This window comes from Hordeum vulgare, chromosome 1H (genome assembly GCF_904849725.1).
Source record: "Hordeum vulgare subsp. vulgare chromosome 1H, MorexV3_pseudomolecules_assembly, whole genome shotgun sequence".
NCBI classification, from domain to species: Eukaryota; Viridiplantae; Streptophyta; class Magnoliopsida; order Poales; family Poaceae; genus Hordeum; species Hordeum vulgare.
The window spans coordinates 514,661,959-514,806,137 of record NC_058518.1 but is presented as its reverse complement, the minus strand read 5'-3'; the positions used below and the strand labels follow the sequence as shown (position 1 = coordinate 514,806,137).

Genomic DNA, 144,179 nt, shown 5'->3' with positions numbered 1-144,179 from the left:
TGGCGGTGGTGGTGGGGTTGAGGAGGACTGGCGCTGCTGCTGCTGCTGCTGCTGCCGGGTAGTCATGGATGGATGAAGGTGGAGAGGGAGATGGCGATGGCGATGGAGGCAAGGGGGAGAAGGGGGAGTGAGTGGTTGGTGGTGGGTGGGCGGGAGCACAGCACGGGAGCTGCCCTGGGGACGAAGCAAGCCGATGCCGATGGACGGCCGGCCGGCTCGCGTGGTCGCATCTCGGCCGCCCACCGCCCACCGCCCGCCGGCACCGTCTGCTCGGTTTTTTTCTCTGTGCATTTGTTCTAGACTAGAAAATGGTTGTTCGCATAACCCCTAAACTTTTTTTTGTCCACTTATAACCATCTAATCTATCCAATACTGTTTAGAAATAGGTTTGCTCGGTGGTTTGATGACATGGAGATGGTCAAAATGGTTTGTTCACCATTGTTACGTGGATGTTGTCTTCGTCGTTACGAGGTTTCACGTCAGTGACGGACGACCGCAGGCGTCTGAAGCCTATAGAGGGGGTGGAGAGCTCATGAGGAGGTTCAAAGAGAATCGCCTTCTCAAGTTAATCATGATATGACGCTCAGGGAGGCTGTATGATGTATGGGTTGTCAAATTCAACGACAACAGCGAACGCCGGAGCATGGCCATGTAGAGAGAGGTCCTCGGGACGCACGACTACAAATGGACTAGCCCGTCAACTTTAGGGGGGCACCAAGCTGCCTGGGTACCAGAAGAGGAGAATTAGGGGTCGCTAGAGGATGAGATCAAGGTGACGACGGTTGATGTCGGGGGGATGGAGAAGAAGACATGGGCAACGGCGACCCATGCAAATTGCTTTGGCAGGAATGGGTAGTGGGGCAAGGTAAAGCGTTCGTACAAGGTTTCATAGTGAGGAGAAGCTCACTGGTTGTGCGAGCGAAGAACTACATCGGGCAACTGAGCTTGGTCATGAGGGAAGAGGTCATGAGAGACACGTTGCTCTACATGGATGGGATGATTAGCTTCAGGGGAGCATGATGATGCTCGTGGAGAAGAAGAGGATAGTCGGGGGTCGTCGAAGGAAGAGATTGAGGTGGTAGGGGTCGATGCTTGAGACATGGAAGAATATATGGGCGATGGTGATTTTCTCCGACCAACACAAATTAATTTTGCAGGAATTTATAGGTAGGCCAAATGAAACTCTTGCACAAGGTTTCAACGTGAGCACAAGAAGCTAGCCATGCGGACGAAGAATGATAGCATCATCGATGTGAACTGAGCGCCGGTTGCGTTCTTCACCTGACCACATGGCCATGTTCGTTAACAACCCGCTTTGACAACGTCCACATCAGCAAACCATCTGGGAAAATCCGTCCAAGTCTATTTCTGAGCGGTATTGGATAGATTAGGGGGTGAAGTGAACCAAAAAAATTCAGGGAGTTATGCGAACAATCCATTTTCTTCAGGGGATAAAATGAGCTTTTTTCTAGTTTCTACTTTTTTACTAGTACCATATAAAGCAAGCTGGGCTAAAAAAAAATCTCTTTTGTAATTTTTGTGCCACATCTGGACCGTTTCACTGGACGGGGCCGCCCCCAAGTTTCTTTTTTTTTTCCTGTGGTTACTTTCCAGATTTTTAAATCATTTTTCTGTGAATTAATTGATGCGGCCTCTTCTAAGAACCAATTGATGGGGCCTCTATATAACATCTATACAATGTTGATCCGATAGGAGGGATTACAATTTTACTTTTACATTTCTTCATATCAATAAATAAAATTAACTTGTATAAACTTCGTGAACATGTTAAAGTTTTGTAAAAAATGATGAACATTTTTTCAATTCAAAAGTTAAAGAAAATTAATGAAAAAGGAACTTTATTCACATTTTTGAAATTCATGATTTTTTTCAAAAATTTTAACTTTTAAAAATCCATGAACATTTTCCAAATCCACAAAACAATAAATTCATGGGATTTTTCGAAATTCATTATTATTTTAAAAACATTTATATGATTTTTGAGTTCACATACATTTTTATATTCATCAAATATTAATCAATTAGTGGAAATTTACAAAAAATAATATGATTGTTGCTTTTCATTTTCTAGTCATTAAGAAACTTAGTAATTTTTTAACATGAGCGAGTGAGCGAGCGAGCGCTAGTACATGGAGGGAAGCGGGGGGCCTTCTTTGGCGGGTACCTATGTCTCATTTGTTTTTCTGTTCTCTTCTGCATATATTTTCGTTTAGAATTTTTCTTTTATTTTTTATTTTATTTAAAATTCGAAATATTATAAAAAACATTGTACATATGCATTTCAAAAATATGTTAACCAATCGAATGAAAAAATTTAATGTGTATAAAGAAAATGTTTCTCATGCATACATGTATACAAAAAATAAACAATGTGTATGAAAAAGGTTGATCATGTATTAAAATATGTTAATGAAGCAACTGGATAAAAATTAATCAAGTATTTTAGGAATGTTAATCAAGCATTTTAAAATTGTAGAATGTGCGTAGAAAAAATATCTTATGTGAAAAATATATACAAAAATACAATGTGTATAATAAAATATTAATTATGTATTGAAAAGTTTTACCTCCTGTAAAAAATATTACCTAATGTAAAATTTGTTCCTGGTGTATACAAAAAATGTAAAACATGCAATAAATGGTGTGAACATAAAACATAAAAGTTAACAACCTTGGTAATTCTGTGAACATACTACATTTATATTGATTCATTACGTTAAATTTCATGTAAAAAATAAAAAAGAGGTCACAAGACTAGAAAAATCGCATTTCATGTATATTTTAACTATGTACTTATATATAATATGTAAAGGAAAAAATGTACATTGTGTGTGAAAATATGCCTATTGTAATTAAAGTATGCCAACTGTGTATTGAAAAATGTGAAGATGTACTAAAAAAGGTTACAATAGTATTTGACAAATGTTTTGTGTATAAAATATATATTATGTGTACACAGCTGTTTTACAATATGTATAGAAAAAGCAGACATAAAAATTATATGTTTTCAAAAATGTTAATCCTGTGTTCCAAACTGTTAAGCATGATTATAAAAAATATTGAATGTGTATGATAAAAGTTGACACATGTTGAAAAAAGAAGAAACTGATGAATTCGAAAATTAAAATAAAACAATTAAGAAGCCCAATCAAAACACACAAAAAATAAAGGAAGAAAATAATAACCGAATAGAACCAATAGACAAAGTTGGAAGTAATGAAAACAGAGAAAAAATAATGAAAATCAACCCAGATCTAAAAGTGTTTATCTTAGAATTCAAACCAGATTTTTATCTAAAGTAGTGAAATATTTCTGAAAACATAAAAGCTATCAAAATTTTGAACTATTAATAAAAACTTTAACATTTTCTGAAGCGGTGAACATGGAAATCTTGAAAATTTAAAAATCTATAAACAATTTACAAGAAAGTAGATTTTTTTGAACTTTTATCATATGAAAAGATGGACCATTTTTTAAAAGCTTGAACAAAATTTGAAAATGAACAAAATTTTGGGTCTATGAACCATTTTTAAAATGATTTTTGTTTAAACTCTGAATAAAATAAGAAAACACAAAAAATATTTCAAACTTGAAGCATTTTCGAAAAATATGAGTTTTTTTTGAAGCTGTGAACATTTTTTTTTTGCAATCAAGAAATTTACCCGAATTTTTGTAAAATAAAAGAACTAAAGGAAAAAAAAAGGAGAAAACGAAATTGGAAAAGGAAAAAAGCAAACAACCTTGGTAATTCTGAACACCTTTTGTAATTGTGAACAATATTTGATAAACACAATCAATTTCTTATAACATTAACGGTTATCGAAACTTGTGTCCTTTTTAATAAAAGTTAAATTTTTTGATATTCCAAACAATATTTTAATATACATTAATCATTTTGAAAGGTATGGCTCTTGTTCTTACGGATGAAAAGAGATGGATCTTTATGGTCGTGTTTGCTTATCTTCCCAGTGCAGCCTCGCTCAAAGGAGTTTGTTTGAGTGTATACGGCAAAGTACTAACATATGCACATTGTTTGGACGCCCGCATCTAGGCCTTTTGTGTTAGGGGAGAAATGTTGGCATAACATTTGGTATCCCGCATTGGCTCGGATCATGCAGCTACACGTTGTTTGGTCATATACACGGGATATGATTAAGAGCTAACACTTAAACTTGACATACATAGTTATATTGTGCCTCGCGACTGCGATGGACGGTGACGTGGCGCCACGTAGGACACGACGAGTACAGAGTGTCGGGAGGACATTCCTGCCAGCGCCGCAGCGAACTAGTTGCTAGCGTCGTCCCAGCAGAGAAAGTATGTGCCGACACGCGGCCTGCAATAGAGGACGGGGTAGGAGAAATGTTGTGTGTGTCAGATCATGGCAACTCCGGTGGACGGTGGCCGTGGCGTGCGTCCGATTTGCGAGCACAGAGTCGTGGCTAAGCGACCCCATTGGTGGCGCGGCGAACTGGTTGCTAGCGTAGTCACCACGGAGAAAGTCTGCACGGAGAGATAGGTAAGAGGAGGAGAAATGCAGTGCATGCATGACAGGGTGAGTGTAGTAGGACGAGAGAGAGGAGGCCAACATGAATGACGCCGAAAATGACTCCAATGATGTAGGACGCGGGATGAATAGGAGGGTTGTGAGCCAGATGGTAGAGGAAAAGAAGTACAACGTACTCACCATGATGACGTCACTACAGTAGGATCCAGGAGAGAAGGCCGAGATGAACAACAACGACAATGACACCAAATGAACAACAACAAAAATGACGCGAGTGCAACAAGATCCGAGAGAGGAGATCGAGAGGAACAACACTTATCTAGAGGAACGATTAAGCATACTGTGCATATGCATATGTACAATCACGAGGAAGATGTAAATCTTCGCGTTTACGACCGTTGATATAAAAAAATTGCAACACGAATGTCGTGTGGAACTGCGAGATGAAGTTACTTCTCAAAGGAAATTTCAAACGGTAGACCATGCGCGGCAAATTTGATAAAATTCATCCAAAATAGCTCCAAACATGAACACAAAATTAAGCATTTACGGTCATTAAAACTACGAACCGATCGCAAAAAATAAAACCATAACATTGATATGCATCTTTTTTATGTAGAGATTATCTCAAATTGAAGCACCATTATGTAGATCAGAAGGGACAATGACGAAAATAGATTTGGAGGAGCTTACTGGAGGTAGAAAAAAAATATCATGTGATGTATTTTCTATTTTACATACACCATGAGGAGTTGATGAACTAGAAAAGAAAAGACCCATATAAGTAAGCATGCAACCAAGTCAGTGGTATTTTGATTTCATCTTACATATTTTATTATGTTAGTTTTGTTACATGTTATTTTGTTATTATTTATATATATTTGACATATCAACGTACTGCTGTTTTTAAAATTGTTGTATCTGTTATGGCCCGTGCCCATATCTTCATAGGTAAATTGTACGACGAGCTAATACTCTCGGCGCCACCCCACCTATCGCTACCAACACCTATCCATCTAGACTGTAGAAGATGCAGGCCCGTTTGGATGTTGCCACACTATCTTACCACACAGCCTTACTTGAGATGCTCAAGTAGTAAGCCACACTTTGATTTGTCTTAGGAAATCTTGTGACATTTTTTAAATTTATGACATGTGAGACTTAGTCTAATAAGAATTATTTTTGTCTTAGTTGTTTGTCTTGTGACAAGAATCCTACATCGGTTGGCCTCGACATCAACATTTGGCCTACCGTCGCCCTCTTCTTCCTCTTAAAGTTATGGGACTTCATGAACACTCAGGTTTTCCGTAACGAAACCCACTCCCCAATACACACTATCCGAAATATTATCTTAGATTTTACACTTTAGACCTTCAGATTTAAAGACCACGTTAATAGGGAGGTTGTCGTGTCTTGACGCCTTTACCTATCCTCTCGCTGTAATCTACTCTATCCGTTCGAAAATACTTGTCGTAGGAATGGATGTATCTAGATCTATTTTAGTTATAGATACATCCACATTTATTCATTTTTGCGACAAGTAATTCCGGACAGAGGGAGTATAATGTAACTTGCAACTTACCCTAGGACGTCTTTAATGTAATATATTCAGGTGGGGATCCTCTCCCCAGGTGATTTGTTTTAAAAAGAAAATACACCCAATTTGTTGAAACTTGCCTAAATGGTGGGTTAAAACCAAACACCAGCACTGTCGGCCATGCATGCATGCATGCCACAGCTCGGACCGGATGCATGCATGCTGCATGGATTTCGTACGTACTGGTTCTTGTACTGGCAATGGCCGGACGGCCGACAACCCCGTGTGTTATTACTGCTCTGGACGAGCTCCATCTGTGAGCATGGACGTCGTCGTCTAAAATCTAAACTAGAGCGTCCTACTGTTCATATCCTCCTGCCGCGGATCGCTCAGTCGAAAACGAGATTACTGCCAACATTGGATTGAGATCGGATGTCCGCTAGGAACAAATCATGTCTCCTGAATAAAATTGCAAATGGAACTTGCTCATCATCTATGTACCTGTCGTCTGGTTTTTATTTCTTCTCTCTAACATCTTCCTCCTCTGAACGCGTAACGCGACCGCGGCTATTGTTGGTTTGATCTGACGACGAGTGTATATATTTTGGCTATCGGTTGCACCATTGGGATTAGTCACGTGAGTTCACACTCAACATGAACCGGTTAAATCCAACACAAGCCATAGTACTGAAAATAGAAGATACAAAAGGAGAATGGCGTTTTGGCTCCCGGGAGCCATGGAGGTCTTTATTTAAAAAAAAATCAAATTCAAATTTTTATGGTTTAAAAAATTCTGAAAAAAATATGCATGTATGTAAGGATGTAACCGACATGTGTGTAAAATTTCAGGTCAAAATACTTTAAAACGTGATCTGTACAAAAAAGATAAATTCATGGTCTGAAATGATGAATAGTAACATGTGTTAAACAACCTTAAATTTGTCTTTTTTGCACAGCCCTCATTTGAACGTATTTTGTTCTGAAAATTTACACACTTGTGTATTATACCTTCATTTATCTATGTATTTTTTTTCAGATTTTTTTGAAACATTAAAATACAAATTTTTACTGAATTTGAAGTTTGAATTTAAAGGCCCTCCAGTGAGCTCGGGAGCCAAAAGCAATATTCGATATAAAAGGAAGTATTTCTGTCGGGAAGAAAATAATACCCCCTCCATCTCAAAAGATAAGACATTTAGTGTGAGAAAACGTTTTATATTTTAAGACAGATGGAGTAACGACTTATATGTAATGTAGAAATGTAAAGTCGCACATTGCCCTATGTGTGTACATTTCCAGCCAAAAAGCGCAAGGCTTACTATGGTATAGCCAGAGACATCTTTTTATTTGGTCTACCAAATCCACATACACGTGGATGGATAAAGTAAAGCTAACACAAAGAATGAAACCAAACGAGTAAATTACCAAAAACTATCACATTTGGCGCAACCGTGTTCAGTAGCTACCACAATACGATTTTGTGCGGAAAACTACCAAAATCTTCCTAATCTGTGGTAAAAAAACTACCAAACTTTTTAATTGTCTGATTTAGCTCTTTTAACCGTTTTTCTGGCAATGCTGGCCCACATGTCACGTGCCAGCCTGGCCACCTTTGACGCCCCCGAGCTAACGGCCGTTAACGGCGCCCGCTCGCCGTCTCCGTCGAAGTTGGCGGTCAAATTGGTCAGCTCTGCTCGCTCACTCACTCACCGTCTCCCTCCTCGCTCATTTATCCTCTCCCTCTCCCTCTTCCTCGTGCTCTCACCCTATCACCGTCGCCGCCAGCACCATTATTGCCGCTTGAAGTTGAGGATGGTGTCATGGAAAGACGAGGAGAGCTCAGACGAGGACATCTGCATGGTTTCCATGGATCAACAGCTCTTTGTAAGTACATCACGGTGGAACAGAGTTAGGTTTAGGGTTCACTAGTAGAAAAAGGGCCTTTTGTCTCGGTTCGTAAGGGCCTTCTGTCCCGGTTTTCGAACCGGGACTAAAAGTACGTTACTAATGCCCTCGGCCTTTAGCCCCGGTTCTTACACCAACCGGGACAGATGGGCCTCCACGTGGCCGCTGCGGCCAGGCCAGGCAGGGGGGCCTTTAGTCCCGGTTGGCGACACCAACCGGGACCAAAAGGCATCCACGCGTCAGCACCTGGCTGAAGCTGAGTTTTTTTGAAAGGGGCTGGTTTAGGGGTTAATTTAGGTTGTTACATACACCAACCAAGGAGCATCCATGAGCAAGCATAAAAATAAATTTTTTATCTTTCATCAATGAGCATCGAAGAGCATGCACAAAATTTCATCAGGCACACCATCATCATACTTAAAAGTGCAGTAGCAGTTCAACACTATCGTCCTTAAAAGGTTTACACTATAAAGATTAAAGCTCCATCAGGTTCTTAAGATCTTCACTCCTGCTTCTTCACCTTCTCCTTCATCATCCTGATGCGCTTAGAGCGGCGAAGCCCCATGCCAGGCTGTGGGATGTACTCCTCTACCAGAATTGGCATGGCCCTGTCGCCCAGCTATGGGATCACCATCGCAAGGCCATCGTCGCTGCTACTTTTGCTGTAGCCAGAGTCGCTACTACTTTTGCTATGGCCAGAGTCGCTGTTGCCATAGACATAGCACCTGTCGCAGTACTCGTTGCTCCTGCTCCCATTGCCTTGCCAAATGCAAAAAAGTTTTTTTAAAAATGGGTGTGAGACATAGCCTAATGGATAGGAAGAAGAGACAGAGCGTACTAGCATCGTCGTCGTCCTGGTAGCGCCTCCGACACATAGTCGTGTCGAACACCTTCACGGCGAACGTGGCGTTGTCGTCGTACCTGAAGACAAGGAAGTACCTGTTGGGGAACGTCGCATGGGAAACAAAAAATTTCCTACGCGCACGAAGACCTATCATGGTGATGTCCATCTACGAGAGGGGATGAGTGATCTACGTACCCTTGTAGACCGTACAACAGAAGCATTAGTGAACGCGGTTGATGTAGTGGAACGTCCTCACGTCCCTCGATCCGCCCCGCGAACAATCCCGTGATCAGTCCCACGATCTAGTACCGAACGGACGGCACCTCCGCGTTCAGCACACGTACAGCTCGACGATGATCTCGGCCTTCTTGATCCAGCAAGAGAGACGGAGAGGTAGAAGAGTTCTCCGGCAGCGTGACGGCGCTCCGGAGGTTGGTGATGACCTTGTCTCAGCAGGGCTCCGCCCGAGCTCCGCAGAAACGCGATCTAGAGGAAAAACCATGGAGGTATGTGGTCGGGCTGCCGTGGAAAAGTCGTCTCAAATCAGCCCTAAAACCTCCGTATATATAGGTGGGAGAGAGGGGACCTTGCCTTGGGGCTCAAGGAGCCCCAAGGGGGTCGGCCGAGCCAAAGGGGGGAAGGACTCCCCCCCAAACCGAGTCCTACTTGGTTTGGTGGGTGGAGTCCTTCTCTCCTTTCCCACCTCCGCTTTTTCTTTTCTTTTCTCTTTGATTTTTTCTTCCAATGTGCATAGGGCCCTTTTGGGCTGTCCCACCAGCCCACTAAGGGCTGGTGCGCCACCCTCAAGGCCTATGGGCTTCCCCGGGGTGGGTTGCCCCCCCCCCCCCCCCGGTGAACTCCCAGAACCCATTCGTCATTCCCGGTACATTCCCGGTAACTCCGAAAACCTTCCTGTAATCAAATGAGGTCATCCTATATATCAAACTTCGTTTCCGGACCATTCCGGAAACCCTCGTGACGTCCGTGATCTCATCCGGGACTCCGAACAACATTCGGTAACCAACCATATAACTCAAATACGCATAAAACAACGTCGAACCTTAAGTGTGCAGACCATGCGGGTTCGAGAACTATGTAGACATGACCCGAGAGACTCCTCGGTCAATATCCAATAGCGGGACCTGTATGCCCATATTGGATCCTACATATTCTACGAAGATCTTATCGTTTGAACCTCAGTTCCAAGGATTCATATAATCCCGATGTCATTCCCTTTGTCCTTCGGTATGTTACTTGCCCGAGATTCGATCGTCAGTATCCGCATACCTATTTCAATCTCGTTTACCGGCAAGTCTCTTTACTCGTTCCTTAATACAAGATCCCGCAACTTACACTAAGTCACATTGCTTGCAAGGCTTATGTGTGATGTTGTATTACCGAGTGGGTCCGTAGATACCTCTCCGTCACACAGAGTGACAAATCACAGTCTTGATCCATACTAACTCAACGAACACCTTCGGAGATACCTGTAGAGCATCTTTATAGTCACCCAGTTATGTTGCGACGTTTGATACACACAAAGTATTCCTCCGGTGTTAGTGAGTTATATGATCTCATGGTCATAGGAACAAATAGTTGACACGCAGAAAACAGTAGCAACAAAATGACACGATCAACATGTTACGTCTATTAGTTTGGGTCTAGTCCATCATGTGATTCTCCTAATGACGTGATCCAGTTATCAAGCAACAACACCTTGTTCATAATCAGAAGACACTGACTATCTTTGATCAACTGGCTAGCCAACTAGAGGCTTGCTAGGGACAATGTTTTGTCTATGTATCCACACATGTAAATGAGTCTTCATTCAATACAATTATAACATGGATAATAAACGATTATCTTGATACAGGAATTATAATAATAACTATATTTATTATTGCCTCTAGGTCATAATTCCAACAGTCTCCCACTTGCAGTAGAGTCAATAATCTATCCCTCACATCATCATGCGAATTACATTGTAATAAATCTAACACCCATACAGTTCTGGTGTTGATCATGCTTTGGCCATGGAAGATGTTTAGTCAGCGGGTCTGCTACATTCAGATCCGTGTGCACTTTGCATATATTTACGTCCTCTCCTTCGACGTAGTCGCGGATGAGGTTGAAGCGTCGTTTGATGTGTCTGGACTTCTTGTGAAACCGTGGTTCCTTTGCTAAGGCAATGGCACCCGTGTTGTCACAGAACAAGGTTATTGGATGCAGTGCGCTTGGCACCACTCCAAGATCCGTCATGAACTGGTTCATCCAGACACCCTCCTTAGCCGCCTCCGAGGCAGCCATGTACTCCGCTTCACATGTAGAATCTGCTACGACGCTTTGCTTGGAACTGCACCAGCTTACCGCACCCCCATTAAGAATAAATACGTATCCGGTTTGCGACTTAGAGTCGTCCGGATATGTGTCAAAGCTTGCATCGACGTAACCTTTTACGGCGAGCTCTTCGTCACCTTCATACACGAGAAACATCTCCTTAGTCCTTTTCAGGTACTTCAGGATATTCTTGACCGCCGTCCAGTGATCCACTCCTGGATTACTCTGGAACCTACCTGCCATACTTATGGCCAGGCTAACGTCCGGTCTAGTGCACAACATTGCATACATGATAGAACCTATGGCTGAAGCATAGGGGACGGAGCGCATATGCTCTCTATCCTCATCAGTTGCTGGGCACTGAGTCTTACTCAATCTCGTACCTTGTAAAACTGGCAAGAACCCCTTCTTGGACTGTTCCATTTTGAACCTCTTCAAAACTTTATCAAGGTATGTGCTTTGTGAAAGTCCTATCACGCGTTTTGATCTATCCCTATAGATCTTAATGCCTAGAATGTAAGCAGCTTCTCCTAGGTCCTTCATAGAGAAACTTTTATTCAAGTAATCCTTTATGCTCTCCAAAAACTCTACGTTGTTTCCAATCAGCAATATGTCATCCACATATAATATTAGAAACGCCACAGAGATCCCACTCACTTTCTTGTAAATACAAGATTCTCCAACCACTTGTATAAACCCAAATGCTTTGATCACCTCATCAAAGCGTTTGTTCCAACTCCGAGATGCTTGCACTTTATGGACTGCTGGAGCTTGCACACCTTGTCAGCATTCTTAGGATCGACAAAACCTTCGGGTTGCATCATGTACAATTCTTCCTTAAGGAAACCGTTAAGGAACGCCGTTTTGACATCCATCTGCCAAATTTCATAATCAAAAAATGCAGCTATTGCTAACATGATTCTGACGGACTTAAGCATCGCTACGGGTGAGAATGTCTCATCGTAGTCAACTCCTTGAACTTGTGAAAAACCCTTTGCCACAAGTCGAGCTTTATAAATGGTCACATTGCCGTCAGCGTCCGTCTTCCTCTTAAAGATCCATTTGTTCTGAATAGCCTTGCGGCCCTCAGGCAGTTCTTCCAAAGTCCACACTTTGTTCTCATACATGGATCCTATCTCGGACTTCATGGCTTCTAGCCATTTGTTGGAATCTGGGCCCACCATTGCTTCTTCATAATTTGCAGGTTCATTGTTGTCCAACAACATGATTGATAAGACGGGATTACCGTACCACTCTGGAGCAGCACGTGGTCTCGTCGACCTGCGTGGTTCGACAGAAACTTGAACCGGAGTTTCATGATCATCATCATTAACTTCCTCCTCAACCGGCGTCGCAACGACAGAGGTTTCCCCTTGCCCTGCGCCACCATCCAGAGGGATGAGAGTTTCGACAACCTCGTCAAGTTCTATCTTCCTCCCACTCAATTCTCTCGAGAGAAACTCCTTCTCGAGAAAAGCTCAGTTTTTAGCAACAAACACTTTGCCCTCGGATTTGAGATAGAAGGTGTACCCAACTGTCTCTTTTGGGTAACCTATGAAGATGCACTTTTCCGCTTTGGGTTCCAGCTTTTCAGGCTGAAGCTTTTTGACATAAGCATCACATCCCCAAACTTTAAGAAACGACAACTTTGGCCTTTTGCCATACCACAGTTCGTATGGTGTCGTCTCAACGGATTTTAATGATGCCCTATTTAAAGTGAATGCAGCTGTTTCTAATGCATAACCCCAAAACGATAACGACAAATCGGTAAGAGACATCATAGATCGCACCATCTCTAATAAAGTACGATTACGACGTTCGGACACACCATTACGTTGTGGTGTTCCAGGCGGTGTCAACTGTGAAACAATTCCACATTGTCTTAAGTGAGCACCATACTCGAAACTCAGATATTCACCCCCACGATCAGACCGTAGGAACTTGATCTTCTTGTTACGATGATTTTCCACTTCACTCTGAAATTGCTTGAACTTTTCAAATGTTTCAGACTTGTGCTTCATCAAGTAGACATAACCATATCTACTCAAATCGTCAGTGAAGGTGAGAAAATAACGATATCCGCCGCATGCCTCTACGCTCATCGGACCACACACATCGGTATGTATGATTTCCAACAAGTCACTTGCACACTCCATTGTTTCGGAGAACGGAGTTTTAGTCATCTTGCCCATGAGGCATGGTTCGCACGTGTCAAGTGAATCAAAGTCAAGTGACTCCAAAAGTCCATCGGCATGGAGTTTCTTCATGCGCTTTACACCAATATGACCTAAGCGGCAGTGCCACAAAAATATGGCGCTATCATTGTTAACTCTAACTCTTTTGTTCTCAATGTTATGTATGTGTGTATCGCTATCAAGATTCAATTTGAACAATCCTCTCACATTGGGTGCATGACCATAAAAGATGTTACTCATAGAAATAGAACAACCATTATTCTCTGACTTAAAAGAGTAACCGTCTCGCAATAAACAAGATCCAGATATAATGTTCATGCTCAACGCAGGCACTAAATAACAATTATTCAAGTTCATAACTAATCCTGATGGTAACTGAAGTGAAACTGTGCCGACGGCGATTGCATCAACCTTGGAACCATTTCCTACGCGCATCGTCACTTCATCTTTCGCGAGCCTTCGTTTATTCCGCAGTTCCTGTTTCGAGTTGCAAATATGAGCAACAGAACCGGTATCGAATACCCAGGCACTACTACGAGAGCCGGTTAAGTACACATCAATAACATGTATATCAAATATACCTGATTTTTCTTTGGCCGCCTTCTTATCAGCCAGATACTTGGGGCAATTGCGCTTCTAGTGACCCATACCCTTGCAATAGTAACACTCTGTTTCAGGCCTAGGTCCAGCTTTGGGTTTCTTCGTCGGATTGGCAACAGGCTTGCCGCTCTTCTTTGATTTACCCTTCTTGCCTTTGCCGTTTCTCTTGAAACTAGTGGTCTTATTCACCATCAACACTTGATGTTCTTTACGGAGTTCAGACTCTGCGACTTTCAGCATCGCAAACAACTCGCCGGGTGACTTGTTCATCCCTTGCATGTTGTAGTTCAACACAAAGCCTTTATAGCTTGGCGGCAGTGATTGAAGGATTCTGTCAGTGATAGCCTCTTGCGGGAGTTCAATCCCCAGCTCAGCTAGACGGTTTGAGTACCCAGACATTTTGAGCACATGTTCACTGACAGATGAGTTCTCCTCCATCTTGCAAGCATAGAATTTATCGGAGGTCTCATACCTCTCGATCCGGGCGTTCTTCTGAAAGATAAACTTCAACTCCTGGAACATCTCAAATGCTCCATGACGCTCAAAGCGACGTTGAAGTCCCGGTTCTAAGCCATACAAGACTGCACATTGAACTACTGAGTAGTCCTCCTTACGTGCTAACCAAGCGTTCTTAACATCCTGATCAACCGTACCGGGTGGTTCATCTCCTAGCGCAGCATTAAGGACATAATCCTTCTTCCCAGCTTGTAAGATTAGCTTAAGATAACGAGCCCAATCTACAAAGTTTCTTCCATCATCTTTCAACTTAGCTTTCTCTAGGAACGTATTAAAATTCAAGGTGACTGTCGCGTGAGCCATGATCTACAACACAAATATATGCAAAGTGGACTTAGACTATGTTCAAGATAATTAGAGTTTAACTTAATCAAATTATTCGCTAAACTCCCACTCAAAAAGTACATCTCTCTAGTCATTTGAGTGGTTCATGATCCACTTACACTAGCTCAAGTCCGATCATCACGTGAGTTGAGTATAGTTTCAGTGGTAAGCATCCCTATGCTAATCATATCACCTATATGATTCATGATCGACCTTTCGGTCTCATGTGTTCCGAGGCCATGTCTGCACATGCTAGGCTCGTCAAGCTTAACCCGAGTGTTCCGCGTGCGCAACTGTTTTGCACCCGTTGTATGTGAACGTTGAGTCTATCACACCCGATCATCACATGGTGTCTCCAAACGACGAACTGTAGCAATGGTGCACAGTCGGGGAGAACACAATTTCGTCTTGAAATTTTAGTGAGAGATCACCTCATAATGCTACCGTCGTTCTAAGCAAAATAAGGTGCATAAAATGATTAACATCACATGCAATTCATAAGTGACATGATATGGCCATCATCACGTGCTCCTTGATCTCCATCACCAAAGCACCGGTACGATCTTCTTGTCACCGGCGCCACACCATGATCTCCATCAACGTGTCGCCATCGGGGTTGTTGTGCTACTCATGCTATTACTACTAAAGCTACATCCTAGCAAAATAGTAAACGTATCTGCAAGCACAAACATTAGTATAAAGATAACCCTATGGCTCCTGCCGGTTGCCGTACCATCGACGTGCAAGTCGATATTATCTATTACAACATGATCATCCCATACATCCAATATATCACATCACATCGTTGGCCATATCACATCACAAGCATACCCTGCAAAAACAAGTTAGACGTCCTCTAATTTTGTTGTTGCATGTTTTACGTGGTGACCTTGGGTATCTAGTAGGATCGCATCTTACTTACGCAAACACCACAACGGAGATATATAGTTGCTATTTAACCTCATCCAAGGACCTCCTCGGTCAAATCCGATTCAACTAAAGTTGGAGAAACCGACACTTGCCAGTCATCTTTGAGCAACGGGGTTACTCATAGCGATGAAACCAGTCTCTCGTAAGCGTACGAGTAATGTCGGTCCAAGCCGCTTCAATCCAACAATACTGCGGAATCAAGAAAAGACTAAGGAGGGCAGCAAAACGCACATCACCGCCCACAAAAAACTTTTGTGTTCTACTCGAGAAGACATCTACGCATGAACCTAGCTCATGATGCCAGTGTTGGGGAACATCGCATGGGAAACAAAAAATTTCGTACGCGCACGAAAACCTATCATGGTGATGTCCATCTACGAGAGGGGATGAGTGATCTACGTACCCTTGTAGACCGTACAGCAGAAGCGTTAGTGAACGCGGTTGATGTAGTGGAACGTCTTCACGTCCCTCGATCCGCCCCGCGAACAATCTCGCGATCAGTCCCACGATCTAGTACCGAACGGACGGCACCTCCGCGTTCAGCACACGTACAGCTCGACGATGATCTCGGCCTTCTTGATCCAGCAAGAGAGACGGAGAGGTAGAAGAGTTCTCCGGCAGCGTGACGACGCTTCGGAGGTTGGTGATGACCTTGTCTCAGCAGGGCTCCGCCCGAGCTCCGCAGAAACGCGATCTAGAGGAAAAACCGTGGAGGTATGTGGTCGGGCTGCCGTGGAAAAGTCGTCTCAAATCAGCCCTAAAACCTTCGTATATATAGGTGGGAGAGAGGGGACCTTGCCTTGGGGCTCAAGGAGCCCCAAGGGGGTCGGCCGAGCCAAAGGGGGGAAGGACTCCCCCCCAAACCGAGTCCTACTTGGTTTGGTGGGTGGAGTCCTTCTCTCCTTTCCCACCTCCTCTTTTTTTCTCTTTGATTTTTTCTTCCAATGCGCATAGGGCCCTTTTGGGCTGTCCCACCAGCCCACTAAGGGCTGGTGCGCCACCCTCAAGGCCTATGGGCTTCCCCGGGGTGGGTTCCCCCCCGGTGAACTCCCGGAACCCATTCGTCATTCCCGGTACATTCCCGGTAACTCTGAAAACCTTCCGGTAATCAAATGAGGTCATCCTATATATCAATCTTCATTTCCGGACCATTCCGGAAACCCTCGTGACGTCAGTGATCTCATCCGGGAATCCGACCAACATTCGGTAACCAACCATATAACTCAAATACGCATAAAACAACGTCGAACCTTAAGTGTGCAGACCCTGCGGGTTCGAGAACTATGTAGACATGACCCGAGAGACTCCTCGGTCAATATCCAATAGCGGGACCTGGATGCCCATATTGGATCCCACATATTCTACGAAGATCTTATCGTTTGAACCTCAGTGCCAAGGATTCATATAATCCCGTATGTCATTCCCTTTGTCCTTCGGTATGTTACTTGCCCGAGATTCGATCGTCAGTATCCGCATACCTATTTCAATCTCGTTTACCGGCAAGTCTCTTTACTCGTTCCGTAATACAAGATCCCGCAACTTACACTAAGTCACATTGCTTGCAAGGCTTATGTGTGATGTTGTATTACTGAGTGGGCCCGGAGATACCTCTCCGTCACACGGAGTGACAAATCACAGTCTTGATCCATACTAACTCAACGAACACCTTCAGAGATACCTGTAGAGCATCTTTATAGTCACCCAGTTACGTTGCGACGTTTGATACACACAAAGTATTCCTCCGGTGTTAGTGAGTTATATGATCTCATGGTCATAGGAACAAATACTTGACACGCAGAAAACAGTAGCAACAAAATGACACGATCAACATGCTACGTCTATTAGTTTGGGTCTAGTCCATCACGTGATTCTCCTAATGACGTGATCCAGTTATCAAGCAACAACACCTTGTTCATAATCAGAAGACACTGACTATCTTTGATCAACTGGCTAGCCAACTAGAGGCTTGCTAGGGAGAGTGTTTTGTCTATGTATCCACACATGTAAATGAGTCTTCATTCAATACAATTATAGCATGGATAATACACGATTATCTTGATACAGGAATTATAATAATAACTATATTTATTATTGCCTCTAGGGCATAATTCCAACAGTACCCGTGTCGCAAGTCGTAGGCACGGACGAACTGCTTCCAGCCACGATCTAGGTACATGCTTCCATCGATGTTGAACGCCACCTCCACGTCCCATAGCTTGCGGAGCCCGCTGCCGGCTGCCTCAGCTTCATGTTCTGTGGCCGATGACCGTCCAACACCTTCACAAAATTGTCCGGCAGCACCTACCTGCTGGAGGATTTCTCAAGTATAATCGTGAAGAACTCCATCTCTGAAAAGCAGCAGAAGAGACCAATTACTACCCTTTACAACATTGTCAGTACTCGCTGCTCCTGCTCCCATTGCCTTGCCAAATGCAAAAAAGTTTTTTAAAAATGGGTGTGAGACATAGCCTAATGGAGAGGAAGAAGAGACAGAGCATACTGGCATCGTCATCGTCCTGGTAGCGCCTCCGACACATAGTCATGTCGAACACCTTCACGGCGAACGTGGCGTTGTCGTCGTACCTGAAGACAAGGAAGTACCCGTGCCGCAGGTCGTAGACACGGACGAACTGTTTCCAGCCACGATCTAGGTACATGCTTCCATCGGTGTCGAACACCACCTCCACGTCCCACAGCTTGCGAAGCCCGTTGCCGGCCTGCCTCAGCTTCATGTTCTGTGGCCGATGGCCGTCCAGCATCTTCACAAAATTGTCTGGCAGCACCTGCCTACTGGAGGATTTCTCAAGTATAATCGTGAAGAACTCCATCTCTGAAAAGCAGCTGAAGAGACCAATTACTATCCTTTACAACATTGCCATACAACATTTACAGCAACATGATCATCAGTATTAGGTAGGACCTAATTAAATACCCTCTTTAAGGTAAAATTGCATAAAACAATATATACCCTGACTCGAGGTCGGAGGGGGGTCGGTGACTGGGACGACGACGTGGATGATGGAGGGGGCTCCTAGATTTTTGCATAGTGCTCTCCAATTTTAGCATTCAAAGTAGGAGTACTTTTCCAATTTGAGCATTCAATAAGCAAAACCAAATCGTAAAATAAAGTAGTATTGAAATTAGCATGCATTCAATTATAAGCAAAACTACATCATCTCTTGTCATACATATAGCATCACTAATACAGCTAGAACCGTAGCGCCCGACGGGTATCGTCACGGGCGGTGGACACCCAAAGAGAAGGAACCATCATAGGATCATAGCTCCAGTGAGATCCCTGAAGAACCTGCCAGGTATTGTCAAACCTGCCCTCCAATGCAACCATGTAGCGACGGACGTGCTCGTCCTCCTCGCTGACACGGTGACGTACCACCTCCGCGGTGTCCGGAAGCCTCGGCACCATCACTGGCCCACGCGACCGCCACCAAACAAGGATCGGGTCAACAACGGGTTGCCTCCTCACCAACCTACGCTCCCCGGAAGGTATCACCTCCCAATACCAGCCGGGCGGAGCCCAGTCCCGGACATGGCCCCTCTGATCAAGCAGGTGTCCTCCGCTGAGTCAACGACGAGGATGCGGGATAGGCATCGTAAAATGAACTAAAAATAAACTAGTTTTATTGATTTTCTTGCTAAAAATAAACTACTTCTATATATAGTAAAATAAAGTAGTTTTATTAAATCAACTAGTTCAACTACTAAGCACTTACTATAAATAAATAAAACCAAAGCTATATTCACTATGGTGGTAATACTAGTTGTTATATTCTAAAAGGATAAAGAAATAAGTTCACATGCACATGACTAAATAAAGAAAATAAAACACAAGTTCGTGCTAACCAGATGTTAACTTATAAGACAAGTTCATGCTAACCAGATGGTAACTTATTGGCTATTCCTTTTTATTTTTGATTAAATTGATGATCAAATCAAATGGACATGCCTTATAAATCAAAAATTATATCGTATTGTTGTAATCACTTAAATAGTCGGCTGCTAGCACAGATAATTAATTAAATATTGTAGTCAGGTTCATTTTTTACTTTTGTATGGTCAAAAATATTGTTGTTCAGCTTCCTTAATTGGTCATCCCCTTTAATTTCACAGAAAAACACGTTGCCATACTGTCCACAAAATTTAATTATATGTCTCATATTGCACTACAACTAACAATCTAATGAACAAGAATTAATATATGTCATCTTTTGGTTGGTAACAACATTAGATTAATTCAACTACCATAAGTTTTGCCAAAGTGACAGAAATGTTTATTCGAGTGAGCAAAAATTGCATATCTAATCCCATTGCTCATGCAGGACAACATAGGATAAGCATATCAAAGGAAATGATGTTCCTAGAGTATCTGAAATGCACAAGTATCCGATATGCAGGACTACCAAAATAGGTCAAGATGCACAAGTATCAGATTCGTAGGACTACCAAAATAATGCTATATGTTTCTTCTACGTTCGTGCCTACAATAATTATTTTTATCCTATAATTGTCACTTCTTTTTCAACAGTAGACATTATTCCATGGAATTTCTAACATAAGTACTTGTACCTGTTATGGAAAAATGTCAATATCTCCTTCCTTGATCTTAATCAACTAATACGCAAATTTATTTTCTTTAGTTATTACCAGATGCATACTATCTAGATAACATCTTGCAAACTAGAACACAAACATATGGTACAAGAAATTAAAAACATTGTTAGTTTAATTTTAAAAAAAGAAAGGTTTCGAACAAAGATCTGGATGACTACAAATTTAGAAATTACAAGATATTGTTGTTGTGTATTAGTTATGAATAAAAATCCGAGCTCGTCTGTTCTAATCCTAACCAACAGAATAAATCTGAGTGAAAAAGAGATATGTAGGACCGGCCCTGCCGGTGAGGGGAGAGGATGGGGGTGCTGAGCGCGGCGTGAGGAGAGGAGGGGCGCCTGCCAACGGGAGGAGGCCGGAGCTAGAGGAGGAGAGGGAGGAGTGGCGGCGGATCTCACTGTGGGAAGCAGAGGAGGGTCGGTCTGCTCGTCGGCGGGCAGATGGAGGAGGCGCAGGCGGCCGGCGTAGGTGGCGGCGACGACGAGGACGGCTTCGCGGGCGGCAGCGTTTCCGGCAGCCTGGCAGCGTCGGCGTCGGCGTCAACGGGGGGCAGGGGCGGCGTCGGCGTCAGGATCGAATGGAGAGGGGGGGAGAGATCAAAATTTTTAAACTGCCGCTTATATAGCCCCACCTATAGTCCCGGTTGGTGGCACCAACCGGGACCAAAGGTCTCTTTTCAGCAGCCCGACGGGCGGGAAGGGGGGGCATTGGTACCGGTTGGTGTCACCAACCGGGACCAAAGGTCTCTTTTCAGCAGCCCAACGGGCGGGAAGCAGAGGCATTGGTACCGGTTAGTGGCACAAACCGGGACTAAAGGTCTCTTTTCAGCAGCCCGAAGGGTGGGAAGCAGAGGCCTTTGGTCCCAGTTGGTTGCACCAACCGGTACCAATGCCTCCCTTTAGTCCTGGTTGGTGCCACCAACCGGGACCAAAGGCCTTGCGCGGTGCGGTGCTATGTTTAGTCCCACCTCGCTAGCCGAGAGGGGCTCGGAGTGGTCCATAAGCCGTGCCGAACCAACCACTTCGAGCTCCTCTCTACTGCAGGCTTACGGGCCTAAAATCACTCTCTATGCTTGTGGGCCTATTGGGCCTACTACGGGCCTGCATCCTGGCCCTAGTAAGGGTTTCTAGTCGTATGCAGGCCGTGGTGGCCCTCTAGGTGGCACTTTTTTTTAAAAAAATCCTGTTTTTTTGCTTTATTTTTTGTTTCTAATTACTTATTTATTTTCTTTTACGATAATTCTTTTTGCTATTAAAGTTTGTAACAAAATTCTAATTACTTATTTATTTTCTTTTATGATAATTCTTTTTGCTTTTAATGTTTTGAACAAAATTCTAATTACTTATTTATTTTCTTTTATGATAATTCTTTTTGCTATTAAAGTTTGTAACAAAATTCTATATAATTTTAGTTTCAATAATACTAGAGGTTTATAAAAGCTTTTTAGTTGATTCCTTATTACCAGTTCTAAGGCTGTTACAAAGGCATTTTATTTGGTACAGGTTATAAGGCTGGGGCCCCACGAGCACCTTTTAGTACGGGTTCGTGGCATGAACCGGCAAAAGAGTTTTTTAGTTGATTCTTTCTGCAGCTGTTTTTTAGTCCCACCTCGCCAAGCGAGAGGCACTCGCAGCGGTTTATAAGCCATGAGTGTAGAGACGATGAAGGGAGAAGCGCAGTGCTCACCTGCACGTTGGCCTGAAGCTAAGCAACGTGCAGGTGAGCATTGCGCCTCTCTTTTATTTTGGCATGGTATCATCATTTCATCCACATAACATATGCAAGAAAGTTGAGAGGGTTACGGCAAAAACGGGATGCACTTCGTGTGCAAAACGGACAATCACTTTCGAAGTATCAGGATTTCATACGGAAACTTGTCTGTTACAACATGCATTTCAAATGAACTACAAAAAGGTTGAAAGTTGGCATGGTATCATCATAATAGTTGTGGAGAAAGTCTTCACTTTTTCTTCGCTTGTGTCCTTTCCTTATTGCGCCGTAACCATGGATAATCTTCATCATTTATCAGGATGCTTGGGTCAGCCTTGACTTTGAAGGGAGGAATTTCATGAAACTTTTCACAATCTTCGGACATGTCTGTCTTGCCCTCCACTCCCACGATGTCCCTTTTTCCTGAAAGAACTATGTGGCGCTTTGGCTCATCGTATGATATATTCACTTCCTTATTTCTTTATTTTTCTCGGTTTGGTAGACATGTCCTTCACATAGATAACCCATGCCACATCATTGGCTAGGACGAACGGCTCGTCAGTGTACCCAAGATTGTTCAGATCCACTGTTGTCATTCCGTACCGTGGATCTACCTGTACCCCGCCTCCTCACAGATTGACCCATTTGCACTTAAACAAAGGGACCTTAAAATCTACTCCGTAGTCAAGTTCCCATATGTCCACTATGTAACCATAATATGTGTCCTTTCCCCTCTCGGTGGCTGCATCAAAGCGGACACCGCTGTTTTGGTTGGTGCTCTTTTGATCTTGGGCGATCGTGTAAAATGTATTCCCATTTATCTCATATCCTTTCCAAATCGTAACAGTCGAAGATGGTCCCCTGGACAACGAGTACAGCTCATCACAAATAGTGTTTTCATCTCTGAGACGTGTTTCCAACCAACTGCTGAAAGTCCTGATGTGTTCACATGTAATCCAGTCGTCGCACTGCTCCGGGTGTTTGGAGCGCAGACTGTTCTTGTGTTCATCGACATAAGGGGTCACCAAGGTAGAGTTCTGTAGAACTGTGCAGTGTGCTTGAGACCAAGAATATCCGTCCCTGCATATTATTGTCTCCCCTCCAAGCGTGCCTTTTCCAGTCAGTCTCCCCTCATACCACGATTTAGGGAGACCTGTCTTCTTAAGGTCAGGAATGAAGTCAACACAAAACCCAATGACATCCTCTGTTTGATGGCCCATGGAGATGCTTCCTTCTGGCCTAGCGCGGTTACGGACATATTTCTTTAGGACTTCCATGAACCTCTCAAAGGGGTACATATTGTGTAGAAATACGGGGCCCAGAACGACAATCTCGTCAACTAGATGAACTAGGACGTGCGTCATGATATTGAAGAAGGATGGTGGGAACACCAACTCGAAACTGACAAGACATTGCACCAGATCACTCCTTAGCCTTGGTATGATTTCTGGATCGATCACCTTCTGAGAGATTGCATTGAGGAATGCACATAGCTTCACAATGGCTAATCAGACGTTTTCCGGTAGAAGCCCCCTCAATGCAACCGAAAGCAGTTGCGTCATAATCACATGGCAGTCATGAGACTTTAGGTTCTGAAACTTTTTCTCTGCCATATTTATTATTCCCGTTATATTCGACGAGAAGCCAGTCGGGACCTTCATACTAAGCAGGCATTCAAAGAAGATTTCCTTCTCTTCTTTGGTAAGAGCGTAGCTGGCAGGACCTTCATACTGCTTTGGAGGCATGCCGTCTTTTTCGTGCAAACGTTGCAGGTCCTCCCGTGCCTCAGCTGTATCTTTTGTCTTCCCATACACGCTCAAGAAGCCTAGCAGGTTGACGCAAAGGTTCTTCGTCACGTGCATCACGTCTATCGAAGAGCGGACCTCTAGGTCTTTCCAGTAGGGTAGGTCCCAAAATATAGATTTCTTCTTCCACATGGGTGCGTGTCCCCCAGCGTCACTCGGAACAGCTAGTCCGTCGGGACCCTTTCCAAGTACGTGATCACCGGTACGCATGGCGGGCTTCTTTCGGTGATCTGCCTCGCCTTTGAAATGCTTGCCTTTCTTTCGACATTGATGGTTGGTAGGAAGAAATCGACGATGGCCTAGGTACACATTCTTCCTGCAGCTTCCCAGGTATATACTTTCGGTGTCAGCTAAACAGTGCGTGCATGCGTGGTATCCCTTGTTTGTCTGTCCTGAAAGGTTACTGAGAGCGGGTCAATCGTTGATGGTTACAAACAGCAACGCGTGCAGGTTAAATTCCTCCTATTTGTGCTCATCCCACACACGTACACCGTTTCCATTCCACAGCTGTAAAAGTTCTTCAACTAATGGCCTTAGGTACACATCAATGTCGTTGCCGGGTTGCTTAGGGCCTTGGATGAGAACTGACATCATAATGAACTTCCGCTTCATGCACATCCAAGGAGGAAGGTTATACATACATAGAGTCACGGGCCAGGTACTGTGATTGCTGCTGTGCTCCCCGAAAGGATTAATGCCATCCGCGCTTAAACCAAACAATACGTTCCTTGGGTCACGTGCAAACTCAGCCCAGTACTCTCTCTCGATTTTTCTCCACTGCGACCCGTCAGCGGGTGCTCTCAACTTCCCGTCTTTCTTACGGTCCTCACTGTGCCATCACATCAACTTGGCATGCTCTTTGTTTCTGAACAGTCGTTTCAACCGTGGTATTATAGGAGCATACCACATCACCTTCGCAGGAACTCTCTTCCTGTGGGGCTCGCCGTCAACATCACCAGGGTCATCTCGTCTGATGTTATACCGCAATGCACCACATACCGGGCATGCGTTCAAATCCTCGTACGCACCGCGGTAGAGGATGCAGTCATTAGGGCATGCATGTATCTTATGCACCTCCAATCCTAGAGGGCATACGACCTTCTTTGCTGCGTACGTACTGTCGGGCAATTCATTATCCTTTGGAAGCTTCTTCTTCAATATTTTCAGTAGCTTCTCAAATCCTTTGTGAGGCACAGCATTCTCTGCCTTCCACTGTAGCAATTCCAGTACGGTACCCAGCTTTGTGTTGCCATCTTCACAATTGGGGTACAACTTTTTTTTGTGATCCTCTAACATGCGATCGAACTTCAGCTTCTCCTTTTGACTTTCGCATTGCGTCCTTGCATCGACAATGACCCGGCGGAGATCATCATCGGGGACATCGTCTGGTTTCTCTTGATCTTCAACAGCTTCCCCCGTTGCAGCATCATCGGGCACATCGTCTGGTTCCTCTTGATCTTCAGCAGCTCCCCCCGTTAAAGCATCACCGTATTCAGGGGGCACATAGTTGTCATCGTCCTCTTCTTCTTCGTCGTCTTCCATCATAACCCCTATTTCTCCGTGCCTCGTCCAAACATGATAGTGTGGCATGAAACCCTTGTAAAGCAGGTGGGTGTGATGGATTTTCCGGTCAGAGTAAGACTTCGTATTCCCACATTTACTGCATGGACAACACATAAAACCATTCTGCTTGTTTGCCTCAGCCACTTCGAGAAAAATATGCACGCCCTTAATGTACTCGGAGGTGTGTCTTTCACCATACATCCATTGTCGGTTCATCTGCGTGCATTGCATATAATTATGTGTGTCAAAATTAAGAAAATCAGACAAATATCTATCTAAAGTAATAAAATCAGACAAGTATCATAAAGAAGATAAGAACAAGAGGCTCACCACGGTGGTGCCGGAGACGAGATCGGCGCGGGCGATCAACGACGACGAAAACGGGGACGGGGCGTGACAGACCCCTAAATCTAGACAAATCTCGAAAAAAGGAGCTCCTAGGTCGAGCTTCGAGAGGAGAAACCTTAACTAGTGTGGCTCGGGCATTTCATCGAACACCTCATGTGCATAGGAGGTGAACACCTCATGTGCATAGGAGGTGAACTAGAAATCTCGCCGGATTGAAAAAACAGAGCACTGTGGAGTGCTCTGCCGCGGCGGTGGGTACATATAGGCAAGTTATTTGTCCCGGTTCGTGGCATGAACCGGGACTAAAGCCACCCCTTCTGTCCCGGTTCATGTCACGAACTGGGACAAATGGTTGTGGGCCAGCAGCGAGGATCATTGGTCCCGGTTCGTGGCTCGAACCGGGACCAATGCCCACGAGGCCCCGGCCGGCCCCCTGGGCTCACGAACCGGGTCTAATACCCCCCATTGGTCCCGGTTCTTGAAGAACCGGGACTAATGGGCTGGCCAGGGCCGAACGATACCCTATTTTCTACTAGTGGTTAGGTTAGGGTTAGGTCATCCAAAATGTGGATTCGAAGTTTATTTTGGTTTGATTCCAAGCTTCATTTGCAGGAAACCCCCGACACTGTGGTGGATCCATCTTTCTGTGGTTCTTTTCCTGAATCTGATCCTACATGCATGATGCATCATCAGAGGCCGAATAAGATGGTAGCTTTCGAAGTTTCTTTGACTGGGAGGCGCTTCCTGGGTTGTCCTGTGCAGCAGGTATTACATCTTGCTGGTGGATTAGTGAACTACTAAATAAGGTGTTGTATGTAGAGTTTTCACACAGAATAAGGTGTTAACTAAATTTAGCTGTTAACTGAATTTATTAGCTTGGTAGTAAGGTGCATACCATTAATATTTTTGTTCTGTTCTGTAGGATGAAGGTGTCAACTGTGGGGTGGTGGAGTGGGTGGATGCTCCTTGGCCAGATATTTTACAAAGGTGCCTAGGAAGGCTTTGGGACATGTACCAGGAGCAGAACTTTGGTAGGGTGAAGGATCAACAAGCTCATGACAAAGAGGCGGTGAAGCTAAAGAAGGAAATTGACTTCCTGTCAAACAGCTACAACCAGTTGATGGAAGATGTATCCAAACTTTTTGACTATCAAGATGGCAAGATGTCCCATGACATGGACTATACCAGTCAGGCAATAAATAAAAAGAAGAAAGAACTTGAGGATCAGGCAAGGATTGAGATAAGTATGGAAAAGCTGAAGCTTGCCAAGGAGCAGAGGTGCATTCTTCAAAGCCAAGCAGATATCATTCAGAACATGAGGAAGGTCATGCAGGAAGTGCAGGTGGACAGGGACTTACTTAAGGAAGAGAAGAGGAAGCTGGAGTATCTCATTGCTGATCTGCTCAAGGCTGGGCATGGCAGCAAAGATAAGCTGGAGAGGATCAAGGCAATATTGGATGAGTGAAGTGGTTGTTATGTGTGTTAAGTATTAGGCCTATATATATAGCTGGCCTTGAAATGTCCTGCATGGTAGGTGTATATTTTGGGGAAGTGTCATGTGGTTTCAGAACCTGAATCAAGATGGTATGAGGTACCTACTGTTATGGTTTTATCTATGATGTAATGACTTTTATGTTAAGACATACTATGCTAAGTTAAGTAAGTAAGAATGTTTTATCTATGATGAGGTTGTTTTACTTTAGAAGTGTATAATGAATTTTCCTGCATTTTTTGACAGTTTACCTAAAATTCAGTAACTTAACTGAATTTTGGACAGTTTATCTAAAATTCAGTAAGTTAACTGAATATTGGACAGTTTACCTAAAATTCAGTAAGTTAACTGAATTTTGGACAATTTACCTAAAATTCACTAACTTAACTGAATTTTTACCTAAAACACACAACAACTAAAACATAATACCATCATACAACATGCACACTGCAACAGAGAGAAATATAGCAACATAATATTCAGTTACCATCAGTTACCAGTACTTCTAACATAATAGAGTACTTCCCATCCAGTTCACATGAGTTCATACCAAAAGTAAAATTACTTCTAACTTATATGCTAGGTTTGATGTTGATCCTCTTGGAGCAGATGGTGAATCTGTTGATGCTGATCCTCTTGGAGAAGATGGTGAAACTGTTGATGCTGGTGCCCTTGGAGCTGCTATTGAAACTGTTGATGCTGATGCTCTTGGAGCTGCTGTTTTTTTCTTTCTCATTGTGTTAGGACCAAGTGGTGGAGCAGATGAGGCTGGGATGTGTGAACTTTGGTCTTTATGTGCTCTTTCTGGAGGTACTTGTGTAGCACTAGAGGAACCATTGAAAATTTCTCTATTCTCCTACATGGCAAAATAAAAACAGTTATTTATTAGACCGCACCTAAATTAAGGAAACATATAATGCAAAATGTTAAATGACCTGCTGTAGGTTCTTTCTCATCTGCAGACTTGGTTTCAGAGCTTTCCCACAGTTTGTAAATCTATGGCCTTGTAGACCACAATTGTTGCATGTAATTGTTCCCATCCTACTTGTGTCCTTTGGTGCAGGCACCTCAAACTGTCCCTTCCTCCTAGTTGTCTGTTTCCTGCCTTTTTTTTGAACACTCGGGGCTCAATATCCTTGGTTTGGGTGTCAGGCCAGAATTCAGGACCAGGGACAGGGTGCACAATGTCTTTGTATGCTTCAATATAAAGTGATTTTTTGAAAAATTCATGCACAAAGTCCTCTGGGTGCATATGAACCTTGCTCATTGCTGCTATTGCATGACTGCATGTCACACCTGTCATGTCCCACCTCCTGCAATCACATGATTTAGTAGCAAGGTTCACACAATACTGTTTCTCACCACTAGACACTTGCCAAATGTCAGGACCAGCCCTATGTGCCTCACAATATTTGGCATACTTCTTATTCTCCTCCAGTTTCTCTGAATAGTTGGGTGTGATCATCCACCTGCTGTACTCTATCTTTTCCCTAGTCTTTTGCCTTTTGATCATCTGCTTAGTCCTAATTCCTTCAAACATTGTCCTAATTGGTTTGGCCCTAACATCAAGGATCATTTTGTTGAAAATCTCACTAAGTTTGTTCACAAGAAGATCAGTTTTGCAATTATAATCCATTGCAAACCTACACCAAGTCTCCTTTGGAATTTTCTCAAGCCACTTCCAAGCACCCTCACACTCTGCTTTCAGCAATGTCATTCCTAATTCAGGGCCATGTTTGGTGAATGAGTAGCTAGCCTAATCTACTAGCTTCTTTAGTTCTGCTGCTCTGAAGCCAGCAGACTGAAAATTTGCATATATGTGCCTAAGGCAGCATCTGTGAGGGGAATCAGGGAACACTTCATTTATAGCCTTAAGAAGACCCTATTTATAAATTAGTAAGTATCAGAATCTTCCTTGTCAACCACTACTAGCAATATTTCTGAACTACTACAAGAGATAGTTGCATACCTTTTGCCTGTCAGAAATAATGGTGTAGGTTCCAAATTTGCTTCCACTTCCAATGCAACATCTTAGCTGGGTTAGGAACCATGTCCAACTATCACCATCTTCCTTGTCAACAACACCAAAGGCTATGGGGTAGATGTTGTTGTTGCCATCTCTTCCTGTGGATGCAAGAATTTGATGTCCAGTGGTTAGCTTGATGAAGCAACCATCAAGCCCTGCATCCATAACCAAATTAGATACCATAATTTTTCTCTAAGAAGATATTTTCAAGAAAATGCAGTTGTAAATATACCTATAAAGGGCCTGCATCCATTAAGAAATCCTTGCTTTGATGCAAGCAAGCAGTAGAACATGTACTTAAATCTAGGAGTTGGTGCAGGGTTTTCTGGGTCCTCAAATGTTGTAACTATACACCTGCTACCAGGGTTTGTACCAATAACTGCTTGTAGGTAGTCCCTCAGTCTATAATATTGCCCCTTCTGGTCACCTTGCACAACCTTAATAGCCTTCCTCCTTGCCCTATATGCCACACTCCTTGATACACCAACTGAAAAATTGACTTTGCTGTTTTTAATAAGTGCATCCACAGGTGCTCTTGGATCTGCTCTAAGAGAAGGCTCAATTGCTTTGGCAAGCCACTTAGTAGTAACCTTTGTGTTCTGTGCTCATGATGGACAAGTGTGCTCCATGTTACACTTCTTAATGCAAAAAAAGTTCTTTCATGAGCTATCCTGGAGGCACACATGTAAAATTCACACCCATGCTCTCTCTGTGAGCACCAAACAATAATTCTTGTTGGGGAGTTCCTGTGGTAGTGAAAAGACCTCAAAGTCCTTATATGAAAATCCCTTAATGCTTCTCTGAACTGGTAAACACTCTCAAAACACAAGCTCTTGCACAAGTAAATGTGAATTGGGAATTGAGGGGTCAAACCATACCCTATCCTTCATCTTTTTCTTATTACTCTTTGGCTTCTTCAGGAGGTATGGTAGGTCAACTTCATCTTCTTCTTCCTCATCACTTATGCCTAAATCACCAGCAAAACAAAACTCATCTGGTTTAGGAAACCAATCTGGTTTTTCTTTATGCTCTACATCATTGTGACATCTGCTAGTTGGACCAGGATTCTTCACATATTTCACTAAGCAGTTAATTCCAATGGTCTATCCTCTTCAGAGGCAGAATCTATTTCCATTTGAACAGCTTCATCAGCACTCCCATTTGAATGAACTGAATTATCAGAACAGAATTCAGACACTTCAATGTCTCCTTCAAAGTGGTTCAAATATGCCTCTCTTTGAATCCTGCTCCTCTCAAGCTGAGCCTTTCTATCATTTATCTTTTTCTGAACCTCAGAATCCTTCACAATGCAGCTCTCTTGAGTGTTCATGTAATTCTCATTAGCCTGTGTACTAGCATGTTCAACATTTCTCACAACCCTTATGTTCACAGACTTCACATGATGATAAACCTCCAACATTTCATGAACACTGTCTTCATTACCTAAATACTTTACTCTTCCAGATCCAATATTCTCCTCATTCACATAGTACATGTAATCACTCTCCCTACCCCCTTCACTAGCAATGAGTGATTGTAGGGTAAGAAAAGTAATATCTGCCTCATATATACACCTTGTCACAGGTTTTCTTCCATTGAAATGAAAAATTATGTACCACTTCTTGCCAGCCAAACTGCATAAATAAGATGAAATACCTAAGAGAGGTGGAACTCTAATAGCTGAACTACAACTACAACTACACATTTAAGATTGCAGAAAAAAAAGCTCCTACCAACACATCTTACTAATTTGCCATACCTGCAACCCATAGAGCATCCAGGCGCCGGCGATGACTTGACTAGCGGTGCCCCCGGCTGCTGCCAGCCTTCCTGCATCGCGTAGCTGCTGCTCCCCAACCAGTTATCCACTTCATGGAAAGACCCTACACCGTCGCTGCCGCCGTCGCCGCCAACAATGTCGCCGCCGCCCACATCCGGAATCACCGACGCCATGGCGGCCACCACCTAGGTCAGAGACAGGGAGAGGAGGGAGAGAGTGAAGCGAGAGGGTACTGGATCGGATCTGGAGGGAGAGAGTGAAGGGAGAGGACGGAGACGGCGAGCGGGCGCCGTTAACGACCGTCTGCGTGGGGACGGCAAAGGTGGCCAGCCTGGCACCTGACATGTGGGCCAGCATTGCCAGAAAAACAGTTAAAAGAGCTAAATCAGGCAGTTAAAACTTTTGATAGTTTTTTGCCACAGATTAGGAAGATTTTGGTAGTTTTCCGCACAAAATCGTATTATGGTAGCTACTCGACACGGTTGCGCGAAATGTGGTAGTTTTTGGCAATTTACTCGAAACCAAACAATAAGGGAGTTTTGTTTCTTCTATTTTCCTTTGCACGTCTTTGATCTTCGTCATTGCATTTCTTCATGAGGAGCTCGGTTAACCAGCATGTGATTCAAAACCCACCTCTCCCGTTATCTTTTCGTATGTTATGTTTTGTGATAAATTTTTGATAAAAGATATGTGATATAAGCGCAAAGAGTATATACTCAGTTTCTCCATATCAAGATGCACACATCGTATAAAGTGAACATCAAAAGTATCCAACACCACATAGATTTACAAGCAAAAGAATATAACCTAAGGCAGCAAGGCCGATCCAAAGATTGCACCTCCTTGCTTGTCTGCTCTACTTGGGTACATGCCACCATGAAAAAGTACCATGTATTTTCAACCATTGTAGTATGAACCATGTACCAAGCCAATGTGTAGACGTATAAATATGATTTTCAAATGAGAAGTGTCAGTTCATTACTTTGGCAATAGTCTTGGTGGGGTGTCTCACGTAGCAGGATGCAAAGAAGGGACTCCCACAAGGCAATCTACCTAGGTTACGACCCTCGTGATGGGGTAATACCCTACTCCTTCTCGGATTGTATATTGATGATGATTAGCTTCATATGATAAATGGTATATGGTACACAATGGAGAGATCTCTAGGATCCCATAAGTATGAGATTAGTTGTCTACAAATAAGCCCTAGCCTTGCCCTATGTAGGGGGATAAGGTGTGGGTTTACACGAATCCTGGGTCGGTTATGGCGAGGCAAGATCTTTCTAGATCCCCGGGTAGGCTTCCTTATCTGCTAATTGGCAGATGATGTTCTCTCGTGAAGCCATTGGCCGAGTTGTGGCCTTGGACTACCCATTGGCCTGATGGGACGGCTCTTATCATGCTAGTAAACCCACGATGCATGTCACGTCAAGAAGATATATTTTTCTTGTCAAAACCACACTATTTCTACCTAAACATAACCATGTCATGCACATCATGATATGATATCTAAGCTTTGAGCCTATACACTACAGCCAGTTACCAATCATGTTTGTCGTTCTTCGAGACATATAATTTAAAGCAACATGAATATTAAATCATAACAAGTGAGAAATTTGCATTATAATAAGATACGTTGGATTGTTTCATCATGAGCACGGAAGCAACAATGCTAACTCAAGACCTCTTGGCTCGGATACCATACTGAATTCATGTTCCAGCCAACTCATTCAAAAGTCCAAAGTGATGGAGGGAGGCGGACGGGCAATATATTTCAACAACACTTTGTAAGGTTGTCCATCTTTAACATCACTCCTTTGCGGAGATACCATATGAATGTCTTAGCTTCTAGTGGCACATTTAATTTTAGACATTAATTTGTGCACCATTGTGAGCTAGGAGTTTGTACATGTAGCTGATCGAGAATATCCACTTCTTGTGCAAATTTTATCAGAATAAATCTGGCTCATGTGATGATTGGCTAGACTCTATACTTTCCAACAAAACATTAAACATATATATCTGGCATCTAGTAAGTGATGTCTAAAATATACATTAGGTGAGGAATCACTTAGAATTTACGGTTGTGTCATGTAATAACATGGAAAAGCCCCATGTACTAAGCCCTCGAGGGGGGGGGGGGTTACCAAACGTCTGAGCTAAGTGTTTCCCCAAACCTAACATGTGGATGTGAGCTACCTTTAATATTTAATCCCAAACAAGAAGGATAAAGATGATTCATCTTCATTAAACCCCACCCACACATGCGATTCCTGGGTTTTCGATGAACCTAGGATATGACCTTAAATTCCACGGAGGTCATGCCACACACCCTCCTCGTAAAGAAGCTTGAAAAATCATTTACTTAAGAGCATAGAGTTTTTTGGCATATGGGTCCACAAGCCACATTTGATCCTTTGGGCGTCATAACACACTCCACATCGCTAGCCGATTTATTTTTTGACCTCACACTGCCAAAAAAATTGTACCACAATTGATTTATCCTTTTCTACACCCCTTTTGGCACTTGGAAGAAATACATCATGTACAAAACTATGTTGCTAAGCACAAAATTGATTAGGAGGAGCCTCCAACTAGAGGATGCTTCCCTTTCCAACTGATGAGATCATTTTTCTATTGTTTCTTCAAAATTGCTTCTAATACACGTTATGTAGCTTCTCGCAATAGACCAGAGTCCCAAGGTAGGGAATAAGAAATTATCCCTGCTTCCATGCAAAAAGTCAGTGTACTAAGGTTCAACTCCCTGGGTATCACCAAAGCAGAGGATAACTCACTCCCATCAAATGTAGAAGTCCGAAGCACAAGACACCAATTTTAGGTTGTTTACTTTTCACACTCCAAGGATCATAAAAAGACTAGTGTCCTCGACATATTGTAGAATGGACAAACCATCATTAAATAGATGTGGTACCCCCCTTGATTTGACCATCTGCTTTTGCATGCTCGATGAGTGCCGCAAGTATATTAGCCATAGGGTTAAATAAGATGGGGGCATCGAAACCCCTTGGCGAAGATCTTTTTTGTCTGAAAGTTATCGTCAACATCTTCATTGAGTTTCATAACGACAATGCCCATATGATAAAAAGCAATCAATCACGTCAAGCCATGTTGAAGAAAAATCCTTCATTCAGTGGTTCTACGAGAGAACATGTCATTTTACTTTGTAATAGGCCATTTCAAAATAAAATTTTGAGGATAACAATGCTCAACTATTTCTCTGTGCATTTCATGAACGGTCTCGTGCAAGACGACCACCCAATCCAGGATGTTCCCGTCTTGCATCAAAGCCCTCTTAGTGGGTCCAACCACGTGGTCTGTGACCCCATTTGTTATAACACTTGCCACCCTTGTGAAGATCTTGTAGTTAGCATTAAGAAAACATATGGGTCCATATTGTTGGATTTGAAAAGCCTCCTTAGTTTTTGGTAACAAAATTATTTCAGCAATATTTTATCTAAAGAGATCAAGGTTACCAATCGTGGATGTTGTCAAATAACTCCATCCAGTCGCCTTTAATAATGTTCCAAAAATATATAGAGCTAAAAAGCCATCTGATCAGGATGCTTTGTTGTGTTCCATTTAGAACAATGTGTCCCTCACTTCTTTGGTTCATCAAAACCCAAACAACATCATTTGTTCAGAATTCATCAAAGGAGAAATGACTCTCATATGGTGAGCAGAAAAGAACTTCACCAAATTTGGTGATATACATTTTAAGAGCCCCCCCCCCCCCCTCCCCCAAAACCAAATTTGCGATCGGATCTAGTTGAAACTAACCAAAATGAACTAAATATCTGTGAGTAGATTATTTTCACATTGCGCTAAAAAATAAACCGAAAATATCTTGTATGGTGTAAATCCTTTTTTCTTGGGTTTGTTCATTTCCTGGGATCTAAGTTAACAACCTCCAAAACTTCTATAACAACGAGCAAGTAAAATATGAAGAAAATGGATCCTGATTTTTTTATAGAGCACACATGCTAGCTTGCCCTTTCTTGCACTGCCAGTATTCCTCGGACAAGTTCTGAACCCAGTCCTGAACCTAGTCCTGAACCTGAACCTGCTAAATCCGAATCAGCCAAGTTATTGGACTGACCAAACCATGCCACATTCACACACAACACTCTAAACAAAGCCACAGACAAACAAGACTTGTTAGCTGTGCCTTTCATTGGAGCCAACAAGAAAGCAAAAAATTCAGGTCAAACAAGAGCAATCAAAGATTGCATAGCAAAGCAGAGACATTTGCTTCATTGTTTGCCCAACCAAGTCCAAAAATGTACTAGTAGTATATACATACAAATATAGTAGAGTAGATGAACTGAAGAATGGCACCAAACAATTGTTTCTTTGACATGGTGTGAAAATTCCTTTCTTTCTTTCTTTCCTGGGATGTTTGTTAACTAGGACCCTCCTATTGAGCAACTGAAAATTTGATTCTTTGACAGAGTCTGGATCATCGTGGACGTTTGACAGAGTCCGATGGATTTGAAAAGCCTCCTTAGTTTTTGGTAGCAGAATTATTTCAGCAATGTATTCAATCTAAAGAGCTCAAGGTTACCAATCATGGACGTTGTCAAACAACTCCATCCAGTCGCCTTTAATAATCTTCCAAAATACAGATAGTATTCAGCTAGAAAGCCATCTGATCAGGGTGCTTTGTTATGTTCCAATAGAACAATGTGTCCCTCACCTCTTTGGTTCATCAAAACCCAAACAACATAGTCCGTTCAGAATTCATCAAAGGAGAAATGACTCTCATATGGTGGCCGGGAAAGAACTTCACCAAATTTGGAACTAACCAAAATAAACTAAATATCTGTGAGTGGATTATTTCTGTGTTGCCCTCAAGAAATAAACCCAAAATTTGGAAGGGTTTTTTTTTCTTTCAAAAAACCTCTAACGACCGACTGACATAATAAGGGATTATTTCATCTAACACAAATATTGAAACCAAAACATAAGTACCTTTTGTTCCTTGTATGGTTTAAATCCTTTTTCTTTGGTTTCTTCATTTGCTGGGATCTAAGTTAACAACCTTCCAAAACTCAGACCTCACTCTCTCTCTCTCTGTTCCTTCTATAACAATGAGCAAGTAAAATAAGAAGAAAAATGGATCCTAATTTTTTTATAGAGCACAGATGCTTGCTCTTTCTTGCACTGCCAGTATTCCTCGGACGAGTTCACACCCAGTCCTGAACCTGAACCTGAACCTGCTAAATCCAAATCAGCCAAGTTATTTGACTGACCAAACCATGCCACATTCACACACAACACTCTAAACAAAAGCCATAGACAAACAAGACTTGTTAGCTGTGCCTTTCATTGGAGCCAACAAGAAAGCAAAAAATTCAGGTCAAACAAGAGCATCCAAAGATTGCATAGCAAAGCAGAGACATTTGCTTCATTGTTTGCCCAACCAAGTCCAAAAATGTACTCCTAGTAGTATATACAATCAAATATAGTAGTAGAGTAGATGAACTGAAGAATGAAACCAAACAATTGTTTCTTTGACATGGTGTGAAAAAATCTTTCTTTCTTTCTTTCTTACTTTCCTGGGATACTTGTTAACTACGGCCCTCCTATTGAGCAACTGAAAATTTGATTCTTTGACAGAGTCTGGATCATGGAATGGAATGGAATGGTAGAAGGAAGGATCGGCAAACTAGAAGAAGGCGGTGCCGGCGAGGCCACGGTGGAGGAGGTTGTGCGCCATCTTGTCCCTGGCCTTGGCGGCGTCGGCGGAGCGCACGGGGTTGTCCAGCACGGGCAGGTCGTCCTGGACCTCCACCCGGAGCTCCGGCGTCATGGCCTCCCCTCTGGCCTCGCAGATGTTGTGCAGCACGCAGCAGGCGCCGAGCACCACCGGCAGGTCCTGGAGCTTCACCTCCGTGCGCTTCTGCAGGCACGCCCACCGGCTCTTGAGCCGGGAGAAGGCGTCCACGGCCACCTGCCGGAGCTCGCCCACCTTCTCGTTGAAGGCGTGCTGCGTCCAGGTGAGGTTCTGGTGGGTGTAGGGCACGAGGCACCAGCCGGTGAGCGGGTAGCTTGCGCCGCCGACGACCCAGGAGCCGTCCATCATCCCGGCGGCGGCGCGCTGCTGCAGCGCCGACTTGTCGAGCACCTGGTCGTCGGACAGCGAGCCCGGCCAGCCGATGCAGACGTCGGTGAAGGCGCCGTCGGGGCCGACCACCCCCTGCAGCGTGATGGAGTAGGACGTCTTCTGGTTGCGCTCCGTGTGCCGGCGGTTGAAGTAGGAGGCGACGTGCACCTTGGGCGCGATGATGGGGATGTGGGTGGTGTACATGGCGCCCACCACGTCGGGCACGCCCGACCTGGCCTCGAAGCTGGCCTTGACGGCGGCGGCGGCGGCGGAGCCGCGGTCCGGCCAGCGGAGGAAGCGCGGCATGAGGATGGAGCGGATGGCGGCGCAGACCTCGAGGACGAGCTTGTGGCAGGTGGAGATGCCGATGCCGAAGCGCTTGGAGACGAGCCGGAGCGGCTCCCCCGTGGCGAGGCGCCAGACGCAGACGGCCACGCGCTGGCGGACGGGGATGGCGGCGCGGAGCGCCGTGTCCTCCTTGGCGACGGCGGCGCCGAGCGCGTCGCAGACCATGCCGAACGTGGCGCGGCCCATCCGGAACTCCCGCAAGAACTCCGCCTCCGGGTACCCCGGGCTGCTCCGCAGCTCCCACCACTCGCTGGAACGGTCCTTGACCCATAGCCGGCGCTGGTACGGCGAGGCCTCGTCGCCTCCTCCTCCTCCGCCGGCGACGACCCGGCGCTTAGAGGGCCGGCCGTCGAGCACCACCACAGGCAGGGCCGGGGCCGGGGCCGTGAGCGGGGAGACCACCTCAGCCTCCCCATCCTCCTCGTCCTCCTCCTCCCGGGCAGGGACCCGGGCGTTGAGCTCGAGGAGGGGGAGCGGGCGGCGGCCGGGGCGCGGCGCGTGGTACTCCGCAAGGATGTTTGTGATGCGCAAATCCAAATCCCTCTTGCTCTCGTCCTCGCCGTCGTCGGCGCCGCGCTTCCGGCGGCGATTGGGCATCGGGGGAGAGGGGAAGAAGGTGGGTGGAGGTGGAGGTGGGGGAAGAAGAGAAGGAGAGGTCGTGGTCGTCGCCTCTCTCGGGTCTTTGTAGGAGAAGAGCAAAGCAGGGAGCTTTGTCTCTCTTGGTTCTGGTTCTGGTTCTGGTTCTGGTTGGGGTTGGGTAGGTAGGTGTGAGCGCATCAGACAGCAGCAGCACGTTTCTTTCTAGTGTGAAATGAAAGGCCAGGCATGTCAAGGTGTGGTCAGCTTGTTCCCCCCCAAAAAAATATGTTATTCTTTTTTATATGAATTATTATATATGTATGTGTTTCGAAAAAATGTGTTTTTTTAGATTCTCAAAAAAAAAAGTTGTGTTTTTGAGCGGGTGACACGACGAACGAGGCAATAGATTTTGATGAGCTGATAGGAGGAAATATGGAGGCATGAAGAATGTGGTGCGGGGCAGGGAATAGATGGTGAGGATTGATGGCGGATTTTAACTCGCGTGTTGTGCTTGGATCTGGTTGCCTTCTCATTTCCAAAGGAATGAAATGATGAACGAGGTAATATATTGATGTCGGTGTAAACACCGGTCAAATTGCCGGGGGAAATATATATGTCACGTATTGATAGCGGAATTAAGATATGTACAGTTTTGATGAGTTGTTGGATAACCGGTTGTCACGCGTTTGCTTCCGATTTCCGTGGGAATGGTATGATGGACAATGAAATGTACCTACTGTATCGGTGTAAACACTAGTGTCGTCCGATCGGGAGGAAGAGGTATTGAGACAGGCAGAACGACGCGCCGACGTAGATACAAGGAAATGTATATCAAATATTGATGACCACATTAACTTATGAGTAGCTGTTCTTGGCAAATAAGTCTAGCTGCGGTGGGTTTTTCCATCTGATTTTAAAGGGAAGGACATGATAAACAGGTTAATGTCCAGGTATATCACTTGTGTCCTGTGCACGGGAGGGAGGAAATGCCGAGGAGAGGAGCATATGGATGTCATTTACTTGTGATTAGTTGTCGATGGCAAATGTTGTGTGGAGAGGAAATATCAACACAAATGGAATTAGCCTAGTAAGTAGTACTGTAAATGACAAGTATTGATGGTTGTATTAAATTACGCCTTGCAACCGGGGAGTTGTTATTGCCAAATGAGTCTAATTCCAATCAGTTTCCTTCTAATTTGTGAGGGATAAAACAAAACAACGTGGCGGTGTAAACACTTTTGTAATGTGATAAGCAGACAATATTAAGATGATGAGTTATTATTGTCACGTCTTATGATGAGTTATTATTGCCAGACGAGTCTTATTGTGACAGCCAATTTCCTTCTGAATTCAGAAAAAGGGCATAATAAGCAAGCCAGCGTCTTGTGAATCATACGGAGTATATGTGATCCAGGAAAAATGCCATGCCCATATGAATAGAACCAACCGTACCGTTTGCCACATATATGATGACATTAACCATGCCCATACACACACGCACACACACCTTGGTCTACTTCGGAGTACGAGCACCAACTAGTTCCATACACGTTTCTCTTACACCCTTTGTTCCTAAACATAAGACCTTCTAGAGAGTTTACTATAAACTACATACGAAAGATGTAGATTTATTTATTTTGCTTTATATGTAGTTTATAATGAAATGTCTAAAAGGTCTTATATTTATAAACGGAGGGAGTACATGTGTTCGCTATTTCTTGTGTTTTCCATTTTCAGTTTTTATTTTTATTTTTATTTTCCTTTTGGTTTTTCTTGTTCTTTTTATACATGAATATTTTGGAAAATTCCTTAATATTTCCTAAATATTCATGGACATATTCTCAATTTTTTGTAAACATTTTTAAAATTCATTGAATATTTAAAACAATCATGAACACTTTTCAAATCTATGTACATTTTTCTTAAATTCCTTTAATATTTTTGAAAATTTGCCGACATTTTCAAAAGTAAGAACATTTTAATAATATATTTTAAATATGTCAAAAATTCGGTAAATATATTTTATTTTCTGTAGTAGGAGCTCTAATTTGTTTCATCCAGTTTTTCTTAGGAGCGAACTGGTGCGTGTCTATATACCACATGATGCAAGCTCCCGCTCGTATGTGCCGATCCATAAAATTCCGCTCATGTCGGACATAGTCGCTCAACTTCAAAAAAGAGCTGAACTATGATAGTAGTTGTGTACAAAAAAAGTAGGTTCAGCATTGGTAATTACCAAATACTCCCTCACTTTTAAAATACATTGACGAAACATTAACTTGCGCACATTTTTTTATGAGTATGGTTGTGGGCGTTTTCTTTTGATTTCGGAGGGAATGACATGACGAGTGAGGGGATCTACCAGTCTTGGTGTCGGTGTAAACATCTACACTGACATAAGCAAAATGTTGTGTTGGCGCAACGAGAAGGAAATGGATGTCAAATATGAATGGCCGCATTAAGATATATGCATTTTGATGAGTTGTTGGTAAACGGGTGTGGTTGTCGTGTGATTCCTTGTGATTTCAGAGGGAGGGATATGATGGGCGAGGTAATGTACTGATGCTGTGTAAACACTCATGTGGTCTGAATTGGGAGGAAGTGTTGACTTGGGCAAAATGAGATGCCAACATAGATAGAAGGGAATGGATGTAAAATAGTTTTAGTTGCCAACAACCTGTTTCCTCCTGATTTAAGAGGGAATGACATGATGAACGAGCTGATGTACGAGAGTAAATATTAGTGTCGTGTGATCAGGAGGAATAATCGAGCAGGCAAAATGTATTGTCAACACAGAGGAGCATGTGGATGTCAAGTATTGATGACTACATTATTGGCAAACGAGTCTAGTTGTCATCGGTTTCCTTCTGATTTAAGAGGGAATGGCATGATGGACAACATAATGTGACGGTGTAAACACTTTTGTTTTTTGGTTGAGAGGAAACATTAAGGCATACATAATGTGGTTCCAGGGCAGATGGAAGGGAATGAATATCCGGTACTGATGATCGTATTAACTTACATCGTGTGCGATAGTCGTTACTATAAAACGAGTCTCGTTTCAGCCTGTTTCCTTCTAGATCCGAAGGGAAGGACACGATGAACAAGTTGACGTACATGCTAAATATTAGTACCGTGATCCAAAGAAATTGTTGACACGTGCATTTTTTCTGTGGTAACACGGATAGGAGAAATTGGATGTCTACTATTGATGACTACATTAGTGTATGCCCCGATGCAACAACTTTCCACCAGCAAATGTGTGTGGTTGTAGCCAAATCAATAGGAGTTGAGACAGATGATGTGGTTTTGAAGGAAAAAACAAATGAAAAAAAATTAGTGATGAAGAAAATAAATAAATCAAAATAGGACGAGAGATGCAAAAAAAAAAGGAGAAAACAAATCCAAATGAAAAGTGCAAGAGGGGAATCTACAATAAACGCACAAAATTATTTATTTCATTTATTATTTTTTATTATTACTATTTAATTTTACACAATAAACGCTTATAAACTCAAAATATTTGAAAATGCACCAAATTATTTGAAATTTAAAAATTACGCATAATTTTTCAAAAAACTGTGCAATTTTTTTTTAAAATCACACATTAGAAAAAATAGAAATCTAAATATATTAATAAATTCGGAAAATATTCCTAACTAATAATAATTTTTCATGATTTCAAAAAATTTAGCAAATTTTACAAAGGTTTCGAAAATCAGAAAATACTGGGGATTTTAATAAATGTTCATTTTGTTTCAAATGTTCACATTTCATAAACAATGATGAATTTAAAAACATTATTAGTATATCAATATATGTTCCAAAAAATGTAACTATTTAAAAATGTTCATAAATTTAGAAGGAAAAAATTAAATGAATTCTAAAAATGTTCATCATACTTGAGAAAACAATCATGATCTTGAGAGCATATAATGAGTTCCCAAAATAAATAAATGAAAATATATAATGTTCTGGACTTCGGGATGGATGGGGAGAGGGTGAGGACCGATTCTGTTTCTCTTACATCTATCATGCACTACTAGGGAAAATCCTAGCAGTAGCTCGGGTTTTCCCCATAGTAGTAGCGTGGGTGCCTGCGTTACTGCTACGACGCTACACCTAACTTTTATAACCCGCGCTACTAATAACGTGCAATAGCAGTAGCAAGCTTTTAGAACCTGCGCTACTACTATTAGTTTCAAAACCTCCAAATAAATCTTGATCCCGTGTGTGCTAACGATTTTTCAAAAACATGACCATTTTTCAAATTCCAAAACAAAATTTGGAAACACGAGCAACTTTTGCATGGGAACATTTTTGAAACTCAAGAACAAAATTTGAAAACACAGTCATTTTTTGAATTTGCAAACAATTTTTGAAACGAAACATTTTTTCAAAACTCCCGAACGAAACATGAAAATATGAACTTTTTGAAAATTTGTGAACAAATTTTGAAAACGGGAATATTTTTGAAACTACCCAAAAAACTAAACAGGAACAATATTTCAAAAACAGGAACATTTTTCAAATTCGAAAACAAAATTTGGAAACATGAACAACTTTTGCATGCGAACAGTTTTTAAACTCAAGAACAGAATTTGAAAACACACACATTTTTTTGAATTTGCAAACAATTGTTGAAACGAAATAGTTTTTCAAAACTCCCAAACGAAAAATGAAACTATGCATTTTTTTTGAAAATTTGTGAACAAATATTAAAAAGGGGAATATTTTTTAAACTACCCAAAAAACTGAACAGGAACAATGTTTAAAAAATAGGAACACTTTTCAAATTCCAAAACAATATATCAAAACACGAACAACTTTTTTAATGTGCAAACAATTTGTGAAACGTAACATTTTTTCAAAACTTCCAAACAAAATATGAACTTTGAAAAAAATTGCGAACAAACTTTGAAACGGTTAAACTACCCTAAAAAGTGAACATGAACCATTTTTCGAAAACATGATCATTTTTCAAATTCCAAAAGAAAATTTGGAAACACGTGCGAACATTTTTGAAACTCCAAAACAAAATTTGAAACCACGAACATTTTTTCATGTTTGCAACCAATTTTTGAAACCTAATATTTTTTGAAAACTCCCAAACAAAATATTTTCTAAAATCGAGAACATTTTTTCTAAAATCGAAAACATTCTTCGTATTTAAAGAACAATTTTCGAAAATCCTGAATATTTTTTCTGAAAGTACAGAATATTTTGTGAAAATCCAGAACTTTTTTAGAAAAAGTTTGGAGAATTCCAAACATTTTTTTGAAAATATAGAAGATTTTTGAAAAGCCAATTTTTTTTTTCTAAAACAGAAACAGAAATAGAAAAGAAAAAAAATAAACAGTAAAAAATAACTTGGTCTCCAACAAATATTATCATTTATTTTTCCCTTATAGCATTGACATGTGGATCTCACCCAGGCTTTTCCGCGTAATTAAAAATATTCAGGGTGTTATTTGAAAAACATTTAATCCAAGCCACTTCCATGTGACTACTGTCATGGTAGTATGCCAGCACGTCAGGTGTACACCTGCATATTGTAGAATGCACCATATTTGCATGAAAGATAACCACAAATTTGTATTTTACAAGTTTTAGCATCAAACTAAACATGTAGCGCAAGTTGTACGACCATAAGTGATATTACCTCTTTTTTTAAAAGGTTTATTAAGATTTATTTTTCCAGGGACTTTTAGGTTTTGTAAGAGAGAGAGAAGGAATTGGACCGATGATGGTGGCAGGCGGTGGGTGAGTTGATCTCATTCTCATAGATGGGCTAGGCCACCTAGCCGAGAAACTATATAGTATAAGTATATACTCTTTGCGCGGCCCCTTTCACCTGACCAAACAGGCCGTGCTAGTCGGGCCGGCCTGACAACCCGCAGGCACGACTTAAATGTGCCGTGCCAGGCATGCGACACGCATCGGGCCGTGCCTGGGCCTGGAGGCTGGGCACGCGGGCCAGCACGACACGGTTCGTTTAACGTTTTTATTTTTTGTTTTTATTATATGTATATATAAGATAAAAATAAAGCCCAATAGGTTAATATTAACACAAAAAACAGCCCAAAATGTGAAAATCGGTCCAAATAATAGCCGAATAGGCCGAAATCGGTCCAAATAACGGCCTAAAATATTAAAATCCTAGCAGGCGAGCGGTCATGGCGTGCCGACGGGCCGGCCCGTATAGCCCCCGTGTCGTGCTTGGGCCTGGACCCCAGACACGCGGGCCGACACGTCGCGACCCGTTTACTAATCGGGCCCCGGCGTGCCGTGTCGTGCCTATACCTGGCCAAACTGGGCCGTGCTAGTCGGGTCGGCCCGACAACCCGCAGGCCAGGCGCGACACGGAGGCTATACGGGCCGGCCCGTTTGGCTAGGTATACATAATATATATACATAATATATGACCCAATAGGCCTAAAAGTAAGCCTAAGACCGGCCCATTTAGTAATCGGGTCGTCTGTCGGCCTGGAGGCGCAGCCCACGAGCTCGCACGACACGATCCGATTACTAAACGTGCCTAGGCGGGGCGTGCCAAGCCAGGCACGTTTAGCACGGGCCGGGCTAAACAGGCCAGCCCGCCAAGACAGCACGACACGGGTCCGGCCCGACACGATTTAAACGGGCCGTGCCTGGGCACGCGGGGCGGCACGACACGACCCGTTTTATTTTTTATATATTTATAAATATTTTTGATATATATATATGCATAATATATGGCCCAATAGGCCTAAAAACAAGCTCATAAGACTGAAATTGTGCAGCCCAGCGTGCTAATCGGGCCAACAGGCCGGCCCGTTTAGCAATCGGGTCGTGCCTGGGCCTGGAGGCGCAGCCCACGGGCTGGCACGACACGACCTGATTACTAAACGTGCCTCGACGAGCCGTGCCGGGCGAGACACGTTTAGCACGGATCGTGCCGTGCCTTGCGGGCCCGGCCTGTTTGGCAGGTATGGTCGTGCCAGGCACGATTCTGGCGGGCCGGGCCATGCCGTGCCGGGCCGTCCTGTTTGGCTAGGTATGCACGTCATACCTGGCCAAACGGGTCGTGCCTGACGGGCCGACACGATTGCCCGTAGGCCAGGCACTAGACGGGCCCGGCCCGACACGGCCTAGTCGTGCCCGGGCCAGGCACGAGCACGCCATGGGCCGTGCCTGGGCCGCCACCCAGCCCGGCACGGCACGATTAGGAGGGCATGAGCGAGCGACCACCGACACCGAGGCACGAGAGTGAGCGACCACCGAATTCAAAGACCAGCGATAGGCGGGGCGGGCGGGAGACACGGGACCGCAAGAGGGGCGCGCGGGAGATTTGCCGTTTGCGAGAAATTCGGGCGGGATGGGGGGACGCGGGGAGATGCGGGCGGGATGGGGCCGACGCGGGGCTCAAGGGAGCGGGGCCGCGGGCAGCTGGCGAGGCGCTCGAGGTTTTTTTCCGTGACGGGAGTTAGCGTGCCGCGGGCCGGCCCGAGTAGGCAACGCGCTGTGCTTGGGCCTGGACCCGGGCACGCGGCCGGGCCGTGCCGGGCCGGCCCGTTTGGCCAGGTATGAATTGCACGTGATAGACAGAGAGGATCCCCTTCTTCTCCTCCTCTGCGGCGGAAGGCGAACAGCCAGGAACCCTAACCCTAACCGCGCTCCGATCCGCAAGGTAGGCTCTCGATTCCTCGAACCCAGCCCGATTTCTCGAGCCTAAGGCGTTGACTGTTTCGTTCCAACATTCTGTTCCTTGCAGGCGCTGCGACCATGGCGGCTTCCCTCCGCACGGCGGCGACGAGGATGCTCCGTCCGGCGGTGCATCCAGGGGAGGGGCTTCGCCGAATCTTCCGCACCCAGCACCAGCAGGTATCTTCTTCGTCCCATCTCCGCTTGCTGCTCAGATTCGTGGAGCAGCAGGGTCCTCCCATCTTCTTTCCATACTACATCACGACTAGCTGCAGCCTTATACTACTTTGGTACAAATCAACATCATTTGGTCTCCAACTAGTTTTACACTTTGATGTGCCATTGGTACATGATGTACTGCCTAGCATGGATGTGCTGAAATTTTGGTGCAAATCAGCCAACGAGCTTTACAGTTTTTATGTGCCATTGGTAGATGATGTACTGCCTAGCATGGATTTGCTGAAATTTTGGTTTGGTCAACGATTCTTTACATTTTTTCTGTGCCATTGGTACGTAGATGATGGACTGCCTAGCATGGATGTGCTGAAATTTTGGTTTGGTCAACGATTTTTACATTTTTTTGCTGTGCCTTTGGTAGATGATGGACTGCCTAGCAGATTTTGGTACAAATCAACATCGTTTGGTCTCCAGTTAGTTTTACACTTTTTGCTGTGCCATTAGTAGATGATCACTCACTAGCATGAATGTGGTGATATTTTGTTAAAAAATGACATCCTTTGGTCTCCAATTTGTTTTGTAATTTGCTGACCCATTATGAATGCCCTTGATATTTCGATTAAAACGACATAACTTGGTCTCCAACAAAATGCCCTTTATATTTTTGGTAAAATGGACATGATTTGGTCTCCAACCAGTTTTTCATTCTGCCGTGCCATTGGTATATGATCGACTGCTTAGCATGAGTGCCATTTATATTTCGGTAAAATGGACATGTTTTGGTCTCCAACGAGTTTTACATTCTGCCGTGCCATTGGTATATGATTGACTGCTTAGCATGAATGCCATTTGTATTTCGGTAAAATGGACATGATTTGGTCTCCAACGAGTTTTACATTCTGCCATGCCATTGGTATATGATTGACTGCCTAGCATGAATACCCTCCATATTTCGGTAAAATTGACATGATTTGGTCTCCAACGACTTTTACATTCTGTCGTGCCATTGGTAGACGACCGACTGCCTGGCATGAATGCCCTCCATATTTCGGTAAAATATAAATGATTTGGTCTCCAACGACTTTTACATTCTGTCGTGCCATTGGTAGACGACCGACTGCATGGCATGAATGCCCTTCATATTTCGGTAAAATATATGATTTGGTCTTGAAAGAGTTTTTATATTCTGTCGTGCCATTGGTAGACGACCGACTGCCTGGCATGAATGCCCTTCATATTTCGGCAAAACATAAATGATTTGGTCTTGAAAGAGTTTTTGTATTCTGCCGTGCCATTGGTATATGATCGACTGCCTGGCATGAATGCCCTTCATATTTCGGTAAAATATAAATGATTTGGTCTTGAAAGAGTTCTTATATTCTGCCGTGCCATTGATATATATATAATCGACTGCCTGGCATGAATGCCCTTCATATTTCAGTAAAATATACATGATTTGGTCTTGAAAGAGTTCTTAACTTCTTATATTCTGCGTGCCATTGATATATGATCGACTGCCTGGCATGAACGCCCTTCATATTTCGGTAAAATATACGGAGTACATGATTTGGTCTTGAGAGAGTTTTATATTTTGTCGTGCCACTGGTAGATGATCAACTGCTTAGCATAATGTTTGATATTTTGGTACTCCCTCCGTCTCAGTTTACAAGTCGGCACATGTACCTAGGTTGTCAATTTGACCAACTTAATGAGAGGCATATATAACAAAAAATATATCATTAGAAACTTTAGATGTCCTATTTTCTAATGATATAATTTTTATGTTAAACAATATATATTTTATATAAGTCAAATTGATGATCTAGGTACACGTGCATGCCTTCTAAACTGCGACGGAGGGAGTAAAATTGACATGATTTGGTCTGCAACGAGTTTTACATTCTGTTGTGCCATTGATATATGATCGACTGTCCTGGCATGAATGCCCTTGATATTTTGGTAAAATCGACGTCCTTTTGTCTCCCAGCTAATTTAATATTTTTGCTGTACCATTGGTGGATAATCAACTGCCTAGCGCGAATGTGTTGATATGTCGGTAATATCGACATCTTTTTGTCTTCCAACTAGTTTTATGTTCTCCCAACATGTTTGTCAAGATTATTTCTTAGTTAACGATTCTCAATGCTGATTCTGTGTTTCCACTTTTCCAAATCAACCCTTGCCTTGGAGGAGGAACACCGTCCGCCTCTAATCCAGCAGAAGGACCAGCTGTATCTCGAGCTTTCGAAATCCACCATTCCCTTGAAGGAGAAACACCGTGCAGAGCTAGTTGAGCAGAAGAAGGAGGAGCTGTATGAACTCATTGCCAACGCCCACGCCGATTCCATGGCCTCCTCGCTGGACAAGAGTCTGCTCAAGGATCTCTCTACACAAGTCAAGCCTCGACTAGAGGACCCTCAGTGGTGCAGTATCAACTATAATGCAGACATAGATGCTTGTTCTATATTTCATCTGATACAGGAGTTAATATATACTATATAATAATTCTTACCATCTCATTCCACCTACCTGTAGGTGCAAGATAACTAGAACCAAGAAGGTGACTGATTTTGCTTCGTCGGTGGCTATTCTTGCTACTTCTGCTCTCACTTATTGTGCCTTGACTGCTGGTCCTGAAATAGTAAAGTATGATGGACATCTAGTTACTGTTGATAGTCTGCCCATTCTACAAGGACATGGGCCTGCTGCTACTTGTAAGGGAGTGCACAAGCAAGATGTGGAGAAGTGAAGGGGTTGAAGAAGAGATGTCAGTTCTTTTCCAGCACCATGTTATGTATGTCTCTTGAAATGCCTGTCTATTGTCTGGCACCTATATATGCCTGTCTATGATCTGGCACCTATATATGTCTGTCTATGATATCCACCTTGATCTGCCACCTATATATGTGATATGACTTGAGTAGTGTTACTAGATGATGATCTGTGATGGCAATGCAAGATATCTGTGGTGTTGATGGCATGGTATGTTGTCCTTACACTGTAGAACTTGAGTAGTAGTATTACTGGAGATTTGTGAAGAACTTTAGTAGTAGTATTACAGTGAAGGCGACATGGTGTGTTTATCCTTTGAAAATAAGTCTTGTTCATGAGTGCGGCGATTCGGTGCCTACGCTCATCTGCACCCGTTTAATAAAAAATAATCAAAACAAATACTAAAAAAAATCTAATTTTTTGGGGGTGATAGATAATTTGGTGTGTGAGGTCCGTTCCAATTTTTGTATCATTTGAACATCTAAGCAGTTTACCAAAAAAGACAAATCAGATAAAAATGGTGCGTGTACAGTAAATTATTTTAGAGACCCTGTTTTTTTGTCGAGAGCTGCTCAGATATTTAAAGTGTACAAAATTTAGAGCGAACCTCATGCATCAAATTATCTATCAATTTTCTTTTGATTCTTTTTGATGTTTCTTTTGTTTTTTTTACTCAGCAGAGGTGTATATGAGCCTGGGCTCAGAAATGGATTTTCGCTTATTCATTCCTGCTGTTGCTTAAGGATGTCAGCTATACTTGCATCTTTCACTGTACAAGACTACTACCTCAGACCAAACATTCCTGATGTTGCTTAAGCACATTTATTTATCTTAAATGATAAGTGTCACACGTGTCTTCAGCCTTGATGTTTTTTATAATTAAAGTTGTTTTCTGAAAAGAAAAAACAAATCTAAAGAAAACTCAAACTTGCCACAAGTTGTCAACTAAATCTTTTATCCTCGTGTCACTAAACTTGTCTTAAAAAACGTTCGGAATTGTCATGTGTGTGTCACACGTATAACATTTGTCAGGGTTCCTATTTTTTGGCGAGTAGCATGTTTCTTTTTCCACTCTTAGCTTTTGAAAATTATCATAATTGCCATTCTGTGGCAAAACCAAAATAATTTTATTTTACTTTTGCCACTCTTAACTTTGGCAACATATCACAATTGCCACTCTAATTTTTTTGTTTATGCCACAAAATGGCAATTGTGATAACTGTCAAAAGCTAAGAGTGGCAAAAGTGAAATGTTAAAATCTAGAGTGCCATAAGAAAAAATGGCAAAAGCTAGAGTGGCAAAAATAAAAATTTCCCATGAAAAAGACATAGTCAAAGGATTCTATAATCACGATATCTTGCATTGTGCGAGGGCGTGAATAGAATACGGTGGCCCTAGTGGCATTTTGATGAGTATTGTGCCGCCACACCACTTTAATGGAGATTAACATTCGCAAGGGTGTGAACTTCGGGATATAATCATCGTCTCGGCGTGTCTCAGTTATCTTCTATCTGAGACATTTACTTATGCACTTTACTTTGTGATAACCTTCGTGCTTGATGTTATATATCTTTCTATCACATAGTTGTTTATCTTTCTTAGCATAAGTTGTTCTTGCACATAATTGAACCTAGTATATTTAGGTTTTGTGTTTGAAAAAATAAATGCTAGTTTATTCTGCCTTCGTTCAAGCCTAAACTGCAATTATTTTTAAAGCGCCTATTCACCCCCTCCTCCTCCAGGCGACGTCCATGTTCTTTCAAAGGTTATCATTTGTATGATAAAAAAGCTTGACACCAAGAGAAGAAGTGGACAAGAAACTGAATGTGTTTGCTTTGTTCATTCTTCAAGAGTCCTTACCTGCCGAAGAGATCCCACACTTTTGCGTCCCTTCACTCAAGCCAAAGATGCATGTGATCATGTCAACTCCTTGTACAAGAGGACTCGGGCATTCAACGCTCCAACTTTGATGTCATTCTTGATGAGGCCGATGAGTTTGTCATGATTGAAGATGAATTGCCTCATGATCTTGTTGGAAATATGCCCTAGAGGCAATAATAAAATGGTTATTATCATATTTTCTTGTTCATGATAATCGTCTATTGTTCATGCTATAATTGTATTAACAGGAAACAGTAATACATGTGTGAATGAATAGATCACAATGTGTCCCTAGCAAGCCTCTAGTTGGCTAGCTCGTTAGTCAATAGATGATCATGGTTTCCTGATCATGGACATTGGATGTCATTGATAACGGGATCACATCATTGGGAGAATGATGTGGTGGACAAGACCCAATCCTAAGCGTAGCACTAGATCGTATTGTTCGTATGCTAATGCTTTTCTAATGTCAAGTATCTTTTCCTTCGACCGTGAGATTGTGCAACTCCCGGATACCGTAGGAGTGCTTTGGGTGTATCAAACGTCACAACGTAACTGGGTGACTATAAAGGTGCACTACGGGTACCTCCGAAAGTGTCTGTTGGGTTGGCACGAATCGAAATCGGGATTTGTCACTCCGTGTGACGGAGAGGTATCTCTGGGCCCACTCGGTAGAACATCATCATGAGCTCAATGTGACTAAGGAGTTAGTCACACGATGACGTGCTACGGAACGAGTAAAGAGACTTACCGGTAACGAGATTGAATAAGGTATAGGTATACCGACGATCGAATCTCGGGCAAGTTCTATACCGACATACAAAGGGAATCGTATACGGGATTGATTGAATCCTTGACATCGTGGTTCATACGATGAGATCATCGTGGAGCTAGTGGGAGCCACCATGGGTATCCAGACCCCGCTGATGGTTATTGGCCAGAGAGGTGTCTCGGTCATGTCTGCCTGTCTCCCGAACCCGTAGGGTCTACACTCTTAAGGTTCGATGACGCTAGGGTTATAGGGAATTGTTATACGAGATTATCGAAAGTTGTTCGAAGTCCCGGGTGAGATCCTGGACGTCACGAGGAGCTCCGGAATGGTCCGGAGGTAAAGATTGATATATAGGACGGATGGTTTCGGACACCGGAAGTGTTTCGGGCATCACCGGTAACGTACCGGGAACATCGGGACCACCGGAGGTGGTCCCGGGGGACCACCGAAGGGGGGCAACGACCCCGGGAGGCTAGATGGGCTAAGTGGGGAAGGGAACCAGCCCCTAAGTGGGCTGGTGCGCCCCCCACCCAGCCCATGTGCACCGGAAAAAAGGAGAAGGGGGGAACCCTAACTTAGGTGGGCCTTAGGCCCACCAGAGGGGTGCGCCACCCCTCCTCCTTGCCCTGGCCGCCACACCCCCCATCTGGGAGGGCTGCCGCACCCCCTAGGGTGGGAACCCTAGGGGTGGCACCCCCTCTCCCCTTCCCCTATATATAGTGGGCACTTTTGGCCTTTGGAGGACACAGTTTTCCCTCTCCCTCGGCGCAGCCCTGCACTTCTTCCTCCTCCTCTCTGCCGGCGCTTGGCGAAGCCCTGCCGGGAGACCTCGTCTCTCCACCAACACCACGCCGTCGTGTTGCTGGTCTTCTTCCCCAACCTCTCCCTCCTCCTTGCTGGATCAAGGTGCGGGAGACGTCACCGGGCTGCACGTGTGTTGAACGCGGAGGTGCCGTTGTTCGGCACTAGATCGGAATCGCTGCGAGTACGACTCCATCAACCGCGTTCTAGCAACGCTTCCGCTTAGCGATCTTCAAAGGTATGAAGATGCTCTTACCCCTCTCTCGTTGCTGGTCTCTCCATAGGAAGATCTGAACATGCGTAGGAAAAATTTTGAATTTAGCTACGTCACCCAACAGATCTTACCAAAGATTAACGACTCTTGCGGTTTCACTCCGAGATCATGGGATCACAAGTTTCTTAAGGCCATCATGCCTTTCAACAAGAGCGTGTATTCCTTGATCCGTCAAAGAACGGATTTTCACACCTTGTCATCCAATGATGTGTTAGATGAGTTTGCTGTATTGAATATTTTGAACAAGATGTTGGAGAACGTTGCATGGAAAACAGAAAATTTCTTACGCACGCTAAAGATCTATCTATGGAGATGTATAGCTACGAGAGGGGGAGTGCATCCACATACCCTTGTAGATCGCTAAGCGGAAGCGTTAAGAACGCGGTTGATGTAGTCGAACATCTTTGCGATCCAATCACGACCCATCCCGATCTAGCACCGAACGGGCGGCACCTCCGCGTTTAGCATGTATAGCTCGATGACGTCTCCGCGTCATCGATCTAGCAAGCGAGGGTGGAGTAGTAGATGAGTTCTACGGAAGCACGACAACATGGTGACGGCGGTGGTGGTGCAATCTTAGCAGGGCTTCGCCAAGCGTTGTTGCAGACGCGACGGGAGAAGAAAATGAACTAGAGAGAGAGAGGGAGGGCGCCGCCAAGGCTTGGTGTGTTGGCTGCCTCCCTCTCCCCTCATATATATAGGAGAAGGGGTGAAGGACGGTCGACCTAGGGTTTCCCCTAGGTGGGGCGGTGGCTAAGGGTGCTTGCTTTGCCACCCAAGGAAAGGGGTGGCACCCACCCTTGGGCTTGCCCTAACCCTTTTGCCGCATGGGCCTTTGGTTAGGTGGAGCGCCCCGCCCACCAGGGGCTGGTGCGCCTCTCTCTGAGACCATGGGGCCCTCCGGGCAGGTCGACCCTCCCGGTGAACCCCGGGAACACTTTCGGCATCTCCGCCACAAAACCAATAAGTCTCGAAACTTTTTTGGAACCCAAATACCAACTTCCTATGAATCTTAACCAACGGACCATTCTGAAGCTCCTCGTCATGCCTGAGATCTCATCCGGGACTCCAAACAACCTTCGGTCACCAACATACATAACTAAACAATACTATTCCACCATCAAACGTTAAGCGTGCGGACCCTGCCGGTTCGAGAACTATGCAGACATGACCGAGACACCTCTACGATGAATAACCAATAGTGGTACCTAGATGCCCATATTGGTTCTCACATATTCCACGAAGATCTTTACCGGTCGAACCACGCTGCCAAGGATTCAATCAATCTCGTATGTAGTTTCCTTTGTCTAGCGGTATGTTATTGCCCGAGATTGGATCGTCGGTATCTCCATACCGAGTTCAATCTCGTTACCAGTTGATACGTCGCCAACATATATAATTTTTTATTGTTTCATGCTAATATATTATCATTCTAGAATACTTTTTGGGTATTTATTTACCGATTTGTATTATTTTTTATCACTAACCTATTGACCCAATGCCGAGTGCCAATTGTTGTTTTCTGCATGTTTTTCACTTTTCAGGTTTTCCATACCAAACGAAGTCCAATTGATCTTGAACTTTTTGGTTATTTTTTTGGACCAAAAGAATGGAACATGCATTAAAAGAAGGCTAGGGCCACACGAGGGCCTCACAAGCCAACCCAGCGCGGCCTGGGGGCACCCTGTTGGCTTGTGGGCCCCTTGAGGCCCTCCTGACTCCGTTCTCTCGGTTATAAATTCCCATATGCCCTAGAAACAACAGGAGGAGACTTGAAACAATTTTTATGTCGTCGCAAGTCTCTGTTCTGACGGGAGGTCACCTGGAGCTCTATTTTGGCACCCTAACGGAAGGGGGTCCATCACGGAGGGCCTCATCATCAACATTGCTGCCCTCACGATGATGTGTGAGTAGTTCACCACAGACCTATGTGTCCATGTAACATATTGAGCTTGCGTTGGTTATTCCTTGAAGAGGAAAGGGTGATGCAGCAAAGTAGATAAGTATTTCCCTCAGTTTGTTGAGAACCAAGGTATCAATCCAGTAGGAGGAACAAGCAAGGCCCCAATAGTTGTACCTACACAAATAATCAAACACTTGCACCCAACGCTATAAAGGTGTTGTCAATCCCTTCAGAGTTATTTGCAAGGATGAGATCAAATAGAGATAGATATAAAACATTGCGGAAATTTTTTTAAATAAATTGCAACAAAGTATTTTTGGTACTTTTGGTTTATAGATTTGGAAATATAATATGGAAAATTGACCCGGGGCCATAGGTTTCACTAGAGGCTTCTCTCATAAAGGAAAATAATACGGTGGGTGAACAAATTACTATCGAGCAATTGATAGAAAAGCGAATAATTATGAAGATATCTAAGGCAATGATTATGCATATAGGCATCACGTCCATATCAAATAGACCGAAACGATTCTGCATCTACTACTATTACTCCACACATCGACCGACTCCTGCCTCCATCTAGAGTATTAAGTTCATGAAGAGCAGAGTAACCCATTAAGTAAGATGACATGATGTAGAGGGATAAACTCAAGCAATTGTTGGAAATATGCCCTAGAGGCAATAATAAATTGGTTATTATTATATTTCCTTGTTCATGATAATTTTCTATTGTTCATGCTATAATTGTATTAACCGGAAACCGTAATACATGTGTGAATACATAGACCACAACATGTCCCTAGTGAGGCTGTAGTTGGCTAGCTCGTTGATCAATATATGGTCATGGTTTCCTGATCATGGACATTGGATGTCATTGATAACGAAATCACATCATTACGAGAATGATGTGATGGAGAAGACCCAATCCTAAGAATAACACAAGATCGTGTAGTTCGTGTGCTAGAGCTTTTATAATGTCAAGAATCATTTCCTTAGACCATGAGATTGTGCAATTCCCGGATACCGTAGGAGTGCTTTGGGTGTATCAGATATCACAACGTAACTGAGTGATTATAAAGGTGCACTACAGGTATCTCTGAAAGTGTCTGTTGGGTTGGTACAAATCGAGACTGGGATTTGTCGCTCCGTGTAACGGAGAGGTATCTCTGGGCCCACTCGGTAATGCATCATCATAATGAGCTCAATGTGACCAAGGAGTTAGCCACGGGATAATGTGTTACAGAACGAGTAAAGTAACTTGCCGGTAACGAGGTTGAACAAGGTATTGGGATACCGACGATCGAATCTCGGGCAAGTATCATACCGGTAGACAAATGGAATTGCATACGGGATTGAGTGAATCCTCGACATCGTGGTTCATCTGATGAGATCATCGTGGAACATGTGGGAGCCAACATGGGTATCCAGATCCCGATGTTGGTTATTGGCCGGAGAGATGTCTCGGTCATGTTTGCATGGTTCCCGAACCCGTAGCGTCTACACACTTAAGGTTCGGTGACGCTAGAGTTGTTATGGGAATTGTATATGTGGTTACCGAAGGTTGTTCGGACTGGATGATATCTCGGACGTCACGAGGAGTTTCGGAATAGTCCGTAGGTGAAGATTTATATATGGGAAGTCCGTTTTCGGCCACGGGAAAGGTTTCGGGGTTTATCGGTATTGTACCGAGACCACCGAAAGGATACCGGGGGTCCACCTGTCCCGGAGGGCTACATGGGATGAAAGGGGAAGGGAACCAGCCCCAGGTGGGCTGGTGCGAGCCAAGGGGAGGAGGCCCAAGGTGCAAATGGGCCAAACCCTAGGGCGCGGGAGCTGCCTTGGGTGGCAAGTCACCCACTAGGGCGCCGCCGCCTCCTCCTCCTAGGGCTGCCACACCACCTAGGGTTTCCCTAGGGGTGGACGTACCCCCTCTCCCTTCCTCCTATAAATAGTGGAGGTATTGGGAGGGTTGCACACACACGTCTCTCTCTCAGCGCAACCCTACCTCTCCACCTCTCCTCCTCCACGGTGCTTGGCGAAGCCCTGCCGGAGAGCGACAAACTCCATTGCCACCACGCCGTCGTGCTGCCGGAGTTCTCCCTCAACTTCTCCTCCCTCCTTGCTGGATCAAGAAGGAGGAGACGTCCCCGGGTTGTAGGTGTGTTGAACGCGGAGACACCGAACGTTCGGTGTTTGGATCGGATCGCCGCAAGTACGACTCCATCAACCGCGTTCATAGTAACGCTTCCGCTTTGCGATCTTCAACGGTATGAATATGCTCTTCCTCTCTCGTTGCTGGTTTCTCCTAGTTTGATCTTGGTATGACGTAGATTTTTTTTTAATTATTACTACTATCCCCAACAGTGGCATCCGAGCTAGGTCTATGTGTAGATTCTATGCACGAGTAGAACACAAGTTAGTTGTGGGTGATGATTTGATCAATATGCTTAACGTTACTAGTCTTATCTTGATTCGATGGCATCGTGTGATGAAGCGGCCCGGACCGACTTTACATGTACTCTTACGTGAGACTGGTTCCACTGCCCGACATGCACTTGTTGCATAAAATGGCTAGCGGGTGTCTGTCTCTCCCACTTTACTCGGATCGGATTCGATGAAGAGGGTCCTTATGAAGGATAAATAGCAATTGGCATATCACCGTTGTGGATGTCACGTAGGTAAGAAACGTTCTTGTGAGAAACCCATAGCAGCCACGTAAAACTTGCAACAACAATTACAGGACGTCTAACTTATTTTTGCAGGGTATGCAAAGTGATATGATATGGCCAAAAGGATGTGATGATATATATGTGATGTATGAGATTGATCATGTTCTTGTAATAGGATTCACGACTTGCATGTCAGTGAGTACGACAACCGGTAGGAGTCATAGGAGTTGTCTTAATTTATTGTATGAGATGCGACGCCATGTGATTACTTTACTTTATTGCCAACCTTTAGCCATAGTAGTAGAAGTAATAGTTGGCGAGACGACTTCACAAAGACATAATGATGGAGATCATGGTGTCATGCCGGTGACTATGATGATCATGCCGCGCCCGAAAGATGGAGATCAAAGGCGCAAAATGATATTGGACATATCATGTCACTCTACTTTTCCAAACAGTTTTGCTCTAGTTTTAGACTCTAATTTGCATGATTTGAATGAAACTAACCCGGACTAACGCTGTTTTCAGCAGAACAACCTTGATGTTATTTTTGTGCAAAAAAAAGTTTCCGAAATTGGACGAAATTTTTTGTGAATTATTTTTGAAAATAGTTAATTACGGAGTGAAGATCGGAAGGAGCTAGATCGTGTAGTTAGATTACAACCCTAATATTGATCTATGTAATTAGAGGAATTTAACTATATTACGGCGCGTTGCTCATATGCCTGTGCTTCAGGAACACACAAATATGATCGTGGTTGATAATTTGATCTGGACTCTATCCCGGAAACTAGTGGAAAATACTAGGAATCTATATCTGTATAAAAGGTGGACACTTTGAAAAGACGGTATAAGAAGGCCCCTATCCCCTAGCCTGAGATAAGTGAATTGTGAGCGACACCACAGATAAGGGCGGAAGAATAGGAGTAGACCATAAACCCTAAATATCCAACAATTACTCCAATGGATGTGTTCAGTTTTGCAAGGCAACACTGACGTCCGTTGCATAATGGAAAGAAAAGGAGTCCTACTATGATGCAAAGACTAAGACGAGATCAGATTGGTCTGGTAAAAAAAAATAGCTTCGCAAAAAAAAAAGATAAAAAATAGAGAGCTATTCATTTTTCTACATGCAAAGAGAAGACACGTAAAAATGCAAGGAGAAGTCCCAACGTACGTGAATATCTTTTGTTGGAGAAAGATGTAACAACACCCGCGTGACTAGACACCCTCTATAAACAGTGAAATTAAAAAAATAAAAGTTTAAAAAAATCTAAAACTTGATAACATATAAGATGGTCAAACTTTATAGGTTCTTACAAATTTTAATGTCAAAATATCATGTAGACGAAGGTGTACAAACAAGGTTCAGATTTAGTGCTAAAAGTGTTCAAAATTTAAACTATGAAAATGTTTTTCCTGTATAGAGCTCCTCAAATGTTTATTTGGCATGAAAACTTGCAAGCACCTAATTTTTATTATCATCTTTGATCTTGCAAAGTTTCAGATTTTTTCGAATGTTTTTCTATTTGTTTCGGTGTTACCGTTCATAGAGGGTGCCTAGGCACCCGGGTGCTGAAAATTCACTCTCCTTTCATTGTGTTCTGTTGGTTGGGACCCACCTCGAAGAGATTGGGAGGATATTGTGTCGTCAGGTTTAAATTTCTATTTAGGAAAAATATTGAGTCGGTTCCTATATTTAGCTGTGTCCGTTTGGAAGTTACAAATAGAGAGGAAAGCTTGCGTGCGTTTTGTCATGGTTACCGCATCTACATCCGGACGTCTCAAATATAGCCGAAACTTGTCCATGCGTTCTCAAATATGGTTACCTCTCATACGTTCGCGAACGTATTCAGTTAGTGACCGAACAGAAGAGAGAAGGAAAAAAGTTATCCAACCGGAACCCTCATATCATCCCTGTATGTTTGGGTTGTCCGTGAACCCTCATATCCATCTCAAATATAGGGAGAATATGAGGGCTCGCGGACATGCCGTGCCGCGTCTGGTCACTCCGTCACATAGGACGCGGCCCCATCCTGAACTTTTTTTTTCTTCATTCATTCTTTTTTTTCTCTCTCTCTTTCTCTCCATCAATCACGTGCAAGTGATCGGATATATAAGAAAGAAAATAAGGAATGTGGCTACGCGGACGGATAAATAGGGGGTGCGTCCGACCAATGGCGTTTAGGAGGTCATATTTGTAATATACGAGTGTAGATGCTCTTAGATAGATGGGTCGGCTATATACTCAATATAAATAGCCATAGTACGGTCAGTGTAAAAGGAAGGCTATATTTTATGAATAGACATGATGTGTTTTTCAGGGTAGACACCCGTATAAAGTTTTGGAGCGCTATTTAGAAAATCTGTGTGTCGCGATTTCTTTGTAGAAAATGTTTTACGCGTGAGTACCTTCGTTGTGATTGGTTTTCTTGTTCTGGGCCGTAAAGTTGAAGCCTTCTACTTTGCCGCTGAGCCCGCCAATTTGTCGCTGAAGCCGAGTGGTGAGCCCCTGGCAGAGGATCTTCACGTCATTGTTCTGGAGTCAAACGGGACGGAAATCCCTCGAGGCCGGCACCCCCTCCGTCTTAATCCCGATGAGACACGCCGCCCCTGGTGGACCTCGTCGAAGAAGTGTTGAAGATCGCAGCGACTGCCGGCCAGCCGGCTTGATGAAAGGCGGGGTCGATCCCATCTGGGTCGTGAACACTGGTCCGATCGCGGTCAAAGACCGCCACGCGGACCTCGTCTCACGTGAACGGCGCAACCGCCATCGACGGTGGGCGCGCCGGCTTAGAGAGACACTAGGGTGTGTTTGGTTTGAGGACTAAAAGTCATGGAATGTCATGGTTCCATTCCAAAGTCATGGGTTGGTTCCATCCTTGTGTTCAGTTGATGATAAAAAATGTCATGGGTTGGTTTCGTCCCGGTGTTTAGTTGGAGAGATGAAATGAGAAAAATCTATAAATGATGAGATTACATCTGTGAACAAATAGAGTTCTTTGCATTTGATAAGCCTATAATTTAAATTTTCACCAACATTTTCATTCTATTTTCAACACATGTAAATAAAAATATATGATCACATACCAAATATTTATGAAAAATAATCACGAAAATGAAAAAATAATCACGAAAATGAAAAAAATAACCACCAAAAAATAACCACCAAAAAATAACCACAAAAACAATAACCACGAAAACTTTTGTTCGGGTGCGGGGGTGAGTGCGGTGCGAATTGCTTGGTTATTTCTTTTTTTCCTTGCTTTCATGGACGAATAACGAGTTGGTTCCTCCAAATCGGCGGAATCACTTGGTGAAGCATCTGGAGGGAATATTCCCTGCATGCGGATGACCCAATTTCGATTCCTAACCCGACTAAACACAAAAATGGCTGCTAGGGATGGAACCAACCCGTCCGATTCCACCTCATCCTGAAACCAAACACACCCTAGGTCGAACCCCCACGTTACGAGGGGGGCCGACCCAGCAGGTCGGAGTAGTACCGCCGCAGCGCTTCCTCCTGAGCTCCACGCCTCCGACGACGAGAACCGGATGATGCTAAGAAGCGCGGGCGTGGAAGTAGCCGGTATTCTCGTCGCCCTCCATCACGGTGCGACACTTCCCCCGCTGTCATCTGTAGACAGCCTGACGCACAACAGACGGAGCGAGCGCCTGCCAAGCGTCGTGCCGCAGGTCGTCCTCGGCCGGGGAAAGCCCCCGATGCTCCTCTAAAAAATCTACCAGATCAATAAGAAATTTACAATCGTTATCAAAAATGGAAATGAATTTGTGTTGTCGTTTTCAAACCTTGGCAACAAACCCGTTGCCCTTTTTCTGACAATAATGCTAGACCTACAAAGACTTACAAAAGTGTACTTAACCTTTCAAACTAATTATTTTCTCCCCTTGATTTTCAGTGGAGGTGGTGCCCCTCATCCCCCAATTACCAATCACAATCCTACACATCAGTTTATACGTAATAAAATATTTAAGTAAGCCTTTGTAGGTGTAGCATTACTCCTTTTTCTGATGGGCAAGGCGGGACGCAGCGCAGCGGGAGGTGGGGGTATCGGTCCAGGACGACAAAATAGAAGGGAGGTGTCGTCTGAAGGCCTGATGACTGGTCAACGTCTTCCGCTTCATCAGAACGCCGTGAAATGGTACAGAGGAAGGGGAAGCGTGGGATGGATGATGGATGGCTCGTGTTGCTTCGCGCCCAAACCAAATGTTTCAAACTTAACTGAATTAGAGCTTATTAGGTGTCCAAATCTTGAGAGGCAGGCTGGGTCATGACTCATGAGTCTCATCACACCACGGCGTTAGCGCACGGCCATCTCATTCCAACAACACCAGCTCCTCCTCCCCCTTCCGCTGGGATGGACCAATGACTCCACCTAACATGCATGCTTCACTCGTCGAGGCCAAAGTCTCGCCTTCATTCTTTTGGCCCTTTTTTTCTATTATTTTCGAGGATTCAGAATAGCATCTGAATTTGTCTTCTGAACCATCTCCCGTGCTCGAACAAACTGCCGTGCTGATTCAAGTAGCTCTGATTGCAACATATATATGAATGTTTACGTAACTCATCCACAAACTTATTTGCTCGGCTTGAAACATGAACCCCGGTTAATAGCTAGGACGAGTGACGCACTGACAGCCACAGCTGCAGCTGATTGGGCCAACTTAGTGTGCGTGCGTGTGTGTGTGTGTCACCCATCCAAAGTTGTGGTAGCCCGTATCCCCTACAAGACACGGCACCCGGCCAATTTTTTCTACTTTGATTTGACTCTTCATCCCGTGGAAACCCTACCATGAGTCCACGACCACACCATGCTCTAACTGATTGGCGCAACTAGCGAATCACCCAACTAGAAGTTGTGGCAGATTTCTTCTTGTGCACACACTTGCCATGCCCATGACCACCATGCCTCCGTTCCGGGTCGAAATGGCTGCAGCAAGCTTCCTTTTGCTAACCATCATCCTAGCCAGCACCACCAGCGCCACCTCCTCCTCCGTCGCCATCAAGGCGAGCCGAACATCCAACGGGGGCTGCATCCCGGCCGAGAGGGCCGCGCTGCTCTCCTTCAAGGCCGGCATCACAGGCGACCCGGACAATCGTCTCGCTTCATGGCAGCAGGGTGCGCATGACTGCTGCCGGTGGAGTGGCGTCACCTGCAGCCATCGGACAGGCCACGTCGTCAAGCTCGACCTCCACCAAGATATTCCAATGGTGTATTACTTATCTGATGATGACCCTGAGAACCACTCACTGCGTGGTCAGTTATCTCCTTCTTTGCTTGCTCTCACACGCCTCAAATATCTCGACCTTAGCCAGAACTATCTCCTCGGAGATGCAAAGGCTATGCCGGGGTTCTTGGGCTCTATCAAGAGTTTGACTTATCTCAACCTCTCCAATACGGATTTTCATGGTCTAGTGCCTCCTCAGTTAGGCAACCTCTCCAACCTAGTACAGCTTGACATACAAGGTAATATTTTTGGCGGTTATCAATACTCAAAGGATATATCTTGGTTAACGCGTCTTCGCTCGCTAGAGCATCTTAACATGGGCTCCGTCGGCCTCCCTGAAGTCGTCGACTGGGTCCATATGGTCGGCGCACTTCCTAATTTGGTTGTACTGATTCTGTTTCAATGTGGACTTACTAATAGTAATGTTCCATCCTCGTTTGTACACCACAACCTTACACTTCTTGAAGTGATTGACCTCACTGGTAACCAATTCAGCAGTCCAGATACACCCAACTGGTTATGGAATGTAACTAGCCTCAGGAGCCTGCGGTTAGTGGAATGTGGATTATCAGGCACGTTTGCTAACAAGCTCGGAAACTTGACCTTGTTAGAGAATTTTGCCTTTGGATTCAACAACGTTGATGGAATGATACCACGAGCACTGCAAAATATGTGTCATCTAAGGTCTCTAGATCTCAGCTTCAATAACATCAGCATGGACATAAAAGAGGTGATAGACTCGATACCCAAGTGCTCCTGGAAGAATTTGCAACAGTTGATTCTGGAGAGTGCCAACATCATTGGCACAACATTACAATTTGTGTCAAACCTAACCAGCTTAAACATGCTTGAAGTCAGTCACAACCAATTGAGCGGTTCAGTGCCTGTGGAGATTGTGCGCTTGCAAATTTAACTTACTTAGACCTTCAACAAAACAACTTGAGAAGTTCAGTGCCCGTGGAAATTGGTACACTTACAAAATTGGCTTACTTAGACCTTGCGTTCAACAACTTGAGCGGTGTGATGACAGAAGATCATTTTGTTGGTTTGATGAATTTAAAGTACATTGACTTATCTGAGAATTATTTGGAAGTTATTATTGGCTCGCATTGGGTACCTCCGTTCAACTTGGAATCAGCACAGTTATCATATTGTAATTTGGGTCCCAAGTTTCCTAAATGGCTTCGATGGCAGAAGAGCATCGGTGAACTTATTATTCCAAACACAGGTCTAGTTGATAGGGTCCCAGATTGGTTTTGGACTACCTTTTCGGAAGCTACATGGTTGGATATCTCCTTGAACCAACTTAGCGGAGACTTATCATTCAATCTCGAATTCATGTCAATGACTACACTTTTAATGCAATCAAATCTACTGACAGGTTTGATACCCAAGTTACCAGGTACAATTAAGGTATTGGACATATCCAGAAACTTCTTAAATGGGTTTGTAGCAGATTTAGGAGCCCAAAATTTGCAAGTTGCAGTTCTGTTTTCCAATGCTATATCCGGGACTATTCCGACGTCTATTTGTCGAATGCGGAAATTGCGGATCTTAGATCTTTCAAACAACCTGCTTTCAAAGGAACTTCCTGATTGTGGCCAAGAAGAGATGAAACAGCAGAACCCTTCTGGCAATGACTCTTCAAAATTCATTTCACCGAGTTCTTTCGGTTTGAATATCACTATTCTTCTTCTTAGCAACAACAGTTTTTCAAGTGGATTTCCTTTGCTTCTACGACAATGTCCAAGTCTTAATTTCCTAGATCTAACCCAGAATAGATTCACCGGAGAGTTGCCTGGGTGGATCAATGAAGCCATGCCAGGTTTGATTATGCTACGGTTAAGATCGAACAACTTTTCTGGTCACATTCCAGTTGAAATAATGGGACTTCACAATGTTCGAATTCTGGATTTGTCCAATAATAAATTTTCTGGGGCCGTACCGCAATATATAGAAAACTTGAAAGCATTGAGTAGCAATGAGACAACATTTGATAATCCTTTCGAAGAAGCATACGATGGTGAGTATCGTTCCGCTCATATAGGAATGATCAATGTTAGCATCACAGTGGTCATGAAAGGGCAAGAGCTTGAGTATGGGGACAATATTGTATATCTGATGAGCATTGATTTGTCTTGCAACAATTTGACTGGACAGATCCCAAATGAACTAAGCTCCCTTGTTGGTCTCATAAGTTTGAATTTATCATCAAACTTGTTGAGTGGAAATATCCCATATAATATTGGCAAACTTCGATCAGTGGAGTCCCTTGACCTCTCAAGGAACAAACTAGGTGGTGAAATCCCTCAGAGCTTATCAGATTTGACATACCTGAGCAATCTAAACTTGTCATACAATGATCTGTCTGGAAGAATACCCTCGGGGCATCAATTGGACACCCTCAAGGCAGATGACCCAGCTTCTATGTACATTGGCAATCCTGGTCTTTGTGGACATCCAGTTTCAATGCAATGTCCTGGTCCTGCTACAGGTCCTCCAACCAACGGAGATCCAGAAAGGTTGCCTGAAGATGGCTTGTCTCAGATTGATTTTCTTTTAGGATCAATTATTGGTTTTGTGGTGGGCGCTTGGATGGTGTTTTTTGGACTTCTCTTCATGAAGAGACGGAGGTATGCTTATTTCGGGCTACTCGACAACCTATATGACAGGTTGTATGTCATTTCTGTTGTTACTTGGCGAAAATGGTTCGGACCACCGGTGTGAATTAAGCAAGAACTATCAAAGATACCGCTACAAGATTAAGGGCCTGGAAAACTTATTTCTATATTGTATCATCAAACACTTTACCATTTACTAGAACTTATTGGTGCATCGTATTGTATCTTTGTACCGCCGGGGGAAGTTGCGCGTGCCACAAGGTTTCGTCTCATAAAATAGATGTATCCTGCTATGGCATGCCCATTAATGTTGTATAATACTATTCAAAACTACTTGGATTTCTCCTGCTATGGCATACCCATTAATGTTGTATAATACTATTCAGAACTACTTGGATTTCTCCTGCTATGGCATACCCATTAATGTTGTATAATACTATTCAGAACTACTTGGATTTCTCCTGCTATGGCATACCCATTAATGTTGTATAATACTATTCAGAACTACTTGGATTTCTCCTGCTATGGCATACCCATTAATGTTGTATAATACTATTCAGAACTACTTGGATTTCTCCTGCTATGGCATACCCATTAATGTTGTATAATACTATTCAGAACTACTTGGATTTCTCCTGCTATGGCATACCCATTAATGTTGTATAATACTATTCAGAACTACTTGGATTTCTCCTGCTATGGCATACCCATTAATGTTGTATAATACTATTCAGAACTACTTGGATTTCTCCTGCTATGACATACCCATTAATGTTGTATAATACTATTCAGAACTACTTGGATTTCTTATGCCACGTAATGTGCAAGGTCCCATTGCTTGCTTAGATGGTTATTTTGGATCGTAAGATGTATGGACTGATTTTGCTGAAGTACGCTTTTATTACCTTTCGGCAAAATGTATTTTCATGTACGACCAACTTCTTGTTACCTACTACCTCTAATTTAAGACATTTTGGCAATTTAAATTAAACTGCCAAAACATCTTATATTTAGGAATGTAGTGTGTAGAATTTAGTTAAAACAATTCTTTGGATGAATGTTTTCTAAATTTGTCATTTCGTATTTGTGATCAACACTATTTATCATGATCTTCAATGTGACTAAGACTACACTAGCAGGAAATAGTTGTCAAGCTGTCAACTATTCCACAGGCAAGTAATGAAGAGAACACACTTTCGTTAACACAAACGCGTTCCAATTTTTAAGTATGCCAATTTGTATATTTGATTTTTCAGCTAACCAGTACACATTAAAACTAACCAGGGGGGCAAAGAGGCCATCTACAGTACTTGTCAAACAAATTCACACCGGTGAACAACATAACTGTTTATATTACCCAGCTTATTCACCCTGATTTTATTATTATGGAACCTGGTTACTCAAAATTACAATAATGTACCCAGTAATACAACACTGCACAAAAAGTAAACAGTTGCAACACCGTAGCAGAACAAGAAAAGATAAGTCCCACTTTGTGCCAGGATACGTTCGAGGTTCTCCGAAACACTACATTATTGATCGGCGCGGATCATCTACTACAGAAGTATGAACCGAAACCGACATACCATGAAAGAATTGGTGTCACAAAATAATATACATCAAACACCCTCAGACAAAGTTTATGGTGAAGGACACGTATGGGTGGGACTCTGTCTCGCCTCCCAGGCCAGCAGCCATACCCACGTCGTCTTCAGATCTCCAGTAGCTGCTGCAATTCGAAGCGTCGGTTAGCGAAAGATGTGAGCAGGCTGCAAGTAATAGAGCCAATGGGCTGCAGCCTAGGCATGGAATTTACCTGTTGGTATTGCCGCAAAGCCCTTCCAAGATGTTCCTTACTTTTTTCTCGCTCTTTGTAGATGGTGCTAGGACAACAGACTGATGCAAACACAGCGGGGTTCAGACATGACAGTTTTAGACTGACTATCGTAGAACAGTAAGGAAAATTACCATGAACAGCCCAGTGGTCTATTGTTGAAACTAGTTACAGATCAGATGTGAAAGTATAAAGCTGGCTGTCAAATAACAGCAATGGAAATTACCAGGAACCGTGCAGGCAGACCATATCTCAGAATACTCTCTACGAAGACACGAACAGCAGAGAAATGCATCCAGGAGCTAAATACCTAGAAACATAGTACAGGAACCATGAGAACTGATATTTATATTGATAAAGAAGCAAATAAACCGAGGAAACCATGATTGCCCAGCAACCAACCAACTAAAGCCCAATATTCTAGGCATTTTTTTCTGAAATAACTATCAAAAAATCATGTGACATATAGCTATAGACTCTCGTCAGTTAACTTCTGCCATGATGACCATTTGGAGTAGCACTGCCATACACAGACAAATAACAGCACAGTAGTCTTCCATCAATATAGAAGCACATCAGTTTTGCCAATGACTACTATTTCTTGAGAATGGGCAGATGTTGAAGCTCTGCACAGCTTAATCCAATGAATAGCAGCCATCATTAGTAGCTTTAAACTAACAATCACAGATCAGAAAACAGAGGGGATGCACCCCCAATCTGCTTAATGAGTTGACCACCATATGATTTCACCCTAAACAAGGATGCACTGGTGAGAGAATAACAGCATTAACAAAAATAAGCCCCAGATTCCAAAGTCACACCTCAACTATTGTCCTTACGTACAGTTTTAACGAGAGAAAATAAATAAAAATTCAGATTAAGCATGATTTGATCACACCATGATCTGACCTTCAGACTGCCACTGAAGAAGATCAAATAACCAATTAACCAGTTAACAAATTCAAAACCTTACTTTTCAAGTTTGCGATTTAACTAGGAAAAAAAAATCAAAGGGTTGTGGAGGATAACAGGGTAAACTACAATAGGATCCAACCGAGAGCTGGAGAGTAGTTCATAATGGATGAGTTTTGATGAAGAACATCAGTGCAATCAAATGAAATATTTGACCGACTTATTTCTACAGTATCTTTTGCAAATGTACAGGAACTAAGGGCATGTGGTTTGTTCACCGTATGTTCCATAGTAAATATTAGGACATAATACACTGCAAAAGACATGTACCTCACTGTAGCTAGCATAGCACCATTGCAATAGAGAGGTCCTCATGACTTCCTGGTCTTGCAGCAGCTTTTCTAGCTCTTGTTTCCGACTCTCCTGTGCTTCAGGACTATACTCAAAGTCACGGATCTGAAATCAAGTGTGAAATGGAAGTTAGTGGATAACAAAATAGTTACGAGAATGGTAGGCACCAACTGACAAGATTAATTTTTGCCTAGCTATTAGGAGCTATACCAAAGGCTACATGGAGTACTGCCACCGTGACAAATTAATGCAAGCAATGGTTTAAAAGAAAGGATCAGGGCAACAAAGTTACCTGGAAACCTTTCTCACGAGCATGGACCTTAAAGTTGTCAACAACCTTGGCAAATAATGTTACAGTGTAGAGAGCATACTCATTGTCCTCGTAAAGCTTTTTTGACGATCTCGGAACCTATATAAACAATAATTAGCTCAAAGGAAATAATCAACTGAATACAACCACAAATTAGGACAACTTGAAAGCTCCTCATAAGGGCAAAGTAAATAGCATCCGGGTAAAAAAAAAACTGCAAGTCAAATGTATCTTGAATTTGAAAGATTTCTGTGATGGCAAATTCTCATGATAGCATTAACACCAGAAAAGGTGAACCTGGTTTTAACTGAATAGCCACAAATAAAATAGACATTTGCTGAAATGAAGCACGGCATGAAAATAGTTCAAATGATGGTTTATCAGAGACATTATCGGTATTCAAAGGATTCTGAACTTACCACAAACGTATCAAGTGATTCGTAGCTTGCTAACCAGTCTTTTTGGGAATACTTTGGCACAATAGAAAGTAGTGTCACTAGATGTTCCGAAGTGACCATATCCTCTGGTTTTATGAGGTTGGAAAGGTCACGAACTGCTAAACTGCCATACAAGAAGAAGAAATCAATCAGAGTAGGACTCAAGGCAAGCAACAACGTAGCATAATAGTAGTACCGAGCATGTCCCTCCTTCTAGAGCTAGTCACAAAGTATGGTGAGACGATTTACCTTCCAGTTTGCTTCCTGTTGATTGCTCCAAGCTGGCTCTTAACATTACCGTACTCAGCAACTCTAACCTGGAAAGGGGCATATTCAGTCTTCTTGTAAACTAACATCCAACCAAAAAGCACTTGTTTCCATCTATTACAAAATAGAATGAATGTCTATATAAAACCAAGCACTGCAGTTGTGATGAAGGGTGGAGACAAATGACAGGCAAGATCGACGCAGTATTTGAGTTACAATTACTTCAATGTATTCATTTTGCTGACAAAATGTGGCATCAATTCACCGGCTGTTTGCGTAATGAACATTTTGTGGCAATTCAATGCCAGAAAAGGGGACAGAAGACAAAATAATTGTGTAACTAGCTGCGCAAATATGTAGTGAGAGGGAACCAAACAGACCAAGAGAAAACAGGAAGTAAGCTACATCCAAAATGTACCAATTCAGCGGTGAGGAACTGTTAAGCAACAGTGTCCAAAATACAGTACGCAGCTAGCCTAGCTAATGCAGTGTTAAGTTGTTCCAAAATCTTACTGGCATCAGTAAGTAATTTGGTCAGTGTGATAAGGAACTGGAGTAGTGAAGAGAGAGAGAGAGAGAGAAGCAGGAACGGAGTGATGATCATCACCTTCATGTCGTCCTCGATCTTGGCGACCTGGGACTGGATGCTGGCGACGGTCTCCTTGAGCGGGGCGTTGACGGGGTACTTGCCCTCGTCCCACACGAACCTGCATCCATCCATCCATCCATCCTCTACAGCGTAAGCAAGCGCTGGTGGGCGCAGCAAGAAAGAATGTAAGCAGCGGCAAGCAGAGGGATGGTGACCTGGTGAGGTAGCTGTCGACGGGGACGCCGTCGACGGTGAGGGTGCCGGGCTCGACCCCTCCGGCGCGCTCCAGGTCCTCGATCTGCCTGCGGATCTTGTGCGAGACGCCCTCGATGAAGATGTTGGACTGCAGCCAGAGAGAGAGAGAGAGAGCAGATCAGGCGGGGAGGCAAGAAGAGGGGCGGTGGCAAGATCGGGATGGCAGGCAAGGAGGCACCTTTACGAGGTCGTCGCTGAGGGCGAGGAGGGAGTCGAGCGTGCCGGGGCGGAGATCCGGGACGGTGAACTGCGCGCGGAGGCCGGAGGAGGTCAGTCAGCGGCTGGCGAAGGAAGGCGATGGACGGGCGGCGGCGGAGGAGGAGGGGATGCTTACGCGGTAGAGCGGGGTGTCGAAGGAGTGGCGGGAGATGGCCTCCTGGAGGCGCGCCCAGAGGGCGGTCTTGCCGGCGGCGACGTTGTCGTCGGCGACGGGCAGGGCGGCGATCCAGTAGCGCGTCGCCATGGTGGGTCGTCGCCGGCGAGGGGGAGGGGGAGGAGGAGGTCGTCGGCGCAGGGGAAGGTCGGCTGGATTTCGATCTCCTCTCGTCTCGTCTCGTCTTGTGTGGTGGTGGAAGAGGCAACGGCGACGTGGCCACGTGTGCCCGTCACCTCGACGTGGGCGGGACCCACCTGTCTGTCACAACCAGCTCCCCTCTTGATTCTTGTCCAGGCAGATCAACCTCTTGCCCAAAATTCACAAATCCATCCACAAACCTTTTGGTTAAACCTTAAAAGTTTATGAATGAATGGACTTAAGATCTGCTTACAAGTTTGAAGTCCTGCAAAACATAATGTTATCCCGTGGATACTTATAAAGCGACAGGTTGGCAGTTAAGAATCCGTACGTGTTTTTTTATACTAATAATAAGTGTGCGTTCACTCGTCGCTCTTAGATAGATCTGAGCGTTCGGATCGTAGTACGACTTTATCATTGTTTTCTTACTCTGGTCTTCGGAGTCGATCGAAAAGGTCTTGATCATTGGCTTTTCTAGTAAGTTATCATTCTCCAATTCCACTTTGTTCTTCTTCAAGATCAACCGCTCACAATCGAGCTCCATCTTCTACCTTTTCACATCTGCGAAGAGTAGAAGAAGAGAGGAAGAGCAAATGATGAAAACGTTGTCTCATTGATTGAATATGTGGGTATATATACCCCAGTACAAAGGCGGTTACAAGGAGCAGTTGCTAAACTAAAGCAACCGACATAGCAGGGATTATCCCTTAATTAAATATATTTAATTATTTCCTAACACTCCCCTTAATCAATGCTTGTCTTTATAATATATATCATGTTGATAAAGACTCCTCCTTGTATGTATTTGCCTTCGAGAATGTTCATCATCTTCATTTTGAGAAATCGTTGTATACTCTTTAAAGTCTCCTCCAAAAACCCTGTGGGAAAAATATGAGGAGAATAGTGTAGATATGTTGCTAAAACTCCTTTAAATCCTGTGGGAAAAATAAGGAGAAAATGATACAACATATAATGATTATTGTCTCGTGATTACTCATTTGAGAAAACCTTTGTAGAAGGAGAAAACTCATCTTTGAGTTTAGAGAACAATAAATATGTCTTGAGTACTTTCTTTAAAAACCCCGATAGGGAAAATAGAAAGTATAACATATTATCTTTGAGAAGATATTGCCTCATTAAAAACCATCATGAGAAACTTCGAGAGAAAACTCATAAAGGAAAAGAGTGCATTTCACATGCCATTGAAAACTCCTTTAAAACCCAATGGGAAAAATACAAGGAGAAAATGATATGGCATATAAAGACACTTGTGTTTATATTGTCTCGTTAAAAACGTTTTATGAGAAACCAATAGGGAAAACTCATCAAGGGAAAAAGAGTACAATATATGCAATCTGATGATTGTAATAGGTTATAGTTTGGGAGATTACTCCCCCTGAACTTTGCAAATATGAAGGATGTCTCATACCAATTCCATTGACATGAACATGAGATTGTGTATAATCTGTTGGATTATAACAATAGTTTGTTTGCAAATTATTTCCTCACTTTTCTATAATCCGTGAGGCTAAGTAATTTCCGAGCAATGTGATTTATGATATTGCTCTTCATATAACCTATAGGTATTGAGTAACACAAGTGGAAGTATCTTAATAAATCAAGTTATGTGATTCTGATGAATCTCAACCACGTGATTTTGAGTGTGGTTAACGATTCTACTAAGTTATGCATATTTTGCAATGCCTTTAGATAAAGCAATTATGTTATAATGATAACTGGAAATAACCACTAAAATCCATTTATATGACTTCCATGTGAAGGCTATTCCAGCAAATTCAGTCATTGATATGGCATCGTTTGGATCAAATAAAGAGCCAATATCATTACATCATATCATGGTCATATCTTCTATTTCCTGATGGAAATATTCAAGATTTACTATAATCTTCAGATATAAGATGATAGTACTTATATCAACCATATACCTTTTGTTTGAGGTTGCACTCCGAATAAAGATAGCAAATATAGTGTCAGGCCTGACGTAGTTTGCAAGTATATGAGTGCTTTGGCATTAGTGAGATATAGAACTTCAGGTCCTAGTATCACTTCATTATCACCCCTAGGTATGAATGGTTTGTACCTTATCAAAGGTAGTATGACCATGCATGTCTTTTGTTGATATGATATATCCAAATTGAACTTCTCGTATATATTTGGATATATGTAGACTGACATGTATTCTTGAGAGAATACTCAAGTTGTAAACTTAATTAAGCTAAATTTGGTTGAATCCAAATTTCCCGTCTTGAGATGATTTTATGTATGTTTGGGTCTTGTAGAGACATTGATGATGAAATCATCATATACACTGAGGTGATGTAAGGAAATAAAATTTTGGTATTCCTTTATTCACACATAAACAATCATCATCCTTTGAGTAATCCTCTGAAGAAGGAACTCGTCTAGTCGGTAGTACCATATGATTCACGACTATTTCTAGTCATAGAGTGACTCATGAAGTTTTACACAATACATGTCGCGATTTGTTTTTGGATTCGGAAATGAAGTCCTTCAGGGACTTTAATATAGATATCTGAAATGAGTGACTCATATGAATATGTAGTCACTGCATCCATTAACTGCATGGATAATATTATTTGTACTGCCAATGGTATTTATTATCGAAACATAATTCCACTCATACCAAGAAGGTATGTTACATCGTAATCGATGTCGGGTCTCTGCGTGAACCCTTTTGCTACAAGCCTCACTTTTTCACCACCTCATTGACTTTGTCTATGAATGAGAAGTTTTTAGTATTCCATATGGAAGACACTTATGAGGAGTAGGTATTACTGTGGTAAATACCACTCGTTTGTAGAGCGAGGCTATTCTTCATTACTTGATTCCTTTTATGTGAACCAACATGAGTGCAAGAGGCACTCAACCATAGATTTTGGTTCAGGGCTCAAAAGGTTTTAGCAATTTTCAGAAGAAATATATGTCGACAAATGTAGACTTATGTTATATGATTCTCGAGGAATCAATGAAATTTGTGGAAATGTATGTATTCCTTTTAACTCCTTGTGATTTCCTACAAGAATGGAGTCAAGGTGTTTCGATGTCCCGACACGAAAACATTTGTGCACATTTATGTCGGGCTTTGGATGATGAGCATCCAGGGAGGTGTTCTTTCAACTTGATGTTGAATTACATTTACTGGTTGAGGATTTGATTTCCTCTATTTCCGCGGAAGCATATGCGAGATTATATCTCGTGTGGTCAGATTTCTCCCCTTCTTGCTCTCATTTCGGGAGAAGAGTGGCTTATTAGGTACCTCCACTCTTTCTGACACTTTACTGCAGGAATATAAAATTTAGTGACACCTTTGTCATCAGTAAATGTATGTGGCAGATTTGCAATGAGTTGCAAATATGTGATTCTAAACTTCTTGTTTAGATTCTTTGAGTACGTGGATATAAGGACTGAATGTCAATAACATATCTAATTTATTTCTCGGCATTCTTTGTGGTACTAATCTCCCCCTAATGCCGGAAATGTCCTTATTGCTAATGCAATCAGCATACGGGCTGTGAATAATTTTGATTGACGGATAAATTTTTTATTCCTCACATAGATCCCTATTTTTCTATGAGAGCCCATTGATGTATGCTGGAGTGGTGATATCGGTATGTAACTGAATTATCGCAGATAGGAAATACTTTTTTTCATTTCCACGTAATTACTACAAGGGGAAAGTAGGATGATATGCAATTGGTATGATTTAGATCATACTTACGGTGTGTAAGGCCGTAGTTGTCCAGCAAGAGGCTGGTAAATTTACAATTCTATAAGTTTGGTCATGTTTATTAATTTCACTATCTTTGATAATATATTTAACTAAACCATTCTCGATATGTACATAAAGTATTATATATAATATGACATTGCTTGCGAAATGAGTTGAACGAAGTTGTCCATTCGAATGGATTTATCCCTTGTTTAGGATAACTAGCTTGCTCTTACTTTGAGAATTTGAGCAACTAATTTAGTTATATCATTCATGGTTTTGTGTGACAAGAGACATACTAGAAATCATTTTATAAATGTTTCCATGAGTACCATGAAGTATCTATATAATACCACATAATGGTTGAGTAATCCACATATCTTCTGAATGTGTTCAAGGAAGAATGCGTGGCTCATTTGAATTTTTAAGGTGAGAGAGCCTTAAAACTTATTTCCCCTATTGCACATGCAGTGGACATAAAATCTGTTGATTTGGAAAATATTATAACTTAAAACGTTATGACCAATAGAACTGTCAATAATTTTTCTAATCAACCCCAAACTAGGATTGTAAGGCTTAAAGCCAAATATTTTGTAAGATTTAGAAAATTATTTTGTACGCAACAAAATTGAGTATGAATTGATTCATACATTCAAAATTTATCAAATATAATGTCCAAGAAATAGGATATTAGACATTACACTACATGTAGTAGTACAAGTATAGGCAAACAATATTTTGGGAATAATCAGGATATTGCATGAGATCTCCCATATTACTGAAAAATAATTACGCAAACATATCATAGGCGCAAAAGAATTGATCATTCTTTTTGTGCACTATATTTTTGGTTCTCCTTCTGATGAAGATTTGAGAACATCATTTACGAGAATATTTTTTGGTTGTATGTTTGCAAATTTTCAAATACCCCAATGAACTTATTTGCCTTTTAATAAACTCATTGTGTGGTTTGACCATATGTTTGAGAGTTTGGTAATCATATGTATGATACTTATGTAACCACACATTTGACAAACTTAAGAGTTGTCTCTGTGATCATTTGGAAATGATCAATTTAAAGGAGAATTCTGTTATTGGTTGTCTTTAGCCTCCACTTTACTTTGAATTCCTCATGGTTCTATTTTGTGACCACTGACTTGCATAGTATTCTCAATGCTAGCAAATATTTGAAGCACCCGTTGGGTGAATATGATGATTTTAAGAAATAACATGTTTCTTTACCATGATAAGGAGATGTAAAGTGTATCAAGGGCTTTTCAACCCGATCTCCATATAAAGATGTCAGATCATGAGATCTCAACTTCAAGTTGATTTTATAATTACCAAAATTGTAAGTTACTATAGGCTTGAGGCCTTGGAAAAAATATTGGGTGATCATTCCAAATGTGCTCATGGCAACATGTTTCTCTTAAGGGAAATATTCAAGGTGAATAAATATTCATCCATTATGTACTCAGTTTGATAACTAAGTGAAGTTGGTGATTTATAAAATGCATATGCACATATTAGCTATTAAGATAATAGCCATGTCACATTTTCTCAAGATGGAGTTATAGTGGCAACAATGCCACATGTGGATATACTGACTGATGTCACGAATCATCTTAAAATAAATACTCCCACCAAATCATGCATTTGGTGTATTTGGAAATGTCAGCCATGTGTTACTTGAAAATGCTAATGCATTTATTTAATTTACTACTAGGAGTAAGTGGCATCAATGAATAAATGATTTGTTTGGGAACAATCATGGCCAAGGTGATCCTTGGTGAACCTGGTGTATCCTTCAATACAACACACGCGATGAAATTATTGCTAATGTTTTGGAATTCATTCTTAAGGAAGTGTGTGACTTGAGAGTCACTGCCAAAACGTATAGACTTTGTGTATTTCACAATGGTTAGTCGCTATGAAAGTAAACCACAATGTGATGTGGACATTGCGACGGTGTTTGAGACACTTGCTATAAAATATGGTATCCATCTTGATTGATGGATGACACTATAATTATAAATATTGGCATAGACTCCACTGCCATGTATCCTACTAATGTAATAGAAGGTAATCTTTGGAGTATGCAAATATTTGCATAATTTTCCAAGACCGATTCAAGCAAATTGAGGCTTGAATAATTCATATTGGCACAAAAAAACCATTTTAGTATATAACAAATGTGCAACAGCAACATTTACTATGAGAGTAAAATATTTTAGTGAACAACAACAGTAAATGCTTCGGAGGAGCAAATTCTAGTACGGTTGATGCCTTATAGCCATATGTGTAGACCTCAACTTATATAGGATAACACATTGAAGATAATCACCAATATGGTGTAGATCTCGAAGTAATAGAAAACATAGTCTGACTTTTGTCAGTAGATGTTCATATTTTTATTACCTTATGTTATGCTATATTTAAGAAAATCACTTTGAAGGTAGTCATCAGTCAGAATGACATGATGTAGACCTTGCAGCAATAGTGGATAGTCTGCAAAATTTTGCAGTAGATACCAATATTACCTTATGATATCTTGAGGTAGTCAAATATTAATTTTTGGAAGAGCACTTTGAAGGTAATTATCTTGTAAAATTAACAAGATGTAGACCTTACAGTAATGGTGAATAATCTGCAAATAGTGCAGTAGATGTCACCAACACCTTGTGATTCAAAAATAATATTTAGGCTATATACACATTAATATTTGGAAAAGCACGTTAAAGATAGTCATCTTGCCAAAATGACAAAATGTAGATCTCACAGTAGTGATGGATAATCTGCGAAATATACAGTAGATGCCATCAAGTACCTTGTGATTCCAAATTCAATTTTAATTGTATAATATAGTTGTTGCACTAAAATTACATGTTAGGGAGAATGCTTGAGGCAAACACAATGAACATGTTCATTTAATTTCTCTAGATAGAATTTTCATTTACATTCTTAAATGCAGTCTGGAAAATGAGTCTCGTGTCCAAACTTGCAAAATAGTTGATCGCCAAGTCTACTATTTAAAGTACGTACACATACTTGATGGAATATTTCACATATATTTCTCTAGATAGGTTTCTTAGAACGCAAGTAGTGGCCAAATTATTGGAAATAGTAAGCCTGAGGGCTTAACCACAAAATCCAATGGGCTCTTGATAATTTAACTATAAAATACTGCAAGTCGGAGGGCTGATACATAAATGCATGAACATTCCTGGAATTAAGATAAAGTTAGAGGGCTAAATCAATAAATAACCCAATGGATAAGAATCCCCAACTCCTTTCCGGTGCAGTTACATCCCGTGGGGAATTTTTCTTCTAGCCATTGCCGCTGGGAGGAGTTGTGCATGGCGAAGTCGTGCGGGAATCTGCGGCCGCAGCGTATCGATCGAAACCCGTCGGCGTACGGGCTAGACTGCGCTCCATGTGGCGAGGGCAGTACGGCGGACCTGAGCGACGCCAAGTTCAGGATTCTGCATCATGCCGGAGGGCGTCATGTCGCCCGCGTGCTGGAGGAGCCGCGTCGTGGAGCGCGGGCTCGCGCGCTGCGCTGAGCCGCGTTGTGGAGGCCGCGGCTGCTGGTGTCGCCATCCACGTCGGGGTTCGCGTCCTGCTGGATGCCGCTTGAGGCGCAGACGTGGACGGTACCGCTACTGATGTCGCCATCGACGGCGGTGTCTGCTGCTCAATGCGAAGCGCCGGTGCAGCCTGCTACCGGGAATCACGCGATGCGCGAGCGCCGCGGCGCTGTCCGTCTCGTCCTTTCGTCGTTGGCCTAGTTGCTCTTTGTTAGGGCAAAGTGCTAACGTGTGAAGAGTAGAAGGAGAGAGGAAGAGCAAATGATGAAATCGATGTCTCATTGATTGAAGATGTGGGTATATATACCCCAGTACAAAGGCGGTTACAAGGAGCAGTTGCTAAACTAAAGCAACCGACATAGCAGGGATTATCCCTTAATTAAATATATTTAATTAATTCCTAACAACATCAATATTTTTTTTTGTACCTTTCCTTCTTCCTCGCCCCGTCAGCATAAAAAAATGCCCGTCCAAGTGGCGGATATTTTGCTTGTCGACTCCTCACATGTCACCCTCTCCTTCTCCCACTTGTTACTCATCACTTACCAGCTTCTCTTCGCCATAGTGGTTGCAAGTACGCCCCACCATCATCTCCTTGTCCTTCCTTATTCGTTCCAATTGATTGAGCCGAGCTCGTCCCATCCTTCTTCTTCATCTTATTCGCAGCCTTTTCAAGATCAAGGAGGACGGTTTGCCATTTAGTTTTTTCATTCAATTTCAACAAACAATGTGAAAAGTGAATGGCTTCTTCTCCACTGGATGGTACAAACCCACAGTCAAAGTCGCATGGGTTTGAACTCCGATGCTCCTTTAGTTTCGTCCTACAACTTGTTTGAGATAACCAACAAATTTGCTAACGGCCTTTTGGACGAATGACCATTTCTATGTTGACTAGAGCATGTGACACATCTGGTTGTTTCTGCTCATGGTAAAGTTTGTGGGGTTTTTCAAATATTTCTCGTCTTTTTGCTCGGTTCCACAAATAGGATCAATTCTCATATTGCATCAACTTTCATACAACAAAACATCTTTAAATTGTGTGTATGTCAGATCTCTGTGCTTCACAAATTTCGCAACCTTCTTCTTCTTTTTAGTGTGTGACGTTTGCCCAACTTCAAACACCGAGGAAATGGTATTCTCCATGGTAAATTGCAAAGACTCTTGACCATTATTTACCCTTCCATGCAATGTTTTTCCTACAATAGTCGTCCCAATTTAACTATCGTCATACTAATATGATATGATGATATGTGCAGCAACAAAAAAATCGTGAATGAAATTGTGGAAGGGACAAAAACTATACGGAATCTTTGTCACGCATTTCGTCAAACACTAAATCGGCATGCCCAGAGCCAACATTGCTCGAGGAACTCTGATGCATCTGGAGCACCAACGATTCAGACATCATGTCCGCCTCAGGTATGGCTTACGAAAAGCTCAAGTCCGGAATGCCCTTCCATTGGCATGACGTAACGGAGTCGGGCAAAGGCGAGAAGGTGTTTGTCTCCATGTCCACGACCGACGGATTGGCATAGGTCACGTATATGTCCTCACTAGCGGCCACAAAGGCCACGTTCTCAGCGACCTCTGCCGTTGTTATTTTGTTCACCGCCTCACTCGTCCAAATTTTACACCTTGCAAGGATCCGCCGCCAAGCCAATGACCTCGACTGATTCCGCCGAGGCGTCATCTGTGGCCATGCTGGAGGATAGGACCATCAGCAACGATACCAGCGATGGCGGACAAGGATAATGAGCAAGGGAGAAGGTGGGCGACTGTGAGGAGACAGGAAATGGCTGACGGAGGCGGACGGGTTTCGATCAAAATGGAGGAGGGGAAGTCAATTTTGAGAGGATTTGGGACGGGTCCGGTTTGTCGAAGCCGACGTGGCGAACGTGTTAGGGGCTCCCCATATCCGTCCCAAATATGAGCCGTATATGGGAAGTGCCAGTCAGTCTGATCGTTTGGCCCAGTTGTGTGGCAATTTTGTGTCCAAACACTGAACGGACAACCCATCCGGGCGCTTGGGACAGGTTTAAGGGCTCTATTGTAGATGCTCTGATCTAGCTTGTATGGTTAGATCAAGCAACATCATCATACAAAGAAGGTGTTATATCTTGAAATATATTTGAACGACACTTTCTTCTGGAAGGTTCTGTATTACACTTCTAATTTCATTATATGGGTTGTCCTAAATTTGGGATTGATATCTCCCACGTTAGCATATTTTATTTGTGTCAATTCGGTATATGCGCATCTTTCAAAAGTCGTTTCCTGCAGTGATATCTTCTGATTGATGAACACGTACAGATGGAATGATATGTAGCAAATTCGGTAATGCAATATTTTTCCTGATTTTCATTAATAAAAAAAAGGCAACACACGACCAAATAGTAAGGCAATAAATCAAATTGAGCCATTTAAAATGGTAACTACTTAAAATTAAAATAAAATAAAATAAAATAAATGGTACTAATTCTAAGCATCATATACTCATATGTCATATCTCATTCTTAAATAGCCGCTGAACCCATGATTTCGTCCCCCTCCTCGTCTCTTATTTTCTTCTCTCTATATATATACTAGAGCAGCGTGTGGATCCAGGAAGGCTTCCTCGTTGCACCAAGTCAAGATCACCAGGTACAAACGTTTAGCTTCAGAATCATGCTTTCTAGTTTGATTAAATCTCGCAGTGCTAGCTGATAGTCTTTTGCAGAGATTAGATGGCGTTCCAGAAACACAAATGGGATGAAGCAAACTCCTCTGCTCCACATCGACATCGTCTGCCCCCCCCCATCTGCAATTCCAGCAAGCTCCTGGTGTAAATGAAGCAAGCAAACTCCTCTGCTCCACATCGACATCGTCTGCCCCCCCCATCTGCAATTCCAGCAAGCTCCTGGTGTAAATGAAGCAAGCAAACTCCTCTGCTCCACATCGACATCGTCTGCCCCCCCATCTGCAATTCCAGCAAGCTCCTGGTGTAAATGAAGCAAGCAAACTCCTCTGCTCCACATCGACATCGTCTGCCCCCCCATCTGCAATTCCAGCAAGCTCCTGGTGTAAATGAAGCAAGCAAACTCCTCTGCTCCACATCGACATCGTCTGCCCCCCCATCTGCAATTCCAGCAAGCTCCTGGTGTAAATGAAGCAAGCAAACTCCTCTGCTCCACATCGACATCGTCTGCCCCCCCATCTGCAATTCCAGCAAGCTCCTGGTGTAAATGAAGCAAGCAAACTCCTCTGCTCCACATCGACATCGTCTGCCCCCCCATCTGCAATTCCAGCAAGCTCCTGGTGTAAATGAAGCAAGCAAACTCCTCTGCTCCACATCGACATCGTCTGCCCCCCCATCTGCAATTCCAGCAAGCTCCTGGTGTAAATGAAGCAAGCAAACTCCTCTGCTCCACATCGACATCGTCTGCCCCCCCATCTGCAATTCCAGCAAGCTCCTGGTGTAAATGAAGCAAGCAAACTCCTCTGCTCCACATCGACATCGTCTGCCCCCCCATCTGCAATTCCAGCAAGCTCCTGGTGTAAATGAAGCAAGCAAACTCCTCCGCTCCACATCGACATCGTCTGCCCCCCCATCTGCAATTCCAGCAAGCTCCTGGTGTAAATGAAGCAAGCAAACTCCTCCGCCTCCACATCGTCTGCCCCCCCATCTGCAATTCCAGCAAGCTCCTGGTGTAAATGAAGCAAGCAAACTCCTCCGCCTCCACATCGTCTGCCCCCCCATCTGCAATTCCAGCAAGCTCCTGGTGCAGATCAAGCAAGCTCTTGGTGCAGATCCAGCAAGCTCCTGGCCGCAGCAGGAGGGGGCTGGACCAGGTACCCCTTGGCGGCCCAGTCCCGGGGCTCCCATGATGCGACCAGGACCTCCGCTTCTTCGTCGCGAGGAGGGGCGGATACGACAGGTGCTTAGGGCTTCGAGGAAGAGGCCGCTGGCAATTTTGGAAAGTGAAGAAATTTCGTTACGTTAGGAAAATTGTACTACTCCCTCCGTTCTTAAATATAAGACCTTTTAGAGATTACACTATGGACTATATACGGATGCATATAGACATATTTTAGAGTATAGATTCACTCATTTTGCTCCGTATGTAGTCTATAGTGTAATCTCTAGAAGGTCTTATATTTAGGAACGGAGGGAGTACTAGAAAAGCTAAACCGACTTATATTTTGGAACGGAGGGAGTACAACATATTCAATTGAATTACCGAGGGCTTGATCTTGCCTCATTTATACATACAATTGATACATTGCTTGCCTTCAATTAATGTCTCATCTGTAACATCAACTGTCTTTACATGACCCCCAAGTATTGAGCTGTCATCTGTCCATGCCATTATTATCATATACAGTATAATAGTGACTGGAACCCACTAAATGATCAAAAGGCTTTCAAAGAATCAAAATAGAGTCACGACTTAAGTATCCGAAGATTCTTTTTGCTTATACACTCATTTCACAATGGAGGAGAGGTGGTTTGTGCTTGCAAAACAGGGCATGCTTAATGATAAGTGATAACTACCCCAAGGATATAACACATAGCGTAAGCCATTCCTTCATCAGTTGGGGTGCATCATGTATTCATATTCCTTCACTATACTACGTAGTAAACTTGATGAGCTTAAGCATAACAACTATGCAAGTAAAAGCTCTGAAAGAGACAACTCTATGAATAAAGTAATTTTAGAGCTCTTGACAAAACAAACCACAAATGCTGCAAGCAGCACCAAAATCGACTGTACATCCTTATCAGAAGCTAATATCAGCGGGAAATTTTACTCACAAACGGAAATGCGTGGATTGGATGGAGATCCATCTAATTTCTGGTTAAATTTACTGATGAACAACCCCCCCCCCTCCCCCGGCCCCGCCGCGCGCGCGTTGGAGCTATATATCTGGGCCACCACAATCAATCCATACAATCTTACAGAACATGAAGGAACCATAGAAAGGTTGGCAAAATCACAAGCCAATCTTCAAAAAAATCCACACGATTGTAGTATCTTGCTTAAAAATTACTCTAGAGCGAGTCCTGCTCTTCAACCACTTGATGGGACAGAACGAAAAATATGTATCATGGTCAGCGAAAAATAGGTATCATGAGCTTTTCTGCTGCAGATATGCATATTACTGTACATTGTTCTGGTGCATTTATGTTCTAAAGGGGTGGAAAAATGGATGAGCACATTCTTTACATCCAACTTAAGTGAGATTTGTCAAAACCAATTATGGCCTTAAAATTGCCGGTATGAATTTCCTTAGTTCTGCTACTTCCTTTTTTTTTTCCTTTTCTTTCATCATGGCCTGCTATTGGCAGGATGTGTCGAAGTCACATTTTTATGCTTAGAATATGTTCTGCTAATGTACAGAAGTTTACACGGTCATTATTATGGACCGCATGAAACTTATATATAAAAAATGCCGAAACTAACTGTCAGTGAGTGCCACAACTACATTAGTGGGTCTCAGTGTTTGACATAACGGCAGTAAGACCCTGGCAAATATTTTCAAAGTGCAGTTATGTTAAGAAAAGAACTGTTCTAAAACTGAAACTAAACATTCAGAGAACTTTACTTGATGGAAAATCCCCCTGTTGGAGCTATATATCTGAACCACCACAACCAAGCCATAAAATCTTGCTGAAGAAGCCAATGAAACTAGAAGCAACCTGACAACGATCGCGTTGGTATGTTCCTGAAAATCGTCCTACATCGGGTCATGCTTTTCAACCACTTGATGACACACAATATGCATTCTGCTGCATACATGCATATCAAAGTGCAGCTCTGTCAAGAACTGAACTATTCATTCTAATACTGAAACTAAACATTCAGGAAACTTTCAGTGGAACTTGCGCTCGAATTTAGGGTTTCTATTACTTGCAAGGGGGCGCATGGGGTAAAGCATGCCTCTGGCGGCTAGGGTTTAACCCAGTTCAACAACATGGTTCAATGGGAAGGAGAAGGGCTTTGTAGCCATTACACTCAGGTAGCAGGTAAAAAGCAGAAAAAGAATTAAAGAGCAATCAGGCCGTTGCCGGGTGTTGAACAGCAAGATCCTGGAGTTTGCAGCATCTGATTCCTGATCAACGGCCAAGGATGAAGCCCATTTGCGAACTATTATCTTGAGAGGAGAGCCGTCGAATGCAAGATCACCGATTTAGGCTACTTCACAAGAGCACCATCTGTCGTCTGCTCGACAAAAATGTGGCACCTTCACGGCATCCACCTGCCGAAGCAGAACAGCAGGATTTGCAACCATCGGTCCTACTTTGAGATGATCCACTTCAAATGATGAACCCCAACGACGGGACACGGGAGCCAAACGGACAGGTGCAACTTATCACCATTCAAGTGAGGTCAGAATGCAGGGAAGGCAAATAAAATAAAATGATGGCTACTTATATGTTTTGAATTCGTAAACACTTTCTAAATACATAAACGTTTTTAAAGCCGTGAACATTTTTTGAATTTGTTAAAAAATAAAATCCATGACTATATCTTCAAATTCATGAACTTTTAAAATATTGGAATGTGTTTTAAATTCGGTCTCATTTTTAAAAATTAATGAACTATTTTAAATTTGCAAAAAAAAAGTAAATGAGATTCTTGATTTTTTAAGTCACGGACATTTCAGGAACCCACAAACATATTCCAGATCAATGAACTTTTTTTTTTTGAATTCCTAAATTCACAATTTTTATTTTGAATGCATGAACATTTTTCATAACTTATAATTCTATTGAATTGATAAACATTTTTTTAAAAACTCACGATATTATTATGTTGTTGAACATTTCTTAAATTGGAACTAAATAAAAATAAGTGCAATGAAAATGAAAGTGAAAAGATGAGAAGAAATAATTAAGCGGTCGTGCGGTCTTTCCCTTGAGGCCAGGTACGTGGTTGCTGTCTCTTGTCTTGTCTACAGAGCCTGTATAGTATACCGGCCTGCATGTATGTATGGGCTTCACATCAAATCACTTTGTATGTATGCATGCGTGCATGTATGTATGGCCTTTTCCATCATTTTTTTTTTGCTTCGGGGAGGAGTAAAAGTCATCTAGGTTGGTCGCATCACTCGACACACCTACTCTTTCCGTAATTCTCTTCAACTACAAATATTTAGGAACAGAGGAAGTATAACAAAACGGTCAGCAAAGTGTTCTACTCCAAAGGACAATGCACAAGCTGATAGGAGCAATATGTACCTGCAGAAGATGACCTTGGCTTCTTGAGAACCAACCCTAGCGCAAGGTTATTCTCCATTGAGGCCAGGGTCACCAACAGATCGATGCTTTTTGTCAACCTCAATAGCGCAACGGCAAGCCGATGCTATACCACCTGTCGCCGGAGACGCGCGCAGACTTGCTCACCGGGTAGTAGGCCCGGACCCAGCTGGAGGCCCGCGTGAGCATCACCATTGGAACATCTCTTGCCGGACAGGTGGACTTGGCAAACGGACTAGACTCTGCCGGAGGCCAAGACATCCCGACTCATCATCTCCATCGCCTCGCCCAAGAGCCACTGCGCGTGCCATCACCCACGACCACGATGCGGCAACACGTCATCAAGGCTGTCCTGTGTACGTGGAGTTGAAGACATACAACAACAACAACAACACAAAGTGAAGGTTGTCATGTCTAAATTATATATCACGCAGGTCTGATTTTCCAACATACATAACTACACATACACACAAGGAAAGTTGGACAGGAAGTTGTTGGCACATGCATGTTGAACTGCAAGATGGGTACTCACAAAGTGAATCTAACACTATTTGCCATCTTTCCATTTTGACCTGCTAATAATAAATAGTTGTATTTTTTACCTGTAGCGTGAGCCCATCCCAGAGAGCTTTGGAGCGTGAGAAGGTCATGGTGGAAATTGGGCGGAGAGGAGAAAGAGACCGGAGGAGAACGAGTGCCGGCTAAGTCTGAAGTATATTTTAGCGGGGCGAATGACAATGGTGGGCAACATGCGGTCGGAGGGATGGCATCGGAGTAGGTTTTTCGGCAATCATGTGTGATTAATGTGGACGGCACGGGGACGGACGGGTCATCATGTTGCCGTTTAAACGCAGATTAATATTGTCAAGAATACATATAACATAAATTAATTGAATAAGTAGTTTATTTTTTAGATTTTTGAAATTTGAAAACAATAAAAATTCAGATTTTTAAAATTAGTTTTTTAGTAAATGATTTCATATTTAGAATCCTCACATTTTTCTGATAGTAGTGGATATATTATTTTTTGAATTTCGATTTATAGATCTAAAGATATTAATTATGCCATATTAAATGAATAGATGGCAAAAATGAATAAAATAATATTATTACTTATTTTATTTTCATTGAAATACAATATTATTTTTAGATTTTTTATTTTGAACTTTTTAATTATTTTGGATTTTTTGACCTTTTTTTTGCCTTTTTGAAGTTCTTTTGAATTTTAAAATTAATCATTGTTGTTTGTTAATCATTGTTGTTTATTTTAATAATTTTTTGAAATTCAAAAAAATAAATCATATGACATCAGGACCTAAGAGTTAATAGGATTGATAGCTTAATATTGTCAAGAATACAACAAGTGCAGACTTGAAAACTAGGGCAGATAGAACTGGGAAGTTAAGCGTGCTTGGGCTGGAGAAGTGAAATGATGGATGACCGGGAAGTTAGAAGATTTGAAATAAGTGCTACACGCGGGAAGTGGATGATTAGATATTAAATTGACTAATAATTCAAAGATTTGCAAATCGGAAAAATATCAAAAAAATCCAATTTTTTTTGAAAAAAATCCAAAATAATATTATTATTTTCAAAACAAATCGGGACTAAAGGTCCTCCAACCCCAGCAGCCACGTGAAGGGTCTTTGATACCGATTTGTAATGCAACCGAGACTAAGAATTTCGACCTATCGGACTATGGGAGACTAATGAGGCCAAGACATCCCGACTCATCATCTCCATCGCCTCGCCCAAGAGCCACTGGGCGCGCCATCACCCAAGACCAAGATGCGGCAACACGTCATCAAGATTGTCCTGTGTACGTGGAGTTGAAGACATACAACAACAACAACAACAACAACAACAACACAAAGTCAAGGTTGTCATGCCTAAATTATACTCCTTCCGTTCCTAAATACAAGTCTTTTTAGAGATTCCACTAGAGGATTAGATACGGAGCAAAATGAGTGAATCTATAATCTAAAGTATGTCTATATACATCCGTATGTAGTTCCCTTAGTGAAAGCTCTTAAAAGACTTATATTTAGGAACGAAGGGAGTATACCACGCCGGTCTGATTTTCCAACATACATAATTACATATACACACAAGGAAGGTTGGACAGGAAGTTGTTGGCACATGCATGTTGAACTGCAAGATGGGTACTCACAAAGTGAATCTAACACTATTTGCCATCTTTCCATTTTGACCCGTCAATAATAAATAGTTGTATTTTTTACCTCTAGGGTGAGCCCATCCCAGAGAGCTTTGGAGCGTGAGAAGGTCATGGTGGAAATTGGGCGGAGAGGAGAAAGAGACCGGAGGAGGAAGAGTGCCGGCTATGGGGGCGTCTGAAGTATATTTAACGAGGTGAATGACAATGGTGGGCAACATGCGGTCGGAGGGATGGCATCGGAATAGGTTTCTCGGCAACCATGTGTGATTAATGTGGACGGCACGGGGACGGACGGGTCATCATGTTGTTGTTTAAACGTAGATTAATATTGTCAAGAATACATATAACATAAATTAATTGAATAAGTAGTTTGTTTTTTAGATTTTCGAAATTTGAAAAGAATAAAAATCCAGATTTTAAAAATTAGTTTTTTAGTAAATGAATTCATATTTGGAATTCTCACATTTTTCTGATAATAATGGATATATTATTTTGTTGAATTAAAGATATTAATTATGCCTTATTAAATGAATAAAGGGCAGAAATGAATAAAATAATATTATTACTTATTTTATTTTCATTGAAATACAATATTATTTCTAGCTTTTTTTTATTTTGAACTTTTTAATTATTTTGGATTTTTTGACTTTTTTTTTGCCTTTTTTGAAGTTTTTTTGAGTTTTAAAATTAATCATTGTTGTTTATTTTAATAATTATTTGGAATTCAAAAAATTAAATCATATGACATCAAGACCTAAGAGTTAATAGGATTGATAGCTTAATATTGTCAAGAATACAACAAGTGTAGACTTGGAAACTAGGGCAGATAGAATTGGGAAGTTAAGCGTGCTTGGGCTGGAGAAGTGAAATGATGAATGACCGGGAAGTTAGAAGATTTGAAATGAGTGCTACACGCGGGAAGTGGATGATTAGAGATTAAATGTACTAATAATTCAAAGATTTGCAAATCGGGAAAAAAATCCATTTTTTTTTTAAAAAGATCCAAAAAAAGTATTATTATTTTCAAAATAAATCGGGACTAAAGGTCCTCCATCCCCAGCACCCAAGTGGAGGGCCTTTGGTACCGATTTGTAATGCAACCGAGACTAAAAGTTTTGACCTTTTGTCCCAGTTGAAAAACCAGGACTAAAGGCTCGTTTTTCACTAGTGGAATGAGATGCATCTTAACCAAGAGGACCCCAAACCGGAGCAAATTGATGAAGAAGATCTCACCACCGACGAAGAAGAGGAGTGTCCCTAAGAAGAGCAACCTCAACAAGAAGCCGACACCACCTACACGGACCTCTACAGTCTTTAGAGATCCATTAATGACATGAAAAACCTCATAGAATACCTTCAAGACATGTCCGTCCACATGAACACAAGCTTCTACAGCTGGAGCCAAGGATGGGTTCCTAACCAGCCGCCGCCACAACGATATCACCAGCCCAGGCTGCCAAAAGCTTAAGCTTGGGAGAGGTTAATACCACGTCTACATCAAGATGTTGTGGTACTATTTTTAATAAGTTGTATCGAGGTTGTACTTCACCACGACGAGCTTCAAACACTCGTGTTCTTTTGTTCCAACACTTTGTTTTTTATTTGCTTTCATTTTTTCTTTCATTTGTGTTTTTTTGTTCGCAAGTTAGCTTTCAAAAACCCAAAAAAACAAAAATAGAATTTGTTTTGTTTTGCTCTTTTCTTTTTCCCTTGGATTTCATTTGCATTCTTGATTATATTTCAAAGGATTTGATCTACGCCGGACAACGAGGAATGCAAGCTTAAGGAAGAGAAGTGTGTACATTCATGAGTGTGAAGGTATGTCGTACGACTCGCATGCACTTGAATTACTTAGAATTAATAGATATAGTGCTAGTATGTGTGATGTGTGCAAGTGGGAGTAAGTATTGATAATTAAAACAAAGGTTTTGTTCTACTAGCTAAAATAATTTAGTAGCATTTGTTCTGTTTAATCTAGAGAACAAAGCCTTGTTGAGGGAATGCTTTTAAAAACAAAGTGATTTTAACAAAGAATTACCATGTGCAAGAGAGAGTCTCCAAAGACTTGAGTGTTGAGAAAAATTGTAGAGAAGATGATGTTACAGATACTCAACGGCATATTGTTATTTTTGATAGACTCAATAACACTTGTAGATTAAATTGTCTTTAGGAACTTAGTTGGAAGGCTGAATGAGATTATGCCAAAAAATTGTGTTGTATCTCTTACATGGCGCTTCAGCTACTTGTTGCAATAAGCTCAACTCTCACATGACCAACTTTGAATAAAACCTTGAATATCACCTTGGTCGTCGTATAAACTCCTTGAAACCAACAGATAGACTTAAGAAGTTCTATGAATAAATCCTTCGAATATAACTCAAGGGAACCATTAGTCCATAGAGATTGTCATCAATTACCAAAATCACACATGGAGAAATATGTTCTTACAAAGGGATCAATGCCGAATGAGCAACAAAACATCGCAAAACCATCAAGTCATCATCTTCACAAAAGCCATCTTCACCAATCCTAGTCGCCGCCATTTCGCATCTTCATAGCCACAACCTTCACCACCACCATAGTTCATAGCCATCTAGCCATTCTTGTTATCTTGTAATCATGTATCACATACAGCATCCACTATAAGACATATTATCAATCAATCAATCTTCATGATGGATTTGTCGAATGGGATCGGTGTAATTACTTTGAATTAACGCCCCATGTGTGTAGCATATAATTGTTCTGTGGTTGTCTATTGTCTCGTTCGCGCTCTTTATCCCTGCAGGTATCCAGGGTCATGAAGAACGAGCCACCGAAAAGAGGATAAGGGCAGGGAGGCGCTTCGCGCGAGTGCTCAAGTTTGACAACACAGGTCGTCTTCCACCAAGATCAGGCGCTGTTGCGCACAGTCATCACGAACATCTGCACTGACCAATCGTCATCGTCAACAACATCGCCGCCCCGGCAACAACCACGTGTACTTCATCTACGAAACAATCAGTATGTGCGCCGTGATCTTATCTTGTTTGTTCTAGTCATGAATTATTTAATAGAAATAATCGTTGCCTAATATTTCAACATCATCCTGAGTATGGGATGGTATGGTGTTGCAGGTAAGGCAGGCTGTGTGCTCTTCCTTTGGATCTGAATGTTGCAGGTATCCTACAATAGCAGCTTCTCCTTTTCACCCTTTGCTTAGGTTTTAGCTTCCAAAAGCTCAACCAAACACAGCCTGAGTATGGTGCTGCTGGCAGATGTGAGTGCGAGGAGGGAGAAGAAGAAGAGGCTGTCCAACTATATAGTCTCCCTCTGAAATACGTTCACTCATTACTCAACTAGTGAACGTTCGTGACTTCTTGCATCAAGTCCTCTTCTTCCTTCCTTCCTTCCTTCCTTCACCTGTTGTTGAGGAACACTGCACCGCAGGCTATGATGACGATCACGCCGCGCACCCCCTGCATCCCCCATCCCCATCGGCATTTCGTCAATCAGATTACCAATGCCAAACAGATAATAAAAGGGAAGAGGTCAACAAACACTCGCCTGGTTGATCAGCCACCCATTTAGCGCCGGGAACCCGTCGGGTCGCCGCCGCTTAGAGGTAGAGCCTACCGCGTCGTCGTCGTCATTGCCCATGCCCTGCCCGCGAGTTCATGATATCAGTCAGTCAGGATGAAGCAGGCACCAACAGTCTAACACCACCAATTATCTGAGCTTTCGCACTCACTTGCTCGGTGTCTTCTCCCCTCACGCTCCGTTCTGCTTCTGCATTCTTCATCGAGTTCAGATGCTCAAGCCCGACTAGGTCTTTCAGCTGCCTGCTCGCGGTGGTGATGCAGATGTGTGGGTGGCCAGTACTCCAGGCGATACTAGACGTCGTGCCCGAATGCGTTGGAGCGACGGAGCGACGATGATGCTTTTGCTTCTCTGCACTCTCCCCCATGCTCGTCTTGGCTGCTCTGTCGCGCCTGCTGGAACTCCGTCTTCTGCTCTCCTGAGCATTCAACAAACCACCGGCCTGTCTAGACGCGCTTGCTTTCTTGTTGCCGATGATCGTCGTAGCGCGCCTTCCTGACCGTGGCTCGGACCCTATATCACCAGAAGTGACGGTCACTTTGCCACCTGTCCTTGTGTGGCCTGAAACATTCGGTGGCGCAACAGTAGTAGGAGATTTGTCTGACAGCATCCCTTCCAACGACCCTTCCGACTTGATCCTTGGCACCAAAGGCGGTACCTACAAGCCATGATAGAATCACTGTTTCATTTCCATAATGTGGGAGCCGGAGATTATATATGCAATTGAGAGACCGATATTTTCTTTTCATTGTATAAAGGTGGGTTCGGGTTCAGAAGAACCTGTGGAGAGCTGCTCTCGAAGGCGCTGATCATCTTCTTCACCGCGCTGCTCGACCTGCGATCCTGTTGTTCACCCTGCCCTCTCTTAGAGCCAATGTCACTTTTCGGCGGTAGACGCTTTATGTCAATGGGGCCTTCAGACGTCGAAGTTTGCAACGGCGGGTTCTTTGGGGCCGCCGTATTCGTACCTATGCTTATTTCAGAAAAAACAGCCCTCCCTTTCAGATCATCCGTCGACATGCTCTTCCGGAGCGTGAGACGGTCTTCTTTGCTTGGTATGTCAGAGATCTCTTCTGGCTGCTCTTTAGGTGCTGTGCTGTCTGGTAGAATCCGAAAAAGAAAGAAAAGTCCCACATGTTGGTCGTGTTAACTGGATATTTCGTCATTAACTGATTTCACAAACCAGCATTCAGAATGCAGAGACAGAAATTTAAGAAATTCTAACGTATGAATTTGTATGTTCTGAAACTCTTGTTTAGGGGGCAAACTGACGCGGACACACACCGGCCCTAATGCTTACATACTGTTCCATGGAACTCCAAATGTGTGCTTGTAAACACAAACTGAATATTATTACCTTGGAAATAAAGTTCATCGTCATTCCCAAACAGCTCTTGCTGCTTTCTTTTCATCACAGAGTTCCTCTGAACAAAAGGAAATAGTATAAACATGAGCAGTATACCTTAACTTAAGATGAACCTTTCAGGCAAGATGGTTTTTGAGTTCTCATGGAAACAGCATGAACCATCAAATCGGCATGTTACCATTTCTTGGATGCGCTTGCGATCTTCATCGCTGAGCAAGAACTGCAACTGGAGAATAATTTGTCCGCCACTATCAAGGTTAAACACAACATCCGTACTTCCTAGCTCAACAATCGACCGTGTCTTCACTTCTGTTGTGATTTACATGAAACCATAATGCACATCATCAGCTGATACGTGTGCTGATGATAAATATAAGATAGGCTTATTAACGAACTAACAGAAGAAACCTGTTTTGGATACCAATTCCTTGTCTGCATCGTACAGCGACAACACCATGCTATCACGAAGTGATGTAACTGGACTGCACATACATTTAATTTATTTATTTTGGTGTGAGATAGCTTCAAGGTTTTCCTTGGGGGCACAATAAGCGCAACCTCGATGCACATTTTGTGGAAGTAGAGAGGTAAACAGAGCGTAGAAATCAGCGCAGGCAGCATGGAAATAGGCTTACAAAGAGAAGCCATCCTGTCCTACGTTCCCGCTGTACTCTTTTTTTCCCAGCTTAACTGCATCAAAAAAATACGTTTGCATACAAATGATGACATTAGCAAGCAGAAAGAGAAGAAACAGGAAGAGTACCGAAGAATCAGAGGACACCAACCAACCTTGCAAGAAGAGTGGCACGGTGAGCGGTGGCTGAATGTCTGCACAGCAAAAGGTACAGCAGTATGATCGATCTTTTGTTCATATCTTTTTACAGGAAGAACAAAATTTGCAAATCATAAGAGAGGGATGACTCGCCTGCGATTCGGATGCTGCCCGGCATCCTTGCTGAGAGTGCCTGCTTGGTGCTGCACCAGAAGCCCTCCAATTCTGATCTTGGGGAATTGGGAAGGAGGAGGAGCAGCAGCCAAGCTAGTGGATGTTGTTGAAGGCAGCCTGGATGTGTGGCTGTGTGTAGCCAATAGCAAGGCCTCCTGGGACCACTGGAAGAGCTGAATTTTGTCCCCTGCTGTTGCTATCACAAACAAAAATGTAAGCTCACACTCATACAGACACTGACACTTACACCGGGCTGTGGCAAGGTTTTAAACTGAATGAATGAAATTTGTAAGCCCCGGGTGCAGTTTCAGTAACCCTGTTTATCTTTTACTGACAGTTACTGAAGTTTTAAAAGCTTCCACTAATATTCCAAGAGCTAAAATGTTCAGGTTCGAGAACAACTGGAAATTCCGGAGCGGTTTCACTGATCTGGTTGCTGCTACTTGGAACTCTCGCTCGGTTCAACCAAACTGAAGCAGTAGCGGTGATTGCCGCCAAACTGAAAATGCTGGGCGCAATTTTTTTGTCCAGGTGGAAAAAGAGTCTGAAACCTGACAGAGCCTACCTTGAGTGTGCGTTGAAGATTGAGGAGCATCGACAGCTAACCATGCTTGTATCCTTTTTCAGGAACATGGTTATAAACAGAAAACGCAGGAGGCGGCACCACGACATCGCGGGGGGGGGGGGAGGATTAATAGGTGCGTCTTGGCAGATGAAGATACAAGATCCTACCATTTTAGAGCTTCAACCCGGCTTCAGAAACCTGCGTCTCAAAGCACCTTTCAGTTCACGGAGGAGATCTTGACAGGGGATACCAAGTGATAAGAGAGAGCCCGGGCACGGATGGTTTTTCCTCTGCTTTCTATCAAGACTTTTGGCAGCTCGTCAGAAACGACAGACATTGTGGCTTTCTTCGATCAATTCTATGAGGGGGCTCTGCAGTTTGACAGCATTGATAGGTCTTTTATGATTCTGCTGAGGAAGAAGAAAAAAAAACTTGAGGCCCGTTAAATGGATCACAAAAGTCCTGGCAGCTCAAAGGCTTATCACTATGCTTGTGGACTCTCATCAGTCTGGGTTTGTCAAGAAAAGATGCATAGCTCACAACTTCACTTGTGCACAATGGACTTGGTGCAACATTGCAGAAAAAGAAAGAAGGGGGCAGTGGTGACATGAGATGTGTCGAGCTTATTTCCTGATGAAGAAACAAAGAAAAGAACTACGTAACAGAGTTAACTGACGAAACTGAACCGCGACTTTACCCTCGCCGGGATGTCAGCAAGCTGATTCTCGGTACTGACGTGTTCCACTGCGACGAGCTTGTTCTCGGCACGCTCTCGAATGTAGTGGTAACGCGCGTCAATGTGCTTGCTGCGCTCATGATGAACCGGGTTCCTGCTTAGCTGAATTGCAGACTGATTATCAACCTTGAGGCTTACAATCTGTAACCTCCTTATACATCAGATCAGCAAACAATATCCTCAACCGCACACCTTGGCATGCTGCACTCGCCGCCGCGGCAATATATTTGGCATCGCAAGAGGATAAGGCAACAACCCTCTGCTCCTGAGAAGCCCAAGAAATCAAACTTTCTCCAAGGTAAAAAAACACACCTGAGGTGGTACTCTTTCTATCATCAAGGTCTCCAGCCAAATCACTGTCGCTGTGCCCGTCCAGCTTCAGTCCTGTATTGCTCTTGGTAAAGTGGCAGCCATAGTTAACTGTCCCTTTGGCATATATCTCAGAATATGCTTTAGTTACTGCTGCCATATGTTCAGTAGTTGGCTTCTCCATGAACTGACTTACAATGCCTACAGGGTAGGTCATGCTTCGGTACGTAGTAGCGTCAGCTGGTGGGTTCTGGCTTTTCTTGCTAATTTTCAGTCCAGCTTCCATGGGAACCTGCGCTGCTTTGCATTGTCCCATCCTCAGCTAGCTGGTGGTTGGTAGACATATACTTTCTCAGCTAGCTCGCCATTCAGACTGAGCTGCAACGCCATTACGCCAACGCAGACTTGACATCCATATGGTGTAGCTTCCATCCTTGCTGAGCTGCAACGCCATTAGGCCAATGATTAGTCCAACTGTTTCCAACCTCGCTACAGCAGCGAACACCCCCTCAAAATCCACATCTTGGCGCTGCACATACCCCTTGGTAACCAGTCTCGCTTTGTGCTTCACAACTCTGCCTTGGGTGTCATTTTTTAGCTTGTAAGCCCACTTCAAAGTTCAAACCCATCAGTGCCATTGTTTACAGTGGAGTCCATCTCCTCTTTCATGGCGAGCCGCCATTCCTTCTCCTTCTCGGCTTCACAGAAACTGGTTGGTTCTTCTATGCCCAACATGCACAGATCCAACTCAGGGTCGAGCTGAATGTTGAAATTTGGAGATGGGCTTTAGGCCCATTAGAGAATTTCAGAAAAATCTCCAAGGGCCCATGTAGGTGGTGGCATGACAAGGTGGTGGGAGTTTAGTCCCACCCCGCTAGTGGAGGAGAGTTTGGACCCCTTTATAAGGGTCTCTCTTCCACATGCTATTGGAGAGTGAGAAGAGAAGGTGCCCTCGCGCACTCCTCTTCCACCGCCCGCCACGCCTCGTCGCGGGTTGCGGGAATGAGCCGAACTCATACCTACGCGCTTATTTTTGCCGGTCAGGAACGAAGAATACGTAACGGACAAGGCACGATCCGAGACGTCGGATCGTGGCTGTTACCAACTCGGACGTGGGCTTGGCCCACGTCTCTCCATCCAGCCGCCTTTATAAGCACGCGATCGCCTACCCTAGCCGTCACGAGAATCAAATCACATCTGCCTCACGCGTTCGTTCCTTGAACTGCTGCTGCCGCCGGCGACTCCGTCCCATTTACCGCGTGCACGGTCGACGGGAGAGCAGGCCTCCGAAACCTCGCCTCTCCGGTTCCTGTACGGGAGAGGGGCGATTAGGTTTTTGGGGAGCGATCACGCGACTGCTCGCCTCCGTCCGTCTGCTTCGTCTACGTCCGCGTCGCCCTCGTCATCGCCATGTCTTCACCAAGCGAAGCTGACCGTCTCCGCGAGAAGGCCGAAGCCGATAAGAAGGTGGCAGAGGATACTGCCGCCGCCGCTGCTGCTACGGCCAACTGGCCGATTGGAGGGTATGACTCGTTTATCCTCATGTTCGTATTTATCCTAGCAGTACTGCTTGTGTGCATAGATGTATCCACTATATGCGTAGTATGTGCTAGGTTAGCTCAAGATCAGTATATCATTAGTCTAGTCAATGCCATGCTAGTTATTATCTCGTGGATTAATATACTCGGAAAATTGCCTATTTACTCAACACTGAATAGCTTCAGTGGTGCCATCATATATTTCTGTGAGCGGACATACCGGATAAGGCCCAGATGAAGAAGAATCGGAAGCAGGTGTGGCGGCTCGCTCCTCTTGACTGCAGGTTGATCTGAATCTGTCATCAGTCCACTGAACCTGTCCTCGGTAGGTAGCTGCCAATGACACCGGAGTTCTTCCCACAAAGCTCATGCCTTCCTTCGCGCATGTCCGCTGCACACGCAGTCGCGCTCCGGATCCCGTTTATGCCTGCTCGTTTTCGTTGCTGTCAGTGTCTCGTTGTCGAAAATACAATTTTTTTCCTGACCAACTCTAGTTTCCTGTTAGGTCATCTGCTTCCTTTAGTCTGAGGGACACTCTTCACAGTGAAGGGTTGATCCATGAAAACGACCAGCCAATGTCGAGATGCCATCAGAGTGACCCTGGGTTCCATCGGGGGAGCATACATGTTGCCTCGAACAACTGGTCTCTGCTGCTGCCAATGATGCGGAGGCTGCAGATGCGGCCTAGACAGCTGTCGTTAGCGCCACCAACTGCCGACCTCTTGGCCGAGCACAGGCAGCAACCCATCTGAAGTTTGCCTGATGATGGAAACGGCAAACTGTCCTTGGGGGAGCTGAGCGACCTAGTGCCAGGACCCAAGCCTGACGAAACTGAAGAAGATGTGTTCTGAAGAAGAGGAGAGCAGGTCATATCGACAGTCAAGAGTTCCCCCACATTGTCTGCAGTGAGGTCCAGCACCCAACAGCAAAGGGGCATCTAAAGAAGAGGTGTTCGAGTGTTTCTCCTTGTTGATGTTGACAGAGAGCAGAGCTGGCTGACATTAAGAATGGAAAACAGAGTCACTATTAACCATCTACGTAATGTCAAAGCTGCATCAAGTAGACCATGTTTTCGCAGTCTACAGTCATGCAGTCCAAAAAAATGTACAAGTATTTCAAATAGGTGTGCGAAAATGACATGAGGATTTTCATGAAAAGGAAGTACTTCCATTTACTTAATCAAGGGAATTTTTTGTAAGCAGGCAACTACTAACTCGAAAAGTAGCAACTACTGATGTAACCAAAATAAGGCTCTGCATGTCAGACATGGCTGCTCCAGTTTTTCAGACACGAATCCTCTATAGAATAACGAACAGCAAGCAAAACTCAGGAACCTAAACATGAAACTCATTGCGGAGGTGGCGTGAGTGCTTTGGCTCACTCGTCTTCACTGCAGACCGCAAGCAGGTTGGTCTGAATCTGAATCTAAACCTTTCTCAATCGGTTCACGAATGCAATCATAGCATGGTGGCCCTCCTCCTATTAGGCCAAAAATATAAACTTTTCTGAGGAGCTCTAGTTTCCTGTGTCAGCCATCTGCTTTCTTCAGTCTGACGGCCACTTTTCACAGTGAAGCAGTGCGGTTCTGATGAGCACGCAGGCTGCAGCACATTGTAGGTTTGGGGGAGTGAGATTGCAACTCCAAGAATAATGAATCCACTAACAGGAACACGCCAGCTCGGTTGTTGATCTGGCAGCGAATCAGCTACGATCTGAATAACAGCAGGAGCAGGAGCTTCCGTTCCATATAGGAGCTGGTTGCAACAGAAAGAGTGCCGAAACATCAGCCAGTGAAAGCCTTGGTGTAGGTGTGGATCAGACTGCCTGCGTCTATACTATGAGATACAGGTTTAGCTGGTATCACCTGGGTGTGCTGCACTTGGTCAGCTTGTGCGTCCATCCTAGAGGTCGCATCATCATTCTCTGGATGCTGTTCTGTGCCGGATTGATCTGCCGGGGTTGCGTAGTCGCTGGGAACTTAGAATGGAGTGGGGGAGGTTGTGAAACAAAAGTCGGTGTGACTAGGAGGACCCTGCATCAAGCCATGGTTATCGATATCTGGCAGCTGATTTGGCGGTTGAGGCATGTCAGGACCCCTGCAATCTGAAGATATCAAGTATCGTTTTATTCAGTTATCTGACGGACTGTTCAGTTGTCGAAGCGTTCCTCGGCCGTCCATCCACAATCCAACGGTCTCCATCAACACTTAACATTTCGCGCCAAGAAGACGCTGCTGTCGACGTTGATCTGTGATCAGACGGCCAAGACAAGTCCGTGTGTCGCTGTTTAAATTCCCTTTACAGCTTGTACCCTTCTTTATGCTTTATACTGCTTTAGTGGTGATGTGATGGCTATAAGAGCCAAGACCCCGGGCCTCAAGAGAGCCAAGACCCCGGGCCTCGAGAGGCGTCCAGTCCTGTACTGGGTTGAAATCCTAGCCACCGTGTTCCGGCTGGCCTCTATATGCGCATCTGCGAGTCGCTAAAACCCCGGCAATTTGCCGTCTTTGAACGATACTTTTCATCTCTGAATTCAGTGTTAGTTGTTCGATCCTTTGCATAAACCTCAACCTGACAAGGTACCAAGGTATATAGCTTATGTTGATTCCCAGGCTGAGGTGTTACTGAAATTGATGCTTTATTACGATGGCCATGTTGCGTCGAATTTTTGTCCGGAAATTGTTTCTTGGAAGCGTAGGAACAGCACTGGTTGGAGAGGCGCCGTCGGCAAGAGACTGAGGTATCACCATGTTTCCTCGTCCTAAAGTCTTCATAAGCCTAGCTCTGTTGACTAGCTTGATTCCTCGGTTGTTGGTTTTGTCTAGGCTGCTGTTGACCCTGTTGATACTTCTGCTTTGGTTCGGTAGAATTGGCAGGTCGACTCGGAAGTGCAGAGCATATCTGGTGGACTATGTGCATCCTGCTGATTCTGATGCAATGGTGGCAAAGAAAGGGGTTGAAGTGGCTGGAGATGCATGGTTGAAATGGGCAGCTTGGCTGTTTCCCTGTGAAACCTGCAAGTCCTGCTCCGGCTTCACCATATGCTGCTGACCAGGCAAAAAGAAAGAAAGTATCCCATCAGCACTCTATGGATCACATTAATCCAGATTGAGGTTGAGAAAATTAAGTTAATTTCCCACAACTGTCAAGTTCAATAGTTTAAGCTTTAGTGAAGATTGGACAACAGAGCCACTTTAACCATCTAAATGTCAAAGTTGCATGACTACTAAATAGACCTGTTTAAGAAGTCGACAGACAGTCGTGCAGTCCAAAAAAACTTATGTCACTAAGACATACAAGTCTTTCAAAAAGGTGTACGGAAATGATATATGAGCAGATTTTTCATAAAAAGAAAACCAAGGTATTATTCCTAAGCAGGCAACTACTAACTCGAAAAGTAGGAATTACTGCCAATTTTCAGGTATACCAATTTCTTCTCCTTGTTTTAGGAAAATGTTTATGCATGAAAAGTAAAAGAATTTAGATGTTTCAATAATATGAAGGAGAACAGAAAACTCACGCGAAACATCTGCGTAGGATCGCGTGGCCTCACCAGAGGCAAGCATGGCTCCAGAATAGACATTTACAGCGATTTGGCACTCTTTGCACACTTTTGAGTGGCATGTTTCCTGTCGATGCCATACTCAGCAACCCTGGGACACATGTTGCATTTGATTATGCTGAATCTTGTGTTGCTCATCACCCTGTACGGGTCGGTCTTGGAACACCGTATTTCTGAGAATTCCTGTAGAAGAAATTGCATGAAACAACAACAACAACAAAAAAGATGTTTTCCGTTGGTAACTGCATTCAAAATGATGTTTGTGTACAAGCGAATGATGACATGAGCAACTGAAGAGTGCATGAAGAAAAAGCAAAATGCGGTAGAATCAGAAAATGCAAGAGCGCTGACCGGCGGTTGAATGTCTGAAGAGTGAAAACAGAAACAAGCACTGTCAGTCGTTGCTTCCAGTACAACAATAGTACGATATTTTGTTCAAACTTTTTCGCAAGAAAGTAGTAGTACAAATCAACCATAAGAGAGGGATGGCTTGCCTGCGATTCGGATGCTGCCTGGCATCATCCTTTGAGTCCCTCCTCGGCGGTGCACTGAAGCCCTCCAGTTCTGACCTTGGAGCATGGAGAAGGAGGAACAGGTGCTATTCAAGCAGCTTGATAAGTGGCTGTCCGTCTGTAAGCACCAGCAAGCAAGGAGCTCAATTTTGGCTCTCTTTTTTTTTACGAGCAAGGAGCTCAATTTTGGCTCCCTTTTTTTTTTGGCTCCTGCTGTTGCCATCACAGGCCTACATTCACCCTCACAATGACACTTACACCGGGCTGCGGGGTTTTAACTGAACAAATGAAATTGTTCCAGTAACTCTCTCTCTCTCCTTTTTGTACTGAAAGTTTGAGCAATGGTGCATTGGGTTTAAACTTTGGTGACATGGAAATAGACAGGCTGTAAGAAGACAGAAGAGAGAAAACTAAAGGGAAGAAGAAAAAAAAAACGTGTGGTGTTGGATCAGATAAACCCCGCATGAAACAAGTCAAAGCTTGAGAGAAGCCAGTTTGCATCCACATGAATCAATCAATCAGTTGAGTAGCTAGCTTGCGACAAACCAAATCCTTATGTTGAAGAAGCATAGAGCAACAAAAGCAACAAGAGCAAGTATGTGTGCATCCACATCAATGTAAATGAAACGGCGCGAGATGGACGGCCCCCTCGGCATCATCGGAGGATTTAACTTGGAAGATAACATGGTACCACACGACACAATCGACTAACTAACTAACTAAATCCAATCAAAGCCATTGTCTTAGCAGAGAGACAAAGTTATATCGTAGAGCAGTCAGAAGACCGGGAGGGTGTCGGCGCGGATGATGTGCTTGAGCAGGGCCTTCTCGTCGTCGAGCCTCTTCTTCTCGGCGGCGTCGCGCGGCTTCACCTTGCGCTTCTCCTCCAGCATCCACTTGTAGACCCTGCGCTGGTCGTCCTCGGGGATCGGCGGCAGCGGCACCGGCTTGGTGGGCACGGCGGCGACGGCGACGGAGACAGGGTCCGGGGAGTCGCCGGCGGGAGACGGGGTCGACTCGGTTGCAGTTGCAGAAGCAGAAGCAGAAGCAGAGTGGGCGGTTTTGGGTGGGGAGTCCTCGTCCTTGTAGTAGGTCCTGACGAGCACGTAGGCTGCACGCACGTTACCAAGGATTGAGATGTGAGATGATGAAGAGTGATGATTTTATAATAAGAGGACTAAATTAATTAAACCAAAGAAGAAACAAGCAAAAAAAAAAAAAACTATTCCCATGGGGGGAAACGGATTGCAACAGTGGGAGAGGCCGGCGGCATCTTGGATCTCTCCGAGTCCGGGAGGAGAGAAGAAGATGGGATCCGCTGGGAGTATAGCAGCAAGGAAGTGAGATGGAGATGGGGGGTGCTGACCGCCGACGAAGGCGTTGACGGCGAGGAGGAAGGGGAACATCCGGCGCATGAAGCCCTTCTTCGCCTCTGCCGCCGTTGGTGGCGGTGGCGGCGGCGGCGCGGGGGCACCGGGCGGCTTGGGCTTGGGCTTGGGCTTGCCGTGGGCGGCCATGGCGACGAAAAACAATCAGGGCAACAGAAGAATGGTGGATGTGGGATTTGGTGGAGAGAGATATCGCTTTCCTGACCGCTGCGCTGCGCTGCGCATCTGCCAAGCCAAGACTCTTATCCAGCTTCCCCATCTCTATCTCTACTCTACAGACAGATATCGCTTTCCTTCATTTCATTTTCACCGCTGAGCATCTGGATTATGGCCTTATCTGTACTGGAAAATGGAACAGCCAGCCCAGCCGTTTGCTGGGTTGGGACAGGTCAACTGGATTACACTGCTGCTGACAGTGACAGATACGGAGTAGATGGATAGATCCAATGCAAAGAAAGGGTGCACTCTTTCAACTATTCACTGTCACATTTAATCAACTTCTCTCTTGTACGACTGACTGTCATCATAAGTTAGTTCAAACAACAACCACCGACACCACAACAAATTTATACACTCACAGAGACACACTAGTACTAGCAAGAAACAGCATCATCTACAGCCGTCGGGTTATCTTCAATCCATCCGACAGAGACAGAGACAGAAAACAAAGACAACAAAATGTTAGCTGACGCACCCAACAAGCACCTCCTCCTCCTCGACCATCTACCATACCATCATCAACCTATCAGAAAAAATTTATCTAGAACAAGAAGACTGCAGCCGACCAACCTCAAGAGGGAGGGGTGGCAATGGCCAATTATCTACCACCTAACAACAAAACACCAAAACTCGGTTTGTTCAGGACCCCACTGTCAACGGCGCCTTCCTTTCCATACATTGGTCCGATACCTGACAACACAGCAAACGTCCAAAAAAAAAACATCAGTTTGCTTGCGAGTTAATGATGCATCATGGATTCTACTTCACTATCTCTCGGTCTGATTGCTCAAATTGCGTGCAGTTTCTAGGCAGGCAGAACCTGTGCCGGCGAATCAGCAGGGAATGCAAACACAGGTTGGTAGGGACGTACCTGTACAGTAACTTTGGATTTCGGAGAGAAGGGTATGCTCCATGAATGCGACCAGCCGGTGTCGAGATTCCATCAGCCCGACCCTGGATTTGGGGGAGCATACATGCTGCCCGGACCACCTGGCCCTGGATTTGGGGGAGCATACATGCTGCTGCCTGGAGCAACTGGTCTCTGCTGGAGCTGAGGCTGCTGCTGATGATGCGCAGGAGGCAGGTGCGGCCTAGACAGCTGCTGGTGGTGCCACGAGCCACCCACCTCTTGTCCATGCGCAGGCAGAGGCAGACGTCCGCCCGAAATCTGCCTCTGCAGCATGCCTTGGCTGGACGATGATCCACCTGAAATCTGCCTCTGCAGCATGCCTTGGTTAGACGACGATGCCGCTGAAGTCTCCTTCCCGGCAAAATTGTCCTTGGGGGAGCTGAGCGGCTTTGATGTCGATGTGACTGCAGCTGGGTCATGCGCTGAAAGCCCAGGACTGCCTGCCTCTGGACTGTGAGATGCAGGTGTAGCTGGATTCGCCTGACTGTGCTGGACTTGTTCCATCTGTGCGTCCATCCTAGAGTCGGGCTTCATTTGGAGGCTTTGTTGCATCATCATTCTCTGCATCTTGTTCTGTGCTGGATTGATCGGCCGCTGCTGCGTGGTCACCGGGTACTTGGAATGGAGTGGGGGCGGTTGTGCAGCGAAGACGGTGTGACTAGGAGGGCCCTGCATCAAGCCTTGGTTACCGATATTTGGAGGCTGCTGCACCGGGGCATACAGCTTATGTTGATTCCCAGGCTGAGGTGTAACTGAATTTGACGCTTTATTACCACCGGAGGATCCTTGCCCATGTTGCATCAGATTTCTGTCAGGAACTTGTTTCTTGGAAGTTGTAGGAACAGAACTGGCTGGAGTGGCATCGGCTGCAGGAGTCTGGGGTGACACCATGCTGTTTCCTCGTCCTAGACTCTTCATAAGCTTAGCTTGTTGACTAGCTTGGTTCCTCTGCTGTTGATTCTGCCTAGGCTGCTGTTGACCCTGCTGTTTCTTCTGCTTAGGTTCTGTAGCATTGGCAGGTCGATTGGCAAGTGCAGAGCTATCTGGTGGGCTTTGCGCAGACTGCTGCTTCTGATGCAGTGGTTGCGACGAAGGGGTTGAAGTGGCCGGAGACGCATGGTTCTGCTGCTGAATCTGCGGTCCGTTCTGCACACTAGGTACGACACCTGCTACAGGAAGACTGTTGTGCTGTTGAGACACCAAACGGTGTTGATATTGTCTTTCTTTAGCCAGCTGCATAGGCATAGTAGAATATGGCTGCTGCTGTGGGCTTGGATGGCTGGTTCCTTGGGTCTGAGAAAGATGCGGGTTACCCAACATGTTCAGTGGTTGCGACATCTGATGTGGCCTTTGGGTTTGCTGAAGAGGTGAAGAAGCTGCAGCCTTGGAGAATGATTGATTCATGCTGCTGAAATGGGCAGCTTGACTATTTCCCTGTGGAACCTGCATGTGGTGCTCCGGCCTCACCATATGCTGCTGACCGGGCTGAAAGAAAGGAAGTATCCCATCAGCACTCTGAATCAGAGTTAATTTTTGACAACTGACAAGCTTAGTACTAGTTAGTTTAAGCTTAATAGTTTGTTTAGTGAATATTGGACAAAAGTCACCTTAACCATCTGCATGTCAAAGTTGCATGACTAGTAAATAAACCTTGTTTTAGTAGTTGACAATCATGCAGTGCAAAAAAACTTACACCACTAAGACATACACGTGTTCCAAATAGGTGTCTGAAAATGATATGAGCAAATATTTCATAAAAAGGTACTTTCATTTACTTAACCAAGGGAAAACTTTTTAAGCAGGCAATTAGTAACTCGAAAAGTAGCAATAAACATGACCTTGACATTACAGAGACTATGCAGGTTTCAGGCATGTAGAGACTTGTCACATAATATTAATTATGGTGGTTACCACAAGAAACTACTTTGTTCCTCAGAAAACTTTTTAAAATGGTAGAAATGCCCTTTGTTTACAAAGTTCTGTAAAAGTAAGCTTGTGCAATAACAAACAGCATGCAACACTCGTGAATCTGAACTTAAGACATACACAGCTTCAAGGATGGAAAAAAATTACCACAGATAAATAGCAAGCGCTTTTAAGCAATTGTTTATGCATGGAAGTAAACAGTTTAGATGTTTCAATAATATGAAAGAGAAAAGGAAACTCACACGAAGCATCTGCATAGGATCGCGTGGCCTCATCATAGAATTTCCAACGGCAGACATGGCTCCAGAATGGACATTTACAGCATTTGACACTCCTTGCACACTTTTGAGTGGCATGTTTCCTGTTGATGCCATATTCAGCATTCCTGGGGAACCAGCTCTTGGAAAGCCTGCCCTGACTGCAGGCATACCTCGATTTACCCCTGTCATCATTCCAACACCATGAGCACCAGGCATCATACGAGCACCAGGACTTGTTGCAGGAACAGCTCCAGGTTGCTGAAGATTTCTACCACTGAGCATTTGATTATACTGAATCTTCTGTTGCTCATCACCCTGTATAGAGGTCGGTCTAGGAACACCATATTTCTGAGAATCCCTGTAGCAGAAATTGCATGGAACAAAAGAAGACATTGCAAGTTAAATTTAGCGTGCACTCCATATAATATCTGCAATTGCTAGGAAGGATGCTTGAAATATTTACCTAGAAGGAGCATTCAGTGTTGAAGGTGGTGAAAAGTTGCTGCCCAGGACCATACCAGGAGACCCTGGTAACCTAGAATTTGGATTGGGAGTAGGAGTGGTAGTAGGACCAGCAGAAACATGTTGATTCGACAGTGTCATCCCGTTTGCATGACAAATCTGGTTTCCGCTACCAGGTGTGACTGCATCAAGGTTCAGATTTCCATCACAAAGATCAAGTGGCCTGTAACAGATAGACAACAACACAAAGACAAAATGACAGAGATTAGATAGCATATAAGAAAGAAAAAAATCTTGGCAATTTCCTGGATGTGAGATCCAAACAAGAGTTCAAAGCAACGATCACATACATCAAAATGCCCCCAGATAAGTTATTCGGGCATGCTTGTGTAAGCGCAACAACATGAGAACTATGTGATAGTACGATCGGCTTCAGCTCCCGGCTATTAACCTAAGGGACAAGAAAAGCATGAAGATAAGCAACACTGATAAATAACAGTATATTTAAGAGCAGCAAAACAAGGTATGTGAAATGTATTTCACAGAACATAGGATTATTCTAACTATTGTAAAATAATAGTGCATTGCGGAAGTCCACTGACGTGTCATATTATAGCTGTTATTATGCACGTAAAACAAAGACAAGCATGATTCTAAAACAAATATAAAATGTGACACGATAAATACCCGACTTCACAGAGAAGAAGATTTACTCAACCTCCACTATAATACAACCTAAAAGCTACAAAGATAGTTACATTAAACCGCTAAAGTATGAGGCCTTGAAGAAAGATAGAAGACGAACCTGTCTCCGCCTGGATAGCACTTTTGGCATGAGGAGCATAATTTTTTCAAAATGTGACTTGAGATTCTCTTCCTCAAATGGTCCTTGAAGTCGCTGGAACAACTGCCTGGCGCTACCCTGATGGGCATAAGAAGATCGTTGTTAGAGAATTGAAGTCCGTTGTGCTCCCTCCAAAAGAAGAATATTTACCATAGCCCATAGATTGAAAAGATAAGTACTAGTGATATAAACGATCTTGTATTTCTTTACGGAGGGAGTATCGAAGAGAGAACATAGAAGGTTTAACAGCATATCTGTGTACCCTCTATATGTGGTACCTATCAAGCAGTAAATGCTATTAAAAGAAATTATTAACATACCTGTGGAATGCCAGGTATGGTGAAATGATACTGTTGGGATGAACCAGAGTCTTCTGCACTGTCAGCACCATCACCAGAGCTTTTATCCACCAGAACCCTATGGCGCTCTTTGCATTCTTTAGGTTGTCTATGTACAGACTGCATAAATAGGATACAATTGAACTCATAAATTTTACTGCTGCTTCCATAAAAAAGCGAACTCAGGAATTGAATTTATTTATGGAAGAATAATAGTGTCTATGATTATTATGATAAAGTTTAAGACCACAGAATATAATCTTTGGAGTAAAGAAAGGATACAGTTACTGCAAAGAGTGACAATACAATTGAAGCCTAACTTGCTTTGAATGGTACCAACCAATAAAAATACTCAGAAACCGGAGACTTGAAAGAAATCAAAGTTCAGACTACATGTTTGAACTATATGATTAAAAATATACGACCTAGAAAAAGGTTTTATCCCAGTCATGAAATTACCTTGAACTGCACAATGTTATTGATTGCATCGCTTACTAATTCCCAATTTTGACCCAAGTCATGGACAAGGACAACAAGAGCCTGCAATATTTAAGATATTTGGATCATTACCACACACTGTAGTGGAAAGAGGAAAAATTACTAATTCAAACAAACAATAACCTGATCCTCGAAGTTTGACCATCCACCACCAGAAGACATCTGCCAAAAGCATAAAACATTTCAGTAAGCAACACAGAAAATAAATCATGTGCAGGATGTGCTACCCATACACTATGATGCTTACTTACAAAAGAGACTTGGCAAAGCCCGAAGAAAAAAATCCCAAGCCCAAACCCGGCCCGAAGCACACGAACAGTGGCATTTTTTTAATTAAATTAACCATATTCGGGATATTATATTAATTTATTATATCTATATTTTGAATAAAAAACATTTATATGGACATTTCGGGCTTCCGGGCCGGGCTTCGGGTGAGAAAGTGAAACCCAAGCCCGGTCCGAATGTCTGGCTTCAGGTTCAGGCCTCCGGGCCAGGTTGTCCATGAACAGGTTTACTTTCAACTATCATCTCATCCTATAATCCAGTTGCACACCAAAAAGGGCAAACAGGGAAATATATAGACCACAAGAATGTCCAACAAACTAAGTATTTCATCTACCAATCAATATATCTCAATGAAGTTTTCTAATTTATCTCTTGTTATTCTACGACACAACTGAAACAACTACAGCTTAATACTTCAGCTTGCTTGTCTAACCTGAGCTGGACCTATCCTGACTAGTCAGCAACATATCTACAAGTAGCATGTTTCTCTACTGCTGGTAGCAAAAGGACTGCAGAGCATATCAAATGAAACCTAATTTTTGTACGACTCCAGTAGAGTAGGGTATACTCCCTCCGTCCGGATATACTTGTCATAAGAATGGATGTATCTAGATGTAGTTTAGTTCTAGATACATCCACTTTTATTCATTTGTGTGACAAGTAATTCCGGACGGAGGGAGTATAAAGGAAATAAATGTAAGCACAACCAGCCAAACCTCCCTTCCAGCCTAATTGACAAATGACAAGGTTTCATCAGCGGTGACCATATAGTGTATATGCAAATCAAGAGAAAGGAATGTGACTGTAATGTAGAGAAATGATAATACCTTTAGCGCTTTCACTTTTCTCCCACGGTCCTTATTAGTGATGATCTTTATAATTTTATTAGTAGGATTCACCATATTGCTCATCTGTGATGGAACTTGAGAAGGTTCTTGTTTAATATATATCCCTTGCTTCATCGTTTTAAGCTTCTTAGAAGCATGTTGACCACCATTTGCAACTATGGTAACATAAAAACATGATATTCATCCACATGTTAGGAGCTATTTAAGTTTTTTCTCAAAATACATGAAGAGCAGATAGTTAATTCTTGTATGACATAGGCAGCAAGTGTGCCATGTATATAAAGAGAGAATGGAAGTACCAATTGTTCCATTTGAATAAAATTGTTGGGTCTCTGGTCTCTTCTTCAGATAATCCTTCTGCACAGGAAGTGTTTTTAGTGTTGAGCCTAACAAAACTAAACTACAACTAAAAAAGAATAAACGAATAACTTAGCAACTGATATCAACGACTGTGGAAAAAAAGTACCTGCTCGTATTGATTAACTTGTGATCTCTGATCATAGATGCGGCCCTGAAACATCAGAAAAAAAAAATTACTCCGATGAAACATCCCAAGCAGCAATAAATGGGGAGCATGCTTGAGGAATTAACCTTTACAGCAGCCGCACGTGAATTGGCTGTATTTTGAGCAGCCTTGTATCCTGGGTTCTTTTGTTTCTTCTTCTTGTTAGCTTTAGTCCATGCTTCGCTACCATCATGTCTGTCAAAATCAACTGTTGATTCATATTCCATATTTTTCCACGCCGAGGACCCACCATGTAATGGACTTTGATCATCTTGGTAGGAGTTCGTGTCTCCACTTGAAACATCTGTTTTACTTGTGACTTGGGGAGTCCCACCAGCACTAGCAGGAAATGGGCTTACAACTCGTTGTCTGGCGGCTGTGCGGATGCGCTTTGTAGGAATTCCAACAAAAGATGAAGGTCTTTTGCCATTTGAAACGAACTGCCGGTTTCCTGCCTTGTTTTCCAAGCGAGGATCATAAGATGCATCAGTTTCATATGGTCTTGAACCATTAAACCTCTGCTGCATACCGTGTTTCTTCTTGTGACCCTTTTGTGACAAATAAGTAGAAGCCTCGCCTTCATCCTCCTCATAGACATTATCCTGAGGCCACCCTGAAACAAAATATAGAAGGCTAAAGCATTAGTAAGAGCATGAGATACATACAAATACGATAGGAAAATATTGAGGTACTGATAAATAATACCTGCAGCAGAATCACATGCAGATGCCTCATAATCATAACGGAGTCCAGCGTTACCAATTTTCTGCAATTATTAACTCTGTTAAATATATTTCCACAAACAAAGTGCTGAAGGCAAAAATTAAAGAACTCTGGGGCGCTGGGTAATGTCTAAAAAATAAAAACGGCTACAGAACTCCTCTTGACATCCAGGCAGTACAGAACTTCAAAACGTGAACTATATGTAACCAGATAACAAGAAATTCAGAGGGGGTTTTCATACAGTGATGGAAACAGAAGACCTCCACGGCCAGCAATTTGAGCCATGGAAGTGTTTAAGTGTCTTGTTTTGCAAATTGCTTAAATATATGTGTCTGCCCATGGCATGGTTCATAGAGTACCCCGGTAAGGTAAAACAAGACGGAAGAAACAAATTATGTTATTGCTTACACTTATACTGTCAGTCCATGTAGGTGGCAGACATAAGCAAGAAACTAAAAGGAAAAAAAAGAGTATATTCATTATGTGTCTTGAGAAGCGTGCATAAAGCTTATCTTCACCTTATGATACATGAAAAGAGATTCCATGGACTCCCTGTATGCCAGCATTGCGCCAGGTGGTACTGTGTAGAAGAGACTTCCCTACAGAGGAAAAAAGAAAGAAAACAATCCTGCTGAGTTAAACACATACATGTTGTAGGTATTCATTAGGACAGTTAGCATGACATGTCTTGCAAAAAGAAAGTACTGAAACTTAATCATCAACACTACAGAAAGTTGTGGTAAGTAACCTGTGAAAGCTGATCAGACACTTTCAAGATGCCGAAATCATTCGGCCTGTCAGGTGTAGGCGGTCCTTCAGTCAACACAGCAGAATCAGAAGCCTGACTGCTATATTCAAGAAATCGAACTGCATAATCCTGAATTTGAGATCGAAGAGGATGTATAGACTGTTCCGCTTCCAAGCTTTCATTGCCCTACACAAATTGACAGATAATGTCAATCTCACAGATCTTAAGACACATCAGGATCAGGTGATGCCCGATATGCTGTGCATTCCAATAGAGTACCCAAGAATGATTTTACGAGGATAAAACTGTTAAAGAATTATATGTTACTCAGTTGCCAAAAAGATCCATCAATATACTGGTACTAAGAAGGAACATGCGCCATGTCATGAAAACATATACAACACAACCCATGACAAAATGTTGCTTGGAACTAGTTTTACATACCTGTTGTTTCTCAGCTTTGGTTCCGGTAGGCTTTGTCTCTCCTGGCATATTTGAATCATTTTTTTGCATCACTTTCTCAGCTTTGGTTCCAGTAGGCTTTGTCTCTCCTGGCATATTTGAATCATTTTTTTGCATCACTTTAGTTGTTCCGCCAGTAGTTCGGACAGCCTCAGCTGAACGCCAAAAACTTATGACGCCCTTTGCAAGGATTCTACTGACAGTTTTCTGCTTTCTAAGAATGCTTGCTTGGTCAAACTTGGCCAAACCATCGGAGGCAATCCAATGGCACACTTGAGATGCAGCCGTAATTCTCCATAGGCGTTCCTGTTAATCAGATCGTCAGAATGCACTAGGACAGCATGACTAACTCTAAATAAAATGAGTAAACTGGATCACAGGTCCTAAACTAGAACTGAAGTATCACTAAGATCCCTGAATCTGAAAATTAATCCGGCAGGCCCCTAAGTTTGCAGTAGACACAAAACATGCTAATTGTGTGCTATTAAGTTAGCTAAAACTGTTGAACATATGAATAAAATAGAGGTGCAATACTGATGCAGTTCAATCAAATCAAAGATCCACATTGCATTTTGCAGGTACAATGATATTTTCTTATCTAAAAATGGTGGCATGTCAACTGGACAATTGTACCAAGCTAACACCAATCTACACAGACACCAATCGTTTAAGTAGGTCCGTGGACGATCAATGCGGTAAACTGAGGTCACATAGGGTCTGTTTGGATGCTGCCCAGGCTAGCCCCACCAACGTTGGCACGCCAATATATTGACAAATGATTTAGCCGCCACTGTCTCGCCAACAATTTGGCGTGGCATGGAGATGAACTGGAGAGGCGCAAGAGCCTTGCCAAGTGAAATAGTGTGCCCGGCACTTGGGTCAACACCAATTATTTGGCTGGGATGTTCTAGGCTCCAATCCAAATGTACCCATAATTATCAACTTTATTGCCAAACATTTACTTCTACATAACCACTGCACTTTAGCCAAGTTAAAGTGTAAACGACCCAAATGAGACAGTTTTTCAAGTTCAGGGAGCTGACCTAATCGGCAACTCAATATAAGTTTGGGGACCCATTGTTGCATAAGACAAAAACGTACAAGCACTTCAGAAATGATAGCAACCAGATCCAGTGTGTTTCCATGCAAGCTTGAGAAAGAAATAGAAAGAACTGTTAGAAAATACCTGCATGAAATCATTGGCCATCCAAGCCATCTCCTCGAGGACAAAATCCCAGTGACCCTTTCTCCTCCTTTCTAAAGATATATTACATGGAGATCGTTCACAAGCTCTTTTGAGACTCACCTATTGTACAATGTTATCTTCACTCTTGTTAGAACAAGATTAACATTACAGGATTAAAAAAAAATACGCTAACAGTACCTCTATAAGACGAGCTTCTCGAAGGATGGAATCTTCGTGTTCCTTGTCTGTCATCTTATTGACGCTCTCTCCATTTTTTCGAATCTCACTCTCCGCCTTAGACCCATCAGTTTTTAATGATGGTGTAGAATCAACCAAAGTATTTGGAGCAGAGCCTATAACGATAGGATGGGCAGAGTTAGAATCCCCATGACAACTGTCAATCCTCTCCGAACCTGGACTTCCATTATTATTCACAATGTGTCCTGGATGTGAGCAGCTTGTATCCTTCTGTACAACCATTGCATCATCAAAAGTTTCCATTTCAACTTTCACACGAACATGAGTACTAACTTCAGGTGGTACAGGACTAGAATTTGCGATCACGGAAGTAGGCCTGCTAGAACCTTCCGGTTGTCCACCTTCCTTAACAGCCATGCTAGAAATACCACTGGTGTCCGGGTCTTCATGAGATTTTCCATCAATATTCATTGGAACTGGATAATTATCATCTGCCTGATTGTCAATAGTACTGGCGATGTCTTCACAACATGGATCTGTCACATTTTTGTGCAAAGTGGCAGCTTGGACAGCACAGACAGGAATCATACTGTTGTTAGCCAGTTCACCTGCATGGACTTGGGCCATATCTTCATCCAGGTGGTCATTGCCAACCTTCTCAGCAGCAGCACAAGTTTCTGTCTCATCATGTGTACATGCGCTGGAATAAGATGACCTTGGAACGGCTTTTGAAGTAGCATCAGGGGGTTCTACTGATGTACCTTCTTCAGCTATCTTGCTACGTCCATCAGGCTGCTGATTGCGATTCACGTAATTGGGCACCATTTCTTCATATTCCACCGGTTCGATCTTTACTATGCGGTGGCCTTTGCGGACGGCTTGAATCCCGTTCAACTCAATTGTAACATGTTTGTCAGTAGCTTTATTCGGCGCATTGTCACACTTCGGTCCTGCCTGGTTTAAATTTGAACCATAGGATACACCAGGAGCAAGATCATCTGCTTGTTTTTCCTTGACCACCCCCCTTGCATCTTTTGGTTCAGAAACTGTAGCAGGAATCACAGGAGATGTAACAGAAGTCACATTAGCACTCTCCCTACATTGCTTTGACCTGTTGCGTCGAACATATGCCTGACTCTTCACTCCAAGGCGTGACAAACCAGAATCATCAGCTCTTTTTGCATTGTTGTGGCCCTCGGAAGACTGTCTCTGTTGAGCTACATTAGCTCTTCTGGATCCTCTCTTTACAACTTTCTCCTTCACAACACCATTGTTATCACCACCAAAAAGCATAAGATTATCTGCTGTGTTGGTTTCGCGACACAGTGAACTTCCTGGTTTGCCACTACTCTCAACTGAATCCCCACGAGGTGATGCAGCAAACGTAAAGCTTCCTTTAGCTTCGCTGTGATGCAATCGACAGCACAAAAGAGGCTTCTAAGTCAACTTATGGCAATGTGATCAAATGCTACATCGGGTTCAGGAAGCAATCATTACCTTATCCCATTTTGTTCCGCTGTGAGAGAAGTGGACTGCACACTGATTGATTCTACACGGTCAGACTTGAAATCTAATGGGTTGCCACCCTGTAAAAAAAATAGGGAGTAATTAGAGCAAGGAAACAACAAAATCCAATCTGCAAGATAACCTGCAAACTTACTTTCTCCAGAAATTCCAACTCCTTCCTCCTTTCTTCACGGACATCATACTCCTGCCTGAAATTCATAATCGCAATGTAAGTCATACACCTGCCATGCTCAACCATCCAGAGAAAAATGCAGGGAAATCTTATATCAGTAGCCCACCTGAGCTCCTCCTGAGCTTTTTCAATGGCCACGCTGCGCGGTGAAGACTTGGTACTGACACTAACGCCGTATTCAATCATTCCACCCATAGAACGCGGCTCAGGCTGAGTCTTCACAGTAGCGCTGAAGCCAAAGAAGTCATCGCTCACACGCCGCTAGATTCGCCGGCGAAGTTACGCAGACAGGGTGTCTGCAACAAGACAGTTATCTTCCCACAAATCGCCACAGGCAATGGCTGCAATAGACGAGAGAAACAGACAGAACATAAATGTAGATAAACAGAAAAGGCAAAGCATAGAGCAGCAATAACGACAACAGTTGGGCGGGTCGACAATAGGTAGTACATTTTGGGTATCTATCTATATCAAAGGTGGAAAAAACAGGACAGGACAGATCAGCATGCAAAGCGTGCCACGACGGCATCGCAATTAAACAGTAACGCTTCGGCTCTATGGTAACATTTGGACACGTTCCGGGTACCTATCTATCTATCAATATCCAAGGGGGGAAACAGCCCAATTGTGCCTGCAAAGCATGCCACGAAGGCATCGCAACTACAAAGCGGGTAACGCTTCGGCCCTACGGTAACATTTGGACACGTTCCGGGCATCTGTCTATATCCTAGGAAAGAACGGTCAAATGAGGCTGCAAAGCATGCCACAACGGCATCGCAATTAAACAGCAAGTAACGCTAAGCCTGATTCTGGCTGCAAAGCGCGCCACGACAGGCAGCGTGTGATGCTTTGGCGTTATGGCAACATTCAGACAGCCCAGTTGTACCCACACGCCGTGCCGCGAATTGCGCGTCGCAATTAAGAAGCGGGTAGCGGTGAGGCGCCTGAGATGAGACATGAATCAATCTGCACATCCAAGGAAACCATCCTGGTACGGGTAAATATATACGCCGCAATTAAAATTAGCCGGCGCTGAAGGCGCGAAGGCGAGCATTATTTAGGGCGCGCCAGCGAGGTCCCAGTGGCGGCCCCCCGTCAGAGGCTGTGAAAGCACGGACGGGAGCAGGTTGAAATGTGGCCAGGGCCTGATCACGGGCCTGGCCGGCGGCCCTCGGCCTGGCGGGCATTTCACGGCGCGGCGGGCGCGGGCGGGGAAGCGGCGCGGGGCCGGGGGGAAGGGGGAATGGGGCATGAGACGTACCTCGGGGGGCCGTGGCCCGCGGAGCTAGGGTTAGGGTTTGGCGCGGAGGCGTGCGGGGCAGGGCGGGGCGCTGCGCGGGGTCGAAGGGGTCCTCTGAGCGCCGCGGGGGGCACGCCGGGGGGAGCGGGAGGCGCGCGGCGGCGGCGAGGCGGGCGGCTCGGGGGCGCGGAGGGTCGCCGGAGACGCGCGCGCGGGGTTGGAAAGCGGGCGGGGCGGGGGCCAGGCGAGAGGAGAGAGAGAGGGAGGGAGGGAGGCAACGCATGTATTTTATTTCGATCGCTGTCAGAGTCGGGCCCTACCCCCGTCCCCGTGGCCGGCTGCGGTGTGAGCTGCGGTCTGGTCTCGACTCCGACCCGACCGACGGACCGGTCGGCCAGGGGTTTCCTTCCTGGTTCCACACCGCTTCGTTCCAACTTGTTCCCTTCATGTGTTCTTTCTTGATTGATGAGTTCTGTTTTTGAGATGGAGTGGCTTTTTTTTTAGAAAAAAAATTCAATCGATTCATCTATAATCATATAACAGTATAATCTACATCAAAAATAATAAAATTACATCCAAATTCGGAGACAATCTAGCGCCGACAACGACCACTGAAGCGAGCCGAAGGCGCGCCGTCGTCATCGTCCCTCCCTCGTCCAAGCGAGGCAAAACTTGTTGTGATAGACAATCGAAAAAAATCATTGTGTTAAGGCCTCATATGACCAGCGCAACAGAACAGCAACCGTCGTCAACGAAGAGTGGTGTGGATCGGAAGGAGCCAACCTGAAAACACACGAACGTAGATGAACTACGTCCAGATCTGAGCAAATCCACCAAGAACATATCCGTCGGAGATATCACAGGCCACAGCCCATCGATGATGCTAGACACACGACCAGAATGGGGCTAGAAGGGGAAAACCCTATTCCATCTTCACGAAGCCAACGTTGTCTCGTCTTCCTGACGAAGACACAAACCCTAACAAAACTAAAAGGAACACCTGAAAATATAACCCTCCCGTCTGCAAGGGCCAGGATCCGCTTTGATCTATGGGACTATTGACTGTCTTCTGAGATGTTTTGAATTTGGCATGAGGAATGGTGAGGTGTGGCTCCCACGGGCCTAATAAGGTTTCTTCAAAGAGTCTCGATTCCGATGCAACGTGTGAGCATGAGGTGAATAAGGGTGATTGGAGGCGGTGAAAAGTACATTCTAGGGCGAGGATTGTGAGGCCCAACTTTGGAGTATGAAATATTCTACAGTTCTAAAACTTGGTGTGGGCAAGAATCTTGACAAGTTTAAAAGGTTCGAACTTTTGGGGAGAGATGTGCTTTGTCCGTTTTGGTTAACCGTGTATGAACTCAAGTGTGATTTAGTTGCATTGGAAGTGTGTTTTTGGTTGGGATGTGCAATTTCAGTAGCATATCAATTTCAACTTTTAGCATCGATTTATTATTATACATGGTTATGAATATTTATTAAAAAGTGATGTGTAAGGAAGGGTTGCGATAGAAGCTTAACAACATGAAAATGGTGTTGGAAATATGCCCTAGAGGCAATGATAAAGTGCTTATTATTATATTTCCAGTTTATTATAATTGTCTATTATTCATGCTATAATTGTATTAACCGGAAATCGAATACATGTGTGAATACATAGACTATAGTATGTCCCTAGTGAGCCTCTAGTTGGTCAGCTTGTTGATCAATAGATGATCATGGTTTCCTGATCATGGACATTGGATGTCATTGATAATGGGATCACATCATTAGGAGAATGATGTGATGGACAAAATCCAATCCTAAGCATAGCACTAGATCGTGTTGTTCGTCTGCTAAAGCTTTTCTAATGTCAAGTATCATTTCCTTAGACCATGAGATTGTGCAACTCCAGGATACTGTAACAGTGCTTTGGGTGCATCAAACGTCAAAATGTAACTGGATGATTATAAAGGTGCACTACGAGTACCTCCGAAAGTGTTTGTTGGGTTGGTACGAATGGAGACTAGGATTTGTCACTCCGTGTGACGGAGAGGTATCTCTGGGCCCACTCAGTAAAACATCATCGTAATGAGCTCAATGTGACTAAGGTGTTAGCCATGGGATGATGTGTTACAGAACGAGTAAAGAGACTTGCCGGTAACGAGGTTGAACAAGGTATAGGGATACCGACGATCGAATATCGGGCAAGTATCATACCGGTAGACAAAGAGAAATGCATACGGGATTGAGTGAATCCTTGACATCGTTGTTCATTGATACGTCCAAAACATATCTATAATTTTTTATGGTTTCATACTATTTTTATGCTTTTGATAATTGTTTTTATATTAAGTTTATAATTTATTTGGACTAACCTACTAATCTCTCCCTAATAATAAAGCACTTATTGCTTCTGTCGTCCCTCATTAAAATTACCCCTAAAGTTGGTAAAAGTTATCCACCAATGCCACCGTTAAGTATAAAACGATTCATTTTTTGGATTTCAAAAATCGCTGCCCCGTGTTATGTTCTCAAAGAAGTGATATATTGAAAGACCAGTAACAGAAGACTAGCGCGATGGTCAGAGCTGCAATCCTCCATGCCAGAGACCAGGGTTCGATCCCTGGTTCTCACCACTTTTTATCTACCTTTTTACCACTTTTATGCTCAACTACGAGATATAATCAACACTACTAGTAACTCACAGGTACCAATTTGAGGTTTTGAGACAAAGATTGAGTATAAGAGATGAACTAGGGCTTGAGATGAGATGGTGTCGGTGAAGATGTTGATGAAGATTGGTCATCCCACAAAGGAGGGAGCGCTGGTGATGATGATGACTTCGATCTCCCCCTCCCGGAGAGAGGTTTCCCGACAGAATCACCCTGTCGGAGTGCAAAAGGGCATCCGTCCAGGTTTCCTCCTCGAGACGGTGACACTTTGTTCCGAAAGTCCATTCTTATTTTTTCTAGGTCAAAACACATCTTATGTCACACGGTGTAACGACTAAGGCCCCCTTTGTTTGGGCTACAGATTTTTAAGAATCGCTTTGGATGTGGATTTTGGGAATCAGCTGCAGCTACAGATTCCTAAGAATCAGAATCCAACTGTTTGTTTGTCATGATTTTGGATATCTGTAGAAATTTTGAGAGATGTGAAATGCCTATAATGACCATGGCGCTAGAGGTCGCTCTGTCAGGCGGCTGACCTGATGGTGAGGTACTCTGCAATAGGGGCAGAGCAGCTGGAGCTTAGGGGTCGGACGGAGGATCCTGGGAGGCGGATCTGGTGGCAAGGTAGTCTCCAAAGGGCGGGACAACTCGAGCTCGAGCGTGGGGTTGTGGACCTAGTTGTGAGTTAGTCTTCAAAGGTGATGGCACAGATGAAGCTCGGGCGCCGGGTGGAGGATGCTTGTCGGAGGTAGGGGAGGGGCCGAGGCACGCGGATCCGTCCTTTGGGCACCAGTAGGAGCAGCACACGTGGATCCACCGGATTCCCCACTCTGTTCGCTCGGGATGGAGAAGAGGTCGGGGTGGAGAAGAACGAGAGGGACAGGGGTGATGCATTTTAGCGGTGGCAGTTCTGTCGTAATTTTGACTGGAAATAGGGGCAAGTGCTCAAAACGAATCGTTTTCTTTTGTGGGAAGCTGTAGAATCTATGGAATCACCAAAATCGCTGCTTCTGGATTTGCTTGCGTGCTAGTTCATTTTTAGAATCAGATTCTAGGAAGCTAGATAAGAATTTGTGTGTTTGTTTTAGATTCTGATTTTAGAAGGCTTAGAATCTGAGAATCAGAAGCTGCAGCCCAAACAAAGGCCACCTAAGATGCGGTCCTTTCCGATTTAGGGAACGAGGCCCCAAAATGGAAAGAAACGCATCTAAGCGTTTCGCAAGCAAGATAAACATAGCACATACATAATATAAGAATGACAAATAGGGAATCGTTTGTCATCTCCATACATAATATCAAAGTTTACATCCACACATTTATTCAGACAAAGTAGTTCCGCTACGGACTACATAACATAAGAAAAGGTTATGCTATCCCGCATGCTTGCCCACGATCACGATCATGCCTCAGTCTTCTGGATAGTTCACGTACATGCGGTCGTTCTCCTCATCGTACTGCCACGTCAGATGCGTGCCATCGGGATCACCTGTGTCGGGCGTACCTGTACCTGTTGGGGTGTTGAAGTAATCTGTGAGCCACATGGACTCAACAATCTATGACCTCAGTACCAAAACTAGTCAAGTTATTAGGTGAGGAAGGTTCAATGTTTAGGTTGCCGCATCCTAAGCATTTATGGTGGCTAACTTACGAAGAACAAGTTATAGATGTGGTGTTCTACGCTAGCGGTCGAAGACTAGCTGGTCACTAAGTGATCCTGAACACCTACTTACGTCAAACATAACCCCACCGTGTTCCCGATCGAAGAGAGGTCTTCGAAGGGGACAATCACGGTTACGCACACGGTTGGCAGTTTTATTAGAATTAGTTAAAGTTATCTATATTCAGATGTTAACAAATATTCCAAGTTGCCTCATAACCGCGGGCACGGCTTTCCGAAAGATTAAACCCTGCATGGGTGCTCCAACTAGTCCATCACAAACGGTCACGGGCCGGAAAGTAATCCTCTATCACGAAACTCGTGATCTCGTCGGATTCCTTAGAGGAAAACCTCAACTCTGGGAGAACCAAAGCTTCACCGGGATTCCTATACGCAAGATATATCGCTAAGGTAAGACAAGACTAGCAGGACCTCCCGCCGTGTCGACGACCCTGATAAGAGCCGCATATCTTAGTATCAGGACACGAGGGATGAGCGATGGTTACCACGCCAAAACACCGAGTTGCCCCGGGGAGCGTAATAAGCTGCTCAGGGTTGGACCAACACTCATGAGGAGCACTGGTCCGGGTTGTTTATTAATTCCTCGGGGTAGCTATTCCCTATGCAGATTATTATTAGGTGATTAGCAAATTAAAACCAATGTTGGGTCCTGCCGGACAAGTCTTAACACTACACGATTTATCAAGGGGGGCCCCATGACACCCCCGAACGTGTTAGGAGCGATCAGTTATGGAATCAAACACCGGTAGCCGGAAACTAAGGCAGCAATAATGGAACAAACCACCCGGCAAGAGGCTAGGCCTTCCGTCATTTACCAAGTATATAGGTGCATTAATTAAATAACAGATTTAAACATAATAATATCAAACTCATGCTATCACATGAGACAATTGCACCTGCAACTAGCAATGCTAACATTAGAAGCTGAGCAAGCCTACTTAGCCATTCAATATTAGCTAGGAGGGGAAAGTGTTTGGGTTTCATGGCAATATCATGAGGCAATTATTTCAGTGGTAGGCAGCGAGCATATGATGAAAGAAACGTGAATCTAGGCATAACAAAGCTAGAGACGGTATCAAGGTCATGGTCATCTTGCCTGTGATGTCTTCAGCTTGGAACTGCTCTTGTTCGTCCTGCACGTACTCTCCCGAATCCACGTACTCGCTCTCCGATCCTGATGCTACCCAACATAAAAATAGCATCCAATGAACAACAACACCACATGATGCAACAAACACATGATGCATGAGATGAGAATGTAGCATGCATCTCTATTCTAGTCACTTGCTTATGCATGAGAAGAAAATACAAACTTCTGGACAGAACTTCACTCTAAGCTATCTTGACATGATGAAGATGACATGAACAGATGCATCACGAGAAAACGATGCAAAAAAACATATAAAGAACGTTGGGAACGGAGCTACGGATCAAACGGAAACTACGAAACAAGAAATGGAGTCCTACGGATCAAATCTACTACAAGCACTCTCCAATGGCATACTTCTGGTATTTCCAGGTTGCCACATGACCAAACAATCAAGTATAGGTGGGGTGGTGCAAAGAAACTCACCACACCACCAACTATGCACTCACAAGCTTCAAAACAACAAAACTATGCAATCTGTCATAAACAACATCATGAGCAACATGCAAAGCACCTACAGCCACCCAAATGTGTCAAACAAGATATGTGGCAAAAGCTATTCAAAATCTCTACAAGCATGAGCAAAAAGATAATACAAAGGAGTTACACACAGAAAGATCTACAGGTGCTAACTTGGACAAAAATATCAGTTTTCAGGGACTTCGTGAAAATCTCATATTCTCACCAGCTGTTTATGCTGTGAAGCATTTTGACAGCCCCCAAATCAATATCTACAGGAAGTCAAAGTGAATGAAAATTGGCAGAGGGTTAGATAAACACAAAAGCTAAAACTCTCTAGTTGAATTCAATGGCTGATTCTCAACACATGAACTTTTGCAACCACAACTACAAGGGAAGAAAATAACAGCAGTTTCTCAGACTAAGTGAAAATCACAGATTTTCACTAAACTGACAATTGCAGCCACATGCCTACTTTGACAAAGCACAACTTGCACATGTAAACTCCTAAGCATAAAACAAAACCACCATGCTGTAGAGGGGTTCACCCACTACTGCCACAACAAGGAATCACCCTCTTAGGCTAATCGCATCACATGGAACCAAGCTCTAAACAAAGCATCAAACAGAAAATGACTTTTCCAGAAAGTGTTCCAAAGGGAAATCCGATTCCACCAATGGATTCCTGGGATGATTCTATCCCAAAAATATATAATACCAAGGTACTTGCATAGAACAACTAGGCACAAAGTTGAAATGAAAAACTACATGGAATCACATAGATGCAAATAGTGCCATATCACATGTGTTGCACACTAGCTCATCACCTACACATACACTTGCACACGCCCACAACTTCAATGGTGACATGAGGGTTTAGACCTCATGCATGTGTGCCATAGCACATCACCATACACACTCACATGCAACAAGCATGCACACACTAGCACCTACACATGCTATTCTGAAACACACACAACTACACATGCTATGAACTCACTCTCACAAGGCCTTCCACACTAACACACACACACAAGGGTGTGCTTGCAACCACATACACACACTCCCATGCACATGCACTAGTGCACATACGCACAAGCACACATACACACACACCACACATGCTTGCATCTACACATCAACACATGGAGATACTCCTACACATGCATACTAGCAAAAATAAACAAGGATGCAACCTACTGGATACTAAGGCAATAACTATGCCTTGGTCATGTGTGTGCATACACCACATCCACTTCACCTCATACATCACCTATACAAACTCTTGAGTGCTTGTTGTTGGAATTATGCCCTAGAGGCAATGATAAATAAGTTATTATTATAATTCCTGTATCAAGATAATTGTTTATTATCCATGCTATAATTGTATTGAATGAAGTCTTAGATACATTTGTGGATACATAGACAAAACATTGTCCCTAGCAAGCCTCTAGTTGGCTAGCCAGTTGATCAAGGATAGTCAAGGTCTTCTGACTATGTGCAAGGTGTTGTTGCTTGATAACTGGATCACATCATTGGGTGAATCATGTGATGGACTAGACCCAAACTAATAAACGTAGCATGTTGATCGTGTCATTTAGTTGCTACTGTTTTCTGCGTTTTAAGTACTTATTCCTATGACCATGAGATCATATAACTCACTGGCACCAGAGGAATACCTTGTGTCTATCAAACGTAACAACGTAACTGGGTGACTATAAAGATGCTCTACAGGTATCTCCGAAGGTGTCTGTTGAGTTAGTATGGATCAAGACTGGGATTTGTCACTCCGTGTGACGGAGAGGTATCTCGGGGCCCACTCGGTAATACAACATCACACACAAGCCTTGCAAGCAATGTGACTTAGTGTAAGTCACGGGATCTTGTATTACAGAACGAGTAAAGAGACTTGCCGGTAAACGAGATTGAAATAGGTATGCGGATACTGACGATCGAATCTCGAGCAAGTAACATACCGAAGGACAAAGGGAATGACATACGGGATTATATGAATCCTTGGCACTGAGGTTCAATCGATAAGATCTTCGTAGAATATGTAGGATCCAATATGGGCATCCAGGTCCCGCTATTGGATATTGAGCGAGGAGTCCCTCGGGTCATGTCTACATAGTTCTCGAACCCGCATGGTCTGCACACTTAAGGTTCGGCGTTGTTTTATGCGTATTTGAGTTATATGGTTGGTTACCAAATGTTATTCAGAGTCCCGGATGAGATCACGGACGTCACGAGGGTTTTCGGAATGGTCCGTAAATGAAGATTGATATATAGGAAGACCTCATTTGATTACCGGAAAGTTTTCGGCATTACCGGGAATGTACCGGGAGTGACGAATGGGTTCCGGATGTTCACCGGGGGGGAGCCCACCCGGGGGAAGCCCATAGGCCTTAGGGGTGCCGCACCAGCCCTTAGTGGGCTGGTGGGAAAGGCCAAGAGGGCCCTTGTGCAGGAGATAAAGAAAATCAAAGAGAAAAGAAAAAAGGGGAAGTGGGAAGGAAGGGAAGGACTCCACCTTCCAATCCTAGTTGGACTAGGATTGGACGAGGATTCCTCCTCCCCCCCTTCGGCCGACCCCTTGGGGCTCTCTTGAGCCTCAAGGCAAGGCCCTCCCCTTCCCTCCTATATATACTGAGGTATTAGGGCTGATTTGAGACAACTTTGCCACGGCAGCCCGACCACATACCTCCACGGTTTTTCCTCTAGATCGTATTTCTGCGGAGCTCGGGCGGAGCCCTGCTGAGATAGATCATCACCAACCTCCGGAGCGCCGTCACGCTGCCGGAGAACTCATCTACCTCTCCGTCTCTCTTGCTGGATCAAGAAGGCCGAGATCATCGTCGAGTTGTACGTGTGCTGAACGCGGAGGTGTCGTCCGTTCGGCACTAGATCGGAGCGGATCGTGGGACGAATCGCGGGACGGTTCGCGGGGCGGATAGAGGGACATGAGGATGTTCCACTACATCAATCACGTTTCTTAATGCTTCCTGCTGTGCGATCTACAAGGGTACGTAAATCCAAATCCCCTCTCGTAGATGGACATCACCATGGTAGGTCTTCGTGCGCGTAGGAAATTTTTTGTTTCCCACACGACGTTCCCCAACAGTGGCATCATGAGCTAGGTTCATGCGTAGATGTCATCTCGAGTAGAACACAAAAGTTTTTGTGGGCGGTGATGTGCGATTTGCTGCCCTCCTTAGTCTTTTCTTGATTCGCGGTATTGTTGGATCGAAGCGGCTCGGACCGACATTACTCGTACGCTTATGAGAGACTGGTTTCATCGCTACGAGCAACCCCGTTGCTCAAAGATGACTGGCGAGTGTCTGTTTCTCCAACTTTAGTTGAATCGGATTTGACCGAGGAGGTCCTTGGAGAGAGGTTAAATAGCAATTCATACATCCCCGTTGTGGTGTTTGCGTAAGTAAGATGCGATCCTACTAGATACCCATGGCAACCACGTAAAACATGCAACAACAATTAGAGGACGCCTAACTTGTTTTTGCAGGGTATGCTTGTGATGTGATATGGCCGACGATGTGATGTGATATATTGGATGTATGAGATGATCATGTTGTAATAGTTAATATCGACTTGCACGTCGATGGTACGGCAACCGGCAGGAGCCATAGGGTTGTCTTTAAACTAATGTTTGTGCTTGCATATGTGTTTACTATATTGCTAGGACGTAGCTTTAGTAGTAATAGCATGAGTAGCACGACAAACCCGATGGCGACACGTTGATGGAGATCATGGTGTGGCGTCGGTGACAAGAAGATCGTGCCGGTGCTTTGGTGATGGAGATCAAGAAGCACATGATGATGGCCATATCATGTCACTTATGAATTACATGTGATGTTAATCCTTTCATGGACCCTATTTTGCTTAGAACGACAGTAGCATTATGAGGTGATCTCTGTTAGAGCATATATCTCCATATGTGGTTTTGGTAATTGATGACAATTCCTATGGACTAATGGTTGCCTTAAGTTATATTTATAGGAGTTGTCCATAGGCACTTCTTGAAGTCCATCTGTTGGATTCAAGGAGTTTATATGTTGACCTAGATGTTATTCAAGGTATTATCCAAAGAATGGTCATAGAAACACTAGGTTGATCAAGATCTCAGACAAAGAGTAAATCAAGATGATCAACACACAAAGCGTATAAGATGTACCGAGAGGGATCAAGTGATCCCATGGTATGGTAAGCATTGTCCATTGCGTGTTTGTGTACTAACCCATGGTCTTTGTGAGACTCCTATGTGGGGGTTAGGTGTGTTTCCATTGGGCTTGCGTCAAAAGGAAGATCTCATACAACCCATGAAGGATGACGTCAAGTGGTGATCGTCATCAAGATTGTGGTGTGCAAGTTCAAGCGGATCAACACGAATATATCATTGAAACTATTGTCAATGATCTTGTGTTGATAAGGACAACCTCATGTGCTAACAAGGACAAGATCAAGATAAGAATTCCTGAGCACTACATGCTTGATTATTGTGGATGTTCACATGGTGGACAAATGAAGATGAATACATAAGCTAGGCTTTCCACATTGAGTATGGGAGAGCTACTTGAAGACTTCATCATGTCGTGCTTTCAACTTGAGCCAAGAAGGAACAACAACATCAAGCTCAAGTGAAAGGGCTAACTCAAAGGTATCAGTTCCTTTGACGTTAGTTGTGCGGAGTGATGATCAGCGAATAAAAGTATACACTCAAGTATGGATCATCAGTACCCCTTTTATGATTCTTGAGTCTTTAGGGATCCCGCACTATTAAGAGGGGATCACAGGTTTTGCGATGAACTTGCTCAAACTACATCTCCATTGTTCTGCTCATACCACATCTCCACTGCTCTGCTGTTATCAGAAAACAGGACCAGTGCCTCGGACATCCGACCTCCTCCGGACGTCCGAGGCACGGACATCCGGCCTCCTCGGACGTCCGTGGCCCGGACATCCGGCCTCCTCCGGACGTCCGAGGCCCGGATATCCGACCAGCTTCGGAAATCCGGAAGCTTGCACCAGTAGAAGTTGAGTTCTATATCTCGGAAATCCGGCTCCCTCCGGACGTCCGAGCGCCGGACGTCCGACACCCGTCGGAAATCCGGAACCTACCACCAGTAGAAGTTGAGCTGTATAACTCGGATTTCCGGTCCTCTCCGGACGTCCGGTGGGTGATAAATTCAACATAGGTTCAGTCGTATCTACAGGTCTCGGACGACCGACCCCTGTCTGAAGTCCGGTCGCTGTTTAATGCAAAATAGTTTTAGTCGTATCTACAGGCCTCGGACGACCGACCCCTCGCGGACGTCCGACCCCTCGTGGACGCCCGGACTTCCGACAACTGTCGGACGTCTGGACCGTGTGTGATTTAAAGTGTCCCCAACGACTATTTTTCTCTCCCCACTATAAATACCCCCTCCCACTTCATGAGAGGGTTGCCCAACACAGCCTTATCCTCATAAGAACACATTTCCACCTCACACACATTTGCTCACTCGAAATATTAGATCCCAAGAGCATTTGTGAGCCCCTTTGAGAGTTGTTCCAATCAAAAGATAGATCGTCTCCCTCTCCTTCTCTCAACCCAAGCTATTTGTGATTTGAGCAAGTTTTGAGCATTCCCCGTGATCTTGTTACTCTTGGAGGTTGGAGACTCCTAGGCGGTAGGAGTTCTTCGGAGAGGAATCAATCCGTGTGATTTCCCCCGGAAAAGTTTGTGAGGGTTTGGAAGCCACCTCAAAGGCTTACCACTAGTGGTTGAGAAACGCCTTCGTGGTGTTATCTCAAAGGGAGAATAGGGTGAGCCTTCGTGGCGTTGGTGTGCCTTCGTGGTAACATCCACCTCTCTAACGATGACTAGCTTCCCTCCAAGGAAGTGAACATCGGGATACATCTTCGTCTCAGTGACCTTGGTTATCCTTAACCCTAACTCCTACTTGTGGTTTACTTGTGTTATTTGAGCATACATACATTGCATATTGGTTGTGCTCATTATATTGTGTTGGCTATTTCTTTTACAAGATTAATCATTCAAGCATACCCTCTATATCCACACGTTCATACTTGCAATCCTTGATATATCGTGTTGATATAGTGTGATCTAGTATCTTGTGTTGTTCACCTACTTGTCGTGTGATATAGCTCAAGTAAGTTTGTGTAACTTACTTGTGCTTGTTAGTAACTCTGTTGTGTCCATCTTGGTAGATCGTGTTGTTGATACACGTTGCAGTGCCTAGTGCATTTAGGATTTGTGCTTGACAAGTAACCTCTTAGTTTATTTCCGCATTAGGTTCAAGCCAAATCCGAAGAAGTTTTTAAATAGCCTATTCACCCCCCTCTAGGCGTCATCGAGGTCTTTTCAATTGGTATCAGAGCTAGGTCTCTCTTTAATTAGGTTTCACGACCTAGAGAGTATCGATGTCGACTATTGGATTAGTGCACAGTGTCATCTTTGACTTTGATGGCACAAATTATACCCTATGGAGAATTCGTATGCTTCATCACTTTCGGGCCATGGGCCCAAATACTTTACGAATTGTTCTTGTAGGGATTGCCGACAAAAAGGATGATGCATCTTCATCTACTAATGAGATGTATTTTGATTGTGAGGCCCTTCTTGCCATTCATCGAACCATAAGTCCTGAAGTGTTTAAGTCTATCTCGACTTGCAAGTCAGCTCATGAAGTTTGGACTAAACTTGAAGATATATATGGTGGGTCCAATCTTGATGAAGACGGTATTATGATGAAGGAGTTGGTGCATGAGCTCTTCACTCTTTTCGATCTTAAAGAGTCCACCACTACTTTCATATCCGATTGCTTGCACACCTCAGCATCTTCAACCTCACAAGGTAATGACATGGTGAGTGAAGAAATTTATGTTGATGAAAATGTCATAGCCTCTATGGACACATCATATCTAGCACCACACATAGTGTAAATTATTGTGCCGATAGGTCATGCATTTCACCTAAAGATTCCTCGACAAATGTCTGTGGTGATATGCCTGCTTCCTCGTGTCCTCTTTATCAAAATATCTTGTTTCTCCCTAGTTGCTCTATGACTAACCATTTAGGGGAAATCAAGAAATATGAAGTACTTTTGACTAATGAAGAATATGATTCACCAAAAGAATCATCATCAACTCCTCCTGTTCACATGTGCCTCATGGCAAGAGGTAATAATGAGGTATCATCTTCCCTGTGCAGTAACGATGATATTTGTGATGAGGATGATGATGATGACTTGACTGAAAATATCTATGTGATCAGTAAAATTCTTCATAAAGCTAAAAATAACGCTCTTCAAAGGTTCCAAGATGTTCTTGCTTACTTTGAAAATTGTAATGATTCACTTAATCATGAACAAGCTAAAAGTGAACAACTTGAACATGAACTTGAGAAGAGTCATCAAGCATGTAGAGACTTAAGATTTTCAAAAGGAGAGATTGAAGTTGCTCATGATAATCTTAAAAAGGATTTTGAGGTCCTTCTCCTTGAATGCAATAATGTCAAGGGAGAGCTCATCAAAACCTCTAAGATCTATGAGGAGCTTCAATCTACTTATGAGAAGTCTCTATTTGCTACTTACTCCTCTCATGTTGTTGATGATACTTGTACATCTAACCCTATCTCTTTTGAAGTATCAACATTGAAGGAGAATGTTGAGCTACGTGCTCAACTTGACTTACTAACTAGCAATTATGGGAAGTTGGAAGAAAACCATGTAATGCTCATAAGCTCTCATGCCGATCTTCTAACATCCCATAATGTGCAAAAGTTAGCTCATGAGGCTATCATCACCAAGGTAACATCAAGTGAGCCTCATGTGGACAATGGCACTACTTCTAGTCAAAGTACTATATTTCCATGTGCTAGTCCTCGTAATTCGTCTACTCACAATGTTGCTACCTCGTGTGATGAATTACTTTCCTTGCCTTGTTGCTCTAACATTGAAGCTTACACTTCCTATAGTACTTGCATTGATACTAACCGTGCAGAGGAAATCGAAGAGCTCAAGGCCCAAGTCACTTCTTTGAAGAAAGACTTGGAACAGTGTCATGAAGGGATGTCCACACTCAACAACGTCCTGTGTGAGCAAACATCTCTGAATGACAAAAATGATGTTGGAGTAAACTCAAACAAGAACAAGAGGGGCCTAGAACAAGTCAAGAATTCGGCCAAAATCATTTGCTTCAAGTGCAAAGTTAAAGGGCACTATGTTAGATCTTGCCCTCTGAAGATGAAGTCTCAAAGTCACAAGCAACAAGGGAAGCGGCCACAAACTCAATCACATATTCAACTACAAGTTGAAGGAAGGCATCTTCCCAATAAGACCCAAACCAACACTCCCCAAGGTGAGAAATCAACTGCGAAGAAAACAAAGGGTAGATGTTGCTACTTATGTCGTGAGAAGGGTCACGTCGCTTCGTCTTGCACGAGAGGTAACTTATCCAACCCAATCACTATTGATGATACCTATTCCCTTGGGAAGGATAAGGTTGGCAATGTGTTTGCCAAGTTTGTTGGTACTCAAAATGGTGTCAAGAAAAGAACCATTTGGGTTGCCAAGCCTATTGTGATTAACCTCTTAGGACCCAACGTAGTTGGGGACCAACAAGCTCAAACTTGATCAATAGGTGACTATGGAGGACATTAGAGACTTGGATACATAATGAAGAATTAAGGGGTCTTCATCATTCATATTATCTCAAGCCAAGTCATTTGGATTATCGAGTTTCTATCTTATATCCAATGTGCCTCCTTACGGTAACTTATACTTAAACTGTTTACATTGTTAGGTGCTTGCCCCTTTGCATGTTGTGGTTTTGTACCTTGCATGCGTTTGTATATGTTGTGCTTCCAACTTGCTTATCTTGAGTAATCGAGTATGGGTATGTTGGTTTGCATATCATGTACATGTGAGTCTTGTATTGAGCCTTTTGTGTCTTGTTTGTATCTTTGTTGGCTCTTGTGAGAGATTAATGGATTATCCCATTGTGGGGGAGTGATGTGCCTTGAACACCTCTCAATCCTATAAATGTGTATACATGGGGAATACCACTTAGTTTTCATATTTCAAGATTATCTAGTTTCTATGTGGTATGTCTTACTCATGAGAAATTCAAATTCTATATGGTCCATTAATTATCTCTTGTTGGTTTCAATTTGCCACTTGTTAATATTGTTGGTTTATCACATTATGGGGGAGTAATATGCTATGTGCATATTACAAACCTAGAAAATGTGTACATTTGAGGTTTTGCCACTTAATGTTGATATTGTAAATTATCTTGTTCCTAGGTGGCATGTTATCTCTACAAGTGTCATTTGCTTGCGTTTTATGGGTAAAGATGATCTTGGATATATTTGTGATCTATCAATGAGTATCATTTCGAAAATACTTCTTGTCCTTGACAATTGGTATTCCCATCATGTGATTGGAATTGCTAATCATCTTTACATTGGATTTTGTGTTTCGTTTGTCTTCCTTGCCTCTTATGGATCTATTTTAACCTGTCTAGTGCTTTTATAGATATAGAGAAAGTGATGATCCCATCGTGTGCGTTTTGTATTTAAATGCAAATTCTATATAATGCATGTCCCTTGGCGGAGCTATCCTATTTTCTTTAGAACACTCTCTTTATTCACCCATCATAAAATCTTTTGATCCCCATAAAGTGTGTGTTGATGGGAGGCAAGTCTTGCTCTACCTCGTGTTTGTTTTCCTTCAATTGGTTTCTTGTTGCCTTCTATTTGGCATGTGTCAATGGATGTCTCATTCCTTGAGGTATCTTTTAATTGATATCCTTCAAGTGATAGCTCTTTTGTTTTAGGGTCCTATTATCACTTGATACCTTGTCTTTTGGTGACTTATCAACTTTGTGTTGAGTTGATTCTTAAGAGTCTTGAGCATGCATATCTACTGTATACAACTTCTTTTGCTTGCTTTCCTTCTTTGACCCAATATATAAGGGAAACTCCACCGTGTCATAAATTGGCTAAAGTGTGCATGAAATTCAAATTCGTATCTATATGCACATATGTATGTGGAGTTTGTCCTATGTATTGCTGGTTTTCTAACTCTTTGGTCCCAATGAGTTTGGGCACCATTTTGTTTGTTTTGTTGTTCCAGGAACAACTGGAGATGCATTGGATACTCGGCTCACCTATAAGGAAGGTGTTGAGACCATGTGATTATTGGAGCCAAGTTAGGATGATCAAAGAACAACTATCTACTACATCAATCCAATGTTGTCTCGGTAACAAGTATCCACTTCATGCATTCTTTTCTTGCAAAGGACCCATCCTCTCTTTACTTTTCAGGTTGCATCATGGCATGAATCTCTTGACTTGTTCTCGTAGTACTTGTTTGCTTTCACAAAGCATCCGAACGATGATGTCTTACTACTAGTTGGGATGTCTTTGATGTTCGTATGTTGGAAGTTCATATTGTACAATAAGAAAATAATAGGCCATGTGCTATGCTTCCAAGCAAAAGATCTCATTGATATATTTATGACTTCCTTTTTGGATATCTAGTTTGTTCCTTCTTGTAACCCTTTCGTGTGTGCATCCTTCTTTGTGGATATATATCATCATGATTGTATTCTACTTAGAATCTTTTACACATGAGAGAAGTTACATCTCTAATTGATATCCTCTTTTCTTTCACGTCCATTGTTGCATTTCGTCTTTCAAGTTTTTGGTGGCTTCGTGAAAGGATTTGTTTTGAGTGCGCATCTTATTTTCCTACATCTTGATGCACTCTTTGGCCGTGAAGATTATTTTTCCTCATGCTTGTCTTGATGAGGGTTTTGCCATTTCAACTAGTATCCCTCCTATTGACAAGGTTCTTACTTCCTATCTTCACAATGGGTTGTCACAAGCGTTGGTTCTTATTTTGTTTATTAGTAAGCTTGTGAACCCATTTTCTAGTATGTGTGTGGGAATGATATGTCTTGCACTTTGTATCTCATATTCATCAAGACTATGTTGATGAGTAAGGCTCATCCTTATCTTAAGTCTTCTCAAGTGCTTTGCCATGACTCACACACATTACTTTGGTTGAGCTTAGTCTTAACTTGCTTCCTTTACATGTTGCTCAACCATTTGTTTTGTGCAATTGATATGCCCATTGTCTCACCTATCTTCTTGCACTCGTTGTGTGTTTTTATTAATTGTAGGGGAGCAACGATCCTATTTTGTGCACGTGTATCAAATACAAAAATCTCATGTTAGTGCACAAATCATGGGGAGCTTCTCTAAGTTTTTGATAAAACACTCTATTTCCTTTATCATAATATCTTCTATTCATGTGGTTCGAAGGACCATATGATTGTTGTTCCATCTGGAATCTTTTGATTGCTTGCCTCTATATTTGTATGTCTTTGTGACATATAATCCTTTTATTTGCAATCTTTGGGTCCTCAATATAGTGTGTTTTCCTCCAACTACTTATTACTGTATTTGTGTATTTTTCCGCGCTCATTTGCTGAGAAGTACACACCTTTTGGAGGACCACCTACTATATTGGCTTTCTAAACTTTTTGTCCATTTTGGCAATCGGTGCCAATGGGGGAGAAGTTTAGAGAGTTTACTTTGGATATGTTTAGAGGGTTTTGCTTTTATTGCGTAAGCATTTACATCTTGCTCACATGCATTAGTACCTTGCATGTGTGCGCTTGGTTATGCTTATTTCCTTATATAAACTCTCTTGAAGTGGTTGTCTTCAATTACCAAAATGGGGGAGATTGTTAGAGCATATATCTCCATATGTGGTTTTGGTAATTGATGACAATTCCTATGGAATAATGGTTGCCTTAAGTTATATTTATAGGAGTTGTCCATAGGCACTTCTTGAAGTCCATCTGTTGGATTCAAGGAGTTTATATGTTGACCAAGATGTTATTCAAGGTATTATCCAAAGAATGGTCATAGAAACACTAGGTTGATCAAGATTTCAGACAAAGAGTAAATCAAGATGATCAACACACAAAGCGTATAAGATGTACCGAGAGGGATCAAGTGATCCCATGGTATGGTAAGCATTGTCCATTGCGTGTTTGTGTACTAACACATGGTCTTTGTGAGACTCCTATGTGGGTGTTAGGTGTGTTTCCATTGGGCTTGCGTCAAAAGGAAGATCTCATACAACCCATGAAGGATGACGTCAAGTGGTGATCGTCATCAAGATTGTGGTGTGCAAGTTCAAGCGGATCAACACGAATATATCATTGAAACTATTGTCAATGATCTTGTGTTGATAAGGACAACCTCATGTGCTAACAAGGACAAGATCAAGATAAGAATTCCTGAGCACTACATGCTTGATTATTGTGGATGTTCACATGGTGGACAAATGAAGATGAATACATAAGCTAGGCTTTCCACATTGAGTATGGGAGAGCTACTTGAAGACTTCATCATGTCGTGCTTTCAACTTGAGCCAAGAAGGAACAACAACATCAAGCTCAAGTGAAAGGGCTAACTCAAAGGTATCAGTTCCTTTGACGTTAGTTGTGCGGAGTGATGATCAGCGAATAAAAGTATACACTCAAGTATGGATCATCAGTACCCCTTTTATGATTCTTGAGTCTTTAGGGATCCCGCACTATTAAGAGGGGATCACAGGTTTTGCGATGAACTTGCTCAAACTACATCTCCATTGTTCTGCTCATACCACATCTCCACTGCTCTGCTGTTATCAGAAAACAGGACCAGTGCCTCGGACATCCGGCCTCCTCCGGACGTCCGAGGCCCGGACATCCGGCCTCCTCCGGACGTCCGAGGCCCGGATATCCGACCAGCTTCGGAAATCCGGAAGCCTGCACCAGTAGAAGTTGAGTTCTATATCTCGGAAATCCGGCTCCCTCCAGACGTCCGAGCGCCGGACGTCCGACACCCGTCGGAAATCCGGAACATACCACCAGTAGAAGTTGAGCTGTATAACTCGGATTTCCGGTCCTCTCCGGACGTCCGGTGGCTGATAAATTCAACATAGGTTCAGTCGTATCTACAGGTCTCGGACGACCGACCCTTGTCGAACGTCTGGTCGCTGTTTAATGCAAAATAGTTTTAGTCGTATCTACAGGCCTCGGACGACCGACCCCTCGCGGACGCCCGGACTTCCGACAACTGTCGGACGTCCGGACTCTGTGTGACTTAAAGTGTCCCCAACGGCTCTTTTTCTCTCCCCACTATAAATACCCCCCTCCCATTTCGTGAGAGGGTTTCCCAACACAGCCTTATCCTCATAAGAACACATTTCCACCTCACACACATTTGCTCACTCCAAATCTTAGATCTTAAGAGCATTTGTGAGCCCCTTTGAGAGTTGTTCCAATCAAAAGATAGATCGTCTCCCTCTCCTTCTCTCAACCCAAGCTATTTGTGATTTGAGCAATTTTTGAGCATTCCCCGTGATCTTGTTACTCTTGGAGGTTGGAGACTCCTAGGCGGTAGGAGTTCTCCGGAGAGGAATCAATCCGTGTGATTTCCCCCGGAAAAGTTTGTGAGGGTTTGGAAGCCACCTCAAAGGCTTACCACTAGTGGTTGAGAAACACCTTCGTGGTGTTATCTCAAAGGGAGAATAGGGTGAGCCTTCGTGGCGTTGGTGTGCCTTCGTGGTAACATCCACCTCTCTAACGGTGACTAGCTTCCCTCCAAGGAAGTGAACATCGGGATACATCTTCGTCTCAGTGACCTTGGTTATCCTTAACCCTAACTCCTTACTTGTGGTTTACTTGTGTTATTTGAGCATACATACATTGCATATTGGTTGTGCTCATTATATTGTGTTGGCTATTTCTTTTACAAGATTAATCATTCAAGCATACCCTCTATATCCACACGTTCATACTTGCAGCCCTTGATATATCGTGTTGATATAGTGTGATCTAGTATCTTAGTGTTGTTCACCTACTTGTCGTGTAATATAGCTCAAGTAAGTTTGTGTAACTTACTTGTGCTTGTTAGTAACTCTGTTGTGTCCATCTTGGTAGATCGTATTGTTGATACACGTTGCAGTGCCTAGTGCATTTAGGATTTGTGCTTGACAAGTACCCTCTTAGTTTATTTCCGTATTAGGTTCAAGCCAAATCCGAAGAAGTTTTTAAATAGCCTATTCACCCCCCCCCTCTAGGCGTCATCGAGGTATTTTCAATCTCCCACTAAAATTTCAAGACGAAATTGTGTTCTCCCCGACTGTGCACTGATGGCTGCTGTGTATCCCTTGCAACGGCGCCAGAAATAGTTGTGTTGACGGCACCAGGAATCCTTCAGCTGCGGCTACGCCTTAAGGGACTTCCTAGGCAAGTATGCAAAGGATTTCCCCCGTGGCCTTGGAGCCTTGCGTCGGTGTTCCCTCGAAGCGGAAAGGGTGATGTAGCACAGCGACGGTAAGTATTTCCCTCAGTTTGAGAACCAAGGTATCAATCCGGCGGAAGAGTATCTCAAGATCCTGCACAAACACAAACAACTTGCACCCAACGCTATGAAGGGGTTGTCAATCCCTTATAGATTGTTTGCCAAGTGAGAACTGAAAGCAACAAAGTAACAAAGCAAAGTAAAAGCAGAGTTGTAAATGATGGATGTGAATAGACCCGGGGGCCGTAGTGTTTACTAGTGGATTCTCTCATGAAAGCAAGTAGACGGAGGGTGAACAAATTACTGTCGAGCAATTGATAGAACTGTGCAGAGTCGTGACGATATTTATGCAATGATTATTTCTATAGGCATCACGTTCGAAACAAGTAGACCGATACTTTTTGCATCTACTATTACTCCAAACATCGACCGCTATCCATCATGCATCTAGTGTATTAAGTCCATAAGAACAGAGTAACGCCTTAAGCAAGATCACATGATGTAGAGGGATAATCTCAAACCAATGATAAAAACCCCATCTTTTTACCCTTGATGGCAACTGCTTGATGTGTGCGTTGCTGCCCCTACTGTCACTGGGAAAGGTCACCACATGGCAGAACCCAAAACCAAGCACTTCTCCCATTGCAAGAGTCATAGATCTAGTTGGCCAAACAAAACCCAAGACTCGGAGAGACTTACAAGGATATCAAATCATGCATGTAAGAAATCAGCAAAGACTCAAATATATATCATAGATAATCTGATCACAAGTCCACAATTCATTGGATCTCGACAAACACACTGACAAAGAAGATTACATCGGATAGATCTCCATGAAGATCATGGAGAACTTTGTATTGAAGATCCAAGAGAGATAAGAAGCCATCTAGCTACTAACTATGGACCCGTAGGTCTGAAGTGAACTACTCACGAGTCATTGGAGGGACGATGATGAAGATGAAGAAGCCCTCCACCTCCAAAGTCCCCTCCGGCAGGGTGCCAGGAAGGGTCTCCAGATGAGATCTCGCGGAAACGGAAGCTTGCGGTGGCGGAAAAGTATTTTCGAGGCTCCCCTGATTTTTTGCGGAATATTTGGGAATATATAGACGCAAGACCTAGGTCAGGGGGCGGCCAAGGAGGCCACAAGCCTGCCCACCGCCGCCTCCCCTGGTGGCGGAGTGGGGTCTTGTGGGCTCCATGGAGTCCACCTGGCTTGGCCCAAAAGCCCCCTGGACTTCTTCCGTTCGGGAAAAAATCATTTCGGGGTTTTTCTTTCGTTTGGACCCCGTTCCAAAATCGGATCTGAAAAGAGTCAAAAACACAGAAAAAACAGGAACTGGCACTTGGCACTGAATTAATAAGTTAGTCGCAAAAAGATATAAAAAGGTATATAAAACATACAAAGAAGACAAGATAACAGCGTGAAACTATCAAAAATTATAGATACGTTTGAGATGTAGCAAGCATCCCCAAGCTTAACTCCTGCTCGTCCTCGAGTAGGGAAGTGATAACAATGAATTTTTGATGCTTTCATGCTACCTAGCATAGGTGTCCTTTGTAATTCCTCTTATGTGACGTGAATGTTCAGATCCATTAGATTCAAAACAATAGTTTGCTATTGACGTGGAAACAATAATAATTCAAGCAAACTAGCAAAGTAATCATGAACTTTCAAAATAACAAGGCCAAAAGAAAGTTATCCCTACAAAAGCATATAGTCTGGTTATGCTCTATCATCATTGCACAACGAGTTTAAATCATGCACAACCCCGGTATTGGCCAAGTAATTGTTTCACACTTTACTTTCTCAAACATTTTCAACTTCACGCAATACATGAGCGTGAGCCATGGTTATAGCACTATAGATGGTGTGGAATGTGGTGGAGGTTGCAAGACAAAAAAGGAGAAAATAGTCACATTAACTAGGCATATCAATGAGCTGTGGAGATCCTCATCAATAGATATCAATGTGAATGAGTAGGGATTGCCATACAAATGATGCACTAGAGCTACAAGTATGTGAAAGCTCTTAAAGAAAACTAGTGGGTGTGCATCCAACTTGCTTGCTCACGAAGACCTAAGGCAATTTTGAGGAAGCCTATCATTGGAATATACAAGCCAAGTTATATAATGAGAATTTCCCACTAGCTATATGGTGGTGACAAAACGAGAGACTCTCAATCATGAAGATCATGGTGCTCAAAATGCACAAGTGTGGAAAAAGTGGTAGCATTGTCCCTTCTCTCTTTTTCTCTCTTTTTTTATATTTTTTTATATTTTTATTTTGGTGGGCTCTTCGGCCTCTTTTTTTATGGGCTTCTTTGGCCTCTTTTATTTCCTCACACAGGACAATGCTCCAATAATGATGACCATCACACTTTCAACTCAAAACTTAGAGCAACTATGACTCTATATGGAATGCCTTCGGTAGTGTACCGTGGCAATGATCTAGCATGGCATAGACATCAATGGAAACATCATGCTAGCTATCTTACGATCGTGCAAAGGCAATGTAGACGTGGTGGCACATATCATGGTGGTAGTTGCATGGCAATATATCTCGGAATGACTTTGAAAAAGCATAATAGGTAGGTATGGTGGCTGTTTTGAGGGAGGCTAATGGTGGGTTTTGTGCATCGGCGAAAGTTGCGCGGCACTAAGATGATAGTGATGGTGAAAGGTGAAAGTGCATCTAAACCATGGACTCAACATTAGTCATGAAGAACTCATATACTTGTTGCAAAAGTTTTATTAGTAATCGAAACAAAGCATTCAACGCATACTCCTAGGGGAAGGGTTGGTAGGAGTAAACCATCGCGCGATCCCGACCGCCACGCAAAGGATGACAATCAATATACTAATCATGCTCATATTTCATCACATAGCGGTTCACCATACGTGCATGCTACGGGAATCACTAAATTCAACACAAGTATTTCTAGATCCAGAACACCTTGCTAGCATGACTTTAATATTACCATAACCACAACTCAAAACTAATTGGGATGAATCAAACTTCTCTAACTATTGAATGCACATGAAGGTGGAAGTTTGTGTATCCCTTTGGATAACTACCCCTTTTGAGACTACTTTCAAAGCATAAATCAACTACCAAGCCATGCACCGCTGTGCTCTAAAAGATATAAGTGAAGCACATAGAGCAAAAGTATCTAGCTCAAAAGATATAAGTGAAGCACATGTGAGCTGAATTGTCTATCAAAAGATATAAGTGAAGCTCGACAAAATCACGATGTGTCCATGTCTCTCTATCTAGGTGTGCAGCAAGGATGATTGTGACACAACAAAAATAAAATACTCCTACGATACAAGACGCTCCAAGCAAAAACACATAACATGTGGTGAATAAAAATATAGCCCCAAGTAACGTTCCCGATGGATTGAAGACGGGAGAGGGGATGCCTTCCCGGGGCATCCCCAAGCTTAGGCTTTTACGACATCCTTGAATCTCTTGGGGTGCCTTGGGCATCCCCAAGCTTGAGCTCTTGCCACTCTTTATCTTTTTGTCCATAAGAACTTCACCCAAAACTTGAAAACTTCACAACACGAAACTTAAACAGAAACTCGTGATAACATTAGTACAAGAAAGCAAACCACCACTTCCTTAGGTACTGTATAAAACTTAAATTCTACTTGTGCTGATGTTGGGTTACTGTACTTTCAATCTTCCATGGCTAATACCCCCCGATACTATCCATAGTTTCATCAAAATAAGCAACCAACACAACAAAAACAGAATTTGTTAACAGCAGACCAGTCTATAAAAATCTGTATGTTTCGTATACCTATGTTACTTCAAAAATTCTGAAAAATTACGACAGTCTGAAGAATTTGCAGAGCAATCAGAAGCAAAAAAGAATCAACTCAAAATCTCTTACAGAAAAACAATGAAAATTCTTTTCATGAGCAGAAAGTTTCTGTCTTTTCCAGCGTGACCAAACGATCAACCTCAAGACTAATCATAACGGTTTTGCTTGGCACAAACGCAAAAAGAAACACAAAAAACACAATCATAACAGAATTATGAAAGTGTGGAAAACACAAAACAGAAAGAAAAAGGATAGATTCGTTGGGTTGCCTCCCAACAAGCGCTTTTGTTTAACGCCCTTAGCTAGGCATTCAATGATGCTCTCAAAAAAGACAAGAACTGAAGCACAACGAGAGCATCCTAAAGCATGTGAAAATCACATCTAAGTCTAACATACTTCCTATGCATAAGCATTTTATAGGAAAACAAATTGGCAAAACAACCAATAGTTGCCATATGCAAGGAATAAGAAAGAGACAATAGCAATCTCAACATAACGAGAGGTAATTTGGTAACATGAAAGTTTCTACCACAATATTTTCCTCTCCCATAGCAATTATATGTGGGATTATATTCGAATTCAACAATGTAACTATCACATAGGATATTCTTTTCATGATCCACATGCATGCAAAGTTGACGCTCTTAAAAAATAGTGGGATTATCATCAAATAAAGTCATGACTTCTCCAATCCCACTTTCAGTGTTGTTGCAAATATCATATTCATCATGAGGTTTGAACAAATTTTCGAGATCATAAGAAAGATCATCACCCCAATCATGATTATTGCAACAAGTAGAGGACATAGCAAAACTAGCATCCCCAAGCTTAGGGTTTTGCATATCTTTAGCATGATTGTCACTAATAGAATTTATAGTGAAACCATTGTCATCATGCTTTTCATCCAAGGAGCCCTCGTGAATCACTTCATAAGTTTCTTCATCATGATTTTCAGATTCACGCATCTTACGCAAAACTCCAAAGAAATAGTCAATTGCCCTCAACTCACTAGCAATTTGTTCCACACGAGTGGGTCTCTTAAAGAGATTATCTAGTGGATGATGATCCATATCAATGGATTTTTAGCAAGCAAAGGTGCAAGCTAAAAGAAGGCACATGGTAACACAAGCAAACAGAAAGCGAGCGGAAGAAGGGCGAACGGAAAAAGGCAAATGAAAACGGCAAATGTGAAGTGGGGGAGAGGAAAACGAGAGGCAACTGGCAACAAAAGTAAATGCAAGAGAAGAGTTTGTGAGACCTACTTGGATAGATCTTGATTTCTCCTCCCAGGCAACGGCGCCAGAAATACTTCTGATGGCTACTGTGTATCCCTTGCAACGGCGCCAGAAATAGTTGTGTTGACGGCACCAGGAATCCTTCAGCTGCGGCTACGCCTTAAGGGACTTCCTAGGCAAGTATGCAAATGAATTCCCCCGTGGCCTTGGAGCCTTGCGTTGGTGTTCCCTCGAAGCGGAAAGGGTGATGTAGCACAGTGACGGTAAGTATTTCCCTCAGTCTGAGAACAAAGGTATCAATCTGGTGGAAGAGTATCTCAAGATCCTGCACAAACACAAACAACTTGCACCCAACGCTATGAAGGGGTTGTAAATCCCTTATAGATTGTTTGCCAAGTGAGAACTGAAAGCAACAAAGTAAGAAAGCAAAGTAAAAGCGGAGTTGTAAACGATGGATGTGAATAGACCCGGGGGCTGTAGTGTTTACTAGTGGCTTCTCTCATGAAAGCAAGTAGACGGAGGGTGAACAAATTACTGTCGAGCAATTGGTAGAACTGTGCAGAGTCGTGACGATATTTATGCAATGATTATTTCTATAGGCATCACGTTCGAAACAAGTAGACCGATACTTTTTGCATCTACTATTACTCCACACATCGACCGCTATCCATCATGCATCTAGTGTATTAAGTCCATAAGAACAGAGTAACGCCTTAAGCAAGATCACATGATGTAGAGGGATAATCTCAAACCAATGATAAAAACCCCATCTTTTTACCCTTGATGGCAACTGCTTGATGTGTGCGTTGCTGCCCCCACTGTCACTGGGAAAGGTCACCACATGGCAGAACCCAAAACCAAGCACTTCTCCCATTGCAAGAATCATAGATCTAGTTGGCCAAACAAAACCCAAGACTCGGAGAGACTTACAAGGATATCAAATCATGCATGTAAGAAATCAGCAAAGACTCAAATATATATCATAGATAATCTGATCACAAGTCCACAATTCATTGGATCTCGACAAACACACTGACAAAGAAGATTACATCGGATAGATCTCCATGAAGATCATGGAGAACTTTGTATTGAAGATCCAAGAGAGATAAGAAGCCATCTAGCTACTAACTATGGACCCGTAGGTCTGAAGTGAACTACTCACGAGTCACTGGAGGGGCGATGATGAAGATGAAGAAGCCCTCCACCTCCAAAGTCCCCTCCGGCAGGGTGCCAGGAAGGGTCTCCAGATGAGATCTCGCGGAAACGGAAGCTTGCGGCGGCGGAAAAGTATTTTCGAGGCTCCCCTGATTTTTTGCGGAATATTTGGGAGTATATAGACGCAAGACCTAGGTCAGGGGGCGGCCAGGGAGGCCACAAGCCTGCCCACCGCCGCCTCCCCTGGTGGCGGAGTGGGGGCTTGTGGGCTCCATGGAGCCCACCTGGCTTGGCCCAAAAGCCCCCGGGACTTCTTCCGTTCGGGAAAAAATCATTTCAGGGTTTTTCTTCCGTTTGGACTCCGTTCCAAAATCAGATCTGAAAAGAGTCAAAAACACGTAAAAAATAGGAACTGGCACTTGGCACTGAATTAATAAGTTAGTCCCAAAAAGATATGAACAGGTACATAAAACATACAAAGAAGACAAGATAACAACGTGAAACCATCAAAAATTATAGATACATTTGAGACGTATCATGCACCATTGCTACAGTTCGTCATTTCGAGACACCACGTGATGATCGGGTGTGATAGACTCAACGTTCACATACAACGGGTGCAAAACAGTGGCACACGCGGAACACTCGGGTTAAGCTTGACGAGCCTAGCATGTGCAAAGATGGCCTCGGAACACATGTGAGCGAAAGGTCGGTCATGAATCATATAGTTGATATGATTAGCATAGGGATGCTTACCACTGAAACTATCCTCAACTCACGTGATGATCGGACTTGAGCTAGTGGAATTGGATCATGAACCACTCAAATGACTAGAGAGATGTACTGTTTGAGTGGGAGTTTAGTGATACATCTCCATCGTATCTACTTTTCCAAACTCTTTTGCCCTTGTTTTTTACTCTAATTTGCATGATTTGAATGGAACTAACCTGGACTAACGTTGTTTTCAGCAGAATTGCCTTGGTGTTGTTTTTGTGCAGAAATCAAAGTTCTGCAAACGTCCTGAAAATTTATGGGGAGCATTTTTGGAAAATATGAAAAATATATGCACCAAGATCCACCTGAGGGGGTGGGCCAGTGGGCCATAAGCCCTGACTCCGCCACCCCCCTGGTGGCGGTGGGCAAGCTTGTGGGGCCCACACGGCTCTGCCGCCCCCAATCTCAGCTCTATAAGTGCACTTTCGTCCCAGAAAAAATAAAGAAGAGAAAATTTCGTCGCGTTTGCGATACGGAGGCGCCGCCACATCCTGTTCTTCATCTGGAGGGCAGATCTGGAGTCCGTTTTGGGCTCTGGAGAGGGGAAATCGTCGCCATCATCATCATCAACCTTCTTCCCTCTCCAATTCCATGAAGCTCTTCGTCGTTCGTGAGTAATCTATTCGTAGGCTCGCTGGGCAGTGATGAGTAGGATGAGATCTATCATGTAATCGAGTTAGTTTTGATGGGGATTGATCCCTAGTATCCACTATGTTCTGAGATTGATGTTGCTACTACTTTGCCATGCTTAATGCTTGTCACTAGGGCCCGAGTGCCATGATTTCAGATCTGAAATTATTATGTTGTCACCAATATATGTGTGTTTTAGTTCCGATCTTGCAAGTTGTAGTTACCTACTATGTGTTATGATCCGGCACCCCCGGAGTGACAATAACCGGAACCACTCCCGGTGATGACCATTGTTTGAGGAGTTCATGTGTTCACCAAGTGCTAATGCGTTGGTCCGGTTCTTTATTAAAAGGAGAACCTTAATATCCCGTAGTTTCCTTTTGGACCCCGCTGCCACGGGAGGGATGGACAATAGATGTCATGCAAGTTCTTTTCCCTAAGCACGTATGACGACACACGGAATGCATGCCTACATCACATTGACGAACGAGAGCTAGCCACATATCTCTCCGTGTTATAACTGTTGCATGATGAATATCATCCAAACAAATCACCGACCCATTGCCTACGAGTATGTCCTACTGCTGCTGTTACTTGTCTTGCTATGCTGTTGTTACTTGTTTTGCTCTGCTGCTATTACTTGTCTTGCTCTGCTGCTACTGTTGCTACTACTGTCGCTTGCTTTGTTGCTACTTGCTACTGCTGTCACTACTGCTGTTCCTTGCCACTGTCGTTACTCGCTACTTTGCTGTTACTACTTTGCTTGCAGATTCTAATCTTTCAGGTGTGGTTGAATCTGATAAATTCAGCTGCTAATACTCGAGAGTATTCTCTCACCTCCTGTTTGGCGAATCAACAAATTTGGGTCAAATACTCTACCCTCGAAAACTGCTACGATCCCACGCGCTGGTGGGCCGTCAACAACATTCTTCTAGTTTTGATTGCCGGAGAGTGCTAGCAACATTCTTCTGTTGCCGTTGCAAGGGAAGGTCTACTGTTACAGAGTCATTTAGCAAGTAATTTGATTAGTTAAACTCTAATTATCTTGAACATAGTCTAAGTCCACTTTGAAAATATTTGTGTTGTAGATCAATGGCTCACGCAACAGTCACCCTGAATTTTAATACGTTCCTAGAGAAAGCTAAGTTGAAAGATGATGGAGGAGAATTCGTCTGTCAGAAGAACGCCCGTATCGAGAGGTATGAGACCTCCGATAAATTCTATGCTTGCAAGATGG

General features: G+C 43.3%; 8 protein-coding genes and 1 pseudogene across 9 annotated transcripts in view; 2 read left to right on the top strand and 7 right to left on the bottom strand.

Moving 5' to 3' along the window:
- LOC123452695 (protein phosphatase 2C 53-like) overlaps positions 1-384 on the bottom strand; it is a 2,257-nt gene extending 1,873 nt beyond the window's left edge. The window contains exon 1 of the mRNA XM_045129406.1: positions 1-384. This exon is cut by the window's left edge and continues 848 nt beyond it. The gene's annotated coding sequence lies outside the window, so the exon portion shown is untranslated.
- Positions 385-29,019: 28,635 nt separating this feature from the next.
- LOC123403117 lies at positions 29,020-31,242 on the bottom strand (annotated as a pseudogene).
- Positions 31,243-36,467: 5,225 nt separating this feature from the next.
- Positions 36,468-38,283, bottom strand: LOC123452688 (protein ANTAGONIST OF LIKE HETEROCHROMATIN PROTEIN 1-like). Its single transcript, XM_045129396.1, has one exon. The coding sequence runs from the start codon at positions 38,136-38,138 to the stop codon at positions 36,756-36,758; it is 1,383 nt and encodes a 460-aa protein (XP_044985331.1). The 5' UTR covers positions 38,139-38,283; the 3' UTR covers positions 36,468-36,755.
- Positions 38,284-45,686: 7,403 nt separating this feature from the next.
- Positions 45,687-48,960, top strand: LOC123452672. Of its 2 annotated transcripts, none has more exons than XM_045129386.1 (4): positions 45,687-45,789; positions 45,874-45,983; positions 48,171-48,403; positions 48,516-48,960. In XM_045129386.1, exons 2-4 carry the CDS (start codon positions 45,885-45,887, stop codon positions 48,727-48,729), a joined length of 546 nt encoding a protein of 181 aa, XP_044985321.1. In that variant the 5' UTR covers positions 45,687-45,789; positions 45,874-45,884; the 3' UTR covers positions 48,730-48,960. The 2 variants fall into 2 exon arrangements, with proteins under 2 accessions (XP_044985321.1, XP_044985314.1); XM_045129379.1 differs by having other exon boundaries at positions 48,144-48,403.
- Positions 48,961-61,878: 12,918 nt separating this feature from the next.
- Positions 61,879-65,662, top strand: LOC123421949 (receptor-like protein EIX2). The gene is made up of 2 exons (XM_045107624.1): positions 61,879-63,032; positions 63,365-65,662. Exons 1-2 carry the CDS (start codon positions 61,965-61,967, stop codon positions 65,027-65,029), a joined length of 2,733 nt encoding a protein of 910 aa, XP_044963559.1. The 5' UTR covers positions 61,879-61,964; the 3' UTR covers positions 65,030-65,662.
- A 608-nt stretch (positions 65,663-66,270) lies between these two features.
- LOC123452666 (V-type proton ATPase subunit C-like) lies at positions 66,271-70,505 on the bottom strand. The gene is made up of 11 exons (XM_045129367.1): positions 70,213-70,505; positions 70,057-70,125; positions 69,839-69,966; positions 69,642-69,741; positions 69,017-69,084; positions 68,750-68,891; positions 68,313-68,429; positions 68,000-68,125; positions 66,984-67,067; positions 66,740-66,819; positions 66,271-66,652 (listed from the first exon to the last, which is right to left on the bottom strand). Exons 1-11 carry the CDS (start codon positions 70,339-70,341, stop codon positions 66,553-66,555), a joined length of 1,143 nt encoding a protein of 380 aa, XP_044985302.1. The 5' UTR covers positions 70,342-70,505; the 3' UTR covers positions 66,271-66,552.
- Positions 70,506-90,253: 19,748 nt separating this feature from the next.
- Positions 90,254-93,188, bottom strand: LOC123452655. The gene is made up of 10 exons (XM_045129359.1): positions 93,014-93,188; positions 92,878-92,916; positions 92,724-92,778; positions 92,497-92,570; positions 92,267-92,397; positions 92,080-92,146; positions 91,503-91,822; positions 90,874-91,380; positions 90,690-90,785; positions 90,254-90,601 (listed from the first exon to the last, which is right to left on the bottom strand). The coding sequence occupies exons 1-10, from the start codon at positions 93,036-93,038 to the stop codon at positions 90,542-90,544; spliced, it is 1,374 nt and encodes a 457-aa protein (XP_044985294.1). The 5' UTR covers positions 93,039-93,188; the 3' UTR covers positions 90,254-90,541.
- A 7,602-nt stretch (positions 93,189-100,790) lies between these two features.
- Positions 100,791-101,973, bottom strand: LOC123452646 (protein VASP homolog). Its single transcript, XM_045129348.1, has 2 exons — positions 101,622-101,973; positions 100,791-101,366 (listed from the first exon to the last, which is right to left on the bottom strand). Exons 1-2 carry the CDS (start codon positions 101,770-101,772, stop codon positions 101,032-101,034), a joined length of 486 nt encoding a protein of 161 aa, XP_044985283.1. The 5' UTR covers positions 101,773-101,973; the 3' UTR covers positions 100,791-101,031.
- A 137-nt stretch (positions 101,974-102,110) lies between these two features.
- On the bottom strand, positions 102,111-115,118 carry LOC123452636 (chromatin modification-related protein EAF1 B-like). Its single transcript, XM_045129336.1, has 24 exons — positions 115,019-115,118; positions 113,864-114,098; positions 113,719-113,773; positions 113,556-113,644; positions 112,059-113,463; positions 111,861-111,980; positions 110,782-110,980; positions 110,657-110,715; positions 110,213-110,398; positions 109,983-110,063; positions 109,447-109,507; positions 108,828-109,354; positions 108,703-108,747; positions 108,536-108,593; positions 108,216-108,391; positions 107,224-107,262; positions 107,062-107,142; positions 106,585-106,722; positions 106,226-106,342; positions 105,771-105,871; positions 105,422-105,643; positions 104,941-105,316; positions 102,734-104,257; positions 102,111-102,552 (listed from the first exon to the last, which is right to left on the bottom strand). Exons 2-23 carry the CDS (start codon positions 113,950-113,952, stop codon positions 102,806-102,808), a joined length of 5,676 nt encoding a protein of 1,891 aa, XP_044985271.1. The 5' UTR covers positions 113,953-114,098; positions 115,019-115,118; the 3' UTR covers positions 102,111-102,552; positions 102,734-102,805.
- Positions 115,119-144,179: the final 29,061 nt, after the last annotated feature.

Bases quoted from the DNA above. Each gene is read 5' to 3' on its own strand.
- LOC123452688 (XM_045129396.1), bottom strand. From the start codon at position 38,138: ATGCCCAATCGCCGCCGGAAGCGCGGCGCCGACGACGGCGAGGACGAG.
- LOC123452672 (XM_045129379.1), top strand. From the start codon at position 45,885: ATGGCGGCTTCCCTCCGCACGGCGGCGACGAGGATGCTCCGTCCGGCG. The intron at 45,984-48,143 runs GTATCTTCTTCG...CTGTGTTTCCAC, and splicing joins TCCGCACCCAGCACCAGCAG to TTTTCCAAATCAACCCTTGC. The intron at 48,404-48,515 runs GTGCAGTATCAA...ACCTACCTGTAG, and splicing joins CGACTAGAGGACCCTCAGTG to GTGCAAGATAACTAGAACCA.
- LOC123421949 (XM_045107624.1), top strand. From the start codon at position 61,965: ATGCCCATGACCACCATGCCTCCGTTCCGGGTCGAAATGGCTGCAGCA. The intron at 63,033-63,364 runs GTGATAGACTCG...ATGAATTTAAAG, and splicing joins TCAGCATGGACATAAAAGAG to TACATTGACTTATCTGAGAA.
- LOC123452666 (XM_045129367.1), bottom strand. From the start codon at position 70,341: ATGGCGACGCGCTACTGGATCGCCGCCCTGCCCGTCGCCGACGACAAC. The intron at 69,967-70,056 runs GTGCCTCCTTGC...CTCTGGCTGCAG, and splicing joins TCAGCGACGACCTCGTAAAG to TCCAACATCTTCATCGAGGG. The intron at 68,892-69,016 runs GTAAATCGTCTC...CTTGTATGGCAG, and splicing joins AACAGGAAGCAAACTGGAAG to TTTAGCAGTTCGTGACCTTT.
- LOC123452655 (XM_045129359.1), bottom strand. From the start codon at position 93,038: ATGCCGGGCAGCATCCGAATCGCAG. The intron at 92,779-92,877 runs GTTGGTTGGTGT...TTTTTGATGCAG, and splicing joins CGTGCCACTCTTCTTGCAAG to TTAAGCTGGGAAAAAAAGAG. The intron at 90,602-90,689 runs GCGAGTGTTTGT...TGGGGGATGCAG, and splicing joins ATGGGTGGCTGATCAACCAG to GGGGTGCGCGGCGTGATCGT.
- LOC123452646 (XM_045129348.1), bottom strand. From the start codon at position 101,772: ATGGCCGCCCACGGCAAGCCCAAGCCCAAGCCCAAGCCGCCCGGTGCC. The intron at 101,367-101,621 runs GTCAGCACCCCC...ACGTGCGTGCAG, and splicing joins CGTCAACGCCTTCGTCGGCG to CCTACGTGCTCGTCAGGACC.
- LOC123452636 (XM_045129336.1), bottom strand. From the start codon at position 113,952: ATGGGTGGAATGATTGAATACGGCGTTAGTGTCAGTACCAAGTCTTCA. The intron at 108,594-108,702 runs GTACTTTTTTTC...CTTCCTGTGCAG, and splicing joins AAGTTAATCAATACGAGCAG to AAGGATTATCTGAAGAAGAG. The intron at 106,723-107,061 runs GTAATTTCATGA...CTATTTATGCAG, and splicing joins ATAACATTGTGCAGTTCAAG to TCTGTACATAGACAACCTAA.